The following is a 144,179-nucleotide window of genomic DNA, read 5'->3' as shown; positions in this document are numbered from 1 at the left end:
CATTCATGGAATTGTTGGCCCTTTCAAAAATATTATCTATGATTAAACCTTAGTTAATAACTCCAATATGGAATAATGTACGTAGTAACGTATTTACATATGTACGATCATCCACAGAATGATATATAGATTATGTAGATAGAATGAAAAGCGAAGATAATGAACAGTGATCAATCTCATACATGTAACTCTTATAAGGAATACAAAATATAGAGAGTTGGACAAACACGGGATCCTGGATTTACCAGAGGGGGATCAAGTGTCTAGGGAGAGTGAGAACCCCCTGTCTATCAGTCATACCCACCGTTGGCCCGATATCTTGATCAGGTAAACGGGGTAATACGTAGTCAAAATCAATGTACCAAGAACGGCCTAATAATTGGTATGGAACACGTCAGAGAACAATTGACCCAATCACACATGTAGGTTGTATTGACAAAAATGATCATTACAACGACATTAGAATTTGCGAAATGCTGAATTTGTAAGAGAATGTTGGAACCCCTGTAACTTCAGCTTGTGTGTCAGTAGCCTGCTTCGATTTAAAAACTGATCATACACAGAACAAGCTCTTCCGTATCAAATCAGTTGTGAGATATAAGCACCATATATGAGGCCTTGTAAAAAAATTTTTTTTCTAACATATGATGGCATACTACATAAGTACATGTGCCAATATCAGTTAACCCCCCTTATTGTCTCTCGTTAAAAAAAAAACTTGTACAGTTAGTGCACGTTGAAAATATGTTAGAATGTTTTATTTATCACGCTAATCATTCACAGAGGAAATTGTTCTGCCGAAAGTTATTTTCAGATGTGGGTCTCGGGTAGGTTTCAATCCAAATCATCTTGACCCAGAGAGCCTGTACCTAATGTGATATTCAACTTCAGACTCACGTACACATGGGAACTACAGATTTAGTTTATTATTTGTCGATCTGTATTTCAGATTTCTGTACTGTGATGACGTCAGCTTGACTCCGGATACAGTAACTTCTGTCTTGTATGCCGCAGACAAATACGGGGTTGATGATTTGGTGACAAAAATAAAATCATACCTGGATCAAAATATTACGAACGAAACTGTTCTAACAGTTTTAGAAAGTGCAAAATTATTTAACCTTGAAGATCTTCTACAGAAGTGTGAGGATTTCATTGCATCGGATCCTTTTCCTGTTTTGCAATCCCCCTGTACTTTAAAGATAACGAAAGAAACCCTTACATACATTATCTCCCTCGATTCTCTGGTAATGGATGAGCTGGAAATTTATCACTTTCTCATAAAATGGGCGGAAAATCAGTGTGATAAAGCGTGGATGGAGAAATCTGATCCGAATATCCGAGCTATGATGGGGGACTTGATTTATTTAATCCGTTTTCCTTCCATGAATTTAGAGTCTTTTGCTAAAGATGTATGCAACCGGGACATACTTAATGATCAAGAGAAATTGAACTTGCAGCAAGTGATTGTTGGTAATCTGGATAAAACGAATACAAAATTCAAATTTGAAAAGCGAATATGTAAAACATTTTGTGTTTTACCTGGAGAGAGTCCACATTATATGGGAGTTTGGTCCTATCGTCGCAACCTAGAAGATTGTATAGAATTCACATGAATTCATGATTTCGTTATGTGGGATGAAGTTTCGACTCCCTACATATACAAAATACCAGGAACGATATTTGAAAAAGCAATACAAGCATCAACTGCACCGACTCAAACAATAAAGAAAAGAGAACCTTCAGATGTAAAATTCACTATACCATCGCCAGAACTGGTGATTTCAGCATCTGGTTTGAGATAAAGGACCTGGGTGCGGTTAGAACGACCTGACAGCAAGAATGAAGAACATTACAAATCGTATGTCACAGATTATTTATTTCAATTCGCGTTTCATGCCAGAGACGAATGCTATTATGTGGAGGCTGTTTAGTATGTGGAGGTTTCCAGGACTTGCCTATTCTTTTCAATTAATTTCGGTGGTATTGAATTAAAGGCTTTTTCTACGTATCATGTTTGGGACTTAATTATTAATTTTTCCAATTCACACAATCACGGATGACTTTTCAACACTTTACACGAACATTCATCACGAGGAATTGAAGATTAAACGTTTTACATCATAGACAGCTGCTTTTTTAAAAACTTATTTACACATTCACTTTAAAATAACGATTTCTGAAACTTTTCCTTAACACTATAACCTGGGTGCATCCTTTTGCTACGTAGATGTTTTAATTGTTACTATTTCAACTAATGACTTATCCGGGTCCTTCTCGAGCGGGAAATTAAACAATATGCAACCAACTAACTTCTCTGCTCAAAGACTATAAGCGCCAATGATAAGCCTATATTTTGCAGCCATTCACCGGTAATGGCGACGTCTCCATATGAGTGAAAAATTCTCGACCGGGAAGTTAAAACAATAATCAACCAACCTGAGTTAAAATAGTTTTCACTCACATTACGTGAAAGATAAATAGTGAAAGTTCCTTCTTCAAGTGCTCGGAATAGCATTGAAAGTTGTGAGTCATTTGATTTTGATATGGAGTCCCTGTGTCATGGTTGTCGTTGGCAGATTTACAGACCCTGAAGCGTACTTCCACACTAGTGGAACGGTGAACGAATGCTGAACGGTTTGGGAATGAAAAATTTTGTCTGGGAAACGAACGGTGATCGTTTTGAAGGGAATAATTCTCAGTGAGAACGGAAAGCTTCGAGATAGGGAACGATTTAGGCTCAGATGGAAACGAACGATTAAAATGGAAGGAAAGGGAACAAAAGTATATCAATGCATACAGTTACACGTGTGTATAATGTAACCAATAGAAAACTACTGGTTTTTTTTTTATTTGAAAATGAAAATCGCATTAAGTCATTTTAGATCATATTTCATGAATACTGTCACCCTTACCTAAAAAATGCTATAGCATTTTTCTACTGCTTAATGCAGATGTTTAAAGAAGAATTCAGTTAGTACATGCATTGAATGAATTACTTGTAACTTGTCAAATATACATTATATAGTGAATAAAACGCATTGAACCAATTGAAATTTTTATCATATGCATAGTTAGGTTATTTTATATACTATTAAATCAATAGATGTACATATAAATTAGCAAAAATAGAAATGAAGAATTGTAATTTGAAAATCTTTGATAATTATTATTTTCAATAAAATTATCTATTTTGCGTTGAAATTTGAAAAGGGGGTAAATTACCGCCGCGGTGGCCTAAAGGTTGGAATGTTCGCCCCGCATGCGGAAGGCCGGGGTTCGAATCCCGGCCGCGACAGGCATAAGTCGTCAAAGCAGGTAGTGGCAGTTCCATCGTCAAACATTCGGTATCAGGTGTGAATGTCACGGGTCCTCCTTAAAAACGGATGTCCCGTGAAACAGTAGGTGTAGCACGCTATAGAACCCTCACTGCTTAATGGTCGTAAGCGCCGAGCAAAGGCCTAAATTTGAAGCCCTTCGCCGGTTTTTGGTGACGTCTCGATATAAGTGAAAAATTCTCAAAAGAGACGTTATACAAGATACAATCAATGAAAAGGGAATGTCCGCATTGTTTCAATGATTAGTATGACTTCTTATGTTCATTGATAAATGGTGGAGTTAACGAACAGTGATCAATGAAAGGCGAAGATAACGAGCAGTGATCAATCTCATAACTCCTATAAGGAATGCAAAATAACGAGTGGGGAGACACGGACCTCTGGATACACCAGAGGATGGACCAGGTGCCTCGGAGGAGTAGCATCCCCTCTCGACCCGTCACACCCGATGGTACACATAATGGTACCCATTCACTACACATACATTAAAATACTTTGAAGACACCTGCCTCTAGAGGGGGATAGCAAGGTAAAATGGGCAATCAAAGGAACTGGGCCTCCCCGCTTGTTTCTGTCGTAACTAGAGGACGTTGATGTTTGTTGAGTCGTGGTATGACAAAGCGGTACATTTGATGAAACAAAAGTGATTTCCTCTATGAATTCAGTGATATCAAACACTTTTCTTTCATAACATTTTTTTGGATTAGGCCAATGAGAAAGTTTATCACTTGATTGTTTTACAAATATTAGCACCGGTAGGGATGTCCTTCCTTTGCAACGTTTGTTCTAGAGCGTCTAACAAAATGTTTATCGGTTTTGGGACCGGCCCGGTAATCCTTTAAGGAGTTCTGAAGAAACATTTTGAACATTGTGCATGCATGTAGAGAATAACTTAATACCCAAATTTTGTTCTACAGTGCTTTACAAATGACTTCCGTTTAAAAGTTAGACAGCATCAAAGATTCTTATATTCTTCTTCTATAAATCCATTATTACGTAACCAAAATAGCTATAATGATATCGGTACTTAGAGAACGTCATATAACAGCCAACTTTGCGTTAGTTAACGTTGGTAACGCTCAACAAATTACTTCTATACAGCTGTAGATGGCAAGATATTTTGGAAATACCATTGATCCATCTTGGCTCCTTATTTGAGGGACTGGGGTCCGTTTTACAAAACAACTTACGACAAAGTCGGAAGTCTTAAATTGTATTACACCGTTATCAGTTTAAAAGAAGGAATTAAAACGTTTTTAAAACTTAATTTTTCAACAGAATCTGTTTCACCATTTTAAACTGTAGTGAATTATCTTACAGACCCTGAAGCGTGCTACTACACCTCCAAAGTGTTTCGATTCGTTCCTCACAAACCGTTCACCGTTCCGTGCAGACCACTCACTGTTCCCTGCAAATCGTTCATCGTTCCGTGTAGATCGTTCAGCGTTTCGTGCAGACCGTTCAGTCTTCCGTGCAAATCGTTTCGAGCAAGAATCAAGCCACGCCCATAGAAACGTGCAGATCGTTCAAACCACGCCCTTAGAAACATACAGACTGTGCAAGTCATTTCTGCATGGAATGTAGGACAGGTAAACATTGTTGAAAATTTGGCCAATTATTTCAAAATGTCTATTAGAAAATCTGATAACACTTTCTCACCCTTGGTAGTTTTTAGCAAGTGCAGAAGCATGTAATATCTCTGCCCTTATTATTTTTTTTCTTCTATTTTTATTTTTGTATATAGGAATGATTTATTTTGTAGTATACATGTATTAGTAAAAGAAAGATAACTCTATGATTTATTGAAATCTAATGTCATTACTAGTTATCTCCCTTATGTTGTGAATACACATACTTCCGGTAGTAAAATACAGTGATGAACCTTGAATGGTGTTTGTAGTGAATACGTCATTGAATCAGTTTAATCCGCGTAGTGTATAGTTAGATACACGACACATTTTTATGATCAATTTTCTCTTTTTAAATCAAAAATACTTTTATCAAAATCGTTTATCGGAACTGTCTGCATTATGCAAAGACCGACCTGTGTGGAACATATATTCTACGCAAATTCCACGGTCCCTCCTTTTTTTTTTTTTTTTTTTTTTTTTACCGCAATAGAGGTCAGCTAATCCGGGTATTTAGAATTAACATTCGTACAGAAGGTGTGAAAATCGGCGGGGCAATTGAAATATGACAAACTAGGTGTTTATATCTTTTGTCTCTCAAAAATGAATGCTGTTTTCTATAGGTTTAAAATTGAGGAAAATGCAACAATCTAATTAGAATTGGATGTTAGATCTGCTCGCATATCGCATTATTTGTTTTATCTATTCATTTATATGATTTATTTCTCAATCTATTTCAATCATATTTTGATTGTTTCTTTTTGTTTTGTATTTTCCCTTCTTATCCAAGGTGACAGGTTCTTATCGACTGACTGATACGATGTCTAGATGCACTCCCGCCCGAGAATATGTTCCAGTCTTACGAGAATTTTTAAATCATTTTATATGCTGTCATACACGTATGTAAAAATGTATATATTCAAGATCTCTCTTTGAGAAGAGGCCTGAAATATACAAATTGCACACGTGTTTTGACGGCACTCGGATTGAATGTACAAAAATAGCAATACAGACGCGACTTTTTCAATAAATTTAATAGAGTAATGATGTGAATAAATAAAGTGGAATAATAAATATTCCATGACAATACAATTTATGCATCTTTTCCCTTTAAATCCGAAGTTAAAAAATATCCATTTCCTTTTATTCCAACGTGTTCGTAAGTCATTAAATTATTCCTTGTTTAAACTAACCCCAGGATGAAACAAATAATGCCGAAAAAATCAAAGTGTGCAGGTCATGTCTAGCGTTTCGTGCGGACCGTTCACAACCGTCTCCCCGCCCAAAAATGTTTCAATCTTTCCTGAAGGGAAGTTTATTTAAATCATTTTGATCTGTTTTCATACACGTACACATGTATATAATATGTACAGGTTCATTCAACATCTGTCTGGGAAGAAGCCTGAAATACACAAATTGTAAATGTATTATAACGACACTCAGAATGAATGTACAAAAATAGTGAAACAGACGCGATCATTTCATATTCAGTTTCAATGAATTTAATAAAGCAATGAATCAATAAAATTTGATTAATCAATATTCCGTGATGATACGTTTTTTGCATATTTTTCTTTTATTTTCGAAATAAGAAAAAAATCATTTGTTTCATTCCAACGTGATCATGGGTATAATAACAAAATATAGTAATTAGTATGAGTGATTAGATGTTAATGGTATCATTTTAAATAATACATATTGCATAGGCGGATCCAGGAATTTGTGAAAGGGGGGTCTAGCATTTGATTTTTTAAGTACTTTTCACAACCTCCAACCTTGCCCTTATTTACTCCTTTGTTGATATACTATCTTAGGGGGTATCGTGAGACAGTCTTTTGCCCATGAAAATGCTTATTTTAATTACCACGCGTTTACAAAGTTCTAATCATTCTAATATCCATTCTAATATCCATATAAAAAAACCAACAAAAAAAAAAAAAAACACAAAAAAACAACAACAAAACAAACAAACAAACAAACAAACCGAATTTGATTTAAAGGCTACTTCCAATATGCATTCTGAGCATTTCTTGACACTCATTTTTTCACTTTCAAATTGTCTACTTCTTAAACAAAACGTTTATTTTAACTTTCATGCTATTTAAAAATTATCAAGCGATACTTGTATCTGACAAAAATATCGTAAATATCGTATATATACGCGTATATTGTTTTAGTGTATCAAAAAGTATTCAATTTACCAACAGAGGACAATACAGGTAGTTTTCACTACTTTATTGTGCGACGCGCGTAGATCGCTTTCAGCTGCGACGTTTTGTCGCTAATTTTAAAGAAAACCGCACAGCATGTCCCAAATTTATTTTATCGTAATATAAAAACTACCGAGAATCATAACACGTATAAGGGCCCATCAAAAAGAAAATTGCCTCTACTTTTACAGGCTGTATTAACTTTTCCGTATTTCCATATCTGAATATAGGAGAAAAGCCGATCTGTTTAAACTTTGAGAAATAAAATCGTTAGAATACGTACATGTGCAAATATTTGCTACTTTCTTCTAACTTTACCAGGCTTTAAAAATAACTTTTATATGTACTTAAAGCAGGGAATATATGCTTTTCAAAAATGTAAAAAAAAAATATTACATTCATAGGGAAAATTAAGAAAAAATCATATCGAGGGGGCAAATGGCCTTGCGACAAAGCGTTGCGTCATATTTAGACGAGGACGCCATTCACTTCAAATCCTTTTTGAATTTCATGTTTCTATTTACTTAATCTATTTTTACATACTAAAAAATAAATAGAGAAACTTTTGGAAAAATATGATATATAAAACACCTTATGTCCGTAGTTTCAAAGATTAAGAGACATTCCTTTTCCGTAGTCCTGTTTTTACGCGCTATCGGTCAGATTGACCAATACAGTAGAGAAAGTGTTAAACAAATGGGATCTGGAGGCTCAAAGCATATCTCTCAGTTTGCTTCTTCACCGCCCGCGATGAATCCAAGGGCCTTTTGGATATGACTTACATTGTAGATCTCGCGGGGTGAAGTTTTGTTGAATTTGGTCTAGATGTGCCAAATATGTCGATAATTAAACAGTATCACTCAAAATAATTATATCAAAAACGATATCGGTAAATGTATCATTTTATATGTTTATCTATTTATTTCCAACACTAGCACTCCGCCATACACCACGCTATTTATATGTTTATCTATTTATTTCTAACACTAGCACTCCGCCATACACCACGCTATTTGTGGGTATTACCGCGTCCGCTGTACAAGGTAATGGTAAACATAGAATTTTGTCATATAATAGCACGCTGCACACATTTTGTCTGAATCTTAATTTTGTTGTAGGTTTACATGATATTAAGTTAAATTACATGTCACAGCGGAGATCCTTTAGATAGTCTATATTGTACATGTACATTAATGTATTAACATTACTGTTGTCTAAAACTTTGGTTATATGACCACGATGTGACCTAGTTTTCTAAACCATGTATGTTATCCTGTATAAATAAATACTATTATACCATGTATTATGAATATTTATCACCAATACGATGAAATTTGCAAAACAAAATTACGTTCGTTTTAATATCCGAGAACGCATGTATGGTAACACATTCGATTTAATATTTACAAATAAAGACATCTATGGGTGTTAAAAACACTGAATGGCGTCACAGTATTTAATTCAACAAAGAAAAGGGAATCGTAATTTTGATATGAACGATTTTAGCACTCTTGTTATTTTAATTATTTTCTCTCTACACAACTCAACTTAAAAAAAATATCAAATAATAAGTCAACACCAATGTAATGATTTGCCCTCGTACGTTTTTTCTACTGTATTGCAAAATACTTCAGCTTTATTTGGATGATGAAAAGGTATTCCACTTTATTGTTTTAAATATTAACACCAGTCGCGATGGTCTCTTTCCTACAGCGTCCAGGGGCGGATTCAGGAATTGTGGTTACCGGGGGCGCCACTTTATGAGGCAGTGGGTGCAAGGCGAAGCCCTGGTGGGGGTCCAGGGGCGAAGCCCCCGGAAGCTCCTGGATTTTACAGATTTTATGGGGCGTGAAATATTTCTCCTATTAAGTCATTTGTACTACTTTCTATCATTTTAATAAGGTGAAATTAATAAAATGACCCAAATTTTAAGGTTTTTTTGGAAAAAATTAAGTTCTCCCAATAAAGTAATTAAAGAAATCAAAGGATTTTGTCATTTATATCTCCGGGAATGGAAGAAATTATTGCTTCTTTTATCGTTTAGTACATTTTCCGAAACAAGATACCGCGATTTACCTTAAATTTGAAAATTTTAGGGGGGGGGGGGGCGCCGGCTGTGCGCCCCCTCTAAATCCGCCACTGCCGTACTCATCATTACCGGACAGTCATTGTTGTATTTATGTGTATGAAGGGATTCTAAAAATCATTGTTATTTTATAATTGTAATTTTTCCTTTTAATTTAGTATAAGTATTTCCAAATTATAATTCATAAATCAATTGTTTTTTGGATGTTTCATCTTTAGGGAAGACACTTTTACACCTGATCGCAATCCTCAACTTTGACTTCACCGTGACCCTGGACATTGTTTTCTACAAGTTATCAAAGAAGTAGGTACAATTTTGGCCAAATTCTGCCCGGCTTTAAAGTTTTATGGTGGAAATTATTTTGTCTTGCGTATATTTTCTTGTCTAATTTTCTAAAAGAGTAATTCATAGTTACTCTCAAAAGCATATGGAAAATAACCCATCTATGCGCATGCATAGTACATATCAAATAAAGTGAGGGCTATGAGGCTATATGAGATGTTTTCATGGTTTTTGTATATATAAAACAGTGAAATTGAATACCTCTTCCCCCGTCGCCCGGGACAATTTTGATATGGATTAAAAATTTACGAAAATATTGACAATGTTCTTCCTATTTTCATCCCGGTGTTGTAGCATAGAATTTCCGCCTGCATAGACCCCCCCCCCCCCCCTCCCTCGAAAAACGGACCCGAGATAGACATCCCCGGAAGAGATGGGCCTGGTATAGAATTTTCCCCTAGTAGGAAGAGTTAACCCTGGCCCAATCCCCCTCCCCCTAGGATAAACCGTCCCAGTATAGAATTTCCTCCTAAATCACTGTACGCCCCCTTCTTATATACATTGTATTAGCTATGTATCCGTTTCCGGTTCTATTACTAGAATTCTCTTGCTTATCTAGACCCAAGAATTCTTCTTATATTTTTTTTTTATTTTGAGCAGGGCCTTGTGTATCACAATCATTATCTTAAAAATGGAAATTACTCGAATCGTGTCATGATGTATCAGAATTCATTCAGGCATCTCAATTCTTTTCCGTTCTTTAGGCCTTACTAGTATCTAACTTTTGAAATAGTGAAGTTAGGAAGAAGTTAATGTTTTTTAAATTAGAATTTCGAATTAAAATAAACGGGAAAATTGAATTACTTTTATTTATACAGTGCATCTATTTTACTTTTCAAATATTTCAATTGTATATCTTGCTCCACTTTTTACGAGAAATTCTAATACGATATTGACCATCGTTAAAGTCTTTTGGGAAGCACATTGTATTTACTATATGCAATTCAAAGTTTTCAGCGTGTAAACCCTAACTTTAGCTTTTCAACAACAAAAAACCCAACCTTTTATTTCATGAATATCGTAATATACATGAGATCATATCTATTTCATTAAGCTATAACAATTTAACAGCACATATTTGTTTCTTTTTTGTGACTTTTTTTGATAACATGTACCTCTTCAAGCAATGGTAACACATTTCATTGATTATTATCTATAATTGCATGGGTTTGCTTCATTCTATGTTTATTTAAAGAAGAAAAAAATTCTCTTGATGTGGCCTTCAATTCGACATTCAGATATATCGAAGACGTTTTATCTCTTAACAATGATCATTTTCATTCATATGCATACATGTATATCCCAGTGAACTCGAAATAAAAGACACCACAGAGTCTTCCAGATCTGCTTCGTACTTAAATATTCTATTGAAAATAGATGCTAATGGCAAACTAACAATAAAATCCGGATACAGGAGAGGGACATTCTATACCAGGGTGGTTTTTCCGCCATGGGGGGAAATTCTATACTGACTTTGTACATTGGGGGAAATTATATGCTGGGACACTTTTCCCCCTATGGGAGACAATCTATCCCGGGTCCGTTTTTTGGGGGGAAAGTGTATGTGGGGGAAAACTCTATGCAACACCGGACGACGATGGAAGAAGGATTAACATATATATTGAAAGATGCTTACAAAATCGCTATCGTGACGTAATTTGCAGAAATCAAATGCACACTTCTTGGCAGTTGAGGAGAAAACGATAATCATTTGGGTATTAAATAACATATGATTATATGATTATTATTTATTAATCCTCTACCGACGAAGTCTAAGGGGACTTTAAGTTTGCGCTCCGTCCATCTGTCTGTCAGTCCTGCAAATCACTTTTCTGGACATTTGTTTGATATGCTTTCAAATATTCATTTGATATTTGGTACATTGCATTGCCATAAGAAGTTACAGATCACGTTCGAGTTACGTTTGGGCCTGTTGATTTTTCACTAAGTTATGACCCTTAGACTTAGAAAAATAGCATGGATTACCAGTTTACCGGACTTTTTATGTGCTTGCAGATATTCATCTGATATTTGGTACATTGCTTTGCCATAACAAGTTACATATCGATTTTGAAGTTTTCCTGGTCTAGTCTTTGTACCTGAATAGTAGTTGATTTCCTATCATTCCTATCTTGGTTTCCCAATCTTCCCTTTGACCATAACCTTGGTCTCATAAAGAACTTTGAATATTGATGCAGTCCACTAATTTTTGCCTCCAGTAGGGGACTATGTATTGCTATGCAATACTCTCAGAATGCTTGTCCTTGTTGATGTAGCCATGTTAGGTAGCCAGTCAATTTGTTGGACATTTATCAAAATGATAATAATGATAAAAAATCTGGATAATTTCAGCCAATCTTACAGACCAGGTGTCATCTTTGCTATTATGGCTATAGTGTAAAGAGAACTGTGTATGGATTAGGACCAGGCCACATTTAAAGCAATGCCCCCCCACCCCCCACCCCCCCCCCACCCCAATCTAGTTTATGTAACAGACCAGGCAGGCGGGGACTTTTATTTACAACTGGTCGTTTAATATGGATGTATGATTTTATTTCGTAAAGAAATACTGATAAGTAGAAATTGCTGGCACCGCGCAAGGATTTGCTTAGCAACATATACCAAATATGTCGAACGTGCAGAAGGCCGTCTTAGTTCCGACTTTTTAAAACACTCCCGCAACAGTTTCGATCATTCTAAACATGTGCCGGTTTTTTGTTATGTAAATGATATGATACTCATTGTTTCCAAGTCAATATACAGTACAGTAAAAATATGAATTTACAATACTATATTGTCGACATGTTTCTAATCTTGATTCATCCAATGAATTGATCATTAAACCCGGAAACTTCCGAAAACACTACCGGTAATTTCGAAACCGCAGAACATAAACGTTTTCTTTTCTAGGGATAAAAAAACTCATTTGGGGGGGGGGGTGTTAATATTTTGACCCGGGGGCCTAGTTTTGACCCGGTCGGGGTGAAGGGAAACAAGCATATATTTTATTATGGCCTCAACCAACGCTTCGTGAGAATCCATGTTACAGATCAGGTAATCTTCATTTAAATAGTTTATATAATGATGAACAATATATTCGTTTAAAATTTAAGCATTATTTTTTTTACTATAGCATACATTTGATTAAACGTAGAACAACCTGTGGTATATTACATGTAACAACGGACGCCAATGTTTTTATCTAGGCCAATATCCACCTAGGCGCGTACATACATTAGTGATTTATAGTGGGAGTGTATAATTTCATATTTTGAAAAGGCAACAGTTTATTTGTAAGAGAGCAAACGATGGTAATTTATGAATAGTTATAATTGTAAGTAATACAAAGGGTTCGGTGTCATTGTAGAACACTTAAATAACATCTTCTTTAGTGCTATTGATACTAAATTGAAACTAAATGAATATCTAGAAAGACCAGGTAGTCGTTTACCAATATTGTAAATTTGATGATTCAAGAGGTAAGGGTTTTGGTATCAGGGTGGGGCCAAAATGGTCAGTTATTAAATGTGTGAACAATAAACTTTTTTTTACTTCTTCTTGATATCTATGATTTCAATTCTTTTCAAATTTAGAATGAAACATATTTGGAAAAAAGGGGAACATAAATTGTAAATATAACTTACAGAAAGTACATAAAATTTACTATATAGAATATACAACATTTCATTTTATCCCGCGTCCATTTAGGAAAACGAAAAGATACTTAATGTCCAAATAAATGTCCCATGTGATTTTGTCGCGCAATGACACGACGTCAAGGTACCGTATACATATATGAGCACTTATGGCTTATTTACTAAATCAAAACTTATTACCAGCCTGGAGGCGATCGGTTAGGGGCGGGATCAAAAGATCGATGTGGGATAAAAATGTAAATTCAAATAGTTATGCAGAAGGGGGGGGGGTAAAAATCCCGTACGTTTCTGTCATCCGACATTGATCACGCTCTATATAGTGGGAAAAAAACCCAACCAGCGCATAGAAAGTATATGTAATTTTGCACTTTATAAATTAATACAATAGCAATAATAATAACCACGGTGAGTTGAAGTGAGAATTAAAAACCTCCAAATAATATTACATTTTAACGTTTTAATGTTCACTTTCATTTGTGAATAAACAGTAGAAAAGGTATACAGAGTGTAATTTATACTCGTATGTTTTACATGTGAATCGATTAGTTTCAATATATATCATATTTAGTTTTGAGGGGGGGGGGGGGTCTCGTGAAAACTATGTGAATTTAGCATATAAATATTAAGATTATCGAATATAATTAAAATTTTCGCATATGAATAACAAGATTATCGAATATGATTAAAGAGTTTCGTATATAAATCAAGATTTGTATAATATCGCAACGTTTTACACACCGTAAGTGTATCTGTTCAATGCTGAATTTTTATATGCATACATACAGTAGTACATGCAACAAAATGTTGTCTGTATAATTGTCATTTGATAAAGCCAATTAAAGTACATGTACCAGAGTAAAACATATCTATGAGATACACATGCTATAGCTTAAATACCTTGTATACTGGTTTTAAAAATCATTTTAATTTAGATCATTTAAAAAAAATAATAGCAACATTTTACGTTTAGCTAGACTTAGGTTGTGATACTTTTTCACTAGTAGTCAGGTGACCGATAAGGCCTGTGGACCGCTTGTTGTATAAATTCGACAAATGTAACCTTCAGACCATGTACTAGATATTATACCACTTTCAAATTAAACATTAAAAATCTTTTATAAAAATGGGCATTAGATGTATTTGATTAAGTTCAATATTATGTTCACTAATATTATAAATATTATCCTGAACTATATTGAGATTTTTTAAGTGATTATAAAATACATTAAGAGCAACCTTACGAACGGTACCCGAGCTAGTTTGTTTATCACAACCTCTATTTAGAATATTCCAATATGCCTTCTTTATTTCATTTTTACTGTTACCACAATAATATCGTATGGTTGACGGAACGTGAATCACTGTATATGTCAAGCAGCTTAGAATAGGGATCCGACCCTGGCTTACCGGCTGCGAAGCGAATGTCTTAGCCACTGTATTTCATGGATTTGTCTCCACTGATGAATACATTATAATGAGGTTTCATTAAATGATAAACACTTGATATTTTCAGATGTCCTTGGTAGAAAATTCAAAGAATTGGCGTTCTGGTCTCAGTCTCGCTGAGTGCAACAGATATATGCTTACTCACCAGATCCATTGTGACGTCACATTTAAAGTTGGAAAAGAGGGCAAACTTGTACGCGCCCATAAGTATGTTCTGTCCAGCAGAAGCCCAGTCTTTGACGCCATGCTGTATGGCGACCTGTCGGAATCAGACGACATCATAGTTCCAGACATCGAGCAGTCTTCATTTGATGCGCTGTTACGGTATCGAATACTTTTTTTGTAGACATTAACGACAACTTTGCCATTTTGAAAATATGATAAACAATTAAACTTTAGTCATTAACCCCAAATATTAATAATATAAGCATGTACGCATGTATAATGTTGTGGATTATCAATCTATAGAATATGTGAGTGTGATGAAAATGCTCTTGTTTTCCTCTATCATTTGTGATATACTACATATATCAATATCAGTTATTGTTTATTTATCACAATTTGAGACAATGATACAAAAATACAGCTACAGAAAACCCTGTTCTCCTGAAGATTACATTTAGGGGTGGATCTGTAATTCTCAATCCAATCCAGAGTTTTGCAGATATATTAATAAAATGTTATATTAAACTTCAGACTGAAAGGTATAAGTGAAGAGAGATGTATTGATATACTTTTCTATTAAGTTATTTTCAATAGTTGTCGATCTGTATTTCAGATTTCTGTATTGTGATGACGTCAGCTTTACCCCGGATACCGTTACTGCTGTGTTGTATGCAGCATACAAATACGGAGTCGATGATTTGGTGACAAAAATAAAATCATACTTAGATCAAAATATTAGGAACAAAACTGTTCTTACAATTTTAGAAAGTGCAAAATTATTTAACCTTGAAGATCTTCTGACGAAGTGTAAGGATTTCATTGAATCAAATCCTGTTCCTCTCTTGCAATCCCCCTCTGCTTTAGATATAACGAAAGAAACCCTTACATACATTATCTCCCTTGATTCTCTGGTAATGGATGAGCTGAAAATTTATCAGTTTCTCATAAAATGGGCGGAAAATCAGTGCGATAGAGTGGAAATGGATAAAACTGATCGGAATATTCGAACTATGATGGGGGACCTGATTTATCTAATCCGTTTTCCTTCCATGGGTCTAGAGTCGTTTGCTAAAGACGTCTGCAAACGGGAAATACTCAACGCTCAGGAGAAATTGAACTTACAGCAAGTGATTGTTGGTAATCTGGATAAAACGAATACAAAATTCCAATTTGGAGAACGAAAACGTGAAACATTTTGTGTTTTACGTGGAAAATGCCACGATAAGATTGAAAGGTGGGTATATAATGGATCAGCAGATTGTATAGAATTCACTGTGAGCAAGAATGTCGAGATTCATGGTTTCGTTATGTGGGGCGGGTTATCCATTCCCTATACATACGTCATACAAGGTAAACTATGTAAAAACTCCGAGGAAGTATCAACTATACCGACTCAAACAATAGAGAAAAGAGAACCTTCAGACGTAACATTCACTATACCATTACCGAAACCAGTGCTTTTAGTCCCTGGTGTGAGATACAGAGCCTGTGTACGTCTAGAGGGACCAGAGAGCTGGAGAGGTCAAAATTACAGATCGTCCGTCATAGAGAATGGTGTTGAATTCGTCTTTTATACACACGAAGGAGAAAATAATGGAACTTCATCTGATGCAGGACAGTTTCCCGGATTTGTCTGTTCTTTGTAAACAATCCAAAGGTACAGCACCCATTCATATTAAGTTAACGACTTTTTGCAATTCACAACAGTAACAATGAGGGCTAATTATCAATTTTACCAATTCCCCATTCACTATAAATTCATCAAAGTTTTCTGACACTGTTTCTCCTCATGATCCCTGGCATATTCATAAGTAAACCATTTTGAAATGTAGAGGGTTTTATTTTTGTTGTTATTTGAACTAATGAAGTTGAAATAACAGAGGAACCATAATATAGAGAGAATTGTTATTGAGCGAAAATATGTTTTGCATTGGTTTTGTGCCATTATTAGAGTTCTACCGATATCAAATTGAAATGGTTAATTTAATCCATTTAATTATTTGATTGAGGTATTCAAGTGATTGAGCTTTCGCTTCTCAACCGCATTGCCTTTGGTCACATTCTCTATAATATGATTTTTTCCCATTGATTTGGTATCATAAAGATGAGGATCTCGTTTGAGATCCTACAAATGTGAGGAGGGGCATAACATACTGTTGTCCACTATTTTTGAAAGTGATAATGGGACACAAGCAGGCGAGTAACATCATTTCTAAAAGGGGGATGGGGTCAGCCTAAAAGGACGGGGTGCAACCGAATCAAAACTATTTTCACAATGTAAAAAGAAGGAAAAGGAAAGATTTCTAAAAAGTGGTACCAGTGTCTTCCTTCCCATCCCTGTTGCGACGTCAGCCCTTCCCATAGTCCTATAGCTGTATACCTACATGCATCTAACGAGCTCTCTATAAAGATACGACGAAAATGTCCCTTAGATGTTGCCAATTCGTCCGTACAAATTACTAATTTGTCCGACCAAATTTACTTATTCGTTTGAACGATTTTCTATTGCGTCCAAACAAGTTGATAATTCGTCGGAACAAATAAATAAATTCACTTATTCGATTTAGTCCGAAGAAATGTATAATTCTTCCGAATAAATTGTTAATTCGTCCGAACGAATTTCTATTCCGTCCAAGCAATTTGCTAATTCGTCATAACAAATAGCTAATTCGTCCGAACGAATTTCTATTTCATCTGAACATATTGGTAATTCGTCCAAACAAACTACTAATTTTTCCAAACAATTTGCTAATTCGTCCAAATAAATTACTATTTCATCCGTAGGAATTTCTATTTCGTCGAAAAGAATTTTCATTTCTTCCAAACGAATTTCTATTTCGTCCGAATGAATTTCTATTTCAATCAAAACAAATTCCAATTTCATCTTAACAAATTGTTAATTCGTCCGAACGAATAATATTTCGTTTTATTTGGCCTTTCTGCGCCGCCGTACTATGCCGCCTTACCAGAGTGATTAATTTGTGGTCGTGTCTTGAGATGTCACGCCTAACCATTGGGTATTGGATTTTCTTTTCTCGTAATTCATTTATATTTAAATTATGTATCGAACTTCATAACCGCCGCCAAAGAAATTTTCACAATTATTATTATGACATGACACCAACATTCCACCATATATTGTATAATATGTCATATCATCGTATCAAAGGACGCTATATCTAATACATCGTTCACAAGGTAAGATTGGAGACTTTTATTGAGGGAAATGTAAAACTGGATGGATTAAACGTCCCTCCTATCACAATATAATTTCAATGAAGGAGGACAAAACCCGAGCTGTCTTAATTTTAGTGTGACAATAGCACGATGTTTACGATGGAACAAAAGTCCTATGGAGATCCATTAAGACACAAATAGGGGAATTCTGTTTTCGCCCTTTTATGTGCGGTACTTACAATACGTGGACCTAAATTCTCTAGCGAAAGCTGAATTATCATTATTATTTATGTTTTTATAGGAGCCTAGTCCATTCATGCGGTTCAATGTTTAGCTCACCTGAGCCAAACTAACAGGAACTTGCACATGACTGTAAAGAGGGGAAGGGGTGTGTTTAAAGTATTGGGAATTTGGAAACGTTTTGGCTTATTCTTTTCAAATTTAGTCCATAGTGTTATTAGGTTAAATACTTTAACACAAGCGAAAATGACGGGAACAATTCCAATGTAAAGAATATAATCAATATTTATAAAAACTATTTATTAATATCCAAATATTTATGAAAAAGGATATTGACAGACTTTTTAAATTACAGAAAAGGGCAGCCGGAATTATATTGAATGTGAAAGTAGCTCAGACGTCTACGGTTGATATTTCTAATGTTCTTAAATGGATGCCTGTTCATGATTATTTTATTTATAGAAAACTAGTGCTTGCTTTTAGGGTTGTTAAAAATATGACACCAGAATATATGAACGCTTATAGTTTTGTCAGCCAAGTTAGCTCCAGAACAACAAGAGTTAGTGATAGTGGCATTTTATATTTACCAAAAGTTCGAACTGAATGCAAGGTGAAGATAACGAACAGTGATCAATCTCATAACTCCTATAAGCAATACAAAATAGATAGTTGGGCAAACACATGTACTGGCATTGTGCTCGCTTATTACCTGACCTGTTTTAAAATTTAATACAGCAAGAATTTATTCAAACTTTTTGATGCACGTCCTTCAACTCAACATTAAAAGATATCAATAACGTTTTATCTATTAAAATACTCATTATACTCAAATATCGATTCAGTATATTCCAGTCAGCTTACAATAACAGACACACCAGGGTTCTCCACATCTGCTTCATATTTGGATATTTTATGAAACCTAGACATTAACGGCAATCTGGTGACTCGACTTTATATTGTTGTATTTGCAAATAAGATTATTTAACGACCACAGAATTTTGGGAAATTGATTTTGCCTTGAATTAATTACTCATTGTTTGACATAAGACTTATTACACAGGCTAACCTTGACTAGCAGATGATCATAGGCTTTAGCAGGCATGTATTAATGTTTGTGCGACTGATAACTAGACAAATATGGAGTCATTTGATCATCAGATGCTTTAAGCTCGCTGGTCATTATTGTTGAATTGCTATCTTCATACTCCTAGGCACCTGGTCCCATCCGTGTTTGCCCAATGCTCTATTTTGTACTGCTATATTAACCTTTCATTGAAGTGCCAATGATTTTGTCGTTTTCAGAAGTAACTCCACCTATAACTCGATAATGTTTTAAATGAAATAGCCATCGACCTAAACAGGCAGTTTCATTATCGTTGTAGGACGGCACCTGCTAGGATTATTTATGAAAGGGCCAGCATGATTTCTAAACATGGATTTCAGATAGCGAAAGAAGGCATTATAAAATGTCTTGGTCGTATCATGATTTACATTGAAATAGTCAATTATATGAATATTTGTTTAACAGCATGTGATTATTTTCCATAGATATTGACACGCACATTTACATCCATTTAAAAAAAATAAACTGCAGCATGTGCATTACCCTTGATGTACTAAAACTATACTATTGTGATTTTTTTCATTAGACAATCAATGATACCAGACTTCTTGTCCCAGCTGCACAAATCTAACTTCTGAAAACTTCCACTAGTTATAGAATTTAAACCTCTACAACCGGACTCTAGAAATAAGCAAGCTTCAGTTAATGATATATATACACTTCTTGTTTAGAGATGTCCCTGGCAGAAAATTCAAAGAATTAGCGTTCTGGTCTCAGTCTCTCTGAGTGCAACAGATATATGCTTACCCACCAGATTCATTGTGACGTCACATTAAGAGTTGGGAAAGAGGACAAACTTGTACGCGCCCATAAGTACGTTCTCTCCAGCAGAAGCCCAGTCTTTGATGCCATGCTGTATGGCGACCTGGCGGAATCAGACGACATCATAGTTCCAGACATCGAGCCGTCTTCTTTTGATGCGCTGTTACGGTATCGAATACTTTTTTTTTGTTAACTTGCTTAAATGTTTTTACCCTTTGACAATATGATAAATGAAATAAGCTTGACCACATTCCGATAAAAACCGTGGTTATTCTGACGTCAAAATATGTTTGAAAATGCATATTTTCAATTTCACTTACCTCTAAAGTATCCTGAAGTAAATGAAACTATATATAGTATATCATAATTGTTTTGTCGGGAACAAAAGCCACCATGGTCATCTGAATATCCTAGGTAGATATAATGCATATTTCCTAGTGTCCCGCTCGAGAATTTTCCCTTATATGGAGATATCAGTGGGAAGCTGAAAAATGTAGGCTCCCCATCTTTGACACGGGGCCACGGTTTTCACGGTCTCATTCAAAGGACCGCCCAATTTAATCACCTCTTACGACAAGCAAGGGGTTCTGGGGACTTCTTCTAACTAATTAGATAACAATAGTCAAATATTGATAAGAACACAGCTTTACATGTACATGTATGCATGAGGATGACAACAATAAGTTACTAGCGTCTGATTAGTGGTTTTGATACGCTTAAATTGCACTACTGAACTTCAATTTCTCATCATTGTTTTGCCGTATTTCAGATTTTTATACTGTGGTGACGTCGATTTCAGCCCGGACACGGTAACCTCTGTTCTGTATGCCGCACACATATACGGAGTTGATGATTTGGTGACAAAAATAAAATTATACCTGGATCAAAATATTACGAACGAGACTGTTTTGATTATCTTAGAAAGTGCAAAATTATTTAACCTTGAAGATCTTCTGGAGAAGTATGAGCATTTCATTGAATCAGATCCGTTTCCTGTCTTACAACCCCCCTCTGCTTTAGAGGTAACGAAAGAAACCCTTACATACATTATCTCCCTTGAATCGTTGGTAATGGATGAATTGGAAATTTATCACTTTCTCATGAACTGGTCGGAAAATCAATGTGATAAAGTGGGAATGGAGAAAACTGATCCGAATATCCGAGCTATGATGGGGGACCTGATTTATTCAATTCGTTTTCATACAATGAATTTAGACACATTTGTTAAAGATGTATGTAACCGGGAAATAGTTCATGCGCAAGAGAAATTGAGTCTACAGCAAGTGATTGTGTGTAGTGTGGAAAAAGAGAATACAAAATTCAAATTCGAGGAACGAACATGTGAAACATTTTGTGTTGTACGCGGAGAACGTAAAGATATCGAGAGATTTTGGGCATATAGTCGAAGCTTACCGGATTGTATAGAGTTCACAGTGAACAAGACTGTTAGAATCCATGGCTTCGTTATGTGGGGTGTGAGGTCAATTCCATATACATACAGAATACAAGGAAAGCTATTCGCGAACTCCAAGGAAGTATCAACTGTACCTGTACAAATAATAGAGAAGAGAGAATCCTCCGATATAAAATTCACTATACCATTACCGGAACCGGTGTATTTAGCCCCTGGTGTGAGATACAGAGCCTGTGTACGCCTAGAGGGACCAGAGAGCTGGGGAGGTCAAAATTACAGATCGTCCGTCACAGAACATGGTGTTGAATTAGTCTTTTACGCACACAGTGGAAAAACTAATGGGACTTCGCATACCAGAGGGCAATTTCCAGGATTTGTCTGTTCTTTGTAAACACTTCAACTATAGAACACATGGTGACATTAAGTTAAAGGTTTTTCATGCATACACAATATCATATTTGAGACTTAATTCTCAATTTTACTAATTTACACATACATTTATGCCTTTTCAACACTTCACACAATTTCTCCCGCTGAATTAAAACATATCGGTAATTGTTTTATTTTACATCACAGGCAGTTGCTTCATTACCAATCCACACATTCACTATAAATGTATCGATGTTTTCTGAAACTAGATATCCTCAACGCCACAACCCAGAGTAAATCATCTACACTGTAGAGTGTTATAATTTAAACTGATGACTTGTTCGGACATCCATCCTTCTGCACTTGTACATGATCCGACAAGAGTTACTCGAGATCGAGTTCTTATGTATGAGCATTTTCCTGGGTAAATGCTGATTTTTCGGTGATAAGCATTAAAATTCTTGACACTACTTTGAAGATGTTTCAATTGTTTGTATCGACAGGAGACCTGTCATTGAACGTCCAAGAAACAGTTTGCTTTGAAATACTGAATTGTGGTGATGTAAGTATCATGGGATTATGAATGTTCTACTTATGTCAAATTAAACACCGAGGCTCCTTGTCAGAGCAGGAGTGGCACGATAAAGAGCCATGCCTGCTCAGAAATTTTCACAGTCCTTCCTCGGGAATGGTAACGTCTTGATATGAGTAAAAAAAATCTCGAACAGAACATTAAAAATTTACAACCGATTTAAATCTGTTTTGAACAACATGACGTTAAATGTAAATAATGACTGTTCCTTCATCAAGCCCTCGAAATTAAAATTGGAAGTCATGGGTCTTTTGATTGTGACCTTAAATATGGAGTCCCTTTGTCACGGTAGTCGTTAGCAAGATGAATAACCTTCACTACTACCTCCCAGAGGATCATGTGTTTTTATACCCCCCGCAACAAGTTGTGGGGGGTATACTGGAATCAGGTTGTCCGTCTGTTTGTCCGTCCGTCCGTCCGTTCGTCCGTCTGTAGACACTATGGTTTCCGGGCTCTAAAGCATTATCCTTTCTACCTACAGTCACCATATCATACATATGGACTACCTATGGGATGAAGATGTTCCCTATTGATTTTGGGGTCAAAGGGTCAAAGGTCACGCGCACTGGACATCGAAGTAGCAATATGGTTTCCATTTAAATTCTTTAATGGCTTTTTTCATCGTATGGAGATGCTGTGTTCCTAGATACCTTTTGGATCATAATACTGAAGTTTTACCTATTACCAACACTCTTTGGGGTAAGCGGGGGGTATTCTTAGTGAGCATTGCTCACAGTACCTCTTGTTAATCATGGAATAATTGATATTTGACACCTCTGGTGTGTCCAGGGGTCAGTGTTTGCCCAACTATCTTTTTTGTATTGCCTATAGGAGTTATGAGATTGATCACTGTTCGTTATCTTGAAATTGGCAAGAAAAATTCTGTGATTTCAAGTTTACTAAAAGTTCTTTAGAATTTTTTAGAACCCACATTTGATTGACACCACCTCTGGCATATGTAGTCGCACAGTAAGTTTGAAGTTTCTCCTTCACAGCTGTTAACATTTTCGTGAGGAGCAAAGATAGCAGCTTGGTAGAGCACTTGCTAGATCCAGCAATGTATCTTTGTTTGTAAGGGTTTTTATGTAGTTTAGGAATCCAGTATAGGTACGGTACCTCATATTCATTCGACCCATTGACTGGAATATTAAATGTGTCTAAAACTGAAGCATGGTTTTGAAGAATTTCGTCTTTTGAAAGGGCAGTTGGAGTATATGTATAAATATAAGTAATAAAAACCACTCTTAACAACTATTGATCGGATTTTTAATGAAGTAATATACAAACAATATGTGTGTACTATAATTTTACATTATATTCTTATTTGTTGAAGGCAGAGGAAAGGGTGTGCCTTAAAAGGTAATTTTGATTTAGTAAAAATTACAGTTTAAGCTGAAATTACTTTCCTTGGTTACGACTATCCAATTCTACAAACCATTACGTTGTAATTGATGTATAAAAGATGTTGGAATTCTGTAATGATAATATCTAATACGCAAGTTCCGAGTTACCCAAAAGTTATTTCCCTTTGTCGAACTCTTTCGCATTTTATGCCGTATGGTGGGTACACATTGTATACATTATATCGTACACTGGCATTGTACATAACGATTACGAACGATTAATGTAATAAAAGCGTAACTTTTGTTTATATCAATCACTGGTATGCATATTCTGGCCATATCAAGCATAATTTGTTTGAATAAGATCATCTAATTGGCTATTGAATCATTATTAGTTTCCTTTATATTTGTTTGAGCCATTTTGTTATCCAATACTCATAAACTCACTAAAGTTGCCTTTTCCCTGAGATAGGATGGTTTCAGAAACTCTGGATATCATTTTTAAAGAAATAATACAACGATAGTAATTAGCAAATGTACCCACTGTCATCATATTTTACGTCATAATTTACGGAAGAGTTCGACAAAGGGAAATAACTCTTGGGGAACTCAGAACTTCCGTATTAGTCCTTGCTTTTCTAGGCTGTTAGAATTCCAATGGACAAGAATTGTGTTCTTTTATTACCTGGCCTGATTTTGTATTTTCATGAGACTGAATTGATTTAAATCTCTTGCTGTGACCTCTGTGGCCTTTAACTCGACATTTAGATGTAGCAACGACGTTTTATCTACTAAAACACTCATTCTATTGATATGTTTATTTGATATATTCTGCTACCCCAGTCAGCGTAAAACCAATGACGCACCAGGGTACTCCACATCTGATTTATAATTAAATATTTGTCCATTGCCAAATGTCTATATCTGTGTAACAATCTTACATTATCGTAGACATACGGAGGTTTTGTCTTTCGACTGTTTGGATACGTAAGAGCCCCAGAGCATGTTATGCACATCACCAGTTCTATAGAATCAAGACGGATTACTGATATTAGTTGATGATTGAACAATTCAACAAATACTATGATCACTATAGTGATTTAATTTGGAAATACAACCTCTCATTGGTCAATTACTGTCTGATGTGTTTCATACCAAATGTTAGGCCGTTCGTGGCACACCAAGTTTGACTACGGATCTAATCGACAGCAAAAATAACCAGATTTACGGTGTGCCTTAGGTTCAGAAATACGCACACTTCTTAATTTATCTTAATTTCTTAATTTATTAATAAATTATTTCTGAAACTCTTTCAACTGCTTTTGCAAAGTTTTCATGTACCCTTTACTAATAATGACTCTGAATAAGCAACAGTTGTACGAGCGCGATAATAATAATTTTAGACCTGTGGTACTTCCTACGCTTCATATAACAATCACTATTAAACTATCTCTTTCTACTAGTTGTTTTTTTACATTACTATTCCTATGATTTTCAACAGTTTTAACATCAACAAACATGCCAAATTCTACAGCAGCAGAATTAATAATTAACAACATTAATAAGCTTATTTAAAAGTTCATGAATTTTCTCATTATTTATCTTTGATTCAAAATCTGCTAGCCGGTCATTTCACCATCTAGATTTAACATTATTATCATTATTTACAGAGTGAGGTCCTTCCTCATTGATACTATTGTCAAAAATTTACCTGATCAAGATATAGGGCTCACGTCTAGTGTGACTGGTCGACAAGGGAAACTTATCCTCCTAGGTACCTGATCCCACCTCTGGTATATCCAGGAGTTCGTATTTGCCCAACTCTCTATTTTGTATTGGGTTATAGGAGTTTTGAGATTTATCACTGTTCGTTATCTTTACCTTTCATGTACTAATACAACTAATTGATAAGCTTTTCTCATCATCTATGTTGGATTATGACTATCACTCAAAATCCGGTCAAAAGGTTATACATGTATATTGAAGTCGAACAAATTGAGGAATAATTCCAGTGACACGGTAGCATAGTCAATAACAGAATTGTTCACCATAGTTTAGATCCTTAACCTATTGTGTATGTGTCAAAAATCGAGTTGTATGAATAATATAAGCATCAACTGCCCATTTACCAAACATTCGGCATTTAGGTCTAGTAAAACAAATATCAATTCTACTATCATCGGTGTCTTATTTGTTTAATTCTACTGTTACTGGTATCTTGTTTATTTCAATTCTATTGTCACCAGTATCTTGTTTGTTTCAATTCTATTGTTACTGCCATTGTATCATATGGTTGGCGGAGCTTGAATCACTGTATATGTCAAGCAGCATAGAATAGGGATCCGACCCTAGCTTACCGGCTGCGAGGCGAATGTCTTAAACCCTATGATTCATGGATTTGTCTCCAGCGATGGATACATTGTAATGAAGTTTTATTAAACAGGGGATGCTCACTCCTCCTAGGCACCTGATCCCACCTCTGGTGTGTCCAGGGGTCCGTGTTTGCCCAACTATCTAATTTGTATTGCTTGTAGGAGTTACGAGATTGATCACTGTTCGTTATCTTCACCTTGCATATATACACTTGACATTTACAGATGTCCCTGGCAGAAAATTCGAAGAATTGGCGTTCTGGTCTCAGTCTCGCTGAGTGCAACAGATATATGCTTACTCACCAGATCCATTGTGACGTCACATTTAGAGTTGGGAAAGAGGGCAAACTTGTACGCGCCCATAAGTATGCTCTGTCCAGCAGAAGCCCAGTCTTTGATACCATACTGTATGGTAAACTTGCTGAATCATATGACATCATAGTTCCAGACATCGAGCCGTCTTCTTTTGATGCGCTGTTACGGTATTAATACTTTTAGTTATTAACCCCAATCAGGGTTTGACATTTACTTTTTTGAGCACTAGACCAGTCGGGCTACTTTAAATGATTTTTACTAGACCTGACTCTATATCCACTAGTCCTGACCAACTTTCCAGAAAAAAACCCTGATAGTTTCTCCATATTTAAATATTTCATTTAAATGACAAACGTTAAGTTTGAACCAAAACGTATTTAATTGTCTCAAAAATATGTTAAGTCTCGTCCTTCCATTTGATTTTCAAACACGTTTTCTGTTTCTTTAAATTCTACCCGGCACGGATATTCTTTAGTCTAGTTAGTGAAAAATGACCTCAACCGGCTTTTTATTCAATTTATATTTCATAATCCCTGCTTTGTTTCTTCCTAACCTTTTCTTTTTTCTCCTGGGACGCCTTTCTTTGAGGACGAGAAGTCGTATTTAAGTATAGAGACATTCCCGCACATATGTCAACACCGATAAATAGCTGTTTACGACGTAATTTATTGACTTCATAAACATTTTATTATATAGTCAATTCAAATAAACCGTTTAAAATGAACATCGAGTAGATGTAGTAAAACATCACTACCGACCGCGACTTATTTATTAGAACTAAAAATAGAGATTATTCCATCACGCGGTTCAAGATTGCTTGCAAACTCTTTACAGTTATTTTCTTTTAGTTAAGAATAAAATATCTTACGGTTTAAAGTAAAGTTTCTTGTTTATTTTTTAACACAACCAGTCGGACTAGTAAATCGACATTTTATCCGACCGGACCGATGATTTAGTAGACTCAGTCGGTCGGATGTGCCTTAGTGTTAAACCCTGCCAATGTGGAATAGTGTATGTAGTAACGTATTCTACGGTATCGAAAACTTGTATTGTAGACATTAACGATAACTTCGCCATTTCGAAAATATGATAAACAATTAAACTCTAGTTATTAACCCCAACCATTAACAATGTAAGTATGTGCGCATCCACAAAATGTTGTGGAATATCAATCTATAGAAAATGGGAGTGTGATTAATCTTGTTTTTCTCTAACGATTCGTGATATACTGCATATGTAAATATCAGATTGCCAACTTGCAGAGTAAATGCACGGTGGGAATGTTTTAATGTTTATTTATCACATTTTGAGACAGCAATACAGACAGCTACAGAAGAACCCAATCATGCACACACAAACCTATTCTGTTGAAGATTATATTTATGAATGGATATGTAATCCTCAATTCAATCCGGAGTTTTGCAGATATATTAATAAAATGCTATATTAAACTTCAGTCTGAAAGGTAGAAGTGAAGAGAGATGTATTGATATACTTTTCTTATTCAGTTATTATAATGGACTTCAACTTTCAATATTTGTCGATCTGTATTTCAGATTTCTGTACTGTGATGACGTCAGGTTTACTATGGATACAGTAACTTCTGTCCTGTATGACGCAGACAAATACGGAGTTGATGATTTGGTGACAAAAATAAAATCCTACCTGGATCAAAATATTACGAACGAAACTGTTCTTACAGTTTTAGATTGTGCAAAGTTATTTAACCTTGAAGATCTTCTTAAAAAATGCAAGAATTTCATTGAATCAGATCCTTTTCCTGTCTTACAATCCCCCTCTGCTTTAGAGATAACGAAAGAAACCCTTACATACATTATCTCCCTCGATTCTCTGGTAATGGAAGAGCTGGAAATTTATCAGTTTCTCATAAAATGGGCTGAAATTCAGTGTGATAGAGTGGGAATGGAAAATACTGATCAGAATATTCGAACTATGATGGGGGACCTGATTTATCTAATCCGCTTTCCTCTCATGAATTTAGACATCTTTGTTAAAGATGTGTGCAATCGGGAAATACTGGATGTTCAAGAGCAAATCCCTTTACAGCAAGTGATTGTCGGTAATATGGATAAAAAGAATACAAAATTACAATTCGTAGAACGAAAAAGTAAAACATTTTGCGTTTTACGTGGAGATTATCGTATGATCGATAGTTGGTCATGTAATGGATTAGCAGATTGTATAGAGTTCACAGTGAACAAGACTGTTAGAATCCATAGCTTCGTTATGTGGGGTGGATTGTCTATTCCCTACGCATACACGATACAAGGAAAGCTATTTGCAAACTCCGAGGAAGTATCAACTGTACCTGTTCAAACGATAGAGAAAAGAAAATCCTCCGATATAAAATTCACTATCCCATTACCGGAACCAGTGCGTTTAGCCCCTGGTGTGAGATACAGAGCCTGTGTACGTCTAGAGGGACCCGCCAGCTGGATAGGTCACAATTACAGATCGTCCGTCACAGATCATGGTGTTGAATTCTACTTTTATACACATACTGGATTTTACCATTACCCGTTTTAATGAATTAGGTCTATCACGGCCGGGATTCGAACCCCGACCTTCCACATGCTGGACGAACGCTATACTTCTAGAGCACTGATGTAAAACTTATACTATACCACTTGTGTTGCAGCAGATGCGCATTTTGACAAATAATGTCTCTTCAGTGATGCTAAACCGAAATGTTTGAAATTCGAAATAACAATAAAGTTGGTAGAGCTATTTAGGGGAAAACAGAGTGCCAAAAAGTGGAGTCAAATCATCTAAGGATAAGAGCTATGCATGAGGGAGATAATCCTTAATTTAGAAATGAATTTCTAAATTTCATCACAGCAATTAAATATACATCCGCATTTTCAAGCTAGTAACGAAGTACTTAGCTACTGGGCTGTAGAGACCCTCAGGGACAAACTGTCCACCAGCAGAGACCTCGACCCAGGAGTCATAATGTAAAACTTTTACGGTACCAATTTGATGCACCATGTCGTTCCTTTATATGACATTTAACATGGTTAGTACAGGTCCTTCTCCAAAAGTATTTTAGGGTGTAGTGAGCCACTTCAACTTCAAATCGTGATCTCTTGTCTAGAAAATTGTAAACGACAAAAGAATCAATGATTTCTTCCACCCTCGGAGAAATAAATGACAAAATATTTTATTTATTGAATGATTTTGGTTGGGAGAACTTTCATTCTTCCCCAAAACCCATAACATTTGCGTCAGGTTATTAACTTTACCTTATGAAATATTACAGACAATAGAAAATATTACTACATAGAATACATACTTCAGGGCATATAAATTCGGTATTATCCAGAAGCTTCCGGGAACTTCGCCCCCTGGGTCCCCACCAGTGTTTCTCCCTGGACCAATGAAGACCTCAAGGGTGCCCCCAGACTCCCTGCCTCATAAAGTTGCACCCCCTTAACTGTAATTCCTTGACCCGACCCTCATATGAGCTGTATATTTAAGAAATCTATTCTTTGCTGCAAAATTTTGTTATTTTGATTATTTTCTAATAAGATTAAGATCAAGCGTTAAAGTTTATCAGATGAACATTTTCTGTACAACGGAGTATAACAAATTAAATAGAAAATCGATTTTGTACAGGACGACAATAATGCAGTTATGTGTCAATCAGAACCTATTAAAGTTTAGTCAACGCAAATCTGGATATCCAACCTTTATAACAAATAACAATTTTAGAACTTTTTAACACCAAAATCAAGGGGACGATCTTATCAAACAACACTTATTATGAAGATGAGGATTTCGTTTGGGATTCCAAAAGTGTAAGAAAGGGGCACACATACCCTTGTCATCTATTTTCAAAAGTGATACGGGGACACGAGCTGGCGCGTAACATCGTTTTTGAATAGGAGAGGTGGGCTCAGTCAAAAGGACGGGGGTGGGGGTGGGGGGGTGGGGGGTGGCAACCGGACCAAAAAGAGTTTTAACATGTAAAAGAAGAAAAAAATGAAATTTTCAAAAAAGTGGGGAGTGGACCAGGGTTTCCCTTCCCTCTCTTTGTTGCGAAGTTCTCCGCTGGGCCAAACCTCCATTTAGTCCTATATTTATGTACCTACATGCATCCAGAGAGCTCTCTATAAAGATATGACGAAAATGTCCCTTAACTTGTCGGTATAAATTACTAATTTGTCCGATCAAATTTACTTATTCGTTTGAACGATTTTCTATTTCGTCCGAACAAATTGATAATTCACTTATTCGTTCGAACAAATTTTTATGTAGTCCGAAGAAATTTATAATTTTTCCGAAGAAATTGTTAATTCGTCCGAACGAATTTTTATTTCGTTCAAACCATTTGTTAATTCCTCCAAAGAAATTGCTAATTGGTCCAAACGAATTTCTATTTCATCTGAACAAATTGTTAATTCGTCCTAAAGAACTACTAATTCTCCGAATAAATTGCTATTTCATCCGAATAAATTTCGATTTCGTCCTAACTAATTCACATTTCGTACTAAAAAAATGCTAATTCATCCGAACAAATTGCTGAATCGTCGGAAGAAATAATATATTTTTTTGCCCTTTCTACGACACCGTACTATGCCGCCTTACCAATGTGATTAATGTGTGACCATGTCTTGCGCTATCTCGCCTAGCTATTGGGTATTGGATTTTCTTATCTCGTAATTCATTTATATTTAAATTGGGTATCGAATGTCATAATCGCGGTCCGAAGAAATTTCTAAAATAATCATTATGATATATGACAGCAAAATTCCACCATAGATGATACTGTCATACCGTCGTATCTAAGGACGCTACATCTAATACCTCGTTCACAAAGTAAGATTAGAAACTTCTATTGAGAGAAATATAAAACTGGATCAATTAAACCCCCCTCCTATAACAATATAATTTCAATGAAGAAGAACAAAATCCGAGCTGTCTTATTTGCAGTGTGACAATAACACGATGTTTACGGTGGAACAAAACTCCTATGGAGATCCATTAAGACACAAATAGAGGAATTTTGTTTTCGCCCTTCTATGTGCAGTACTTATAATACGAGACCTAGATTCTCTTCTGAGGGATGAATTATCCTCATGTTTTTGTTTTATAGGAGCCTAATCTATTCATGCGGTTCAGTGTTTAGCTCACCTGAGCCAAAATAACGGGAACTTACACATGAATGTAAAGAGGGGAAAGGGATGTGTTTAAACTATTGGGAATTTTGGAAACGTATTGGCTTATTCTTTTCAATTTTTTTTTCATAGTATTATTAGGTGAATTACTTTAACATAGGAGAAAATGAAGGCAACAATTTCAATGAAAAGGATATATCAAGAAACTTAGAAAAACTGGTCAAAAATGAAAAACGCTCTTAATGCTTAAGAACCACTGACCTGGTTTTGACGAAAGTAATATAGAAACATTATACATGCACCATGATGTCACAGTATATTTCAATTTGTTGATGGTATTATTCCAGGGGAAAAGGTGTAGCTTTGAGCGCAATTTTATCCTCGTAAATATTTAGTTTCATGCTCAAATCATTTTTCGTAGATATACCTATCCGATTTTACGAACCATTGCGTTGTAATGTTTGATATTTAAAAAATGCTGGAATTCTACATTGAAAATATCTATACGTAGTCTTTTACGATTAAGTTTGTTGGTATTCACATGTACTGGAATTGTGCTCGCTTATTACCTAACCTGTTTTAAAATTTGATAAAGCAAGACTTTTTGATGCACGGCCTTCAACTCGACATTAAAATATATCAATAACGTTTTATCTATTAAAATACACATTCTACTCAAATATCGATTCGGTATATTCCAGTCAGCTTAAAATAAAGACATACCAAGGTTCTCCATATCAGCTTCATATTTAGATATTTTATGAAACCTAGACATTAAGGGTAAACTGGCGACTCGACATTATATTGTTGTGTTTGCAAATAAAATTATTTTAACGACCACAGAATTTGCAGAATTGATTTTGCCTTGAATTAATTACTCTTTGTTTGACACAATACTTATTGCACAGGCTAACCATGACTAGCAGATGGGTATAGGCTTTACTAGGCATGTAGTAATGTTTTTGTGACTGACAACTAGAAAAATACGCAGTGAAATGACCATCGCATGCCTTAGGCTCGCTGGTCATAATTGTTGAATTGCTGATAGTCAGATTAAAGTGTCAATGATTTTGTCGTTTTCAGAAGTAATTCCACCTAAAACTAGAAAACGTTTTTACGAAATAGTCATCGACCTAAACAGTCATACTCATTATCACTGTTAGAAGGCACCTGTTAGATGTTTTTTTTTTTTTTTTTTTTATAAAAGCACCTGCTAGGATTTTTTATGAAAGGGTCAGCATGATTTCTAAACATGGATTTTAGATAGCGAAAGAAGGCATTACAAAATATCTTCGTCGTATCCTGATTTACATCGAAATAGTCAATTAAATGAAAATTGATTCAGCACCAGGTGACTATTGTCGATAGATATTGACGCGCACATCTGCATGTAATGTTACTTCTTTTAATAAATGTATCATGTGTATTACCCTTTATGTACTAAAACCTTGCTATTGTGATTTTATTCATTAGACAATGACTTTTAACAGACTTCTTGTCCCAGGTCTAGAAATCTAACTTCTTAAAACTTCAACCTTTATTAGAATTTAAACTTGTATGACCGGTCTAGGCTTCAGTTAATGATATATATACTTCTTGTTTACAGATGTCGCTGGCAAAAAATTCGAAGAATTGGCGTTCTGGTCTCAGTCTCGCTGAGTGCAACAGATATATGCTTACCCACCAGATTCATTGTGACGTCACATTTAGAGTTGGGAAATGAGGGCAAACTTGTACGCGTCCATAAGTACGTTCTGTCCAGCAGAAGCCCAGTCTTTTATGCCATGCTGTATGGCGACCTGGGGGAATCAGACATCATAGTCCCAGAGATCGAGCTGTCTTCATCTGATGCGCTGTTACAGTATAGAATACTTTTTTTTCTAAACTTTATTATATGTTTTTTTACCCTTTGCGAATATGATAAATGAAATAAACCTCACCACATTCCGATAAAAACCGTGGTAATTCTGATGTCAAGATATCTTTGAAAATGCATATTTTCAATTTCATTTGCATCTAGAGTATCCTGAAGTAAATACATAAAAGTATAGGCCGTTCTTGGCACACTGATTTTGACTGCGGATGACCCCGTTTGCCTGATCAGGATATAGGGCTCGCGGCGGGTGTGACCGGTCGACAGGGGATGCTTACTCCTCCTGGGCACCTGATCCCACCTCTGGTGTGTCCAGGGGTCCGTGTTTGCCCACCTGTCTGTTTTGCATTGCTTGTGGGAGTTATGAGATTGATCACTGTTCGTTATCTTCACCTTGCATAAATGGTGTATCACAATTGTTTCGTCGGGAACAAAAGCCACAATGCTCATCCGAATCTCCTAGGTAGGTGGAATGGATATTTCCTAGTGTCCCGCTCGAGAATTTTCCCTTATATGGAGATATCAGTGGGAAGCTGCAAAATGTAGGCCTATGATCGTTGCTTATCGAAGCCCGGCTTTGACACGGGACCTCGGTTTTTACTGTCTCAGTTAAAGGACCGCCCAATTTAATCACCTCTTACGACAAGCAAGGGATTCTGGGGACTTCTTCTAACTAATTAGATAACAATAGTAAAATATTGATAAGAACACAGCTTTATATGTACATGTATGCCTCAGGATGACCAGAATAAGTTACTACCATCTAAGTAGTGATTTTGATATGCTTATACAACTGAACTTCAATTTCTCATTATTGCTTTTCTGTATTTCAGATTCTTATACTGTGGTGACGTCGATTTCAGCCCAGACACAGTAACCTCTCTCCTGTATGCCGCAAACAAGTACGGAGTTGATGATTTGGTGACAAAAATAAAATCATACCTGGATCAAAATATTACGAACGAAACTGTTTTGATTATCTTAGAAAGTGCAAAATCATTTAATCTTGTAGATCGTCTAGATAAGTGTGATTATTTCATTTCATCAGATCCTTTTCCTGTCTTACAATCCCCCTCTGCTTTAGAGATAACGAAAGAAACCCTTACATACATTATCTCCCTTGATTCTTTGGCAATGGATGAGTTGGAAATTTATCACTTTCTCATAAAATGGGCTGAAAATCAGTGCGATAGAGTGGGAATGGATAAAACTGATCCGAATATCCGAGCTATGATGGGGGACCTGATTTATTCAATTCGTTTTCATACAATGAATTTAGACACCTTTGTTAAAGATGTCTGTGACCGGGAAATACTTGATGCGCAAGAGAAATTGAATCTACAGCAAGTGATTGTGGGTAGTGTGGATAAAAAGAGCACGAAGTTCAAATTCGAGGAACGGAAACGTGAAACATTTTGTGTTTTACGCGGAGAACGGAAAGATACCGAGAGATTTTGGGCATATAGTTGAATCTTACCGGATTGTATAGAATTCTTCAAAACCATGCTTCAGTTTTAGACACATTTAATATTCCAGTCAATGAGTCGAATGAATATGAGTTACCGTACCTATACTGGATTCCTAAACTACATAAAAACCCTTACAAACAAAGATACATTGCTGGATCCAGTAAGTGCTCTACCAAGCCCCTATCTTTGCTCCTCACGAAAATGTTAACAGCTGTGAAGGAGAAACTTCAAACTTACTGTGCGACTACATATGCCAGAAGTGGTGTTAATCAAATATGGATTCTTAGAAATTCTAAAGAACTTTTAGTAAACTTGAAATCACAGAATTTTCCCTAAATCAATAGCATTAAAACCTATGACTTTTCAACACAGTACACGACCATTCGTCACGATAAATTAAAGACTAGACTTTTTGACATCATAGAGAGTTGCTTCTTCAATAAAAATTTTGATTGGAGGGACAATTGAGTGTATATTTCATATAGTAAAACCCTACAAGATACTTTGGATATCTTCAAACTGTCAAATATTATGTTGACAGTCGGTAGAGATCCCCCGCGTAGAATTATCATGATATGACACGAACATCCCACCATAGATTGTAGTCTCAAACCATCGTATATAAGGACGTTATCTGTTTTAATTCATTCACAAGGTATGCTGAGTAAAGTTTATTTAATCAAATATAATAAAATATATAATTCAACAACTTGAATCTCACTGGTATTACTTTATATATTCATTGAAGAAAAAACATTATAACTGCCTTAAGTGTAATGTTACAATAACTGAATGTTTTCAGTTAAATGAAAAATTCTATGGAAATCGATTGAAACATAAATAGGGCAGTTTTGTTTTCGTCAGTTCATGTGCAATGCCTAATAAAACGTGGACCTCGATTCCATTCCGAGAAGCGATTTGTCCTCACATTATTCCCCATAGAAGCCTAAGCCATTCAAGCGTCTCAATATTTATTTCACCTGAGACAATATCACTGTAGGTGGGCAAGAATTTCGGAACTTTGGAAAATATTTAATATATTCTTTTCAAGTTTAGCCCATGGCATCATAAAGCTATTTTAAAGACTTTAACATTAAAAAGAATGATAGGAACACTCCTTAATCAAAGGTATATAATTTGAAGTAATATAAAGTAATAAAAACCACTCTTAACAACTATTGATCGGATTTTTAATAAAGTAATATACACGCGGGTATGTTAAGGCAGGTCATGCTTCATTTATGCACGTAAAGTGTATAATTTTTTAAAAATCTGTCTTACACAGAGAGAGGGAGCTACTACCTCTTAAAAACTATTTTGGTTGTTTACATGAAAACATTTTGCATCATAACAACATGACAAACATGCGCTTCCGTATGACGTCATTGCATGCCTGTTATAAATAGATCATGAGGTACCTTAATAGAAAATGTAAAAGCAACACATTATCCCAAGATTTAAATATTGGTCTAACTGGCGATAATGACGGTAAAATACTCCTAGTATATCAGAATTACTGATAGAATCCTACCACTTTCAACAAGAAATAATTATTGAACATTTAAACACGAAACCATCTAGCCCATGTTTTGCATTTTGCACTGATGCTATGCAGTTTTCTTTAAAAGTTTTCTTAACAGACGATTCTATCAGTAATTGCCGTGTACATTAGTTTATGACCTTTCAAACGGTGTATAAAAAGTATCTAAAAGTATGCGGCATAATATGCTACTTTTGCAGTTTTATTTCAGTCTGTGACAGAGGAAAATCGGACCGACATGCTAAATGGAATGTTTTCTCCGTTAAACAAAATTGTCAGTAAATGATACCAAAATACCTTCTTAATATCAATAAATTCTCAGCGTTTCACATATATATTCCATATATCCCATGTTATATATTTCAAATACTCCACATTTTGTCAATATTTGCATGACACACATAAACAAATTCCTTGCATGTGTCAACGTCACTCGATGCATAGTCATGACGTCATCAGTTTACTTTCATATTGATGAGACAGAAATTACACAACAGCAGTATAGCATTTCGAATTCCGTTGGAACTTAGTTGCTGCATGGTTTATTTTATGCATAAATAATACTTAAAAAATAAAATCGGAATTCAATATACTTAGTGATAATATACTTATTTCAATTATGACGTCACATTGTTTCGCGGATTTTATCCCAGTAAATATTTTCATAACCTGCCTTAACGTACCCGCGCAAACAATATCTGTGTACTATAATGTTACATTATATTCTAATTTGTTGAAGGCAGAGGAAAGGGTGTGCCTTAAAAGGCAATTTTGTTTTAGTAAAAATTACAGTTTAAGCTGAAATTACCTTCCTTGGTTACGACTATCCAATTCTACAAATCATTACGTTGTAATTGATGTATAAAAGATGTTGGAATTCTGTAATGATAATATCTAATACGCAAGTTCCGAGTTACCCAAAAGTTATTTCCCTTTGTCGAACTCTTTCGCATTCTATGACGTATGGTGGGTACACAATGTATACATTATATCGTAGACTGGCATTGTACATAACGATTACGAACGATTAATGTAATAAAAGCGTAACTTTTGTTGATATCAGTCACTGTTATGCATATTCTGGCCATATCAAGCATAATTTGTTTGAATAAGATCATCAAATTGGCTATTGAATCATTATTAGTTTCCTCTTCTACATGAGTGACGCTTTTATCAAAGAAAGATGACAATTAACAATATTTGTTTGAGCCATTTTGTTATCCAATACTCATAAACTCACTAAAGTTGCCTTTTCCCTGAGATAGGATGGTTTCAGAAACTCTGGATATCATTTTTAAAGAAATAATACAACGATAGTAATTAGCAAATGTGCCCACTGTCATCATATTTTACGTCATAATTTACGGAAGAGTTCGACAAATGGAAATAACTCTTGGGGAACTCAGAACTTCCGTATTAGTCCTTGCTTTTCTAGGCTGTTAGAATTCCAATGAACAAGAATTGTGTTCTTTTATTCCCTGGCCTGATTTTGTATTTTCATGAGACTGAATTGATTTAAATCTCTTGTTGTGACCTCTGTGGCCTTTAACTCGACATCTAGATGTAGCAAAGACGTTTTATCTACTAAAACACTCATTCTATTGATATGTTTATTTGATATATTCTGCTACCCCAGTCAGAGTAAAACCAATGACGCACCAGGGTACTCCACATCTGATTTATAATTCAATATTTGTCCATTGCCAAATGTCTATATATGCGTAACAATCTTACATTATGGTCGACATACGGGGTTTTTGTCTTTCGACTGTTTGGATACGTGAGAGCCCCAGAGCATGTTATGCACATCACCAGTTCTATAGAATCAAGACGGACTACTGGTATTAGTTGATGATTGAACAATTCAACAAATACTATGATCACTATAGTGATTTAATTTGGAAATACAACCTTTCATTGGTCAAATACTGTCTGATGTGCTTCATACCAAATGTTAGGGCGTTCGTGGCACACCAAGTTTGACTACGGATCTAATCGACAGCAAAAATAACCAGATTTACGGTATGCCTTAGGTTCAGAAATACGCACACTTCTTAATTTATCTTAATTTCTTCATTTATTAATAAATTATTTCTGAAACTCTTTCAACTGCTTTTGCAAAGTTTTCTTGTACCCTTTACTAATACTGACCCTGAGTAAGCAACAGTTGCACGAGCACGATAATAATAATTTTTAGAACTGTGGTACTTCTTACGCTTCATATAACAATCACTATTAAAATATCTCTTTCTACTAGATTTTTTTCACATTACTATTCCTATGATTTTCAACAGTTTTAGCATCAACAAACATGCCAAATTCTACAGCAGCAGAATTAATAATTAACAACATTAATAAGCTTATTTAAAAGTTCATGAATTTTCTCATTATTTATCTTTAATTCAAAATCTGCTAGCCGGTCATTTCACCATCTAGATTTAACATTATTATCATTATCTACAGAGTGAGGTCCTTCCTCATTGATACTATTGTCAAAAATTTACCTGATCAAGATATAGGGCTCACGTCTAGTGTGACTGGTGGAGAAGGGAAACGTATCCTCCTGGGTACCTGATCCCACCTCTGGTATATCCAGGAGTTCGTATTTGCCCAACTCTCTATTTTGTATTGGTCATAGGAGTCATGAGATTTATCACTGTTCGTTATCTTTTCCTTTCATGTACTAATACAACTAATTGATAAGCTTTTCTCATCATCTATGTTGGATTATGAATATCACTCAAAATCCGGTCAAAATGTTATACATGTATATTGAAGTCGAACAAATTGAGGAATAATTCCGGTGACACGGTAGCATAGTCAATAACAGAATTGTTCACCATAGTTTAGATCCTTAACCTACTGTGTATGTGTCAAAGATCGAGTTGTATCAATAATATAAGCATCAACTGCCCATTTACCAAACATTCGGCATTTAGGTCTAGTAAAACAAATATCAATTCTACTATCATCGGTGTCTTGTTTGTTTAATTCCACTGTTACTGGTATCTTGTTTATTTCAATTCTATTGTTACCGGTATCTTGTTTGTTTCAATTCTAATTTACCGGTATGTTGTTTATTTCATTTCTATTGTTACCGCCATTATATCATATGGTTGGCGGAGCGTGAATCACTGTATATGTCAAGCAGCATAGAATAGGGATCCGACCCTAGCTTACCGGCTGCGAGGCGAATGCCTTAACCCCTATGATTCATGGATTTGTCTCCAGTGATGTATACATTGTAATGAAGTTTTATTAAATGATATATATACACTTGACATTTACAGATGTCCCTGGCAGAAAATTCGAACAATTGGCGTTCAGGTCTCAGTCTCGCTGAGTGCAACAGATATATGCTTACTCACCAGATCCATTGTGACGTCACATTTAGAGTTGGGAAAGAGGGCAAACTTGTACGCGCCCATAAGTATGTTCTGTCCAGCAGAAGTCCAGTCTTTGATGCCATGCTGTATGGCGACCTTGCTGAATCAGACGACATCATAGTTCCAGACATCGAGCCGTCTTCTTTTGATGCGCTGTTACGGTATTAATACTTTTAGTTATTAACCCCAATCAGGGTTTGACATTTACTTTTTTGAGCACTAGACCAGTCGGGCTACTTTAAATGATTTTTACTAGACCCGACTCTATATCCACTAGTCCTGACCAACTTTCCAAAAAAAACCTGATAGTTTCTCCATATTTAAATACTTCATTTAAATGACAAACGTTAAGTTTGAACCAAAACGTATTTAATTGTCTCAAAAATATCTTAAGTCTCGTCCTTCCATTTGATTTTCAAACACGTTTTCTGTTTCTTTAAATTCTACCAGGCACGGATATTCTTTAGTCTAGTTAGTAAAAAATGACCTCAACCGGCTTTTTATTTAATTTATATTTCATAATCCCTGCTTTGTTTCTTCCTAACCTTTTCTTTTTTCTCCTGGGACGTCTTTCCTTGAGGACAAGAAGTCGTATTTAAATATAGAGACATTCCCGCACATATGCCAACACCGATAAATAGCTGTTTACGACGTAATTTATTGACTTCATAAACACTTTATTATAGTAAATTCAAATAAACCGTTTAAAATGAACATCGAGTAGATGTCGTAAAACATCACTACCGACCGCAACTTATTTATTAGAACTAAAAATAGAGATTATTCCATCACACGGTTCAAGATTGCTTGCAAACTCTTTACAGTTATTTTCTTTTAGTTAAGAATAAAATATCTTACGGTTTAAAGTAAAGTTTCTTGTTAATTTTTTTAACACGACCAGTCGGACTAGTAAATCGACATTTTATTTGACCGGATCTATCATTTCGTAGACTCGGTCGGTCGGACGTGCCTTAGTGTCAAACCCTGCCAATGTGGAATAGTGTATGTAGTAACGTATTCTACGGTATCGAAAACTTGTATTTTAGACATTAACGATAACTTTGCCATTTCGAAAATATGATAAACAATTAAACTCTAGTTATTAACCCCAACCATTAACAATGTAAGTATGTGCGCATCCACAAAATGTTGTGGAATATCAATCTATAGAAAATGGGAGTGTGATTAATCTTGTTTTTCTCTAACGATTCGTGATATACTGCATATGTAAATATCAGATTGCCAACTTGCAGAGTAAATGCACGGTGGGAATGTGATAATGTTTATTTATCACATTTTGAGACAGCAATACAAACAGCTACAGGAGAACCCAATCATGCACACACAAACAAACCTGTTCTGTTGAAGGTTATATTTAGGAATGGATCTGTAATCCTCAATTCAATCCAGAGTTTTGCAGATATATTAATAAAATGCTATATTAAACTTCAGTCTGAAAGGTAGAAGTGACGAGAGATGTATTGATATACTTTTCCTATTCAGTTATTATAATGGACTTCAACTTTCAATATTTGTCGATCTGTATTTCAGATTTCTGTACTGTGATGACGACAGCTTTACTCCAGATAGAGTAACCTCTGTCTTGTATGCCGCAGACAAATACGGAGTTGATGATTTGGTGACAAAAATAAAATCACACTTAGATCAAAATATTACGAACGAAACTGTTCTTACAGTTTTAGAAAGTGCAAAGTCATTTAACCTTGAAGATCTTCTTAAAAAGTGCAAGAATTTCATTGAATCAGATCCGTTTGCTGTCTTACAATCCTCCTCTGCTTTAGAGATGACGAAAGAAACCCTTACATACATTATCTCCCTTGATTCTCTGGTAATGGATGAGCTGGAAATTTATCGATTTCTCATAAAATGGGCTGAAAATCAGTGTGATAGAGTGGGAATAGAAACAATTGATCAGAATATTCGAGCTATGATGGGGGACTTGATTTATCTAATCCGCTTTCCTCTCATGAATTTAGACATCTTTGTTAAAGATGTGTGCAATCGGGAAATACTGAATGTTCAAGAGCAAATTCCTTTACAGCAAGTGATTGTCGGTAATCTGGATAAAAAGAATACAAAATTACAATTCGTCGAACGAAAAAGTAAAACATTTTGCGTTTTACGTGGAGATTGTCGTATGATCGATAGTTGGTCATGTGATGGATTAGCAGATTGTATAGAGTTCACAGTGAACAAGACTGTTAGAATCCATGGCTTCGTTATGTGGGGTGGATTGTCTATTCCCTACGCATACACGATACAAGGAAAGCTATTTGCGAACTCCGAGGAAGTATCAACTGTACCTGTTCAAACGATAGAGAAAAGAAAATCCTCCGATATAAAATTCACTATCCCATTACCGGAACCAGTGCGTTTAGCCCCTAGTGTGAGATACAGAGCCTGGGTACGTCTAGAGGGACCCACCAGCTGGAGAGGTCACAGTTACAGATCGTCCGTCACAGATCATGGTGTTAAATTCAACTTTTATACACATATTGGAGAAAATAATGCAACTTCATCTGATGGAGGACAGTTCCCCGGATTTGTCTGTTCTTTGTAAACAATCGAAATGTACAACGTCCATTAATATCAAGTTAACGACTTTTTGAAATTCACAACAGTAACAATTAGGGCTAACAATCAATTTTACCAATTCCCCATTCACTATAATTTCACCAACGGTTTCTGAAACTGTGTGTCCTTATGATCAATGACAAATTCATATGTAAACCATTTTGAAATATAGAGATTTTTATTGTTATTATTTGAACTAATGAAGTTGAAATAATAGAGAAATCAAAGTACAGAAATAATTATTATTGAACGGAAGTATGTTTACATTGGTTTTGTGTTATGCGATTATTAGAGTTCTACCGATATCAAAGTAAAATGATTATTTTAATCCATTTAGTTATTTAATTGAGGTATTCCAGCGATTGAGGCTTTCGCTTCTCAACCGCGATGTCTTTGGTCACATTCTCCATATGATATTTTTATTGTTTTGTATTATTACCTCTGAAGCGCTTCAAATTTAGGCCTATACTCGACGCTTACGTCCATCGAGCATTGAAGGTTTTTTAGCGTGCCACATCGACTGTGACACGGGACATCCGTTTTTAAGGTCATCTCTTAGGACCCGAGATATTCACACCTAATGCCGAGCGTTTGGCGATGGAACTGTCACTACCCGTTTTAATGAATTAGGTCTATCACGGCCGGGATTCGAACCCCGACCTTCCACATGCTGGACGAACGCTATACTTCTAGAGCACTGATGTAAAACTTATACTATACCACTTTTGTTGCAGCAGATGAGCATTTTGACAAATAATGTCTCTTCAGTGATGCTAAACCGAAATGTTTGAAATTCGAAATAACAATAAAGTTGCTAGAGCTATTTAGGGGAAAACAGAGTGCCAAAAAGTGGAGTCAAATTCATCTAAGGATAAGAGCTATGCATGAGGGAGATAATCCTTAATTTAGAAATGAATTTCTAAATTTTATCACAGCAATTAAATATACATCCGCATTTTCAAGCTAGTAACGAAGTACTTAGCTACTGGGCTGTAGAGACCCTCGGGGACAAACTGTCCACCAGCAGAGACCTCGACCCAGGGGTCATAATGTAAAACTTTTACGGTACCAATTTGATGCACCATGTGGTTTCTTTATATGACATTTAACATGGTTAGTACAGGTCCTTCTCCAAATACTTGTAATTAAAGTTAAACATCATGGGTATTTTTAATATAATCTCAAATACGAAGTTTCCTTGTTACGGTAGTCTTTAGCAAGATTAATAACCTTCAGTGGTTAAAGCATTGGGTTGTTGAACTGCAGATCTCGAGTTCAAGTCTGCCAGATTCTTTTATTCACATATGTTGAAATTTTTTTTTCTGAAAATCATGTTTTTATCCAAATTTGCATATTGTTTGCCTTTTTGGCATCTATACTTATTATATATCATCACATCTTTTATGATTAAATCAATTTGTACTGATTTGAGAAAGTATTTTAGGGTGTAGTGAGCCACTTCAACTTCAAATTGTGATCTCTTGTTTAGAAAATTGTAAACGACAAAAGAATCAATGATTTCTTCCACCCTCGGAGAAATAAATGACAAAATATTTTATTTTTTGAATGATTTTGATTGGGAGAACTTTCATTCTTCCCCAAAACCCATAAAATTTGCGTCAGGTTATTAACTTCACCTTATGAAATATTACAGACAATAGAAAAAATGACTACATAGAAGACATACTTCAGGGCATATAAATTCAGTATTATCCAGAAGCTTCCGGGAACTTCGCCCCCTGGGTCCCCACCAGGGTTTCTCCCTGGACCAACGAAGACCTCAAGGCGGCCCCCAGACTCCCTGCCTCATAAAGTTGCACCCCCTTAACTGTAATTCCTTGATCCGGCCCTCATATGAGCTGTATATTTAAGAAATCTATTCTTTGCTGCAAAATCTTGTTATTTTGATTATTTTCTAATAACATTAAGATCAAGCGTTAAAGCTTATCAGATGAAAATTTTCTGTACAACGGAGTATAACACATTCAATAGGAAATTGTACAGGACGACAATAATGCAGTTATGTGTCAATCAGAACCTATTAAAGTTTAGTCAACGCAAATCTGGATATCCAACCTTTATAACAAATAACAATTTTAGAACTTTCTAACACCAAAATCAAGGGGACGATCTTATCAAACAACACTTATTATAAAGATGAGGATTTCGTTTGGGATTCCAAAAGTGTAAGAAAGGGGTACACATACTCTTGTTCTCTATTTTCAAAAGTGAAACGGGGACACGAGCTGGCGCGTAACATCGTTTTTGAAAAGGAGAGGGGGGGGGGGGCAACCGGACCAAAACAGTTCTAACATGTAAAAGAAGAAAAAAGTGATTTTTTTTTTAAAAGTTGGAAGTGGACCAGGGTTTCCCTTCCCTCTCCTTGTTGCGACGTTCTCCACTGGACCAAACCTCCCTATAGTCCTATATTTATATACCTACATGCATCCAGAGAGCTCTCTATAAAGATATGTCGAAAATGTCCCTTAAATGTTGGTAACTTGTCGGTATAAATTACTAATTTGTCCGATCAAATTTACTTATTCGTTTGAACGATTTTCTATTTCGTCCAAACAAATTGCTAATTGGTCCGAACGAATTTCTATTTCATCTGAAGAAATTGTTAATTCGTCCTAAAGAACTACTAATTTTCCGAATAAATTGCTATTTCACCCGAATAAATTTCCATTTCGTCCTAACTAATTCAAATTTCGTCCTAAAAAATTGCTAATTCATCCGAACAAATTGCTAAATCGTCGGAAGGAATAACATATTTTTATTTGGCCTTTCTACGACGCCGTACTATGCCGCCTTACCAAAGTGATTAATTTGTGACCGTGTCTTGCGCTGTCACACCTAGCTATTGGGTATTGGATTTTCTTATCTCGTAATTCACTTATATTTAAATTGTGTATCAATTCTCATAATCGCGGTCCGAAGAAATTTCCAAAATAATTATTATGATATATGACACCAACATTCCACCATAGATTATACTGTCATACCATCGTATCTAAGGACGCTACATCTAATACATCGTTCACAAGGTAAGATTAGAAACTTCTATTGAGAGAAATATAAAACTGGATCAATTAAACCTCCCTCCTAGTACAATATAATTTCAATGAAGAAGAACAAAACCCGACCTGTCTTATTTGCAGTGCGACAATAACACGCATTCTCTCACCAGAGGGCGCGTTACGGAAGCTTCACATACATCTCTATCAACGCTTGGAATCACGTGACAATATAATCACATGATATAAACAATCATTCTCGGTTTCCTATCCCTTTAAAAGTTCAGGCAACAGGTGATACATCAGGCTCTTTTCATAGCCAACTGACACTTTAATAAGTGCATATTTACCATTTAGCTGTTTGTCTCTTATTTTACAAGTTTTATCATATTTTTACAGCCTTTCTTACTTTTGATTCCATGTTTACATTTAAATCTCCACCACGTAAAATATCCTACATTCATACGCATATTACGAAGAAGTTCCAAATTTATGATCAGAAAACGGCGATTTTAAACAATTTACAGTAAGTATCAATTTGATTGCACCAAAAACATATCATAATATGACTAAATATTTAGTCCAAAACATAAATGTTGGATCAAAGAAACTTTTACAAGATTTCTGTAAAAAGCCGTTGACAGAGGTATAGTGAGAGGAGCGCACGGAACTATGGGTAGAGAATGAATAACACGATGTTTACGGTGGAACAAAACTCCTATGGAGATCCATTAAGACACAAATAGAGGAATTTTGTTTTCTCCCTTCTATGTGCAGTACTTATAATACGAGACCTAGATTCTCTTCTGAGGGATGAATTATCCTCATGTTTTTGTTTTATAGGAGCCTAGTCCATTCATGCGGTTCAGTGTTTAGCTCACCTGAGCGAAAATAACGGGAACTTACACATGAATGTAAAGAGGGAAGGGATGTGTTTAAACTATTGGGAATTTTGGAAACGTATTGGCTTATTCTTTTCAAATTTAGTTCATAGTATTATTAGGTGAATTACTTTAACATAGGCGAAAATGAAGGCAACAATTTCAATGAAAAGGATATATCAAGAAACTTAGAAAAACTGGTCAAAAATGAAAAACGCTCTTAATGCTTAAGAACCATTGACCCGATTTTGACGAGAGTAATATAGAAACATTATACATGCACCATGATGTCACAGTATATTTCAATTTGTTGATGGCATTATTCCAGGGGAAAAGGTGTAGCTTTGAGCGCAATTTTATCCTCGTAAATATTTAGTTTCATGCTCAAATCATTTTTCGTAGATATACCTATCCGATTTTACGAACCATTGCGTTGTAACGTTTGATATTTAAAAGATGATGGAATTCTACATTGAAAATATCTATACGTAGTGTTTTACTATTAAGTTTGTTGGTATTAACAGGTACTGGAATTGTGCTCGCTTATTTCCTGACCTGTTTTAAAATTTAGTAAAGCAAGAATGTATTCAAAATTTTTGATGCACGGCCTTCAACTCGACATTAGAAGATATCAATAACGTTTTATCTATTAAAATACACATTCTACTCAAATATCGATTCAGTATATTCCAGTCAGCTTAAAATAAAGACAAACCAGCGTTCTCCATATCAGCTACATATTTAGATATTTTATGAAACCTAGACATTAACGGCAATCTGGCGACTCAACTTTATATTGTTGTATTTGCAAATAAGATTATTTAATGACCACAGAACTTTGTGAAATTGATTTTGCCTTGAATTAATTACTCATTGTTTGACATAAGACTTATTACACAGGCTAACCTTGACTAGCAGACGATCATAGGCTTTAGCAGGCATGTATTAATGTTTGTGCCACTGATAACTAGAAAAATACGTAGTCAAATGATCATCAGATGCTATAAGCTGGTCATTATTGTTGAATTGCTGATTTTCATACTCCTAGGCACCTGATCCCGCCTCTGGTATATCCTGGGGTCAGTGTTTGCCCAATGCTCTATTTTGTACTACTTATAAGAGTTATGAGACTGATCATTTTTTGCTATATTTACCTTTCATTAAAGTGTCAAGGATTTTGTCGTTTTCAGAAGTAACTCCACCTATAACTAGATAATGGTCTTTTTTATGAAATAGCCATCGACCTAAACAGGCAATTTCATTATCACTATGAGACGGCACCTGTTAGGTTTTTTATGAAAGGGCCAGCATAATTTCTAAACATGGATTTCAGATAGCGAAAGAAGGCATTATAAAATGTCTTGGTCTTATCATGATTTACATTGAAATAGTCAATTATATGAATATTTGTTTAACAGCATGTGATTATTTTCCATAGATATTGACACGCACATATACATCCATTTAAAAAAAATAAACTGCAGCATGTGCATTACCCTTTATGTACTAAAACTATACTATTGTGATTTTTTTCATTAGACAATGAATGATACCAGACTTCTTGTCCCAGCTGGACAAATCTAACTTCTTAAAACTTCCACTATTAATAGAATCTAAACTTCTACGACCGGACTCTAGAAATAAGCAAGCTTCAGTTAATGATATATATACACTTCTTGTTTATAGATGTCCCTGGCAGAAAATTCGAAGAATTGGCGTTCTGGTCTCAGTCTCGATGAGTGCAACAGATATATGCTTACTCACCAGATCCATTGTGACGTCACATTTAGAGTTGGGAAAGAGGGCAAACTTGTACGCGCCCATAAATATGTTCTGTCCAGCAGAAGCCCAGTCTTTGATGTCATGCTGTATGGTGACCTGGCGGAATCAGACGACATCATAGTTCCAGACATCGAGCCATCTTCATTTGATGCACTGTTACGATATCGAATACTTTTTTTGCTAACTTGCTTAGATGTTTTTACCCTTTGAGAATATGATAAATGAAATAAGCTTGACCACATTCCGATAAAAACCGTGGTAATTCTGACGTCAAAATATCTTTGAAAATGCACATTTTCAATTGCACTTGCCTCTAGAGTATCCTGAAGTAAATAAAACTATAAATAGTGTATCACAATTGTTTCATCGGGAACAAAGGCCACCATGATCATCTGAATCTCCTAGGTAGGTAGAATGCATATTTCCTAGTGTCCCGCTCGAGAATTTTCCCTTATATGGAGATATCAGTGGGAAGGTGAAAAATATAGGCCTACGATCGTTGCTTATGGTTCCCCATCTTTGACACGGGGCCTCGGTTTTCACGGTCTCATTCAAAGGACCGCCCAATTTAGTCACCTCTTACGACAAGCAAGGGATTCTGAGGACTTCCTCTAACTGATTAGATAGCAATAGTCAAATATTGATAAGAACACAGCTTTACATGTACATGTATGCCTGAGGATGACAAGAATAAGTTACTAGCGTCTAAGTAGTGGTTTTGATACGCTTAAATTGCACTACTGAACTTCAATTTCTCATTATTTTTCTGTATTTCAGATTTTTATACTGTGGTGACGTCGATTTCAGCGCGGACACAATAACCTCTGTCTTGTATGCCGCAGACAAATACGGAGTTGATGATTTGGTGACAAAAATAAAATCATACCTGGATCAAAATATTACGAAGGAGACTGTTTTGATTATCTTAGAAAGTGCAAAATTATTTAACCTGGAAGATCTTCTGGAGAAGTGTGAGGATTTCATTGAATCAGGTCCGTTTCCTGTCTTACAATCCCCCTCTGCTTTAGAGGTAACGAAAGAAACCCTTACATACATTATCTCCCTTGATTCTTTGGTAATGGATGAGTTGGAAATTTATCACTTTCTCATGAAATGGTCGGAAAATCAGTGTGATAAAGTGGAAATGGAGAAAACTGATCCGAATATCCGAGCTATGATGGGGGACCTGATTTATTCAATTCGTTTTCATACAATGAATTTAGACACATTTGTCAAAGATGTATGTAACCGGGAAATACTTGATGCGCAAGAGAAATTGAGTCTACAGCAAGTGATTGTAGGTAGTGTGGATAAAGAGAATACAAAATTCAAATTCAAGGTCCGAACATGTAAAACATTTTGTGTGGTACGCGGAGAACGTAAAGATACCGAGAGATTTTGGGCATATAGTCGAAGCTTACCGGATTGTATAGAGTTCACAGTGAACAAGACTGTTAGAATCCATGACTTCGTTATATGGGGTGGGAGGTCATTCCATATACATACACAATACAAGGAAAGCTATTCGCGAACTCCAAGGAAGTATCTACTGTACCTGTACAAAGAATAGAGAATCCTCCGATATAAAATTCACTATACCATTACCGGAACCGGTGCGTTTAGCCCCTGGTGTGAGATACAGAGCCTGTGTACGCCTAGAGGGACCAGAGAGCTGGAGAGGTCACAATTACAGATCGTCCGTCACAGAACATGGTGTTGAATTCATCTTTTACGCACACAGTGGAAAAACTAATGGGACTTCGGATACCAGAGGGCAATTTCCAGGATTTTTCTGTTCTTTGTAAACACTTCAACTATAGAACACATGGTGACATTAAGTTAAAGGTTTTTCATGCATACACAATATCATATTTGAGACTTAATTCTCAATTTTACTAATTTACACATACATTTATGCCTTTTCAACACTTCGCACAATTTCTCCCAGTGAATTAAAACATATTGGTAATTGTTTTATTTTACATCACAGGCAGTTACTTCATTACCAATCCACACTTTCACTATAAATGTATCGATGTTTTCTGAAACTAGATATCCTCAACGCCACAACCCAGAGTAAATCATCTACACTGTAGATTGTTATAATTTAAGCTGATGACTTGTTTGGACATCCATCCTTCTGCACTTGCACATGATCCGACAAGAGTTACTCGAGATCGAGTTCTTATGTTTGAGCATTTTCCTGGGTAAATGCTGATTTTTAGGTGATAAGCATTAAAATTCTTGACACTACTTTGAAGATGTTTCAATTGTTTGTATCGACAGGAGACCTGTCATTGAACGTCCAAGAAACAGTTTGCTTTGAAATACTGAATTGTGGTGATGTAAGTATCATGGGACTATAAATGTAAAACTTATACGGTACCAATTTTGATGCACCAGACGTCTCTTCAGTGATGCTCAACCGAAATGTTTGAAATCCGAAATAACTATGAAGTTTTAGAGCTAAATATAGCCAAAAACAGCGTGCCAAAAAAGTGGAGCCAAATTCGTCCAAGGCTAAGAGCTATGCACGAGGGAGATAATCCTTAATTTTGAAATGAATTTCTAAATTTTATAACAGCAATTAAATATGTATCCGTATTTTCAAGCTAGTAACGAAGTACTAAGCTACTGGGCTGTAGAGACCCTCGGGGACTAACAGTCCACCAGCAGAGGCCTCGACCCAGGGGTCATAATGTAAAACGTATACGGTACCAATTTTGATGCACCAGATGCGCATTTCGACAAATAATGTCTCTTCAGTGATGCTCAACCGAAATGTTTGAAATCCGAAATAACTATGAAGTTTTAGAGCTAAATGTTCTACTTATGTCAAACTAAACACCGAGGCTCCTTGTCAGAGCAGGAGTGGCACGATAAAGATCCATGCCTGCTCAGAAATTTTCACAGTCCTTCCCCGGTAATGGTAACGTCTTGATATGAGTAAAAAATCTCGAACAGAACATTAAAAATTTACAACCGATTTATATCTGTTTTGAACAAAATGACGTTAAATGTAAATAATAACTGTCTCCTCATCAAGCCCTCGAAATTAAAATTGAAAGCCATGGGTCTTTTGATTGTGACCTTAAATATGGAGTCCCTGTGTCACGGTAGTCGTTAGCAAGATGAATAACCTTCACTACTACCTCCCAGAGGATCATGTGTTTTTAATCATGGAATCATTGATATTTGATACCTCTGGTGTGTCCAGGGGTCAGTGTTTGCCCAACTATCTATTTTGTATTGCTTATAGGAGTTATGAGATTGATCACTGTTCGTTATCTTGAAATTGCATTTAACAGAGTGAAATTATTTCGTTAAAATTTTGTCCAAAGTGATTAATTTGTGCTATGTCTTGCGATACCATGCCTTATGCAAGGTGAAGATAACAAACAGTGATCAATCTCATAACTCCTATAAGCAATACAAAATAGATAGTTGGGCAAACACGGACCCCTGGACACACCAGAGGTCATTGAGATGATAATTTTTTTTTATTCAATTCTATTATCAATTTTGTATATTAAATTTTATGTCCACGGTCGGTAGATATATTCCGTAGAATTATTATGATATGACACAAACATTTCACCTTATATTTTATTCTCATCGTATCGTATCCAATGACGCCATCTATCATAAATAATTCAAAATATAAGTAGAGCGAAGTTTATTAAATGATTATAAAATTTGACAGATTGAATTTCACTCGTGTTATATTATATGGTCAACACAGAAGAAAAAAATTACAGCTGTCTTCGTTGTAATGTAACAATAACGTGCTGTTTACAAAATTTTAAAATAGGCCTAAATCAAATTCCTCAGGAGATCCGGTATAGCACCTGAAGAAAAATTTCATTTTCACCGTTTCGTATGCAATATCTATGTAAAACTTATACGGTACCAATTTTGATGCACCAGATGTGCATTTCGACAAATAATGTCTCTTCAGTGATGCTCAACCGAAATGTTTGAAATCCGAAATAACTATGAAGTTTTAGAGCTAAATATAGCCAAAAACAGCGTGCCAAACAAGTGGAGCCAAATTCGTCCAAGGATAAGAGCTATGCATGAGGGAGATAATCCTTAATTTTGAAATGAATTTCTAAATTTTATAACAGCAATTAAATATACATCCGTATTTACAAGCTAGTAACGAAGTACTTAGCTACTGGGCTGTAGAGACCCTCGGGGACTAACAGAGGACCTCCATTCTTTTTTTTTATTGGTAGATTGCGCTTGATTTTATCCAATAAAAAGTCGTAACATATTTAGGCGTGTCATTTTAGTTCACCTGAGCCAAAGACTGGTAGCTATTTTTGTAAGCATTTCGGAGTATGGATGGGTTTTTTCCCGAAAAATCCCAGGTCTATTATATGAAATTGTTAAATAGTTATACTTTGTAGAGATGTTTTTATAGGAATGAAAATGAAGAGACCAGTGCCTACTCATATCAACCGTGCTTCTCCACCTGCACAGGAACTAATGTACATATGCGGGGTATTCTGAAAGGAATGATTTGTTTTGCATTATACGTATAACAAAGTTCTACCTACACCAAAATGAGATAGTTATTTTAGTCCAAGTTTTATCATATAGTATTTGATTATACAATGGGGGGGGGGGGTATCCCAGCGATTAGAGTTCTTGTTTCTCAACCTGCAGATCAGGTGTTCAATTCTTGATCATACCCATGACGTTTAATGTAGGTGATACTGTAGTTTAGCCTAGTATTCAGAATTCCAATTGCATATCATTATGAAAAGAGAGTCGCCCTGTCGGTGTAAACCACCGCGGTGATCTAGAGGTTAGAGCGTTCGCCCCGTACCCGGAAGACCGGGGTTTGAATCCCGGCCGCGACAAACCAAAGTCGTTAAAACAGGTAGTGGCAGTTCCATTGCCAAAGGCTCGGCATTAGGTTTGAGTGTCACGGGTACTCGGAGATGACTTTAAAACAGATGTCCCGTGTCACAATAGGTGTGCCACGCTAAAGAATCCCCACTGCTCTAAGTGCCGAGCAAAGACCTAAATCTGAAGCCTTCACCGGTATTGGTAACGTCTTCATAAGAGTGAAATTACTCGAGAGGGACATTAAGCAAGATACAATCAATCAATCAATCAATCAATCGTTGTGAGTCCCAGGAGGAATAAGCGTTTTGTGAAGGGACGTAAACCAACAAATAAAATAGTGACGTCACAATAATGAATTGCACATCCATCAGGACTTTAGAGATATTTAGAGAAAACGTAATCAGAAAATCAAGAAACCAATATCATCGGTCCAGGCAAGAAATTTGAATCAATTATAGTGTGCAGGTAATTCGGTGTACTTATGGGAAATTGGTGAAACCTCCGATATTTGACAACTGATCATTATGCATGTATATATATTGATCGTTGGTGTTATATTTTATGTATTATGTTGACATGTTACCGAATTAAAATGAAAATACTTCACCTATATATAAATAAATTGCCTTGATTGGAGGATCAATTGAGTGTATATTTCATATAGTAAAACCATACAAGTTACTTTGGAATTCTTCAAACTGTCAATTATTATGTTGACAGTCGGTAGAGATCCCCCGCGTAGAATTATCGTGATATGACACGAACATACCACCATAGATTGTAGTCTCAAACCATCGTATCTAAGGACGTTATCTGTTTTAATTCATTCACAAGGTATGTTGAGTAAAGTTTATTTAATCAAATATAATAAAATATATAATTCAACAACTTGAATATCATTGGTATTACTTTATATATTCATTGAAGAAAAAACATTATAACTGCCTTAAGTGTAATGTTACAATAACTGGATGTTTTCAATTAAATGAAAAATTCTATGGAAATTCATTGAAACATAAATAGGGAAATTTTGTTTTCGTCAGTTCATGTGCAATGCCTAATAAAACGTGGACCTCGATTCCTTTCCGAGAAGCAATTTGTCCTCACATTATTCCCTATAGAAGCCTAAGCCATTCACGCGTCTCAATATTTATTTCACCTGAGACAATATCACTGTAGGTGGGCAAGAATTTGGAACTTTGGAAAATATTTGATATATTTTTTTCAAGTTGATCCCATGGCATCATAAAGCTATTTTAAAGACTTTAACATTAAAAAGAATGATAGGAACACTCCTTCATCAAAGGTATAAAATTTGAAGTAATATAAAGTAATAAAAACCACTCTTAACAACTATTGATCGGATTTTTAATAAAGTAATATACAAACAATATGTGTGTACTATAATTTTACATTACATTCTAATTTGTTGAAGGCAGAGGAAAGGGTGTGCCTTAAAAAGTAATTTTGTTTTAGTAAAAATTACAGTTTAAACTGAAATTACTTTCCTTGGTTACGACTATCCAATTCTACAAACCATCACGTTGTAATTGATGTATAAAAGATGCTAATTTATGAAAGATGCTAAATAATGCTGGAATTCTGTAATGATAATATCTAATTAGTCTTTGCTTTTCTAGGCTGTTAGAATTCCAATGGACAAGAATTGTGTTCTTTTATTACCTGACCTGATTTTGTATTTTCATGAGACTGAATTAATTTAAATTTCTTACTGTGACCTTTGTGGCCTTTAACTCGACATTTAGATGTAGCAACGACGTTTTATCTATTAAAACAATCATTCTATTGATATGTTTATTTGATATATCCTGCTACCCCAGTCAGCGTAAAACAAATGACGCACCAGAGTACTCCATATCTGATTTATAATTGAATAGTTGTCCATTGCCAATTGTCTATATCTGTGTAACAATCTTACATTATCGTTGGCATACGGAGGTTTTGTGTTTTTCAACTGTTTCAATACGTGAGAACTTCAGAGCATTTTATGCATATCTTCAGTTCTATAGAATTTAGACGAACTACTGGTATTAGTTGATAATACCAGGGATTGAACAATTCAACAAATAGTATGATCACTATAGTGATCTAATGTGGGAAAGCAACCTGCCATTGGGTCAAATGCTGTCGGATGTGTTTCATACTAAATGTTAAGCCGTTCGTGGCACACCAAGTTTGACTACGGATCTATTCGTTTAACTGATCAAGATATAGGGTTCACGGTGATCGTAACCAGACAAAAGGGGATTCTTACTTCTTTAAGACACCTTATCTCATCTGCTGTTTCATGTGTCTATTTCCGTCTTATTCTTTAAAGGACTTATGAGAATGATCACTCTTCGATATCTTTGCTCTCCATCTTTTAAATGGAGAAGTATTAAGTGCTTATACTTGGTATAAAAAGGATTATGAGCAGATGATTAATTTTGGCTGTCCATCAATGTCACCGCATCAAGGTCAGTAGTGAACAAAATTCACCATCATTATTTTAAAAAAACAGCCTGAAAGTAAAGGAATTATCATAAACTAATAAATAGCATAAAGATTGTCTATGCAAGGTTGTATGGATAGATATTTTTAAAAAAAAAAGCAAATCATTCAATGTAAAAAAACAAAACACCAACACATTCGAAACGTCTTACGGAAAGTCAATGGGAATGTAAAAGATAACATAGCATTGCTTTAAAAGCTTATAAACAGTATTTCACACAATGTCTTTTTTCGGGGGGGGGGGGTGTTTGTGTGTGTGTGTTTGTTTTTGTTTTTGGTTTTTTTAATGTTTTTTTTTTTTTTTGCAAATAAAATCTTTTAAACGATGATAGACTTTGGGAAATTGATTTGGACTATAATTCACCATCTGGTTTACAGACAGAATTTGCTACGCAGGCTTGCCATGATTAACAGATGACCACAGGCTTTGACATGCATATAGTAATTGTTGTGTGGCTGATAACAAGATAATCCTTAGTCAGTTGACCATTTTATTTCATAGGGCGGGTGGTTACGATTGTTAGATTGTTGATATTAAAATATCAGAAATCGGGAAATGTTTTGGCAGTTGTTCAGAATTAATCCCAACGATTGATTGATTAAACATTGTTTAACGTCCCTCTCGAGAATATTTCACTCATATGGAGACGTCACCACTGAAAAAAAAAATTAGACATATGCTCGTCGCTTATGGCGTTTCAGCAGTGATGGATCTTTATCGTGCCACACCTGCTGTGACACGGGATCTCGGTTTTTACGGTCTCATCCGAAGGACCGGGCCATATAATCGCCATCCACGACAAGCAAGGGTTACTGAGAACCTATTCTAACCCGGATCCACATGGGATTAGAAAACATAATTACGACATAGTCAGCAAACATTAATAAAAAAAAAACCCAGTATCATTTTTAAACATGGATTTTAGATATTTACAAAACGTCGTATAATGAATTAGGCCTACATCAAAATAGTCAATGATATGAATATTTATCCAACATTAGTTTATCATTTTCCACACACATAGTCACATGTACATCCACATTCTGATAAACTGCAGCACTGCTAGTTACTGTTTATGTACATGTACTAAATCGTACTATTGTAATTGTTTTCAGTAAGCAATAACTAATACCAGATATCTATATACCCAGTCCCACAAATCAAAATTCCATTGATTGTTAAATTTTAGTTAGTGAATCAGAAACTAAAACTTTAATTATGGATATTTGTTAACTTTGTACGACCGGGCTCTAGAAATAGTTAAGCTTTAGTTAATAATATATAAACACTTGACATTTACAGATGTCCCTGGCAGAAAATTCAAACAATTGGCGTTCTGGTCTCAATCTCGCTGAGTGCAACAGATATATGCTTACTCACCAGATCCATTGTGACGTCACATTTAGAGTTGGAAAAGAGGGCAAACTTGTACGCGCGCATAAGTACGTTCTCTCCAGCAGAAGTCCAGTCTTTGATGCCATGCTGTATGGCGACCTGGCGGAATCATACGACATCATAGTTCCAGACATCGAGCCGTCTTCATTTGATGCGCTGTTACGGTATTGAATACTTGCTTTGTTAAATATTTATAGAAATTGTTAGCTTTTGAAAATGTGATCAACGATATAAGTTGGACCGCATCCCGACAAAGCCTTTACATAAATGTCAACATCGAAAACCCGTCATTGCCTTGAAGAAACGTAGATGTTTGATTTCTTTTACCTCCCTCATGTTTAAGTAAACAGAAGTAAAATATGTGTGACGTAATTGTTTCTTCAGAAACAAAAGAACCCATGACCATCTTAAGTTCGTAACACACATTACAGGTGTAACGTTACGCCTGTGGAAATACATAATGGTCTCTCCGATTGAAGACGTATGCAATGGTAAAATTAACTTAGCCAACATTCTGCGTCATAAAAGAGTTCAATCATGTGTTTTAACATTTTCCAAGTTCAGGTCTGCACCCAGTATTTCCTACAAATAGACTTCTACTATTGCATTCAAACTTTTTAAGAGGCCGTCCACGGAGATATCAGGCAGTAGCTATGATACGGCTGGCACATGCAATTCCCCAAAATTTTATTCATACCCAATAAAAGTTAAGGTCATACGCCAATTTTATCGTATGTAAAGTGAATTTCACAAAAAACATTGTTAGATGCCAAAACTTGGCCTATTTCATATATTCGAGGACACTATATAATCTAAAAAATGATAATTTTGTAAAGTTAAATAATACCCAATACAATAAAATTTGTCCAGAAAGTATAAACAATATTTGAAGGAAATTCCTTAATAATTAAGATGAAATAATAAAATTGCTGGGAAACAATGCTGTTGTTGAGCATTTACTGACAGAAGTAGCCAAAAAGCCAGTAATTTGAGTTACCTCCTTTGGCGTAAAAAATGTAAAATGATCCGAAACTTGCATAAATTGTAATTTTCGAAGAAAACAGTATTTTTTTTTTTTTTTTTTTTTTTTTTTTTTTTTTTTTTTCCACATATATCAGTCTTTAATTTCAAAATACATTACTATTTCGGGGTAAAGTCTCCGCAGAGACCCCCTTATAATCTTTACCTAGGGTGCCAGGGGCCCCTTGGATTAGATGTATATAGGCATACATATACATATATATAAATTTATCATATAAATTTCTACATATAGAAAACACAAACATATATGCATACATACAAACACACACACATATAATATACTGTTATATAACAAAATTTATTAACATGTTATGGCAAAAAAGGTTCTTATTTTTACGGAAAAACCAACAACACAACAATATAATTATGTACATAAAGAACCTGAAACTGCCATATGCGGGGTTAACAATTCAAAAGTTCATATCACAACCCCCATGGCAGCACTATAGGAGGACAGGACCCCTCCTCATAGTGGGAACTTTTTGCAAAATACCAGTATATAAAAGGTTTATTACAAAATTTTATTTGATATAGAAATATAGTTGTTTGTAATCAATTCAAATTGTTCAAAATAAACTCACATTGTAACATAGTTAAAAATGTGCATAGACAGATATTTGTCAGGTTTCATATTATAAAAAGTCATACCTGCAAAGGTGTATAAATTACAATTTGTCTTTAATTGCTTTCATAACTTTAGCATATTTTTTATCCTGAATTTTTGTGTACACTTCTGTATAAAAATTCAATTTACTTTTTATGTGGTTACATATTTCTTGAGGTTTTTCGTCTTTGTTATCTAATCTACAATACATTTTATACTTGTATATTTTACAGGCAATAAGAGATATTATGCTATTCAAAAAGAGTGTCTTTTCATTGTTTTCATAGTAAAATCCTATCACAATTGTTTTCCACGATATATCAAATTTTAAAATTTGTTTAACAATGTCCCATATATGAGAAACATTTTTACATTTTAAGATAAGATGTTCATTGTTTTCTTTAGCATCTCTGCAAAAGACACAAAAATCATTTTCTACTATCTTCCATTTCTTCAGCAATTCTCTGTTACACAATAGATTATTTAATAATTTATAATTAAATTCTGATATACTTCTGTCTCTTATGGATAAGATTTTTTGTTCATAAATAGATTTCCAAGCCGTTTTTGTTATTTCAAAAACCTTTCCGTAATATGTTTGGTGTAATGGAGGTATAAATTTTTCATGACAAAGAATTTCGTAAATCAACTTTGAATTGATATCACACACTTTAACATGTCCTTTACATAATAAATCATATGATGTACTCCCATGAAAAATGTTTTCGTATCGTATATTTGAATATTCATAACTTTTGAAGGTTTTTGTTATAACTGTTTTTATAATCATATATTCACACATCCAGTTTTTTTTACATATAAGTTTGTCATCAAACCATTCCAAAGGTTTTATGCCATTTTCATTTACAATATCATTCAAAAATTTAAAACCGCTCCTCAGCCAATTATGAAAAAATATTGGCTTGTTTTTGTACATAAAATTTTTATTACACCACAACGGTTCTTTCAATAATGCATTCAGATAAAATTGTTTTTTATTTTTTTTACATTCGTTGAAAAATACAAGCATTTCCTTGTAGAATAGAGGAAAATGTTCCATTATTTGATAATCATTTGATTTCGTAATATTTGTTTTACATAGATATTCAAAATCAAAGTCTCTTTCTTTGCACAAACTATCTACAAAAAAGAATAGAGAGTTTCTCTCGCTTGAAATCCTGTTTATCCAAGATACTTTTATGGATTTTAATTTCAAAGATACATCGACAATTCCAATGCCTCCCTTTAGGACATTTCCAATCTGTGTATTTCTTTTAATTCTATCTCTTTTGTTCCATATATAGTTATATAACAAACTTTGAAATTTCTTAATTACTTCTTCATTTGGAAAGCTCAGAACTGATCCAACATATATAATCTTTGATATTGCTAGGCTATTGATGACACAAACTTTACCAAAAATGGTTAGTTTTCTTTTTTTCCATGATTCAAACAGTTTTTCTAAGTCATCTACAATTTTTGTCCAATTGTTTTTATAACATATTTCTTTGTTGTGTCCTATATAAATTCCAAGAGTTTTTATGCTATCATTGTTTACGTTAACATTTCTAATTTGTTTATAATGATATTTGTGAGGACCCGTTAATATACATTCTGTTTTTGACATATTTAAATACATACCCGAAACATTGCTGAATTTTGCTATGACTTTTAAAGAATGTTCTAGAGAGGTTTCATCTTTAAGAGGAAGAGTACAATCATCTGCATGTTGTATAATCTTAATACTGTTAGTCATTCCTGGTTTTTGAAATCCATTAATATTTGAATTCGATCTAATATTTACCGCTAATATTTCTATAACAAAAAGAAATAATATTGCAGAGATGGGACATCCTTGTCTTATACCTCTCTGCATATTGCATGTTTTGGACATCCATCCATTATTTTTTATTTTAAATATAGGTTTATTGTATAGTATGTTGACCCATTTGAGAAAGTTTTCGCCAAAGTTAAATTTTTTAAGAACTTTCGTCATGAAGTTCCATTCCACAGAGTCGAACGCTTTTTGGAAATCAAGAAATAACATTATTGATTCTATATCATTTTCTTCACAATATTCAAAAATATCAATAATTAACCTTGCATTCAGAGCTATATTTCTCCCTTTTATATAAGCTGATTGATTAACATGTATTGCTTTATCCAACACTTTTTGTAGTCTATTAGCTAAAAGAAAAGCTATTATTTTATAATCAGTATTTGTAAGACTAATAGGCCTATAATTGTTAAGACTCTGCGGGTCTCCTTTTTTAAATAAGAGAGTAATTAAAGATAGTCTTTGTGAATATGTCATTGTATACTTTTGGAAGATCTCTTGAAGAGTGCAATAATAATGTTGTTTTATGTTTTCCCAGAAAGTTTGATAGAATTCACACGGTAATCCATCAGATCCGGGTGATTTATTTTTTTTCATAATGAATACTGTTTCTGTACATTCTGATAGTGAGGGAAGGGTGTCTAATTCATTTTTTTCTTCATCATTTAGACTATATTCTAATTGTATATTACTTAAATATTCATTCACTTTATTATCATTTTCATTATTTGATGTATACAATTTTTCATAAAAATTGCATGTAGAATCTAATATTTCATCTTCATCAAAAACTGTACCTTTTTCATTTTTTAATGATTTTATCACATTTGATATTTGTCGTCTCTTTTCTAAATTTAAAAAATAAGAGGTATTTCTTTCTCCCTCTTCAATCCATTTTGCCCTTGATCTTACCTGTGCACCTTTTGCCTTTTTGTTTATTAATTCTGTCAATTCATTTTCTAATTTTCTTTTTCTATTCATATCTATTTTTTCATATGGCAAGTCTTCTATCTTACTTATTTCTCCTTGAATAGAATTTATTTTGTTTTTGTAAGATTTAGATATATTTTTCGATAAATTTATACATTTTGTTTTTATATTCCTTTTCAAATTTTCCCATGAATCTAGTGCATTTTCTTTATCGAAATTATAGTTTTTCAGGAATGTATTCATTTCGTTCATGAAGGTTTCATTTTCAATTAAAGATGTGTTAAATTTCCAGTATCCTGGACCTCTAAGGTTTTCATTTACAATCAAAGAAAAAATTAAACACTTATGATCAGACATCCTAGTACCGTTTGAGTGTGAACCAGGAATGTTTTGAAGCCTTATATTTTCACATTGAAAACAAAAGGTATCGGATAGTAAAATATAATCTATTCTACTAGTTGGGATATTTACTCCGTTACACCATGAATATCCTTTTTTTCCGCTTTTCATAGTTTTCCACATGTCGTGTAAATCGAGCTTGTTCAGTAGTTGTTTTAAAATTATAACACTTTTATCTGATTCATTTTCTGTTGAGCAATTAAGGTCACCACATATCAATAGATTATCAAAATTTGCTGTATATTTACTAATCCATTCTTTAGCCCGTTTAAAAAAATCACATCTATAATTGATATCGTTTGGAGCATATAAATTAACTAATGTAATAATTTTTTCATCATATGCTATGTTAACCATGAGTTTCCTGCCTTCATTAGATTTATGTATATTTAGTATTTTGAAATTCAAATCTTTATTAAATAATATTGAAACTCCTCTACTGAAAATTGAATCGGAAAAGCAATGTATTGATATACCTTTCCACCTTGCATCATAATTTAGTACATTTTTTTCAATATAGTGGGTTTCTTGCATAAATATTACATCAAAACAGCTATCATTAATCCAGGTATAAAATTTTATACGTTTTTCTGCAGTATTTAAACCCCTGCAGTTCACTGAAATAATATTTAACTTGTTCATGCGTATGACTGACTAGCGGTTTTTTTTTTTTTTTTTTTGTTTTTTTTTTTGTTTGTTTGGTAGACTTAACTCTGTTTTTTGCCCTGCTTGTTTCTTGTTGATCTAGAGGAATTGTTGGTAGCTGAATTTTCGTCCGTACGCTGCAATTTGGCTGCCATGCCGTCGAGGATACGTCCAAGCTTATTTTCACCTGGCCAATGTTGCATTAGAGTATGAGATGTTCCGGTCACGTTCAGCCCGCTACCCCAATAAGTATCCCACGTCGATTCCACCAGAATATCGGATTTTCTGATTTTTTTTAAAGCACTTCTGAATTGTGAACAATGCTGTAGTTTAGATTCCAGTATTTCCCGCATAACGGAGTCTTTAGATGTAATCCAAGCATCAGATTCCAGGACCTGACCTCCTACACGTTTGGCATCTAAGGCGGTTTCAGCTTTACTTACGGCTTCTGCACGGTTAAGATCACCAGAACGTAAGGATTTGATGTGTTGGAAAGCATGTTCGGCTGAAGGATATGTTTGCCCAAAAACCTTTAACTCAGTAGGGAAGAAATTTGAAAGAGGGTTATCTTTTCCAGAGAAGCATACTATGTCCTCCTGGTGAGTGACATATGATCTGCATTTATCCGATCCCGGAAAGTGACTTGGTAGCTTGCATATTCTACAACTCTGCTCGAATTCGCAAGCATTTTTGTAATGGTCATCTGCCCAGCAGTTTGTGCACTGCTTCTTTCGTTCCCGTAGGGGTTGGCCTTTGTGAGATATGGTACAGCGTAAACCTGCACATGACGCAGAGCGTGGAAGGAATTTTCCATTCTCTAGAGGCGACATATACACAAAACGATTTCCATTTAATATTTCAGTCATTCTGTGGGTTTTAGGATGTCTGATTTTTTCATATTTGATATCACTTGTTAATTCTACTCCTAGACCTAAGCCTTTGAGCATCTTTTTAATACATGAATCTTCAACCGATAGAGGTATACCTTTAATTAGGACTCGAACAACTTTCTCATCAGGAGAGTCTGTACCCGCAGAGAATGGGTTCGTGTCATAAACCTGGATTGATCTGCTTCCAAGTGAGAATCCTTCAGTAACTAATTTCGATCTACTCTCCGCAGACTTTATGTAGATCCTCCACAGATCTCTATCTCTTTGTACACATATCACATCCGAGACTGTTGCGCTCGCGGCTTCTGCAATGTCAAAGTCGGTGAAATATTTACTTTTTGTTGTTTGAATGTCTCTGTTCCGCATATAAGCTGGCTTAAGAGTTTGTGTCCACTCCATAATTTCGTTATCTTAGACACTATGAGACTCTGAAACGCCGTTCGAAAAACACAGGCACCGTGAGTAGATTGTGAACACCTATTCACGCTCAGCACAGGTGTAAATTCACAAAAACAGTCCAAAAACAAGATCACCTTGAGAAATTGTGTCAAGAGTCAAGAAATATATACACTATCTATCCAAACTCCAAACTCTGAGAAAATCGCATTAATTTCTCGAATTAAAGAGTGAAAATGACGGTCAAATTGACGGAGCAAAAAAAGTACGTCCGTACCTTAGCTCATCACGTGACTTCCCCGAAGAAAACAGTATTTATTTAGAACATTTTTCACTTATCTCGATTTTTTTTATCAAGTGTAAACGTGGAATTAATTTTTTTTAAAATTTGATGGTGAAAAATAAATATTCAGCCCGGACCTTATCAAAGTTACGTGGGTAAACAGATATGGCTGACAAGTGATAGAAACGTGAAGTTTTTCTAGGAGTGGTCCTTCTTTTAGGGACTTGTCAATCCTTAATAATTGTTCAAAAGACATAAGTGGATATTCAAGATATTTTAAAGTTGGAACTGCGTGTAATATTCAACCGAGATAGACCCCCTGCTGTACAGATCGGAGTACTTCGAATTCGACGTAAAAGTTTAACTGTTTAAACTATCGTGCACGGTGCAGATGCTTACTAGTATGCCGAGGTCATTGCGATTCTTTTGGGATTTACTGGAGGCAACCACCACCAAATGTTGTTATCTACTACACAAAGGAAAGTGTAAAGCAGACAGAGCAGTAAACTTCAATGTTTCAAGGGAAATATTTGTTCCCGTTGGAAGTGGTAAGTATAAATGTCGAATTTTCTCTGTTATTTTTCTTTGAAAACTGTCTTTGATTGCTAGACAATTTTGATGCAAGTTCTCATGATGTGTCAATGCAAACAATTCATTTGATGAAATGATTCTTTTTAAAATTTTAATGATTAAAATGATAAATCCCCACAGTAAAAAAACCATTAAATCAATCGGGGGGGGGGTTAATGTAGGGATTTTTAAAATCTGTACTACAACACAATGTTTATCCACAAATCATTGAATTAAGGAACAATAGAATCACACAAAAACAAGATGAAAGTGGTGAAAAGTGTTTATTGTCCTGCAAGCTATGTACATATCAGCATGCATGCATAAAAAATAATATATATTAAAATTATATCAGATTATTTTTGACTGATTTTTTTTTACTAGCTACTTTTCACATGTGTTTGTTTTTTGGATTCCTAGATTTAATAACTATTAAAGGATGAATGAATCAGTGTGAGAGGGTAGTAAATGTACATGTATGTATGTGACAAAAACCGAATAATAAATATAAATATAAAAAAAATAATGATATATATTTATTCATGTAATTATGCAACTATAAGAACCATTATGTGTGGGTGGGGGTGGGGTGTGTGTTACATGTTGATGTATATCATTAATTTCTCTACATTTAAGCTGAATGGATTATAAAATTCAGATGGTTTAACATGACACAAAATCTGATGATTTATTTGCATGCACACAGGTACTAAAGTGTATTAGTGTGTCTGTGACATACATGTATATACCAATTACCAAAGCTCGATAATGAATACAACGCCCACTTCATTAATAATTATAGTCAAATCACCCCTACTGCAAGCCAATTATCAGACTGTATCAGTGAGTATATTTATTTATTTCAATCAAAAGATTTTAAATTCAGAACATGGTACATCTGACCTTGTCATATTGTCATAATTCATAAATTATGTAAGTTTAGAACTATTACAGATATGAGCTTAATTCCACATTTGACATGTATATTTCTTGAGACAAATCCTGACCAAAGGCATCCAATGTTATGATGTCACAATCCTTTTGTTTTAACTCACTTGACAGACATACATGTAGAATATAAAAACTTTAACTTTGACAATAACATAAGAATGGTTAGAGATGGGGGTTGGATATTTCAGAAATGTGTGTTCCTTCATGTCATATGATAGTAACATTTTTAACTTACGACCTTGACCCTTCATATTGAAGTTTTATGTGATGTCACCATGCCACACACAACACATACATGCATTTTTAATTCATGACTGTTATAAAAGATTTTAACCCAATCGACAAGTTTTAAACTCTCTTCAGACAATTCTTGTTTAGATAATTTCAAATACTAGCTCGTATATATATACATATATATATAAGTCAGAGGTGATGTTTTGAAATCAGAATGTGGTTTCATTTTTGAATCAATGAATATATAGTTTTTTTGTTTTTTTTTAGCTCACCTGAGCTGAAGGCTAAAGAATTAGGGTATGGAGGAGATCAAAGTATGATGTGGGAATATACAGGAAATTAAAACAAATTCTTTTCAAGGTTAGCAGGGCCACACTAAATCCTTTCAAACTGCAAATGTTCCTAATTTGTGTTGATTCATTTTTCATTTCTATGCACCCATGACTAATGTCGGGAGGGGGGGGGGGGCAATATCTATCTGGAACTTGCTCATGTTAGTAATAAGGCTCTCATATTTTTATTCCTTATTATTTTGGCACACTGATTTTGACTGCGGATAACTTCGTTTACCTGATCAGGATGTGGGGCTCACGGCGGGTGTGACCGGTCAACAGGGGATGCTTACTCCTCCTAGGCACCTGATCCCACCTCTGGTGTGTCCAGGGGTCCGTGTTTGCCCAACTATCTATTTTGTATTGCTTGTAGGAGTTATGAGATTGATCACTGTTCGTTATCTTCACCTTGCATAATAAGACATTTCTTTTGATATCAATTTTTTTTTTACTTTTGTGCTTGGCCTACTTTTAACAAAATATAACCTACAGTAGGCAATTCTCCTGAACTATATATAAGGTAGTCTAGTCTTTTATGTTTAGTATTTAGATATCTTATGGCAAGAACTTTCATTTGATACCATGCTGTTTGATATTGTGACCTTGGTTTTGAAGTTTAACCCAGATTTTATTATATTGATATTTTACATAAAGATATACAAAATATGTATATTCTTTATTACCAGACTTTTAATTTAGTACCTGACCTTAGTCTTTAAAATAGCATGATTTTCAAAAACTTTAAATTGGTATATAGTTTCTCAGCCACTTTAGATTGGGCTTTGATATAGATTTCACATATTATAGATTACTAATGAAAAGAGCTTTACTTTTGAACTTCTGACTTTGACCATGTTGACCTACTTTTGAAAAACATTCATTATTACCAGATCTGTTATATCTTGAGGGATAAGGTATTGGGTTAGTTTGTTTCACATGAAATGCCTAATGACCAGAATTTATTTTATATCATGACCTTTGACCTTGTGACTATATCAAACATATGATCTTGACTTTCTTAGTGCATTGCTTACAGTGCTATTTAAACATGTTCATCATTTTATTTCCATTAATTTACACAACTGTTGTTATTTAGATATCAGCTGAGTCCAAGATAGGAAGAGGCTTTGGAGAGAACACAGAATTACTACAGACAAAAGACTTGTGAAGTTATAAGGGGAATTGCAGAACTCATAGCTCCACTTCAATCTAGATATGTTGACAGTTATTTCACAGAAACACTTTGCAGCTGACAAAGATAATCAAATGATGACCTACTTTAACTCTATGGTTGCAGCATATTTCAATTTTTGAAGTGACAAATTTTATTCCTGTTTGTGAACCAATATTCAAAAGAAACACTGCTATGGCATTAGACATAAATTAGAAGAGAGTGGTGGGGTGGCAAAATAAGATTCCATACTGTGAAATGTATCAATTGTTAATATACATGTATCAATATAAATTCAGTGCCAATTTTCGTAATTTCTAGGGGGAAAGTTTGTTTGTAACAAATGTCAGAAATATGCACTAGCTCTTACTTTGCAAACCATGCTACTAAGTACCAGGCATTAAGACATGATTTGTTTATTGTCATTTGTTAAACAGAGACAGAGACATTGATTTGAAGGGGGGGGGGTCCAGAAAAATTATCTAAAATCTGCATTAGGTCATATCCGATGAATTGATAAAGTAAATATGTTTATTATTGATTGCTAGTTACATGTAACCTTTTATGCATCAGTTGAAGATACTTTATGAACATTTTCTGTCACTGGGTAAAATTCAACAAACATTTTGTGTATCTGGAAGTGGTCAATATATATTTCAGGATCAGAGTAAACATGCATTAAAGCAAGTCTGCCAATCTGATGTAGGCAGAAAATGGAATATGGCATGTTATTTCATGAATGCAAAGGGAAATGCTTTACAAGAGAGTCAAAAAATTTCTGGTTAATGCTAAATAACTATCTAGATGTCCCAGAGAAAAGGAGAGGGTGTTTTCTACCCCTCCCTCCCCCCCCCCAACCCCCTCGGGATCTGCCAATGTCAAGTTTGTAATGTGAGTGAATGAATTTAGATTCTTCATGATAGGCAATTTATTAAAATTTGATTTACTGATAATTTTAACTTCCTATATGTGTGTTAATTAATTGACTATTATCTCAAATCCTGTGTCAGAAATGACCTCTAAAAATCAACATTGTAAAATTTTATACAATGAATTACATAGGCATTTTTTTTTTTTTTTGCCTTTTTTACATATAATGTATACAAAGACATGAAATTTATTTCTGAATGTTCATATGTTCTAGTAATTTTTCATGAATTTTAATCATTTAATCATTGATTTGTTATATCTACTTCATATTTATTTCTATTTATGTAGTTCAACAATCATCATTTAAGTAGTTGACCTTTTTGCACTTATTGAAAATTTTGAGATTTCAGTTCAACTTTTCACCATCAAACCTTGCTTTTCCCACTGAATTTATTTTTGTAACTTGAAATACACCTCTTCAAGTTTCTGGTTATACATAATCTATTTCTTTTGAGACATTGTATTGGGTTTTGTGAGATCTTATATTTTGATCATTATTTTGTAATATATATTGGTGTGAAATATGTGCAATTTTAACAATTAATAAATTCATTCATTGGATGAATATACACACAAAAACCCTCTTAGTTATTGCATATAGTGTATATCTAACATATAAAATATTGCTTTTCTCTAATTTTTAGTTATATGACATTTTAGAGCTGTTCAAACATAGCACTTTTTTCAAATATTTCGTGACCTTTTTGCACCGAAAATTATCTCAAAGTTATTTTTCCATGTTGAACCCAAACTAAACATGATAGAAACTTTTTATTTGGCAAATTTCATATTGGGGTCAGTAGGAACCTGTGCACAAAGTTTCATGAAAATCTGAGAGATAGCATGTGCCGACCTCTGCCTGATATCATAATGGAAACCCTCTTAATTGTAAACAAACTTTGCAGTGCTTAGATATAGACCATTTTATACGTAATCCACCAACGTGCTCTTGTTCTTCATCTTCTTTAAACTATTGTCCAGCTGGACATGTCATTACCGGGGATGTTGATATAGTTGAAAATGAGGACCTCAAATCACTTATTTTAAAAGGTCTTAAGACAGAGAACCTCGGTGTATTGATTGGCGACAAAATATCATCTCCATTTTGAATCATGTCGAAAACTGTGCCAAAATGATGGATTAAATATGAAAAAGGACTTGATACATTGTCAAAATGGATTAAAAGTATGAGAGGAATATTAAGATACCACATAAAACAAATCAAAACAAAAGTGCGTACCATCTATCCTTTTGTGTTTAGCAAACCAGACGTGATAAAAAGAATTAGATAGATTACATGAGGAATATGTTTAGTTCCGGCTGACAAAGCTAGTAACAACATCGTCTTTGTAAGACTAGTTATGTCAACTGTATCTTAAACGAAGTTGACATTAATTCCACTTTTGGTAATCGTACTTATACTCCAACTGCCCGTTCAAAAGACAAAATTCTTGAAAACCATACTTCAGTTTTAGACACATTCAATATTCCACTCGATGGGTCTGATGAATATGAGTTATAATATACTATACTGGATCCCTAAACGATCCCTACACTTCATAAGAACCCTTACAAAGATGCATTAAATGTTCTACCAAGCCCCTATCTTTGCTCCTTATGAAAATATTAACAGCTATGAAGGAGAAACTTCAAACGTAATATTTCACTACGTTTGTGGTGTAAATCAAATGTGGGAACTTGAAATCGCAACACTTTTTTCAAATCAACAATATCAAAACGTATTACTTTTCAACACTTTACACGACCATTCCTCACGATAAATTAAAGACAGTTGTTTCTTCAACCACAATGGAAAACGGAAATATTCATATTTAGTGATCCATCATCCAAAATATTACTCTGTTAACACCACTCGGATTCCACGAACAAGTACTCTGAAGTTGAAATTCAAATTATGCATGAGTTCCTCAGTGTCAATATTTTCGTAGTCCTTGGTGATCAGGTCTTCCAACAGTTTTTTGAACTACCATGAGCATAAATTGTACCACTTTGTTAACTGATGTGTATCTATATTCTCATGAAGCAGAATTTATTCAAAACTTTCTACGTATGAAGAGAAAATCTCTTGCCGTGGCCTTCAATACATGTAGATATATTGATGATGTTTTATCAACAATACTAATTTTGTCGATACGATATATTCCCATGAATTCGAAATAAAAGACACCACAAAGTCGTCCACTTCTGATTAATATCTAGATATATTATTGAAGATATTTGCATCTAGGGTACTCTGAGTACTTATTTTGAGTTCATTAGGATATATCGAATCAACATATGGATGAAATTGAGGATTGTTCGAGTTGGAGGCCACCGTAATGGATTTGTATCTACTCATGTAGAGACTTGAATAGATTATTTCTCATAAGAATATAAAAACATGTCAGCTAAGAAAGAAGCATAATCCGTGTCCATGAGAATTACACCAGACTGTTAGAAAACCCAATCATCAAAGACTACGAAAATATATTCAATGAATAATTCATGCATATTTTCAATTTCAACTACAGAGTACATGTGTATGGAATCAGAGTGGTGTTTACCAAAATAATCTTTGGATAACTGGTCACTACTGAATTTTATGAATATTTTCTTTTTCCATTTTTAGCTGAAGAAGCAACTGTATATGGTGCATACAACCTAGTCTTTAAAATATCGTAATGAATAGTCGTATAATGTGTTGAAAAGTCATACGTTTTGATATATTGTTGATTTTGAAAAGTTTTGCGATTTCAAATCTATTAAACGTTCATTTTTTTTATAATCCACATTTGATTTAAACATATGTTGTTAAATGCTGTGATTGTGGTTGTCACTTGAATAATGTACTGCCCGTAATGGTGAGAAGAGACATGGATAACTGTCCGTTCCATACTGTTACGTCATAAGACATGGAATATAAACCTTAAAACAGAACATACCTGTTGATAATATTTAAAGAATTTACATTGTGTGGTTGTCAGACTTAACTGAAATGTCAATAACAATATTCACGTTTGCATAAGGATGAGCAGATTAAGATTGATTGATTGTAACTGTATAACGTCCCGCTTGAGATTTTTTCAGTCATATAGAAACGTCACCATTACCGGTGAAGGGCTGCAACATTTAGGCCTATGCTTGGCGCTTACGGCCTTTGAGCAGGGAAGGATCTTTATCGTGCCATACCTGCTCTGACACGAGTTTTTACGGTCTCATCCGATGGACCGCCCCATTTAATCGTCTCTTACGACACACAAAGGCTACTGAGGACCTATTCTAACCCGGACCCCCACGGAACTACTGTTTAAGAAATGGCATTAAACTTTTCCTTTCACTTACTGAATGCAAGGTGAAGATAACGAACAGTGATCAATCTCATAACTCCTATAAGCAATACAAAATAGATAGTTGGGCAAACACTGATCCCTGGACACACCAGAGGTGGGATCAGGTGCCTAGGAGGAGTAAGCATCCCCTGTTGACCGGTCACACCAGCTGTGAGCCCTATATTTTGATCAGGTACACGGGGTTATCCGCAGTCAAAATCAGTGTGCCAAGAACGGCCTAACAATCGGTATGAAACACCTCAGTCAACAATTGACCCAATGATAGGTTGTAATGACGAAAAACATTGTCAGTATATCGTAATGAATAAGCTAATAGTACCTAAGTAGTGGTTTAGATATGCATGCCCTATTTAAACTGTAATATATCATCATTGTTGTTCTGTATTTCAGATTTGTATACTGTGGGGACGTCGATTTATGCCCGGACACAGTAACCTCTGTCTTGTATGCCGCAGACAAATACGGAGTTGATGATTTAGTGACAAAAATAAAATCATACCTGGATCAAAATATTACGAACGAAACTGTTTTGATTATCTTAGAAAGTGCAAAATTATTCAACTTTGAAGATCTCCTGCAGAAGTGTAAGAGTTTCATTCAGTCACATCCTTTTCCTCTCTTGAATTCGAAGTCATCTTCTTTAGACTTAACAACAGAAACCCTTGAATACATTCTTTCCCTCGAGTTTATCGCCATGGAGGAGCCGGACATTTATCAGTTTCTTATAAAATGGTCGGAAAATCAGTGTGATAAAGCGGGGATGGAGAAAACTGATCAGAATATTCGATCTATAATGGGGAACCTGATTTATCTCATTCGTTTTCCTTTCATGAATATAGAACCTTTTGTTAAAAATATCTGCAACCGGGAAATACTTGATGCGCAAGAGAAATTGAATCTGCAGCAAGTAATTGTTGGCAATTTGGATAAAAACAATACAAAATTCAATCTAGGAGAACGAAAATGTAGAATTTTTTATGTTTTACGTGGACAACTTCCTTGTACAGAAATTCGGTCAAATGGGAGCAACCAACCAGATATTATAGATATCAGAGTGAATAAGAATGTTAGAATTCATGGTTTCGTTATGTGGGGTGGAGTGTCTATCCCCTACACATACAAGATAGAGGCAAAACTATTTGAAAACTCAAAAGAAATATCAACTGTACCTGTTCAAACAATATATAAAAGAGAATCCTCAGATACAAAATTTACTATCCCATTACCGGAACCGGTGTGTCTAGTCCCTGATGTGACATACAGTGCCTGGGTATGTCTAAAGGGACCCGACAGCTGGAGTGGTGAACATTACGGATGGTATGTCACAGAACATGGCGTTGAATTCGAATTCAATGAAAGCTGCGACGACAATATGTTCCCGTCGGGTAGTCTGGAACAGTTTCCAGGATTGGTCTGCTCTTTGTAATTAATCCAGGCCCCAGGATCATGTAACAAACTCAGACTTAAGTCAAAATGTCAATCACCTGTAAAATATTCATTACTTTTGAACTGAAACTCTTAATTTGCAGACACTAGAAATTCAATGAAACAATATTGAATAGCAATTTTATTTTGGAATGATTGACTTCTCAATCATTTCATCACAATATTCAGTTTTTGACTTAAGCTTAAGATGTTTCATGATCCTGGGGCCAGGTGTCATTAATCTAAAGGCTTTTTTCTACATATCATATTCCAGACTTAATTGTCAATTTTACTGCTTTACACATTCAGGTATAACTTTTGGAACACTTAACACAATCATTTCTCACAATGAATTAAAAATTATCGGTATACCTTTTTACATCATGGACATATGTTTCTTTAACAATTTACACATTTACTGTAAACATATCACAGTGTTCTGAAACTGCATGTCCTCAATGCCATCACCCTGAGTAAATACTTTTGTAAAGTAGACGTATTTATTGTTATTATTTTAACTAATGACATGTCCAGTCATTTTTACGTCTGTATTTCTACAGGAACCAAAATACAGACAAGGGTTAGTCATGGTTTTATGTCTCTGTACTACATCGGTGTCCAGTACTGAGATTATGAATGCTTAGTCGAACTAAAATGGCCATTTTAATTCAAGTTTCAATAAATTGTATTTAGTTACAAGTAGTCTATCAACACGCCAATATCGAGATACGAACTCTTCTGTGTAGGAGGTGCATTTAGTGGAACTTTGAATGACTAAGTGGGACAGAGTGGACCTACAATCAGCGAGGAAGACGATGAAATGTATTAAAAGCGGCTTCTCTTTTAATATGTAAATGTGGGAAATACTAAATACTATCGAAAGAAATGTTTTACTAAAGTGGAATCATAAAACCAATGTCATATTTGCAAGTAATATTTTAGATATGGACTTATGACCAACGAAATTATGTGATATACATGTAATAAGAATTCTATGTATTTAATTACTCCCTAAATATTTATAACTTACTTAGTTTGTGTATCAGTCGAATTTGGGTGATCTAACAGTGTATGAGAAACTTACGAGTACATTCACGTACGCAGGGATGAATATTAGTCCCTGTCCCGCGTGTAAGCAAACTGTTTCGCACCTCACTATATATGAGAGTTCTCCAAAGGGAAATAACTTGGATGTATCTCGAAACCAGCGTATTGGGGCACTCGATTCTCAACCGTGAGGCCCGGGTTAAATAATCCCGTGGGGATCCGGGTTAGAATAGGTCCTCAGTTCACCTTGCTTATTGTAAGAGGTGACTAAATGGGGCGGTCCGTCGGATGACTCCGCCGTAAAATGACTGAAATTTTGCCAAAGCGGCGTAAGACCGCAATCAATCAATAACGCCGCAAAATTAGAAGCCCTGTGGCAGAACAGGTTGGCATCATAAATACCCCTCAATTCTCCAAGGTCGTAAGCGCCGAGCATAGCCTTAAATTTTGCAGCCCTTCACCGTCATTGTTGACGTCTCTATATGAGTGAAATATTCTCGAGCGTCCCGCATACAACCAAACAACTTGGGATGATTTATTTTTCAAATACAAGACGTTAAACATAGATAGGCGGTGACTATTCCTTCCTCAGTCGCTGGGAAATTAAAAGTCTTTTGATTGTGACATTCATTGCAACACAATTTTCAAATCATTATTTTGATTTTTTAATGAAACACTTCACAACCGTTTCTTGTGCACTGAGGCGCCTATTTTGCAACCTTAAAATATATTTTGTAAAACACATTACATGTACAATTTCACGTAAAAGTTAAAGCTACATTAACTATCATTATCACTATTATTATGCAATTGGTTTCACCTTGTCACCGATTCAAAAGAAAATTAGATATTTCGTTCAGCTGTTACACAGAAATCTATGTTTTCCCTATTCATTACATAAACAATCAATATATGACTAACAGCAAGAGCACGCGATATGCAGACTGTATAATAATGCGATACTCAGACTGTATAATAATGCGATAATGCGATACTCAGACTGTATAATAATGCGATACTCAGACTGTATACTAATGCGATACTCAGACTGTATGATAATGCGATACTCAGACTGTATAATAATACGATACTCAGACTGTATAATAATGCGGTTATCAATGTCTATAGAGATATTCATCAATTTGTATTGAAATTGCATGTTTTTACATTTTTAAAAAGTAAACAAATCTAATATCGTTGAATGCATAAAATGACCATTCCGAAATTGCACAAAGATATATAAAAGATGCTTAGTGCATTTATAAGTAAAAAACATGATTTTATCAGAGATTGAGTTCATTTTTAAATAAACATGGCATGCGATTGAAAGAGTTCGTTTACCCATTTTATTGGTGAATTCTATTTTTGAAATACATGCAATTGAAAGAAGGATTTGAATACCGTATAGCAGGTTAAAACAAATCTTTAAAATATCCTGAACTCGATTTCTTATCAGCGTGCAAGATTAATTCAGTGAATGTTAGAATAGCGGAAATTTTGTTTCAGCGAATATAGCGAAAGTGAATTCCGCGAGTTAATTTCCTGCTATACAGCAGAAGTGCAATGGTGTATTCCTTTCTTACAATTGATGCTAAAAAGAACAAATCATCAATCTAGGTTGAATGGAAAAACCAAATAAGGGCGTGCACAAATCTAGATGTTCTTATGCTTTTTTATCACGCAAGACTGCATTTACGCCAACCATTAAATGTTATGTCAACAGAAGTTATGTTGACAACTTACTATTGCTAATTTCTTAAATATGAGATTTTTTTTTTTGTTTTTTTTTTTGCCTTTTCTATCTATACAAATTTTAATGATAGTCATTTCTTCATGTCACGCTGTAACTGTAAACAAGGAGCGTATGAATATTCGTAAATATAGTAGTCTATCGTAAATATATAGTAGTCTATCGTAAATATAGTAGTCTATCGTAAATATATAGTAGTCTATCGTAAATATAGTAGTCTATCGTGAATATAGTAGTCTATCGTAAATCTAGTAGTCTATCGTAAATATATAGTAGTTTATCGTAAATATAGTAGTCTATCGTAAATATAGTAGTCTATCGTAAATATATAGTAGTCTATCGTAAATCTAGTAGTCTATCGTGAATATACTAGTCTATCGTAAGAGTTGAAAGTGGAATGTTGATATGTAACGGACTTCATGAAAAGACAGCCAACGCAAACCGTTACCATCCATACCCTCGTGTATCGTTAAGAATTCAATTTATTATTAAATATTTTATATTTCATATTTTCACTTGTAATCTGGACTGTAATCTGTAGTTGCATGCAAGATTAGGGGAGAATACTTTTGAGCAGAAGACTTTAGGAGATGAGACTTTAGGGGAGAAGATTTTAGGAGAAGACTTTATTTAGGAGATAAGACTTTTGAGAAGAGGACTTTTGAGCAGAAGACTTTAGGGGAGAAGATTTTAGGAGAAGACTTTATTTAGGAGATAAGACTTTTGAGAAGAGGACTTTTGAGCAGAAGACTTTAGGGGAGAAGATTTTAGGAGAAGACTTTATTTAGGGGAGAAGACGTTCGAAGCTTACACGCTATCACACAATACACGGTCTTGAGATCCAGTTATTTGACGTATTATTCAAGATCACCATACACCAAACACACATAATATTTGGAATATTTCTATAAAAGTAAAATTAGGCCTAATTGTCGCATTGAAGAAAAACTGGATGTGCAGCAATGGTGAATTAAATAAATATGGATGCCTACTTTAGTTCCGAGCAGGAAGGGGTTCAATTCAACTTCTACGAAAGAAAACTTTTAAACAGCTCGCGACCATGAGAGAGAGAGAGAGAGAGAGAGAGAGAGAGAGAGAGAGAGAGAGAGGATTTTACTATGAGTTTCATATTTTAAAAAATTTCAACGGTAACTAAACATAATTTTTCAAATCATTACACAGACCAATACCGGTTATCAATCTAACTGTGAACATGTAATTGTTACCCAATTTTGCTTTGTGTGTGTGTTGTTGTTGTTGTTGTTTTTAATAAATTGATAAAATCAAATATCTTCTATAAACGTCACGTAGTTGTACATCCCCCGAGCTAAAACGATAAATTTCTCGCTCATTTTTCATACATTGATGCGCCCTGCCGCATTACTGCATCGCCTTGAAACTCAGTCAACCACGTAATTTAAGCAATTTAATTAAGATGGATTGTTAAATAGGGAATATTTCGACTTTGTTTACGTTTCTGTTCACTTTGCTTCCTTCGTCAGAAGATATGTTGATTTGTGTCACGCCCCCTTTCGGAAAAGAACTAACGAATTCTCTGTCGGTAAGAAGCTTTGTTATTTAATGGAAATGCTATTGATTAATGCTTATTGTAAAACAAAGATGCGTTCCTATGAATATAAATCACGTTATCTTTTTATAGAGGTCCATTTGTAAGAGAGTTCGTAGTCGATTTAATAGCATTCGTAGACCCAGGAGTTACTTCCCTTTATTCATGAAGTCGAGGTTTAGAAGCTAAATTGTCTTAAATCTTGTAAAATTCCCAGTTATTACGTCAAGCTACATTCATATTGAAAATCATGCACTGCATTGGGCAATCAGGAAATGCAGGACCTCTTAACTTTCATCGCTATATTGGAAATAATAGAACATGCTATGTATATCATTGTTACTACAGAGATTTAAACAGTGTTGATAGAGTAGCGAGTTTAAGAAGATAAATATGGGAACGACGTACATTTCTGAAAATAGTAACACTCGTGATATATTTACATGTTTAGAAAGTGCTCGCGGTAACCTAAAAATAGGGCGCTCACTTCGCGAATGCGAGGTCCGGATTTGATATATCCCTTTATCGGGGCCGCGTTTAACCATAGATGGGACTGTTTCTTTGCAACGTGCGCGGCATGAGATGAAAAGGTGAAGATAACGAACAGTGATTAATCTCACAACTCCTATAAGGAATACAAAATAGAGAATTGAGCAAACACGGACCCCTGGATATACCAGAGGTGGGATCAGGTGCCTAGGAATAATAAGCATCACACCCGGTGTTATCCCTATATCTTGATAAAAAAAAAAAACCCGGAGTAATCCGTAGTCGAAATCCGCGTGTAAAGAACGGTCTAACAATTGGTATAAAACACGACATATAACATTCAATGATGGGTTGTAAAACGCAATAGTCTTTAGGATATCACCTTAAAAACGGAGGTCCCCTGTCACGACAGAATCCCTCACTGTTACGACCCTGAACGTCATGCATAAGACAAAAGTTTGTGGTACTTCACTTGAAGTTGCCGACGTCTCAAAATGAGTGAGCAATTCTGAAAATGAAATAAGAAGTACTATATTATGTATTTGTTTACGGCATGAATGATGGAGATTAAAACTAGTATAGTATATAACGGCTTAGATGTGTTCTACGCATCTTGCCTCCCTTGCAATCTGTGTGTCATGTGATAAGCTAATTTGCATAAAATCACCCTCAGTTAAGGAAAATGTAAATGATCATATTACAATATATATTTGATTTCAAAATGGGGTCAAAATCATTCACCAGCACAGTGTTAGACAGATCATTTCTTGTCTCCGGGAGGTGTGTCAACTTAAGGTTACCAGCAAAAATCTTACACATATATTCTAAAACTAAAACGGATACGGACAACATCATCCGGTACAGTGTTAATAAATCAACTGCTTCAGACTATGTGTTATATAAAATCCAGAATAATTAGGTCATGGGATATGGCTTAAACATCTGATGTGTATCTGACTTTTGATATTCCTCTTTTACTTTTAATCTATTTTCACAATGCATCAAGTTCTTTTTCATATTTAAGCATGGTATATATTTTGTGTTTAGATAAATCCTCGCAAAGTTATACATAACACTAATATTTAGATTAGGAAACAGACACAAAAAATATTTCGGCAACATATTGTAGACATTGTTGGATTTCTATGTTTGTTTTTAAGTTTACGAGACTTAGTTCATATAATCAATTAATCAGCGCCTTTATTCCATATACCCTTCACATGAACCAGTGAAGTTGTTTCAGCACGTACATCGATATTCCCCATACCCGTGCATGCATTTGTATAATAATCAGTTATTGTCCTGTATAATAATTAGTTATTGTCCTGTATAATAATTAGTTATTGTCCTGTATAATAATTAGTTATTGTCCTGTATAATAATTAGTTATTGTCCTGTATGATAATTAGTTATTGTCCTGTATGATAATTAGTTATTGTCCTGTATAATAATTAGTTATTGTCCTGTATAATAATTAGTTATTGTCCTGTATAATAATTAGTTATTGTCCTGTATAATAATTAGTTATTGTCCTGTATCTGTATGATAATTAGTTATTGTCCTGTATGATAATTAGTTATTGTCCTGTATAATAATTAGTTATTGTCCTGTATAATAATTAGTTATTGTCCTGTATAATAATTAGTTATTGTCCTGTATAATAATTAGTTATTGTCCTGTATAAAAATTAGTTATTGTCCTGTATAATAATTAGTTATTGTCCTGTATAATAATTAGTTATTGTCCTGTATGATAATTAGTTATTGTCCTGTATGATAATTAGTTATTGTCCTGTATGATAATTAGTTATTGTCCTGTATAATAATTAGTTATTGTCCTGTATGATAATTAGTTATTGTTCTGTATGATAATTAGTTATTGTCCTGTTTTATAATTAGTTATTGTCCTGTATGATAATTAGTTATTGTCCTGTATGATAATTAGTTATTGTCCTGTATGATAATTAGTTATTGTCCCGTAGTTTTTCTTCCTGTTTATTGAAGGATCACAAGAGGCGTCTTGGCACATGATCTCACTCTACATAGTTGGATGGAATGGCTCGCCTGTCGTGTAAGTATTCAATACTGTGTTAAATGTACAGCGACGAAACTAAATTAAAGTGTGAGTATACACTTAAAATTCCACTGTTAATTACGTTTCCACTGTTAATTAGGTTCCCACTGTTAATTAGGTTTCCACTGTTAATTACGATTCCACTGTGAATTAGGTTTCCATTGTTAATTAGGTTTCCACTGTTAATTACGTTTCCACTGTTGATTACGTTTCCGGTACATAGACTTTGCATTACGTTTATTATCATTTTCGTTTTGTGCACATTTAAGAAACAAATCTCAATTTTGAAAATACACGAGAGTATGAACTGCGATGCATCATGCCCGGCGTGGAGAGTTGCTGTCCCTGCCCTGCCCGGCGTGGAGAGTTGCTGTCCCTGCATCATGCCCGGCGTGGAGAGTTGCTGTCCCTGCATCATGCCCGGCGTGGAGAGTTGCTGTCCCTGCATCATGCCCGGCGTGGAGAGCTGCTGTCCCTGCCCTTATGAATTTTAAAAATAAAATGTATTTTCTGTAGTTACATTATACTTCTATTTCTGTCGGACTGTTCCCAGTCGTTGAAGTAGACGTATGGTATATACAGTCCACTCCACTTATATTGAAGTCGGTTATATTGAAATATATGTTATATTGAAGTTAAATCAAATCCCCCAGTAGCAATAGTTGTGTAGTTCAGCATTGGTTATATTGAACTTTGGATATAATGAACAATTCAGGTCGGTCCCCTGAATTTCATTATATCCGGAGTAGACTGTACCAAGATTCATTCGCGCATTGTTTACATTCACGAGGAAATGGCTATCATTTCAATCGGTAAAGAAGATTGGGAAAGTAGATCTATACCGACATAATACTCAGTGCTGGTCGCTGACTTTTAAAGCCCTTCGTAACGCTATTATTTCTGAGATATTTATGGGTTTTTTTTAATCTTATTGAATTGAAGTGAAAATACACACGTGCACATCTAAACACCATACTGTTATCCTAATTTTTCTTTTTGCAGAATGGTCGAGCGCTTCCCCCATTTCTATAATGAGCAATGGTCAATAATAAATGTTTAAGCGCTTTCTATTTTACATATTGTACAATATACACCAGTGATACATTTTTTAATCGACGTCGTCTATTTGCACCTCAAATATCTCAATTTCCAATACCCCCCCCCCTCCCCCACCCACCCACCCCCAAAAAGTTTTTTTTTAAAATAGATTGTCCTTTTATGTATGGGATAAAACATAAGGCGGTATTCATACTCTATTGTTGTATTAGAAATCTTCACCCCGCTCAAAAGTAAAATAATTGATTGCATTAAGTACATAAATGATTGTATAAATATCCACAATGTTTAACATCTCTCTGTATAATAGCCTGTTAGATCGCGATACAATATATAGCTATCTCTACCCAGGATTATCGTTCCTTACACACACACCTCTGCCAACGACTTAAGATTAGCTGTTTATTTCACACGTAAACCCCCTTTTTTCATGGTTAATGAAAGAAAGTTAAGAACTAGTTGAGGATATATGAGGAAGATGAAGTGCAAGGAACTTATTGTAGTTTTTATTTCCCATTACAATTCATTTATTTCCCATTACAATTCATTTATTTCCCATTACAATTCATTTATTTCCCATTACAATTCATTTATTTCCCATTACAATTCATTTCTACCTATATAGGGCAGTCGAACAATAGCCGCGTGTAGACACAATCCAATGCTTCTAGTGACCCTTGACATTTGTTTACTGTTCATTTTTGCAATTGAAATGAAAACCAATTTTACAGTTTCTCAAGAATCTTGAAAAAGAAAACTCGAGCCGTTAACAGAGGTATGTAAGTGAAAGTCGCGTGTCTTTCCGTGTAGAAATTTCTGTAAAATAACATGTTTAAAAACAAATCGAACGATTTCATGATGCATGTAATTATCGCAAAGCGGATGGAAGAAGAAAATAAGGGGGGTTTTTTTCCCCTGATAATCGTGATATTCTACTTCCTATTGCCTATTTGTAAGGTTTTGATACAGGATGGCGAAAAACAAAATTGTAAAAACTTTATTTATTTTTTCTTCTTGAATCGCACACGTGATATGCACATACAGATTGTGAAACCAGAAGGAAAAAAAGAAACTTTGAAGATTAAAAGTCGACATGATTTAGGGAAATGCTGTCACACATCAATTCTATGAAGGACATTGCTATGTATAATTAGTTTCGAAAATACGGGGGGGGGGGGGGGGGGGTTGCTTTACTTCATCAAGCGCATAAGTGCTCCATAATAAATACATGTATACTGGCATGAATATTTGCTGTTTTAAAAATGAAATTCATTCTTCATATCTACATTACGCTTTCATTACTGTTGAAATATTCCCAACCGTTAAAGTAATTGCACACATATGTATTAAACCAAGATTCCTATGCATATTGTTTGCATTCATGAGGAAATGACTATCATTTTAATCATTTAGACAGCCAAGTTCAAACCATTGACTATTTGCGGACCTTGGGTTATATTCAGCTACTGTTAAATCTTGTGATGCGGAGGAGGGGGGGGGGGGTCTTCGTGGATTATCGATATTTCATAGTGTTGTTAGATATTGTTTTTGTACATTGATTTATTATATATATTTTATGCATTTTGTCATGGTTTGAAATTCCTTGGAGAGACGCAGTTACGAAGTCCACAAAAATTGACACCCCCCCCCCCCCCGAAAATCTTACGACACTTCAGTAATTTTCAATTCTCTATAAGCTTTCCTCAAGTGATTCTTTCTTTTTGATGTAGGTTGGATGATCGCCCTCTTTGTGATATTTGTAATTAGGTCACTCCAGGACACCGACGCACAGGTCACAGGTACAGGAAAAATCATTCACATTTTAGATTGATTTTAGATATACCTTTGAAAGTTTCAGCCGTGGGTAAATGATATTGCTGGGGTAGTACTAATGAGCATTGTGCCACAGTAGAACTCTTTTACATTGGTTTACGTGGTTCAGCTAATTATGTTGCTGTAAAATGCATAGGAAGACCTTTAGAAACATTCGTCTCAATAACCACTTGTAAGTGTGTCTGCAGGTAGTGAACAAAACATTCCTCTCAAGAACCACGAATGTGCGCACAGGTGAAAAACAAAATATTCCTAATAAGAATCACGTACAGGTACCTGCCTGCCCACAGGTAACGACCAAAGTGTTCCTCTAGGGAACCACGTAAGTACTCACAGATTATAAACAGAATATTCCTTTAAGGAACCACGTGAGTGTTCACAGGTAATGTACATTCACTCAGAAGGGAGAACAAGATCACGAGTCTGTGAATCGAATGAGCACTATGGTTGCATGTCCCCCTGTTCACGTACCAACATAGCGTGACGCAATATTTTCTTACCTGCATAGGGTGACTTGTATTTACACACGAAATATAATCCAAACAACCCCTTGTATTCATACAGGAAATAGCATCCAAACAAAATCTTCTATTTATACGGTAGATACAATCCAAACAAACAACTTCAATAGATCTATAAACGAAACACAAAGTACAATTCAAACAAACCCATTAGTTTTAAATAGTTTGTTTTCTTGGTTATTGCTGACTAACATAAACAGACAGTTTAAAATACAAGAATAATCAAATTGATAATGATAATAATCAAATGATAATAAAACTGTTTAATGTGATTACATTGCAAACATCAAAATTGAATTGATGTATACACAGTTATTTTGGTTTCATGGGTGTTCGTCTCGCCCATCTACACTTACAAACGATTTCGCCCCTTGTAAATTCGCCAAACACAGTTGTGCTAAACGAAAGACGAGAGAGAAAACGTTTTCCCCACAGTCTTAGATATGTTCACTGACAACGAGGGAAAGAGGCGAAGATTAAACAGGGGCGAATATTTCCCTGTTTAGGGTCTTCATTTCCGAAGTATTAAGCTGCCCCAACATAAAAAGACAAATTCTCATTGTTGTAAGATGTAATTACAGGGGCGGATCCAGGAATTGCGGTTACGGGGGGCGCCACTTTATGAGGCAGTTGGTCCAGGGGTCGAAGCCCCCGGAAGCTCCTGGGTTTTACAGATTTTATGGGGCTTAAAATATTTCTCCTATTTAGTCATTTTTACTATTTTCTATCGTTTTAATAAGGTGAAATTAATAAAATGACACACATTTTAAGGGGTTTTTTTTTGGGGGGGGGGGGAATTAAGTTCCCCCAATAAAGTAATCAAGAAATCAAAAGATTTTGTCATTCATTTCTCCTGGAGTGGAAGAAATTATTGTTTCTTTTATCGTTTAGTACATTTTCCGAAATAAGATACCGCGATTTACCTTAAATTTGAAAATTTTAGGGGCAGGGCGCCAATTAATTCGGTCAAGTGAACTTTAAAAGCCCGATGTTGCATGCAATGACTGACTTATATCATATCTCATATCGCAATCCAAAAATGTAATAATGTCTGCTGCTATTTTAGAATGTGTGAAAGGCACTTTCAATTTTGAGGGAAGCTGTGTTGACTGCAGTCAAAATTGTTACCAGGGACTCTGTGACGTCAACAATGGATCATGTTTAGATGACTGTAACCAAGGCTTTTATGGAGAAAAATGTGAGAAAAACTGCACAAACTGTAAATACAATATCTGTGACAGATATCAGGGATCCTGTAATTTTGGATGTGAGCCCGGTTACTATGGTGATTTGTGCAGAGATCGTTGCCCTGAGAACTGCATAAACGGCTGTCTTAATGAAAACCGATGTCAAGGTCTTTGCAAATCCGGTTACTATGGAGATGCTTGTAAGACGCCATGTCGAAATTGTGTAAGCGATTCTTGCGACTCAACGTCAGGCCATTGCACCGAAGGATGTAAGCAGGGATACCACGGAAATAAATGTAACGATCGTTGTAGCGTCAACTGTAGAGATCAGGCTTGTGGGAGAAGAACAGGTGCTTGTTTGGAAGGCTGCAATGACGGGTTTTATGGCCAAACGTGCACAGAGCTATGTAACCCAAATTGTAAATCATCCAGTTGTGAGCAAGATGGCGGGTTGTGTCTGGAAGGATGCAAGACAGGGTGGAAAAAACCAAACTGCAGCGGTACCTTTTAATATTAATCCTAAATTATGACTTTTGAATTATGAAATACGATATGTCTATATCATACTCTATAACACTCGAGGTGCTGTTAAACGTTTCTCAAGGGCACGTAAAACATTCAGCACTCCCTTCCACTGTCAAAGACGAATCTTGAAGAAAATGTCAAACCTCCTGTATAATGTATAATTAGTACAAATCTACACACAAAGAATATCGTTGATGTTTTGATATCTCAAAAATTCAAAATCAATTGATTAAATTAATTATAAAAAAAGCAATTTTAAAAAATGCAAAAAATAAATTCTCAAAGTGATTATATATTTGCAATCAAAACATTGTATTCACACAGCGAGATTTTAATTGTTTTCATAATTTGAACCTAATATTGTTGATTGAAGATATCTATGATTATTGATGACTAGTACTTTATTGACAACAGTTTGTTTGCACGGGTGGTATGGTGAAGATTGCGGAAAGAAATGCAATGTGAATTGCAGGAATGGATGTATGTCTAAAACGGGAGAGTGTGTGAACGGATGCAGTATACCAGGCGTGCAGCCTCCTCTCTGTGATAAAGGTAAAGTCATTTGTTGTATATAACCTTTTGTCCATGATAAAGGTAAAGTCGCATGTTGTATACAACGTTCTGTCAATTATGAAGGTAAAATATAATATATAACCTCCTTCCTGATTGTGATGAAGGTAAAACCATAAGTTATACACTACCTCCAGTCTGTGATACAGGTAATGTTAAATTGAATACAAACTCTGTTTGTGATAAAGATATTGCTAAAGAGTATACAACCGACTTAAATTGATGAGGATTAAACCAAAATTACCGAGCCTCCTTCAGTGTTAAATTAAAGGTAAATTCAGGGAATCTAAATTTGAAACAAGATCTATCAACCGTGTTAGGTAGGTTTTATTTCTTAAAATCAGTTAACGTACAGATGTAGGCGTGTCTACCGATGTCCTCTAATAAAAAGATGAATAACTATACTATACGGAAAACAAGATTAAGAGTTAAGCAAACACGGACGCCTGGACATACCAGAAGTGGGATCAGATGCCTAGGTCTCACCCGCCGTGAGCCCTATATCATGATCAGGTAAAAGAAGTAATCCGTAATCAGAATTAATGTGTACAGAATGGCCTAACAATTGATATGAAACACATCAAACATCATTTGACCCAAATGACAGGTTGTACTGGTTAACTACAAATGTTAATTTCAAACCCATAGTCTGTCTCGCTTTTCTGTCCCCATGAGTAATAGAATGCTGGAGAGTAGGATGTACATTCTTTTCAAGGACGCCACTATTACCATTTTTCTCTTTACTTTCGACCATTCTAATAAACCACGGGAAGTAAGAGCAAAGAGATCGACGGTTTTAGCGATGTCGTCCATTAACAAAGTATAATGTATTATTGCGTGTTTTTGTTAGGATGGTAGACCTACTTCATCTAACTGGATAAAGAACAGTTTGATTTAGACAAACAAATTCGACTATTAACAATGATAACCAATCTTCACCTTATTCCATGAAGAAACAGCTTTCATTGTACTTTTACATACCGTCGATGATTGTGACTCACATTGAAAGGTTATTGGTTTAAATCTATGCATTGACCTCAGGATCATACCTAAGCCTGTCGCCATATAGGATTAAGGACCACTGTTCTGACTTTTAAATGAAGAGCGTTTAGTGAAAGTAACAATTACCCATGTTTGACGCGGGGAAGGCATGAATTTGGTTTGAACCAACGATCTCTCACGAAGCAAACATTTTATCCTGGAAATGCCGCGAAAGCCCCCCAACCCTCCACCCCCCCCCCCCCCCCCCCCCCCCCCACACACACACACAAATAGCTGATGTAGCATGTATTATATTTAAGTTTGATTCATTACAATTATTACTTCAGTTCACCAAATAGCAGTCAAGTAAATTCCATTTTAGACATTAAGGATTTACATTGTCTATGATTAGGGGGTTTACTCCTTGTTGGTCGTGCTTTCTTCAGTGTGTACACGGGTGTGTCTTTAGGGGGTTTACTTCTTGGTATCGTTTTCTTCAGTGTGTACACGAGGTTCGTACGGCATCAACTGCACCAGCCCCTGTAGTCCAAATTGTTTTGACGGAATCCAATGCCACCCGGTGAATGGGACGTGCTTAAAGGGCTGCAAGCAGGGATTCAAGGGACATAATTGTGAAAGTGGTAAGACGAAAAATTTGATAAATCATCTAATTACAGATAGGTAACCGTGGACTTAAGGTCATAGGATACTTAAGGTTTTGGACACAGCAAAGGAAGTACATGAAAGGGTTCTGTCATCTTTACGTGGAGATTTCTATTATCTGATCAAACAAATAGTTACATGAACTGTCTGGCTAAATGTGAGTTTTTATCATTGTTGATACAAATAGGTTCACAAAATTCTACAACAATATTTTTGATAGTTTATGTATTGAATGACTCATCTCCTTTAAAGGAGTTATCATATGGATGATGTTTAAAGCGGTAAATTAAAGCAATATATCCATGAATTGAATTTACTTGTAGTGAATGATGAATGAAGAAAATGTCAGATGAAAGAGTTGTCTTTAATATACTAGTGATGGATGTTAAATAAAAAAACCCACATGATTTGAAAGATTTGTCCTCCTTAATTGAATTGAATTTGTTTTTTAATGATAGATGAATAAACGTCAACTGAAAGGGTTATCTTCCTTAATTGAATTTTCATATAGTGAATGGTAAATAAATAAACATGATTTAAAATAGTTATCTCCCTACAATGACTTTATTTGTAGTGAATGTTGCATAAAGAAGCTTTAACTGAAAGAGTTATCTCCCTTAAATGAATTTACTTGCAGTGGATGTTGCGGATGATGAGGATGAAGACACCACAATTATTGTAGCTGTTGTGGTGGGAATTTTACTGGTCATTCTCATAATCGTCACGGTTATCGTCCTCGTACAAAGGTACTGTTACACTATGTATGTAACTATATACACACACAAAGGTACTGTTACACTATGTATGTAACTATATACACACACAAAGGTACTGTTACACTATGCATGCAACTGTATACACACATAAAGGTACTGTTACACTATGCATGTAACTGTATATACACACAAAGGTACTGTTACACTATGCATGTAACTGTATACACACACAAAGGTACTGTTACACTATGCATGTAACTGTATATACACACAAAGGTACTGTTACACTATGCATGTAACTGTATACACACACAAAGGTACTGTTACACTATGCATGTAACTGTATACACACACAAAGGTACTGTTACACTATGTATGTAACTGTATACACACACAAAGGTACTGTTACACTATGCATGTAACTGTTTACACTATGCATGTAACTGTATACACACACAAAGGTACTGTTACACTATGCATGTAACTGTATATACACACAAAGGTACTGTTACACTATGTATGTAACTGTATATACACACAAAGGTACTGTTACAATATGCATGTAACTGTATACACACACAAAGGTACTGTTACACTATGTATGTAACTGTATATACACACAAAGGTACTGTTACACTATGTATGTAACTATATATACACACAAAGGTACTGTTACAATATGCATGTAACTGTATACACACACAAAGGTACTGTTACACTATGTATGTAACTGTATATACACACACAAAGGTACTGTTACACTATGTATGTAACTGTATATACACACAAAGGTACTGTTACAATATGCATGTAACTGTATACACACACAAAGGTACTGTTACACTATGTATGTAACTGTATACACACACAAAGGTACTGTTACACTATGCATGTAACTGTATATACACACAAAGGTACTGTTACACTATGTATGTAACTATATACACACACAAAGGTACTACTACAGTGTACATATAGCTATACACATTGTGAATGATGATTTGGAGGACATCTTAGAGAATCACGATATTCCATAGTGTTTTTTATTTTACCAAAGGAAAAGAAAGCAGCAAGATGAACAAATAAAGAATACGGATTCTGAAAAAGAAAACCATAAAGGTATGTGTAACTGTAAAGGCCATAAAGGTATGTGTAACAAACATAAAGGTATGTGTACCTGTGAAAAAGAAACATAAAGGTGTGTGTACCTGTGAAAAAGAAACATAAAGGTATGTGTACCTGTGAAAAAGAACCATAACGGTATGTGTACCTGTGAAGAAGAAAACATATGGTTAACGTAAGTATTCTCGTGCTGGAGATATTCAAAACTATATGAAGTCGAACAAAGAAGAGAAGTACCGTAAAGAAAGGATAATCTATATATCAAAACAGTCTTCTCAAAATTATAACTAGTGAGCAATTGATGAAAATGAAAAACACGAAATGAATTGTATAGTTAATCGTATGTCGACTTCATTTTCATATGTGGAATACGTCTTAATGTAATTGTTCATTTTAAAGAACGAAGTTCAATGGACACAAATGAGGTATTTCTCAAAGACATTGGTAACGACACTGCTAAAAACACGGATGGACAGGTCATCGCGGGTAATGGCGGTGAGACTTTGTCGGAACATGGTACATAAGGGGCCGGCCTAGAAAACCACGTGACAGCCAAGGAACCGATCGGGAACGTCAAATAAAATCAAGAAATGCGCTAATCGTAGCTATCTTCACAACTTCATGGAAATTATAAGGATTAATTGCTTTAACTTTGAATTAAATGCATGGTGTATCCTTCATGTATACTTAAATGTTAATAATGTATCACAATTATACAGATTTTTATTAAACTTAAGTGTTCATAGTATTTATCATTGTTTATTCTTTTTTTTTTTTTTTGTACGTCACATGTATCCTTCGGACGAGACCACAAAACCGAGGCCCATGTCACAGCATTTGTGGCACGATAAAGATCCCTCCCTGCTCAAAGGCCGTAAGCGCCGAGCACAGGCTTAAATTCTACAGCCCTTCACCGACAATGGTGACGTCTCTATATGAGTGAAAAATTCTCGAGAGGGACGTTAAACAATATACAATCAATCAGCTAATCAATTTCAAACTCATATCAACCTGCTGCAGCTGAAGTGCTCCACATTTTCATCAATAAGATTGATTGATTGAATATTGTTTAACGTCCCCCTCGAGAATATTTCACTCATATGGAGACGTCACCATTGCCGGCGAAGGGCTGCAAAATTTAGGCCTATGCTCGGCGCTTATGGTCATTGAGCAGGGTAGGATCTTTATCGTGCCACACCTGCTTGTGACACGGGACCTCGGTTTTTACGGTCTCATCCGAAGGACCACCCCATTTAGTCGCTTCTTACGACAAGCAAGGGGTACTGAGGACCTATTCTAACCCGGGTCCCCACGGGATCAATAAGATAATACTTACTTATACATGTAGCCGGGTGTACAAATAGAAACATTAGCTCTTTTAAAGGCTTGTTTTCAGACTAAATACATGAAAATCAGATAAGGCAACATATACAAGACAATACTATTACACTATCACAAACGCATATACGTGTACGTACTTAAATAAAGACATAGTAAGTACGCTATATATACATGTAGCACTAGAGTCTTTAAGTTAGTTCGCGGTAAACGACCTGCATGTAAACAGTAATTAAAAAAGGTAACGCCAGTTGTGTCAGATATTTGTGGTTACATGTATATGATTTTTTAGTAAAATACTTCTGCCATAAAAATAGCTACAAGTACAGGTAGTGTAGTACAGCAATCCACGTGTCATGTAGCTGCTAATGTTTTATTTAAATTGGGTGAAAGTTGTACTATTTCTTAAGATTCTGGGAATGAAATCCACAGTTTTAATAGACTTGCATGTCTATAAAAAAAAAACTTCAATCCATATGTTGTTGAATTAAAGTGTGGTAAACCCGCAATGTTCGATTGATTGATTTATGTGTTCCGCCACACTCAACAATTTTTCAGTTACCTGGTGGCGCCCAGTTGTTGTTGTTTTTTTTCTTCGTTTTTTGTTTTTTGTGGAAGAGAGAACCCAGATACGATGTACCTGGGAAGAGACCACCAATCTTCCGAAAGTAAACTGAAACTCACTTAACGGCGCGAGCGGGATTCAAACCCGCGCCGACAGAGCGCGATGCTCTAACTACTCGGCCACGGAGGCCCTCGCAGTGTCTGCGTATCTAGCGGAATATGCTAATTCTTTTCAATAGAATCGTGTAGTTAGGTTGGACATTGTTTGTTAAGAATTTTAAAACATTATACGGCCACTGTTCTGATGCGTTTGATTTTGATATTTTTTAAGAAGATAACTGTACAAGTTTAGCTATTACTGTTCAAGGTTGTTTTTTTTATAATCGTCGTATATGAAAACAGAAAACCCTCTTCCGATCCCCTCCCCCTTTCTAGTTTCTCATTCACCACAAAATGTCAGGCTAGTGGACAGTAGCTAATATTTGACATGATTTTGTCAGTTCTACACTAATTCTTTTAAGAACGTTTAATTGTGAGAAGCTTTTTGATTGTTTGCTGTTTGTTGTCTTCACATTTTCCTTTTTACAGATATTTGAAACATGGCCGCTAATCTAGAGTAACATCGGGAAGGTTAAATTTACTTTCTGGATAAACATTGTATAATATACAAAATACAAATAAGTATTGTCATCTATTTCAAAGCACATGCAATCCTCTTTTGTTTTCCCCTAGACTTCTTGATTGAAATTTATCAGGACGTTCTTGCATTGGATTGTCTGTAAGCCACTTTACAAGAATGAACGAATTTGAATCTAGAGTCGTTTAGTGCATTAATGTCGTTGCTTTTGATTGAAAGAATAATTATCATTATTGTAAACGTCATGATCGGCGACAAATTTAAAAAGATAATTTATAATAAAAATAAATATAGCATGAACAGGAATAGAACCTTGTGGAACACCTTTGTACAGTTGTAAAAATTGCCAACATTTCCCACCCTTACACATTATTTCCGGTTACTTAGATAGCTTTCAATGAGAGTAGTAGGTTTTCCCGTACAACCGTAAAACTCCGTTTACCGGATCACATATGCCCCTGTAACGCTCACGGCGGGTGTGACCGGTCTACAGGGGATGCTTACTCCTCCTAGGCACCTGACCCCACCTCTGGTGTGTCCAGGGGTCCGTGTTTGCTCAACTATCTATTTTGTATTGCTTATAGGACTTATGAGATTGATCACTGTTCGTTATCTTCACCTTTCATGCATTTTGATTTTGCTGCATAATTTCATGCGAGATACAATCCAATTCTGTTGATTAATACATCAAAATTACTCCAGTGTAATTTTTTATATGATTGAGAGCTGAATTCCAATCTTAAGCAAATTTTAGTAATACGCTGATAACTTGTCATTAAAATGGTAATTAAAAGACTCCGATAACTAACCCTTTTAAAAATCTTTGACAATGCAGGTAATATATCAACAGGTTTGTGGTTTTTGTTTTTTCTGATGTATTGTTCTTTTTGTGTAGAGGAACAAATTGTGCTATTTTCAAATGACCAAGGAAGTACATGTACATCTTAAAAAAACCAAAACTTTACAACATTAGTTACCGGGTTCAAAAGTCTAATCATGACAAAGGTTTAACAATTTTAGCTGCAATGTCACCAATACCAATAGCCTTTTCAACTCCAGTCTGTTAAAAATTGACGAACAAAACTGCTGTGAACAGAATGATAAGAAAAACCTTTGACGGCAGGTTACATTTTACTCTTATCATTGACTCTATCACAATTTTATACAGTGCTAGGATGATCACTGTTGATTTTAAACACAGTCTATTTGCAACAGTGACGAAAAATGTTTTTGAAAGAATTGACTGGGAGTGGTGGTGCGCTCCTGTAATCTATCTACTTTGGAGGTCAGAGTTGGTGGTCAGCTTTGTGCCGCGATATACCAGTATGCATATGAAGAGCTCCCGGTTAGACAATGCGGGGAAAACTAATTATTGGTTGGTTAAATCCGACTTCCTTCCTTGACTGGGAGCGGTGGCCTGCTCCTGTAATCTTGCTAACTGGAGGTCAGAGTTGCATACTTGACTTTCATCACACACAAGGCATTGATATTCACTCAGTGAGATATTTTCCTGCATATCAAACAGAGCCTCGGGTGTGAGACCTCTTTATCGTAACATCGTCCGTCCACCGCGACACGAGACTTCTCCATATGAAAGTTCCACGACTCTCATCTCTCCATGCCAGACGTTTAACAAAGGAGCAATCACTGCCTATATCTACGTCTTTGCTTTCACGCAGCTAAGATACGGTAGGGACTCAAACCCATGACCCCCAGGCCACGAAGCGAACGATCTAATCACCAAACGCAATTAACTTAGTAGTCTTCTACCGTAGAAGCCGAAGGGAACTTCAGGTTTACACTCCGTCTGTCCGTCTGTCTGTCAGCCCGGCAATTACATTTTCCGCACTCTTTTCGTCAATATGCTGATATGCCTTTGGTATTTGGTTCATTGTCATGGCAACCTACAGATCAAATTCGAATTGTGTTCTCGTGTACTGTTTTTGTACTGAATTATGAACCTTGGACATTCAAAATAAACTCAAATACGTTTTCCGGACATTTTTTACGCCGTGCTTGGAGATATTCGTTTCATACATGGATGCATTTAACACAGGCTACATATCTAGATCGATTTTGGTTCCGGTCCAATGATTTGTTGCTGAGGCATAGCTTTTGAACATCACAATCCATGAAATTGGAATCTGTCATGTGTGTAGTTTATCTTAAGAGACCTGTTTATTGTTGTGCTTAAACTGTTGACGTACAATTATTCATGCAGAATATTTAATCTATTTCACTGGACTTTGAACCCTGGTATAGCAGATAATAGCGATCTGATTCAGACACATAATAGACAAGGAATGATGAAGGGATTTAGTAATTAAAATATTTAAAGAATGATATCGGAATTATTGTTTGGAAAATAGATACTAGTGACGACCCAATACGACTTGTTGTTTGGTCATGGCTTTAATGTGATCAGGATATAGAATATCAAAAATAAAGAAAACCGGAAGTGAATAATTGTACGTTTTACCACACTACGTATCCATTGTCCACAACAGATACAAACAATTCACGCGTCAACCACACACACACACACACACACACACAGAGAGAGAGAGAGAGAGAGAGAGAGAGAGAGAGAGAGAGAGAGAGAGTGATAGAGAGAGAGAGAGAATGTTTGAAAATTTTGTGATTGGATAGTGTAAGCCAGTGTAGAATTTATACATTTTTTTATTTCCTATTTATCAATTCCATTAATCTTTCATTTATTTACATATTCAATTTTAAGATCTTATTTATTTCATATTTATAATTTTATTTCATTAATTCTTATTTATTTTTATCATATTTTCATTATAGTTATCTTACTTCATTTATTATCATATTTTCATGATAGTTATCTTACTTCATTTATTATCATATTTTCATTATAGTTATCTTACTTCATTTATTATCATATTTTCATGATAGTTATCTTACTTCATTTATTATCATATTTTCATTATAGTTATCTTACTTCATTTATTATCATATTTTCATGATAGTTATCTTACTTCATTTATTATCATATTTTCATGATAGTTATCTTACTTCATTTATTATCATATTTTCATTATAGTTATCTTACTTCATTTATTATCATATTTTCATTATAGTTATCTTACTTCATTTATTATCATATTTTCATGATAGTTATCTTACTTCATTTATTATCATATTTTCATGATAGTTATCTTACTTCATTTATTATCATATTTTCATGATAGTTATCTTACTTCATTTATTATCATATTTTCATGATAGTTATCTTACTTCATTTATTATCATATTTTCATTATAGTTATCTTACTTCATTTATTATCATATTTTCATTATAGTTATCTTACTTCATTTATTATCTTTTTTAATGTATTTCTATTATACGTTCATTACTTTTGTCTGATTTTATTTTATTTCTTTGCTCATTTCATATATCTTTTTTATGTGTTTTTATTATATTTTCATTATATTTATCAATTTTTATCTTATCTACCTAATGTTATTTTATTTCTTTGCTTATTCCTAGCACCTAATTCTGAATCTGGTATGCCTAGGGGTCCATGTTGGCTCTATTATTAATATCGTAATATTGAAAGGAGTTATGAGATTGATCACTGTTTTTGATCTTCGCCTTTTCATTTGTTTTTTATTTCATTTATTGAGATAGAATAACTCAGATAAGCTCTGTAAAACATATCAAGATACAACTTACTTATATAAAGATAAACGGTGAAAAACTGACACCGAGATCAAAAGTGGGCGTGTCTAAGTTTGAAAAACTGAAAAAACTAACACTGACATGAAAAATGGGCGTGTCTAAGTTTTCTGGGGATGGATATAACCCAAAAGCTGATTCATACTGATGTACTTGTATCTGAGGGTTATACTAAGATGGAGCTCCATAAACCTGATAATTTCTAAAATCACAAAATTGACATATGCTATTCATATTTCTAACATTTCAAACATTAATGCATGTAAACCCCATTTCCCAGAAAACCTAAATAAACCAGGCTTCGGGGCCACCAACACTGAGATCTTCTCAAATCTGAAATTTTTCTCACCCAACTCTGCCACCAAATAAATATTTTCTCAAACCCAGATATGTTTTTGAGTTTTTTCTCACATTTGAGAATTTTCTCAAAATGCGTGCCACCAAAATATATTTGAACTCAGCTGAGAAAAATGGTTGAGATTTCTCAGAAAATCTCAAAATTGGTAAATAGCAATCTCTAATAGAATCTCAAGTGTATTTACTTACACCAAAGTGAGACTTTGTCAACGCAGACGTCGTAGGAATGTAATGATTGTGAGGACAAGGAGAATCCTAAACAGGTCCAATCCTTAGAAAGGGTTGAGTGAGGGTGATATTTTTGGCAGATATCGTTTTTTCTCCGTCACCATTTCCTTCATAGTAGATTTACTTAAAGAAAATCAGCTGCACAACAATCGTGTCAAGAACAATCCCCCCCCCCCCCCCCCATCAAGTCTTGGTTGCGCTGCGATTTTGGTCTCTAAACTTATTTTAATATATTGCTACTGTTGTTGTATTCAATTTCAGCTTCTGATTTCATTTGAGCAGGCTAAAAAATATAACTGTAATGATACTCTGAATAAGCGAACAATAAAAAGTAGAATTCAACCAGGACCCCCCCCCCCCCCCCCCCTGAAAGGTTAAAGACCTTGTGGGGTTGATTTATCAATTCTGTCCTTAGTTGAAAACTCCAGTGATTTTATTCTATTTCTATGACTTTGAAGTTGGACATACAGGAATACATCATTCTCGAATATCATCATCATTTTTTTCCACTTTGATTCCTTGTTGTTGTTTTTTTATCAGCATTACAAACATCCATGCTATAAGCAGTAACGAAACACAAAATACAACAAGGAAGCAAGTAGGCTTGAGAAAGGCCTGTAATTATTAAAGTGTCTCATTCTCACAGAGAGTAGCATAGCCATGGAGATATATATATATATATATATATATATATAGAGAGAGAGAGAGAGAGAGAGAGAGAGAGAGAGAGAGAGAGAGAGAGAGAGAGCGTATCACAGATATATATATAATGTCAAAAAAATGAATGAAGAACTCGACACGTATAGTTATGAAATGATTAAAAAGAATAAAATCCAAAATGACAACATAATAATCGAGATCAGTTTATCATTGAGTATTATGTGATTATTTTGGATTTTATTCCTTTAAATTATACACACATACAGAAAGAGAGAGAGAGAGAGAGAGAGAGAGAGAGAGAGAGAGAGAGAGAGAGAGAGACCGATCGATTGATGGACGATTAAATATAGTATGAGCATAAAGAATTTATTAGTTTATCTTACACACATGCAATTTCCTGGATAATACAATAGGAAATGCTCTTTTATTTTGAAGATTACATTAAGAGGACACGCCTATCTATTTCTGAATATAGGGAACTTCCTTATAAATGTACGACACTCTCTTATATAGAAACCATGATAAGAATTGAGACGCCTTAATCCGATCTCTAATTACAGTGTACTTTGATAATCCACGTTATGATGAAATATTTATCGGTTGTAAGAAATGATTCAGTTTGTCATTGTTTTAACTGTTTTCTTGTTGAGTGATCCGACCTGTGCTTATTTACATACTTACCACACGAGTGAACACAGACAATTAATTATAAAACGAATTGCAAATTAGGGAGATTCTTTCTATCAAAACTTCCATCAATTTTACTTCCTGTTTGCTCGAGAAGGATTTAAGATTACTGATCTATTTTGTACAAGAAAACATATGTTGGTAAGTACTTAGATTTCTTAGAGAATCATTAAGAAAGATTTTCGTTTTTAGGTTAATTAATGTAAACAAAGTTGACCGCGTTTCTGCTGTTTCATTTACCACACCATTGTTTACAAAATTCTAAGAATTCGGGCACGAAGTTAAGACAAGGCGAAGCATAACAATGGTAATGGTCGACCATGATTCATAAAGGAATATCGCTTTATGATAGACGTGATCCCCCGGTTACTTGCACATAATTTGCTTATAGAATCGGCATTGTTTTGATATATAATTCTTTGAAACCTATCTATTTTTTCTCATTTATTTGTTACTGACTATATTATCAGGGGCGGATCCAGGAATTGCAGTTACGGGGAGCGCCACTTTATGAGGTCTGGGTGGCGCCTAGAGGCCCCCATTGGGTCCAGGGCGAAACTCTGGTGGGGACAAAGGGGGACAATCCCCCAGAAGGTCCTGGATTTCACAAATTTTATAGGGCTTGAAATATGTCTCCTATTTAGTCATTTGTACTATTTTCTATCATTTTTAATAAGGTGAAATTAATAAAAATGATGCAAATTTTAAGGCTTTTTGGAAAAAAAAATAAGTTCTCCCAATAAAGTATTTCAAGAATTCAAAAGATTTCGTCAAGATGCTCACGGCGGGTGTGGCCGGTCCACAGGAGGTGTTTACTTCCTGTAGACGCCTGACAATGATGCAAATTTTAAGGCTTTTTGGAAAAAAAAATAAGTTCTCCCAATAAAGTATTTCAAGAATTCAAAAGATTTCGTCAAGATGCTCACGGCGGGTGTGGCCGGTCCACAGGAGGTGTTTACTTCCTGTAGACGCCTGACACCCCCCCCCCCCCCCGGTCTGGCGTTCATTGTTCCGTGTTTGTAGTAGTCTTACTTTTGTATTTTTATGAAAATTGATGAGATTGATCACTGCTAGTTACCTTCATTTTATTTATGAACAATTGCTCAGTTGAAAATAAAAAATCCGCGGGTTTCATCGAGTTTCATGCGTTTACTTGCATAGTAATTATGTGAACTTGTATATATACTAAAACGATTTTAAAGGGACTGGTTCACGATTTTTGATAAAACTACATTTCATTTTTGATGGTAAACATTAAAAATATAACTCATTTCATATTGACATCCAAATTTTGACCTTCTGAATGCAGGAATTAAAGCAATATTTTAGCCTTAAATCTGTGTTATGTAAACAAAGACTCGAGTCTTTTTATGTATACAAACAAACAAGTGAAATATTGATTTTGTAATATAAAGCATCTTTATTTTGCATAGTCACAAGTTTTAACTTTTAGATGACACATTTACCCCAAAACTGCTATGAAATGTGAACGATATAATAAAGTTAGATCGATATCCATTTCTTTTGACAATTTCATAAACAATAACATACCGCAATCTTTGTTTACAAAACAAATAATAAACTCTCTAAAATGAGCTTCTGTGATAATGTATAACCGTAATTTTTATGTGAACTCTTTTAAACACATTACACGGTAGACTTTGATCATTAAAAGTGAAAAAGAAAATTTTGGGGGAAATCGTGAATCAGTACCTTTAACCATTGTTAAAAACATAATGCAATTTTTATTTTATTTGAAAAACGAAAAGAAATATATTACTATCTGTATCCCCGTGGATCTTAAAGAAAAAAGTTTTGCAAATTGTTCCACTGAAAGGTGAAGATAGCGAATAGTGATCAATCTCATACCACCTAGAAGCAATACAAAATAGATAGTTGGTAACCTCTAAATATACCAGAGGTGAAATCAGGTGACTAGGAGGAGTAAGCATCCCATAGTGACCGGTCATACCCGCCGTGAACCTTGATCAAGTAAACGGAGTTAGTCAAAATCAGTCAATCAATATATTACCGATGCTAATTTCAGTGCTCCTTGTGTGGCCTGGCCCCGGAGAGTTGAGAGTTGAGATTTAATTTTGAGTATAGAAGCAATATTTCTGCATCTGTCTGGTTTCTTTGTTCTTATAGCTATTTCTTAAACGTTTAACCCCTGTTTGAGTATTTCTTAATTATCTCCCCTTGGGAAGGGAGATTACACTATATTAGAAGACTTGTATCCCTTCACTCAAAGGTACCTTATGGTAATTTTATCTAAATCACTTGAGTTCGATTTACTATCAAAGAATAAATATATAGAACTCTTAATATAGGGGACCCAAGTTTGCCGATGAGAAAACAAAAAACCAAACGATATAAAATTCAACATTCTATTAATATATATCAATATACCCGTACATTGCAGTTATTCATAATGACTCTACATTACTGCTATAGTTCATTCCGAAATTCTGCATACTTTCCAAGATATCCAGAAATGAATTCAGATAAATGCCTCATCATTTTTGAGCGAATTTTAGCCGGGCCCTGCCACTGTACTACGAAACAGGATGAGTGTGCACTACAACAGGATATTACATAGAATGTGCAACATTAGATATTATTTCTAAGTTGATATTTCTTACCGCAATTCATAAACTAAAATTGATTAAAATTTGTAAAATCCGTCTGCACTTTCACTTATCACAGCCATTTTCACTGCCATTAGAATTAATTTCATTAATCATCGTGGGTATCCGGGTTAGAATAGGTCCCCAGTATCCTCTGCTGGGCGGTCTTTCGGATGGGACCGCAAAAACCGAGGTCCCGTGTCACAGTAAGTGTGGCACGATAAAGACCCTTCCCTACTCTATGGCCATAAGCACCGAGCATAGGCCTAAATTTTACAGCCCTTCACCGGCAGTGGTGACGTCTCCATATGAGTGAAAGATTCTCGAGAGGGACGTTAAACAACGTCGAATCAATCAATCAATATACAACAAACTAACCATGTAGATTTCCAGTGTACAGAATTCCTGTCCGCCCACACGCCAGTCCGTAAGGTAATAATTCGACATACAGGTGTCTGCTTATGACGCGAATTTTCAGCCCGCACTATTGGTCCATTTGATTTACATTATGTATTCATCTTTTTCTTTTAGTTTCGAACAATGCATATAATTTTATTTCATATCATTCAAATACATTTCTATTCAAATAAAAAAAAAATAATATGATGTAGTGTATAGCATTTTCTTAGTTTTTACTGTATAGTGCACGAGCTGTATTTTGATTAACATCAAGGTGTCTTGTCCCTTTCTTGTATAATCGGGATGGTGAGCAATTTGAGCAAAATACAAGAAATAAAACAAGTGAAATGTTTTATGCACAAATCATTTAGGATTGACTTAAGAATTTAGAGAAAGGCGGTAACAAAGCATGCATGCATGGGAATTAAGGGGGGGGGGGATAAAATATGGAAAGTATTGGAAAGTTTACAAACAAAACTGTTAGTAACAATGATGACAGAATAACACTGAAATGTCAGATGAGAATACTCTTTGGACTTTGCGATGTCAACTGGCTATTGAGTCACCCTCCTTCCGGTTCCGGGGAAAATTACTCTCCCGTTATCTAATTCTAAAATGGATAAAAATGATCGTTGTAGACAATTAAAATAGGAAGTTCTCAAGTCATGTGCTCAAGTTGTGAGTATCATTTAACCTCAAATTCACTTGAATATCAAACTAAATAGATTCTTAGGACGTCTTGGTTAGCACATCTTGTATTAGACAATGTGTAGTTTTAACTGTACACACTATCAATAACTCTTGAAATAGCATGGACTACGTTCTAGCAAAAAGAATTTGTATTATGTTTGAAACATATACATGTATGTACGTTTGTTAGATGAAAAACTGTTTTATTCTCTTTACAGATGGAAGAACTATTAAGATGTTCGCCATTTTTCCCAGTAGGTTTTATTTGGTTGTACCTTCAAGGTTTAATAGATGCCCAAATTTCAGGTTTGTAAATACGATTACAATATATTATTGTTTTATCTATCCTTATTTGTAACAAGTATACTGGTACTCGCATTGAAATATATGTACATTAAAGTTGAAACAAAAATAATTGTATTCGATTTTAGGATGACAAGGGTAACTTGTATTTAGTAAGACGAATAAAAAGAAATTACCGAAAATGGCAGAAAATGACGCTATTTGATCAAAATTTTCAAACAAAAAGGGGAAAGTATTTGCAAACCCCGTATACCATTCTCTACCCAGAGTTCCGTACGCTACTCGCACTGTATGAGAAACTTGGGTAACGCGCCCCCTGGTGGGTGAATGTGTACATAGTTGTGCCGTGTTGTGTGATATTTACGTTTAATTCTAGGTACCTGTATTAGAGATGAAGATTTTTGCCCACGTTATAAAAAAACGGAATGTGCTAAACTGAATTTCCGAAACAGATGTCAGAAATATTGTGGAATTTGTCCAGGTTTGCATATAATCATTATTTATCATTGTTGTTGTTGTCGTTGAAAATGCCCATTAATGTGAGTTGCACAATATGAAGTAGATAATTTTTTTTATGTAGAGCGATGTGAAGATTGGTATGTAGATTGTCCTTCTATTGATTGCAAAGAGTATGATGTGTACTGTAGAAAACACTGCGGAGTTTGTACAGGTACGTGTGCTTGTTTACAAATCTATGGATGAGTACTGACAAATAGTTTTGCTGAAAACATATAAGTACCAATCAAAACATATGATAAAACATTGACAAATTGTGGCTTCGTTAATAGTTTCCCAAAAGACAACACCGTCTTCAACAGGACAATTTAATCCAACGACTCCAAGAAACACAGGTATAGTGTTACAGCTGAACTGCCTTATCTTTATGGCAAGCCCTTTTACTATTTATTCGTAAAATAAGATATCTCTTTAAATAAGAGAGATATCTTTATTAGTTAAAGAGATGTCTCTGTAAGTTAGAGAGATATCTTTTTACGCTAGGGAGATATCTCTTTAACCAAAAGAGATATCTCTTTCTCTTTGAGATATATCTCTCAAAGCTAAAGGGATATCTCTCAGAGAGAAAGAGATAGCTCTCTAGCATAAAGAAATATCTCTCTATTGATGTAAAAAGAGATATCTCTTTAAGTTAGAGATATATCTCTTTAGATTTTTCCCCCCGGTGACCATAATAACTTCTCCCTGTTGCATTGTCATTGAAATGATGTAACCCTATTTTTTAACCAAGCAAAATACTTCTAGTGTACAAATGGCGGGAAAGGTTGAAGAGGTGATTGGGGTAACATTGTCAAGTTACCGAGAGGCGAAATCTAGTCTAGCTCGCATATTTCATCAATTTATTGTCTTTGTTTTTTGTCACCTGTACATGTATACCTTTCACATACGGTAAAAGTAAAATCTTCCCACGGGATTGCAGCCATCAGGATGTTGCTAAAACGCGGAACGGAACGGAATTTAAGAATTAGAATGATTAATGTAGATAAGACAACGGTAAAAATCGGGAGGGGGGATTCATTTTGGTTAAAATCAACAATTTGGGAATTGTTTACGAGCGATAAAACTACTTTATCTTAAAATTTTGCATCATAAATTGATTAAGCGAATTTAGTTAAACTTTGCTTAGTATAAGAATTTACAAGGCATTTTACAAGAATTTCGAAATTTCGGCAATGACAGAGGTGTTAGCGAGCAGTGACACCTATGGGTAGAGAATGAAAAGAACATATGTGGTTTATAATACATATCTCCCCCCCCCCCCGTGACAAAACGTCATTAACGCACATGTACACGTATTTACATATAATACCGTGTATGTGTGTACTTACAACAAGGAGTGTGATATGTATAAAACAATAATAATTCATGATCTTATTTAGTCAACAAGTTAAACATCTTTTGTTTGATTTATCATTTTTTAACTAACAGGAGACTTAGTAACCGCAGCACTCCAATCCTGAATAGGAAGGACTTCTGGCAGTTAATTTTTAAACTAAACACTTGTATAGCTTAACAGTCTTAATGAGATGACTTTTAATTCCATTCAAGCATAAATTCTGTGTAAGCTTTATAGCTATTTCATATATTATGAAATAAATCTGTTAATTCCTAATACTACTGGTCGTAAACTTCACCCTAGTTAACATTGGTTTTGTTTCAATCTTTCTTTCCTGCTTTATCTCTTCAGTTTCAACACTAATCCGCAGGATATCTGTAAATGTACGAACTTTCACATAGATTCATCCCAAATGAGGCAAAACGTTTTTCTTCACCGGACTCGTTCGCTTTAAAATTTGATGTGATACATAAATGTATATTGTACCAGGTGTAGAACTAAATTCAAATTCAAATTCAGTTATCTTAAACATATGTAGTTCGATTAAAAGCATGTTCGATTTAAAAAGGCTATGTTTGGGGGAAATTGTTCAAAAAATTATTTGATCTTTTACAATACTGTTTTTTTTTGGGGGGGGGGGGGGTACCTTTTATTCATTGGATGGGCTCATAAAATCTTTTTTCACCATACCAGCCAGAGCGGAAGAAAGTAATAGAATTTGAAAGGGGTTGAATTATAATTCAAGTCTTTTTCAGTATATGTTACCTTATTTATTTTTTCTTCATTTGTATAACAACATACTGTCAAAATCTGGGGGGAGGGATGACAAAGCCGGAAAAAAAGATGGTGCCAACAGCTAGGCGCTTGTTTGATATTTTTTATTAAAACTTACTATGCAAATTACATGTATTAAGCAGGCGCCTGTTAGTACATTCATCCCCCAAAAAAACAAAAAAACACCGTGTAAAAATAAATAATACCGCATTAGTATGAGGTATCAATATGAAATCCAAATGGTGGATTCTGAGGATGACTTCCTGTTCTCTCTGTAATTTCTGCATTCCTTGTTTATAATAAGCCTTTTGATTTTGCAAAATGTTGACCTTCTCATAACATTATTGCATAATATATTTTCCGTTTTCTGTTCCGTTCCGCGTTTTAGCAACACCCCAGCCATCATGGTAAAATTTGCTTTGGCGGGCTTCCGTTTTAGGGAGAATTACTTAATTATTCAAACTAATAAAAATATTGGAAAGATATATCTCTTTCTCTTTGAGAGATATCTCTTTTTCAACGATTAAAGAGATATCTCATACTTTGACAGATATCTCTCTAGGAATTCTTAGAGATATATCTCTTTTAAGTGAAGGATATATCTCTCAAAGTAAAAGATATATCTCTCAGAGTAAAAGAGATATCTCTTTAAGGTAAAGATATATCTCTCTAAATGAAAGAGATATCTCTTAAAATATAAGAGATATCTCTCTAAGTGAAAGAGATATCTCTTAAGTGCAAGAGATATCTCTTTAAGTATAAGAGATATCTCTCTAAGTGAAAGAGATATCTCTTAAGTGAAAGAAATATCTCTTAAAGTATAAGAGATATCTCTTAAAGTATAAGAGATATCTCTATAAGTGAAAGAGATATCTCTTAAGTGCAAGAGATATCTCTTAAGTGCAAGAGATATCTCTTTAAGTATAAGAGATATCTCTCTAAGTGAAAGAGATATCTCTTAAGTGAAAGAAGTATCTCTTAAAGTATAAGAGATATCTCTCTAAGTGAATGAGATATCTCTTAAGTGAAAGAGATATCTCTTAAGTGAAAGAAATATCTATTAAATTATAAGAGATATCTCTCTAAGTGAAAGAGATATCTCTAAGTGAAAGAGATATCTCTCTCAGTGAAAGAGATATCTCTTATTTAGAGAGATATATCTTAAGATTAAGAGATATCTCTCATTTAAAAGAGATATCTCTTTAAAATAAGAGATATCTCATTAATTTAAAGAGATATCTTATTTTTCGAATAAATAGTAAAGGGGCTTGCCATATGTCTTTGCTTATTGAAAAAAAAAATCATCTAAATCAGACGATTTAAAACGTTTCTGCTTTCTCTTCTCCCATACAAGCGTGTCATCGCCTAAACGATTTATGATCTTCAAACTGAAAGTAGCATCACTACAGCTATAGACATTTTAACATTGCAGTATGTAAAGTCGGGCGGTACAGATACACCGATGTTGGAGGCACACGTTGTAAGAAGTGTCCCAGTACCTGCTCCCGAAAAGGATGCGAGTCAAATGGTCAGTGCGTTAGCTGTGAAAAGGGTTATTTTGGCGCCGAATGTCGCCACACTTGTGGAAATTGTATAAGTGATACATGTGACCGTGATGACGGTGCGTGTCCCGGGGGATGTCGTGTTGGATACCACGGTAGAGATTGCAGGAAGAGATGTGCTACAGGTTGCCGTGACAGTTCGTGTAAACAAGAGGACGGGGCGTGTATAAACAGTTGCAATGCGGGATATTTCGGGGAGGAGTGTGTTGACAAGTGTGGACATTGTTTGGGCGGAGGATGTAATAGATCTACCGGAACATGCCCGAGATGTGACGTAGGCTGGGACGGACCGATGTGTTTGAGTAAGTTAAAACTTTTCGTTGAATTTGATGAATATTTCCCTCCATTAACAACATTCAGTACAATGACAATGAACTCCTCCAGGAGTAGATCTACATGTAAAGGAATGGGTTAGAAGGCCGCAACTCTCACTGGTTGAACATTTTGGCATTTTGGCTGAGATGATACAGAATTTCCTGACCTGGATAAGATAGCCATCACACATACATGTAGCATTGCACAATAACTTGGAATTAGATATAGGCCCCTGGAAAAAAGTGCAAGTGCATATGATATAACAATAATTGAATTCATTCTAAAGAAAGGTGATATTTATGAGATTGATCACTGTTCGTTAACTTCACCTTCCGCTATAAATGTAGTTTTTGTACTTTCGAACTTTTGTTTTATTAACAGGATATTCTGTGAAGTCTTTATTTGCAATTCGTTTGCTTTTTCCTTTATTGCTTTGGTTTTCTTCTTCTTGAAGATTGTCAACAGGGCTGGTACAAAAATCAGTCCATCTCTAACTGTGTAGAATGCCCGCAGCGGTGTCTAGGGAACGTATGCAATGAAAATGGAGTTTGTGATGGGTGTCAACGTGGATTTTATGGAAGAAAATGTGACAGCCAGTGCAATACATGTCGGGTATTTTGCAATCAACAGGATGGTGCCTGCACTGAAGGATGTATAGAAGGAATGTTTGGCAAATATTGTAGGAATTATTGCAGTGAAAGATGTTTTGGAAGAGTATGCGATCAAGAAAATGGACTTTGTAACCAAGGTTGTTTAAAGGGCTACTATGGGGAGGCATGTAATCACACGTGTGGCAGGTGCGCGGACGGTGAATGTGACAGAAACAATGGAAAATGTAGAGGCTGTATGCTTGGTTGGAAGGGAGAGAAATGTGATGGTAAGAATAATATCCATTACCAATTGGACTAAACATACACATTATTCTAAAATATATATTCTACATGCTTTATCTTTAAGAAGCAACTGAAAATTTGAGATATATTTTGAGATACCCTGTGCATTTATACAAACGATTACTTTAATGCAAAACGGCTTAGTATTTTTGTGAAAGTAATCAGTAAAACTGTCAAATAGCATATATACTGGGTAATGATTACTAACACACTATGCATAATAATTAATCTATAATCAACCTCTAGCGTGCGACCATGGCTATTGGGGGGAAACTTGTGAAAATAACTGTAGTACCACCTGTGCCAATCACTCTTGTACACGAAGTGGGATTTGTACGGATGGATGCAAGGCCGGATGGGAGGGCCCTAAATGTGAAAAAGGTATGTGTTATATCATAATGTCATATCTTAACGGCCATGACGAGCTTTCTCCTTCTGGTTTCTCCCCTATCTCTCCGTCTGTCAGTCCCTGTCTCTATTTTCTATCACAGTCTGCAGGGAGGGAAGACACGGACTCCACTGTAACCAGACATGTAGTCGATACTGTAGCGGCGGTTGTAAACCAGACAATGGACACTGTCGTGATGGATGCAATATTCCCGGCATTCAACCACCAACATGTGATCAAGGTAAGCTAACCAATCTCAAATAACTTCAAAGCAAGATATATTTAAAATACCCCACCTTTGTGGGACCAGGGATCTGTGTTTGCCCTACTTTCTTTTTTGTATTACTAATGGGATTTATGAGATTGATCACTGCTCGTTATTTTCACCTTTCATAATATTGCAAAACAATGGTAGACATCAATTCAATGGGCTTCTTTAAATCCAATTTGTTGTTATGGTCACACAGAATGCCATCTTGGAACGTTTGGCGAGAACTGCAACGATACCTGTAGTGATAACTGCCTAGAGGGCGCCGCCGATTGCAATCTCGTCAACGGAACCTGCGCAGGAGGATGTAAAACTGGATACGGAGGGCATAACTGTAAAACTTGTGAGTCTAATATTAGTAGTATTTTCAGATCTATGTTGTACGTGAATATGCGAAAAACGTGTCAAACTGTGCAAAGGTTAAATTTACCCGTGAATCCTGTATCAATGTGAAAGCATATTGTGGAATTAATTGTTTTAATGTGAAAAATATCATATCACGATCAACAATGGAGTAATTCCAAATTTCTATCAAGGAAGAATGTTTGATGCCATGATATCAACAAAAGAGGATTCCTTAGAGAGAGAGAGAGAGAGAGAGAGAGAGAGAGAGAGAGAGAGAGAGAGTCTAACAGTAGTAGAATTACACGATCTGTATTGTCTAACTGTAGTAGTATTACACGGTCTGTGTTATCTAATAGTAGTACAAGTACACGATCTGTGTTGTCTAATAGTAGTACTAGTACACGATCTGTGTAGTCTAATAGTAGTACTAGTACACGATCTGTGTAGTCTAATAGTAGTATTACACGATCTGTGTTGTCTAATAGTAGTACAAGTACACGATATGTGTTGTCTAATAGTAGTACTAGTACACGATCTGTATTGCCTATTAGTGGTACTATTCCACGATCTGTATTGCCTAATAGTAATACTATTACACGATCTGTATTGTCTAATAGTAATACTAATACACGACCTGTGTTGTACGTGAATATGCAAAATACGTGTCAAACTCTGCATAGGTTAAATTTACCCGTGAATCCAGTATCAGTGTGAAAGCATATTGTGGAATAAATCCTTTTGATGCTGAATATATTGTTTCAAGATCAACAATGAAATTACTCTAAATTTATATCAATATAAAAAGTAAAGAAATATGTAAGGAAAGTGACATCATAAATGTTCTATGATCTAAAATTCTGTCAGATATAGCAGTGACGAAGATTTAGATAATTGTTAATGGTTCAGAAAATTGATTTACTATTTGGTGGTTATTTGAAAAAATGTGTGTTTTAAAAAAATCACGTGTTCCTTATAGGGGATTCTAACATTACGTTTATTAAACAAAACGTGCAATGTATAGTAAATTATTCATGTACATATTCAGAGAAATCATTCCTTTGATGTTTTCTACCAGCTTTTGTAGGAGCGTTTAAGGAAGATGAAAGCGAGACTGGTGTTATTGCCGGAAGTGTAGGAGCAGTTATCGCTCTTGTACTGTTGGCGACCTTTCTTCTGATATATCTCTTCCGGTGAGTAAAATAGTTTAACATATGCATCTCTGTATGCATGTGTAGATTTGTATGTACGGTGTGTCAAAAGTCTTGATAGAAGTTCAAGGTAATGTAAATGTCAGTTAACAGATGACTATCAGGTTATATAGACGTGTTGTTTCTCTTTTTTGTATTTTAATGAACATTCTTTTACGCTGTGATATTTCTTTATGCCTTTATTCTTTTCTCACTGGTATTTAGTATATCTAAAAGAAGACGAAATACACGAGATAGAGACAGTTCAAAATCCCGGGAACCGGATGTGGAAAGTATAAAAGGTGACAAAACGATCGAATCAATTATAACAGATGTACATACATCGTATTGTGTACTACGTAATCCATTAATATACAAGTTCTTTTTCCATCTGCAGCACGAAATATGACGTATTCAAATATAGAAAGTGTTAACAACATTCCACTTGGTCACGTGAACAATGTTTATGACGTAGCATTGGAGGAGAATGTATACTACAACGCATGCTCAGTCTGTAAGGACATCCGGATAGTAGACATGCCAGAGATTATCAGAGTGATGGGGATTAATGACAACAAGGAGTTTGTCGAGGAATTCAATGTAAGACGATCTGCTTTATATAGATAAGTCAATCTCCTAAACAAATGTCGATATTATAGACATAAGCCAATCTCTGAAACAAATGCCGATCTTACAGATTTCCATTTCAACTTGATTTTACAGAATAATTCGATTATACAAATATACATTTAAGTAGATTTTATAAGCATTAGTACCCTGTTTCACTCCCGTGATGCAGTTAGTCACTCATAGGCTACGGACAAAGTATAGTGATGGCAATTTACAGTATTGGATTAACTGAATTTCAATATTGAAATGTGAAATGAATTTAAATAAAACTGAATGTTTTCTAATATGGAGTCACATACAACTATGTATTTTGTATTGCTTAAAGGAGTTATGAGATTGATCACTGTTCGTTATCTTCACCTTTTTTCTTCTCAATAGAAAATACCAAATGGAGAGGAACATCTATGTGTCGTTGGAAAGTATCCTGAAAATATTCCAAAAAACAGATTTAAGACCACTTTTCCTTGTAAGTTAATTTATGTTAATTGTCAGAGAAATATATGTGTTAAGTACGTGTTCAGAGATGTATACACGTGTATTGTTTTCTTGCTCTGTCAGAGGTCCATGTTTATCCCACTTTCAATTTTGTATTCTTTATAGCAGCTATTTTATTGATCGTTGATCATTATCTTCACTTTTCATATAACAAACATAAAGGAACTATTCAATTTTTTGTCCATAGAATTAACGAAATCATACTAATATAGACGTCAAGAAAAATTGCACTGTTAACGTGATATTGTTTGAGCGTTCTTTATGCACTGATTTTGACAACGGCTAATCTGTCTACCCGATCAAGATATTGGGCAAGCGGCGAGTGTGACCGGTCGACAGGGTATTATTACTCCTCCTAGGCACCTGATCCCACCTCTGGTGTGTCCAGGGGTCTGTGTTTGCCCAACTTTCTATTTGGTTTCTCCTATAGGAGTCAGGAGATTGATTATTTTTCGTTGTCTTCACCGTTCATTTTATGATGTTTGTCAGATGACCATTCCCGAGTTGTACTGAATGTAGATGAACATCACAAGTCTGACTACATCAACGCCAATTTTATCAAGGTATGTGTAATGTGTTTGTGTGAAATGGATTCGTTTCCGTTTCTCAAACATATTCAAAGTAAATCAGAACAATTCCCCAAAATAATAAATAATAAGAAATACATCAATGAAAAAAATGAAAACGAATTATGAATAAAAAGAAGGAAATATGCATAAAAGAGAGAGAGAAAAGAAAACAAAAGCCTCCCAAAAATTAATAACACAAAATTAAATTAAATTATATAAAGCAAGAAAAAGACCCCTCCTTACAAAAAGATGAACAATATCAAAGATGGTAAGTTTCAAATGCTATTGAAAAAAGAGAGGAAAGTGTTAAAAGGTGTGTGTGTCGACCGTGGGTAACGTAAAGCCATCCTGTTTCTTTGCGATGGTGTTCTAATTTTGTAACTTTATACTAATTTTGCATTTATATACTAATTTTGTATTTGTAGACTAATTTTGTAACTTATTCTAATTCTGTATTTGTCTATAAATTTTGCATCTCTATACTAATTTTGTATTTGTATTCTGATTTTGTAGTTGTATACTAATTTTGTATTATATACTATTTTTGTATGTGTACACTAATTATGTAAATTATTATAATTTCTGTATTTGTATATAAATTTTGTATCTCTATACTAATTTTGTATTTGTATACTAATTTTGTAGTTGTATACTAATTTTGTATTTGTATACTAATTTTGTATTTGTGTACTAATTTTGTAGTTGTATACTAATTCTGTAGTTGTATACTAATTTTATAGTTGTATACTAATTTTGTAGTTGTATACTAATTTTATATCTCTATATTAATTTTGTAGTTGTACACTAATTTTGTAGTTGTATACTAATTTTGTAGTTGTATACTAATTTTGTAATTGTATACTAATTTTATATCTCTATATTAATTTTGTAGTCGTATACTAATTTTGCAAAGTTTCATTATTACATGGACTGCAGTATTGATTGTGATATTAAAACACGTTTGATTTCTTTCAGCTGTCATTGGAGAAGATTTTTAAATCTTATTCTGTCTTGTTCTCTTTCATAGCGACAGTTTCATTATGTTGATTTATTGTTTATCATTACCTGTAGGACACGAAAGGCCGCCGATCATATATCGCAAGTCAAGGTGAGATTCTCATCAGTCTGATACACGTTGACCGTAATATGATTATAGGGACTGGAGCACCTTTTTATCAATTAAATTGTTTTGTCATTTCAAAGTATAACTCATTTAAACTTGAAAACCAAGATTTTTTAACCTTCTTAATTTAAGAATAAAAGTACTATTTTAGCCTTAGCTCTGTGTTACGTAAAAAGACTCGAGCATTTTTTAAATATTAGTTTACTAACTAGTGAAAGGATAATTGTTTAGCTTTAAGCACCTTAACCATAGAATGACACATTTTACCTAAAGAATACTTGAAATGTGATACATACATGTAAGTTAAACTTAGATAGGTAACCACAGATATTCTACAATTTGTAATGAATAACTAAATTTTTGTTTACAAAACAAGTACGATGAGCTTCTATCAAATGGATTTTTGAAAATCGTTAAGCATCCTCTTAAGAAATACGTTTCATTATTGAAAATACATGAGAACGTGAACTGCGATGCGTCAGGCCAACATACCGAAGCATGAAAAGTAAGCCGGCGTAAAGCGTTGTGAGTCCATACCCTTATGTATTTTCAGAAGAAAAAACTGATTTCGTATTGTATTTTCTAATTTATTTTCATGTCTGTCGGACTTCCCACACGTTAGAATAGGTGTCATACTTACATCTATATGTACATTGTTCAAAACTACATTGCATTCATGAGGAAATAGAAATATTTCCACTACAATTTGTAATAAAAGATACTAGAGCCAATACTTTGTAATTGCACTTGTAGATATTCGTGATATAACTTTTGATATGAAAATTCGTGGAATCAGTCATTTTTTATTCCTGATCATATCGATATCAGTGAGTAATACTTCATTCATAAAAACAACAATGTGGTTAGGGTTGCCTTTCCCTTTAAGGCACCATTTTTTACTTCAATGAAACTGTGGCGCGTAGTGCAAGCCTTTCCCAATCACTGGACGTATTACACGTCAATTCAAGAGGTTAGCTCGTGGCACCAAATTTAACACGATGGGAAAAATGCATAGGACTAGAGTAGGATTTTAACCTATGCATCCTGAATCTCTAGTCCGGTGCTAAATTCAGCCATCTGGATACTGGCAATCGAACCCGGTCGGCACCTTCATAGAAAAATGAGCCAACAAGGTCAACAACTCCACATATTTCAAATTTGTCAGTGTGGTCAAGATGTTTCAACAAATATAAAACAAACTACTTTAACAATTAGTTAATGCATCTAAAACTAAAACGCATGACACGACTATTATAGCAGTTATTCCTATGAACACATAAACGCTCTCATTAACATGTCCTTATTATTTGTAATGGTTCCCATGTCATTTGCGTGCTGTAAAACCAAACACTAACATTCAAGAAATATATGTACATCTGTACCCAGATATATATGTATGTATCCAACATATATGTATATCAAACTGTTTAGAATAGGTCCTCAGTACCCCTTCCTTGTTGTAAGGGGCGGTTCCTCAGATGATACCGCAAAAAACCGAGGACCCGTCTCAAAGCAGGTGTGACACGATAAAGATCACTTCCTGCTTAAAGGCTGTAAGCGCCGAACATAGGCCTAGATTTTGCAGCCCTTGACCAGCAATGGTGACGTCTCTATATGAGTGAAATATTCTTGAGAAGGACGTTATACAATATTATAATGAATGAATCTCAAATAGATGTACATCAAACCTCATAACATGTACATCAAACCTCATAACATGTACATCAAACCTCATTACATGTACATCAAACCTAATCACATGTACATCAAACCTCATTACATGTACATCAAACCTAATCACATGTACATCAAACCTCATTACATGTACACCAAACCTCATAACATGTACATCAAACCTCATTACATGTACATCAAACCTCATTACATGTACACCAAACCTCATTACATGTACATCAAACCCCATTACATGTACAACAAACCTCATAACATGTACATCAAACCTCATTACATGTACATCAAACCTAATCACATGTACATCAAACCTCATTACATGTACATCAAACCTCATTACATGTACACCAAACCTCATAACATGTACATCAAACCTAATTACATGTACATTAAACCTCATTACATGTACATCAAACCTCATTACATGTACATCGAACATGATTTCATTGTGTGTTTCTCATTATGCAAACAATACACTTTACATGAAGGTTTGTTATAACGGTGTTTTTATTGAGAATCAAAATACATGATAACAACAAAGATTTATTTCTGAAAACGACTAGTAACGTGAATATTGAACAGTTTCAAAGAATTCCAAGTCTCTTTATTAAACAGATACCGTACACACCATGCCAACTTTTCCCGACATTGTGTATTATATATTCGTTCACCAAATCCAATGAAGAAATCATTACTTTAATTGGACCAAGTTGAATTGTAACATTATATTTCAATGATAAAACAATGACTATTCCAGGTCCCAAAAGTAACACGGTGGCCGACTTTTGGCGAATGATTGTGCAGGAAAACGTTTCGCAAATCGTTATGTTGACCAATCTGAAAGAAGGTTTAAAGGTATGAATTTCAGAACAGCGATATGATTCCACGCACAAGTACTCTGAAGTTGAAATAAAAAATATGCTAGAGTTCCTCATTGACAATATCTTCGTGGTCTTTGGTGATCAGGTCTTCCAACAGTCTGTTGGAATTCCCATGGGCACGAATTGTGCTCCTTTGTTAGCTGACCTGTTTTTATATTCATATCAAGCAGAATTTATTCAAAAACTTCTACGTGAGAAGAACAAATCTCTCGCTGTAACCTTCAATTCGACTTTTAGATATATCGATGACGTTTTGTCTATTAACAATGATAGTTTTCATTCATATGTCGATTTGATATATCCCTGTGAGCTCGAAATAAAGGACACCACAGAGTCGTCCACTTCTACTTCATACTTAGATATTTTATTGAAAGTAGACATTAACGGCAAACTGACAACTCAACTGTATGACAAACGGGATGATTTCAGCTTCTCCATCGTCAACTTCCCACATTTATGTAGCAATATTCCATTATCACCTGCATATGGTGTTTATATATCTCAACTGATTCGATAGGCAAGAGCTTGTTCTGGGTATAGTCAGTTTTTAAATCGAGGTAAACTACTGACAAACAAGTTGATGGTACAGGGATTTCAACAGTCTCGATTGAAGTCAGCATTTCGCAAATTCTATGGTCGTTATAACGATCTAGTTCGTTAATACAACCTCGTATTGGGTCAAATGCTGTCTGACGTGTTTCATACCGATTGTTAAGCCGTTCTTGGCACACTGATTTTGACTGCGGATAACTCCGTTTACCTGATCAGGATATGGGGCTCACGGCGGGTGTGACCGGTCAACAGGGGATGCTTACTCCTCCTAGACACTTGATCCCACCTCTGGTGTGTCCAGGGGTCCGTGTTTGCCCAACTATCTATTTTGTATTGCTTGTAGGAGTTATGAGATTGATCACTGTTCGTTATCTTCACCTTGCATGTGTCACTGTTGTGTTATATGCTATCGAATTTCAATACGTCATCACCGGTCGACAGGAGATGCTTACTCTTCCTAGGCACCTGATCCCACCTCTGGCGTGTCCAGGGTCCGTGTTTGCCCAACTATCTATTTTGTATTGCATGCTTGGAGGAGTTATGAGATTGATCACTGTTCGTTACCTTCAAAGGAAGTATCTGCTTGTGTCTGGTCTGGGTTTTTTTTATCTTTGTATTGTTAACTAAGTAGTCTTGACCACTACTTCTAATTACGAATAGCGAGTGAAAGGCGAAGATAACGAACAGTGATCAATTTCATAACTCCTATAAGCAATACAAAATAGAAATTTGGACAAACATGGACCCCTGGACACACCAGAGGTAGGATCAGGTGCTTAGGAGGTGTTAGAAAGTGGAGCACACTCTGCTATATACGACACACAATATTTCCTTATTCATTCCGCCTAGACGTAAGGTTAACCTCAGTTATGACCATTTGCCTCAAGTGATGTGCATTTCATTATGATTTTAATTAAAGTATCACTTGAGTTAAATGCAACACATCCTGCAGACTTTGTATATTCCAAGACTCATTATTATTGTACATTCATATGGCGCTTTTTTAAGTAAGCTAATTACCCTAAAGCACTTTACATGTAAAGCTATAAAAACTAAAAAAACAAAAAGAAATATGAATACATAGAAAAGGGCATAAAATTAAACCAAACCTGGCTATATTTTTCTGCAATCGATATTGTCCAATATTGCAACATCGGATGATGTAAATAGAATAAGGGTAAAATGTTGATAAGACAATACAAATGTTTTATACAGATTGACGCCCGTGTATTGGTTGTAAATGGTGAATAATTCATTTATAAACAAATGGGGCCCAACTGTAAATTCGTATTTTGCTAATTATCGCTTAGTTTCCACGAAATAACTATTACGATCAATTACTGTACGCAGAAGGAAGGGAAGTCACATTTAGTTTTGTGTACTCTGGAAACATGCCATAACTCTGTTCACGATTGAGGTTTTCGAACTCTTCCGCATTTAAAGTGCGAAAAAATTTATGTATTCAATCTACTAGCGTTATTTTTATATCAAAATTATTAGAGGGCGTGGTCATTAATGCAATAATTGATTTGTGGTTGCTTATGTCAGTTTGGCACCAAGGTAGAAAAATAATTTAAACAAAATGATATGAATGTGTGGCGTCATACAGATTCCATTATAGGTTCCTGGCACGCTGATTTTGACTACATATAGCTCCATTTACCTTATCAGGATAGAGGGCTCACAGCGGGTGTGACCGGTCGACAGGGAATGCTTACTCCTTCTGGGCACCTGGTCCTACCTCTGGTGTGCCCAGGGATCCGTGTTTGCTAAACTAAATATTTTGTATTGCTTATAGGAGTTATGAGATTGATCAATTCAGATCACTGTTCGTTATCTTCACCTTGATAGGAGTTATAAGATTGATCACTATTTGTTGTCTATATTTTATAAAATGATGAGAGGACACATTCATCCATTAAAGACATTATTTTCAAAGCATTAGATGTAATCTAACAAATGATTATAACGACTACGATTAAGTGAAGATAACGTACAGTGATGAATCTCATGTTTTCTATAAATTATGGGCAAAGTAAAGACAGACCAATGTCACCTGTGTGGGGAGTCTATGTCTCTCAACGAGAGCATGCCCTGTATATAATTAATCTATGAATTAGGACAATCTACTAACAAACAGGATATTTAACAGACTCGTTGAATCATTTTGCAAAAAAAATGCCATGGTTGTTATAACGATATCATTTAAAAAACACCCAGCTTTCATTGGCTTAGATGCTGTAAAATGTGTGTCATAGCAATTGTCAGGCCGTTCTTTACATCCTGATTTTGACTACGTACGTATCACTCGTTTTACCTAATCAAGATATGGGGCTCATGGCGGGTGTGACCGGTCGACAGGGAATATTACTTCTCGTAGGACGTGATGTGACCTCTTGTGTGTCCTGTTGTGCCTGTTGTCGAACTCTCTATTTTGTATTGCTGATAGGAGTTTTAAGATTGATCACATTTCGTTATCTTCACTCGTTCATTAAAATTATTAAACTTCATTATGATTATCATTGCATTTTGTTGCAAACATGATGTTTTTACATTTCATCTACTATAATTACGTTGTGTTTTTTTTTAAATTGAAAACTTGATGCTCCTTCTATATAGTTAATAAATCACCATTGAATGTTGAGAATTTCTTCTTTTTTTATTAGACAAAATGTGAGCAGTATTGGCCTGAAAATGAAGAATGTAGGAAATTCAGCAACCTTGTCATCACCTCGAAAAGTGTCAATACATATGCTTATTACATTGTACGTCGACTAACCTTAACGACAAAGGAGGTATGTTGTATTTCAGGTGAAATATCACACATTTTGGACCTATGCTTAGCACTCAGGGTCATATCAATGAGGGTTCTTTAGCATGCGGATATCTGCCCCGACATAGGATCTCCCTTTTAAAGGTCATATCCGAAAGACCCGTGATTTTCCGAGCGTTTGGCGAAGTAACAATCGCTATCTGTGTTAACGCCTTAGGTTTGACACGGCTATGACACGAGCGGGTCTCCGACTTACGACCTCCTGGTTACGACGCAAACGCTCTACCGCTCTGAGCTACCACGATTGTCCAGAGATAGCGGTAACAGAGGGTTGTCATTAGTACGTTTGTGTGTTTGTTTTTGTTCCGCATGGGCATTTGTTAATGTTTTGCGTGTATCTGTGTCATAAATAGTGAAAACTGTGTATTCTTCCTAGCTGATCACAATGACATACGGAACTTACTAAAAGAACTAAACACGTTCACGTGATATTCTGAAATACATATAGAACTTTATGATACCTATTGGATGCATGAAGTTATGGCAAGCATACAGTAGACTGAATAATTCATTGTAGACGTCCAGAACAGTAGTTCAGTTTCACTACACACACTGGCCGGATCATGGCACTCCGGATCCGCTCCATCTAAATGTATTCCAGAGTCACGTGATGCGGACTAATTCCTCTACAGATAAACCTATTCTTGTCCATTGCAGGTAATATATTAATTCTAATGCAACTGTTTGTAGTCTGCATTTTCATTCGTTAATGTACTAATATATGATAAAGTTAAACGATCATTAACTAGACGTAAAGCTTTCCATCGTGACGTCATTGAAGAATGATATAAAAACATGACGTTAACAGTAAGCATTCCATGACGTTTTTCACAAAAAAGATAACTCAACGAAATAAGACATGGACACCACAGGAATACATATTTTGTATTACAATGTAAAACTTATACGGTACCAATTTTGATGCACCAGATGCGCATTTCGACAAATAATGTCTCTTCAGTGATGCTCAACCGAAATGTTTGAAATCCGAAATAACTATGAAGTTTTAGAGCTAAATATAGCCAAAAACAGCGTGTCAAAAAAGTGGAGCCAAATTCGTCCAAGGATAAGAGCTATGCATGAGGGAGATGATCCTTAATTTTGAAATCAATTTCTAAATTTTATAACAGCAATTAAATATACATCCGTATTTTCAAGCTAGTAACGAAGTACTTAGCTACTGGGCTGTAGAGACCCTCGAGGACTAACAGTCCACCAGCAGAGGCCTCGACCCAGGGGTCATAATGTAAAACTTATACGGTACCAATTTTGATGCACCAGATGCGCATTTCGACAAATAATGTCTCTTCAGTGATGATCAACCGAAATGTGAATAACTATATTCTTATCTTTAACTTTTGTTTGTTTCTGACGTTAAAATGCAGATTTAGCTGTGGTAAACACCTGCTAGTTAACGCGTCGCCTGTAAAACTCAGTCTCCGCACTAACAATCGCAAACACATATGTATCAAGATGACAGAATCCACGCGCATGCTCAATTTTTGTGTGAAATAAGATGCATTTTATTGCAGCGCTGGGATCGGGAGAACCGGCACATTCATAGCGCTCGATGCCCTGATCAGATCGGGAAAACAAAGTGGGTCTGTCAACGTCGTTGAGTATGTAAAGGCCATGCGAGGGGATAGGATGTCTATGATTCAGAACGTGGTGAGTAAATACTTGTTAGCAATCACTTGATATAAATGACGAGGAATTATCGCAAAAAAGTAAACCAGTTTGATTAGATAAACGCTGGCATAAAAGTAATAAACAAACTTTCCATTAATATCTTTGGTTGTTTTGTTTTTTTGTTGTTGGTTTTTTTACCATGTCTTCAATATCAAGATCGTATCTTGAATATTTAAAAAAAAAAATTATTCGTTTTTGCCATTTAGTTACGTAAGAATACGTAGGTCAGTATGATGTATTATTTGATAACAATAAATGAATCTGATCATTTCCAGGGGCAATATGTTTTTCTCTACAAAGCGTTGAATCATGGACTACAAGAAAATATATCCCCTGTCAAGAGAACAGATTTTATATCTTCTTATGCTGAAGTTTCAAAGGAATCTGGAGATATTAATAATAACATCATGTATGAGGAATTTCAGGTAATTTTTATCAGAATTCATTCAATTATACGTTACTAGCGTTCACTAAATTGAATTATTTCATCTGTAACCAAGGATAGGTCTTTAAACATAGAACATGTGCTTGGAATTAGTATATTTCGCGGGACACTTGATTTCCCTAGATTAACAGAATCCTTCATTAGTACGAGTGTGGGATAGGAAAACTCGGGGCTTTGCCGAGTCCTAGACAGCGCATCTTGTCCCAGAGGTGGAATTTCCCTATCCCACACGAGTAAATAATGAAGGATTATTTTTCTCGCATTTTACCTACAGTTTAGTGCATAAATTTAGGAGCTTTCAGAAAATTCTGAATAATCAAAATCCTCATTTGAACTTCGATGTAAAAACTAATTAGATAAGCAAAAAAAGCGTGCCCGAAAATGGTTTACACTACAATGTAAACTAAAAAACCTAAGGTTGTCCACCAGAAATCTATACTACATTAAAATTTAAAGAAAACAATGCAAAATATTTTTACTTCACTGTGTAACATAAATCATAGAAAATATATGACGTCACAATCAAACGACGTCGCAGCAGTATGAGACAGGAAAATCTCACATGGCTGTCTCACATGGGTAAAGTCGACGCAAATACATTCCTACGAATAGGAAACTGCCATCAGTCAACGAAAATACATAATAACGAAACTGTACATGCTTGACAATGGTCACAAATACTAGTAGGAGAGAAATTGTGAGATGTTGGGAATACACTAGAATACTAGCGAACTCAACGAAACTATAAACTATCAGAAAAGCCCAAAATACTAATTCCAGTCAACGAAACTATAAACTGTTTGCAATTTACGAAATGCCTCTAAACGAAAATATAAATTGTTGGCAATCAACGAAAATACCAGTACGTCCCAACGAAATTGTGAATCGTGCAATGCACAAAAATACTTGTAAGTGTCGACGAAACATTTGATATTCCACGAAATGCATCTAAACGAAATCGTAAATTGTTGGAAATCGACGAAAATACCAGTACGTCCCAACGAAATTATGAATTGTGTAATGCACAAAAATACTTGTAGCTGCCAACGAAACGTTTGGCATTCCACGAAATGCATCTAAACGAAATCGTAAATTGTTAACAATCGACGAAAAATACATTCCAAAAAGAAAACTGTAGACTGTAGAGAAATCGTGTAATATCACTGGCTCTTACGAATTGAAATGAACCCAAGTACTGAATTGTGTCATACATGCAGACATTTAAACATCGATACCTGGAATATGAATTTTGTTTTGACGATTACAGCGACTCGGTAACATAAAACCTTCATATGAAGCAGATGACTACACAACAGGGCAAGATCACATGGAGATGAATTATGTGAAGACTGTGTTACCAGGTACCTATGATTCTTTGTATGACAGTAGATAATAATGATTCATGCTTGGGTAATACGACACAGATGAAAGCAGTTGAGTAATACAACACCGATGGAAGTTATTGGGCAATATCATATGGATGTGAGTCGTTGAGCAATATAACATGTATAAAAGTAGTTTAAACAGTAAAATGCTTTCTTTTGGTGATGAAGGTAGCTAGCATTGTAGAAAAACAATCGCGTAAGTGAGTAATTCATTTGTTTCTGTAGTGATTGCTGCCTTCACCACCCACATGAAACAATTAACACATTTTATTGCTTATATTTATGTCTTAATGTATTGCTTTAAAATATAAACTAGATTTAAGTACTAAAATATCACACGGTTGACCCATTCGCTACGATAAACGGCACAGCCAATGCACTTTTTGATCTTGATAACGCTACATATTTGGTAATGATTACACAGGCAGATGGTACTAAAAACCACATCGAACTAGTTTACAACAAACATTCATTCATTGTTACAGATGACAGAAATGTTAATTTCAAACGAAATACAAGAGAAATGATTTAGTGAATGTAAATATTGAGTAACAGGACACAGATAAAGTTATTGTTTAATGCAACACGAATGAATGCTATTTAACAATATACATGGATGGAAGTTATTGAACAATGCAAGGCGAAGATAACGAACATTGATCAATCTCATAACTCCCATAAGCAATACAAAATAGATAGTTGGGCAAAGACGGACCCCTGGACACACCAGAGGTGGGATCAAGTGTCTAGGAGAAGTAAAGATCCCGTTATAACAATATAACACGGAAAAATGTATTGAGAAATATAATACGGATGCAAGTTACCACGCATGCAGAATGTTTCTGAGAGGTTTCGGTGACAGTGCATGATAACACGTAGGTTTATATTCGTGTATTTTGCAGTGAACAAGTATGCGGTGTGTCCATCATCATTTGTACCAGGAAGAGCAAATTACTACAATGCCGTTAGTATTTCGGTAAGGCTGCACCATTAGAACTACAATAGATAGGACTTCCGCTTGATGATAGGATGGAGGGGGGGGGGCGATAGATTAATTCAGACGTGGAATTTCAAATGATTCAGAACCAAGTAAAACTCGCAGCTGATCAATTAAATGTAATCCAATATCGCCAAGGCTACGTATGGTGAAATTTGTCCTGTGAAATTTTCCCTATATTGGATTGGGGTCTATCTTCACCCAATCAAAACTGAACATTAAAGTTTTACATTACATGTACGTGTTAAAGTGTTTGGAAAAGGGCGGGACGGTTTTTAAAATAGCGTAAACTCTCCCATTTTACCGTATATCGCATAGAATGAGTAAACATTACATTCATTTCTAGTATTTTAATTAAGTAAAACGGGTTTGATGAATAATTCTATACATAATATGAATTTTATATGACTGTGGACCAATATTGTCATAGCACAAAATGTAACAGAATAGCTCAACGTATCGTGACCTCATTCCTAGGACGTCATATAGTGGGTTTAAACGGCAACCTTGTTTATACGATATGAATAATGTTGATGATATAAAATGAATCTTATCAAATTAAAATCGATTTTGCTTGGGGAGACAATAATGTAATTTTGCTTCTTTCAGAATATCTTATTAGATTTTCTAAAAGAAATATAAAAAAACACATACCTTGTTGTTGTTTTTCTTTCATTGAAATAGTGAATCACAAGTTTACAACAAAACATTTCGACACTAAAATGACGTCATGCTTTATACAGAGCTAACGTCAACAAAATAGAAATACTAGCTTAGACCGTTCAACTACGCATAATCACATAACCAATTTTCGGAAAGACCGAGATTTGTTGCAAAAGAAATAGTAGAGGACTGTCGAACCTTACGGACTTTATTTGCTGTTTTGGACCTCAATAGAGAATCGCACTCGGATCACCTCGGTCGATTCCATCTAACCTCGGGTGTATGATGTTTTCCGCCATATTTCCGCCATAGTGTGTATTCAGTGACGTATAACATCACTGATCAACTGGAACTAATGACAGATCCCACAGGTCCATTTTATCATATTTTAATAACGCTCGCAATGTTTGTAACTTTTTTTTCTCGAAATAGAGGGCAGTTTTCTAAGGAAAACTCGTTATATTCATTTAAAAAACATATTTGATGACTACTTTCTGAAAGTGGAAGTTTTCCCGGGAGAGTAAACAGACGACTGCATAGGTGTAGCTACGTATCACTTAACGTCATACATCCGAGGCTAGATTTAGGGTACCGGAATCTGTCGAAGTATGCCGAACGTGGAGAATCGTACACTGAAATTAGGGCCGTTTAATTCTATACCAGCAACTGCAGAAAGAAACATTCTTACTTGTGCACGATGTTTAGTTTATAGATTCATGTTTTTTACTTCTTGTGTCAAACACGTGACGACTGAACAGTATGAGCAGTAATTAGTAACAATTTTAAACAACTGCCGGGGATCGAATTTACAATCTCCCAGATTCGAAGCGAGGATCTAATCACTAGGTTTATGCGATCGATGATTATGAGAGGCGTCCATGTAATTTGATGTGGAAAGTGATGACCAAGAAGGAATTGTGATAGAGCGATCGATGTTTATTCAAAGATATTCATTTGAAAGCATGTCTATTTTTTACCCATCAGTCATACACGAAAGCAGATGAATTTATATGCGCATAGTTCCCAGTAGAGGGAGCTGCAGTAGACTTAATACGTCTCCTAGTGGACCAAGATACGACGTTACTAGTCAGCATTCATCCAATCAGAAGTATCGAAGAGGTAAATAGTGTCTACATTTTATTTTTTATTTTCTATTTAATTATATGTATTCTCGTTTTTATGTTTCACGATCTGGCCGTTCAGACAAGCGAAAACCCTTAATATCTTGCAATACAACTTTTGAAATTTGATCCGCCTATTCATTTAACGCAGAAAATATAATGCAATTGCTGTACACAGTGTATCATGACGTCATATTTAACTCATTCCAGATATCTTCCTGGGTGGATATGACAAATGAAAGAATTCAGGAACCCCCTTTCGAAATTGAAAAGGAAACTCAATGCAGTATATCTAAAACCGTCAGGAAAACGACATTAAAGATTTGGAAGACCGATGTAAGTTTAAGTGAAATTCAATTTCAATTAATTTTATGAGTTCGTGTACATACCACCGAACCGCCATCTTACCGTATCTGTATTGTGTTCTAAATTTCTATTCAGATTAGCAGTGATGGGTCTAGAGAAAGGGATTAGGAAGGTTGCACTATCCCCATCCCTCAGATAGAAGAATGTTAGGAAATAAAATCATTTTTACCATTTTTCCTTCTTGACCCCATGACGATTGTTAGGCATTTCTTGGCACACTGATTTTGACTATGGATAACTGTTTGCTTGATCAAGATATAGGACTCACGGCGGGTATGAGCGGTCGACAGGGGATGCTAACTCCTCCTTGGCACCTGATCCCACCTTTGGTATATCCAGGGGTCCGTGTCTGCCCAACTCTCTAATTTGTATTCGGTATAGGAGTTACGAGATTGATCACTGTTCGTTATCTTTTACAAGCTTAAGTCGTAATCCACCCCCATTTCCTACCTTTGACAACATCTTGATCCGCTCTTGATTTTAACGTAGTTTCATCCTCCTATGACGTCATAAGATTTTACAAAGTCAATGATTTCATAAGATTTATGCATGTCAGGAACATGAAATTTATTGGGATCTTTTTTCAATAGTTATTGTAAAAAATCTTCTTAATCATAAAACATTTCTAAAGTTATATATGACTACTCAATTATGTCTCAAAATATCAAATCCAATGGCAATAACTCTGTTTTCACGAAATCATTTATTAAGTCCATTATGCGATAGATTTTCTCAACTTTTCACAAACATTTTGCAGATATCATAACATTGTTTTGAATAATATTATATCGCCTCAACCAGATTTTGTGAAATTTTGATAATGCTGTTTAAGGAAAATTGGAATTTTCTGACGCTGATACAGGTATATGTGCCCTAATTGATAAAAAAAAATATCAATACCACAACATACTTATTTTATAATTTTTGTTTGTCACTAAGAAATATCATTTAATGAATCAACAATCAAACGTAACATTGAACCTATGATTCTAGAAGAATGGAGTTACCTTCAACAACACAGATACATGCATCCAGTCAACACACTCATTCGCCTGATAATGACTATCAACAATATTTCGATTTATATACTTAGGTTGTGTTGTTTTTTTATTCCTGAAGTTAGTGCATGCTAAGCAATATACACATATACTTTGGAAAATATCGTATTGCTTTTAATTTTCTGTAGACAAATTCCGAGCCTCACCGTGTTGAAGTGTACGAGTTCCTGACATGGGATCTTAACGAGCTTCTGCCTAGTGACCACATTGTCCTTGTTGACATGGTTACACAAATCCAGCTGGACCGCGAGAAGACGAGCGATGGCAAAGTATTAATCCTGTCCAGGTATGAATTTCATGAATCTAGATGTAGCTACGCCGACATACTTGACTGATTCTGATAGATTCTTTTACATGTTCTTCTTTGAACTGAGATTAAACTTACAATAGGTTTATTCATCGCTCATGGCGATTTTTCTTGTTGTTCATGTTTACATAGAAGGATGTTTACGGATGTACACTTGGTAGGATAAATAAGTTAACACTCTAATTTGTTTGGTATGTGTAGGTGGTTAACATCATGGCTAGCAAATTAGACAATAAATTCGTATATTTATATCTGAAATCAAAACGAAAAAATATAATTGAAATATCAGAAATACTGTCTAACGGAAATCCAAACACACCGACGTCATTTATTTACATGCTAGTGAGAAATTTGCTTCCATATGGGGGAAATGCAAAGGGTGCTCATTGAAAACAAATGGGAATATTAATGTGGATTGTAATTATATCACATTTAAATGCATACACTTTGGTAGGATATTTGAACACATACCAATTATTAGGCCGTTCTTGGCACACTGATTTTGACTACGGGTAGCTTCCTTTACCTGATCAAGGTGTGGGGCTCACGGCGGGTGTGACTGGTCGACAGGTGATGCTTACTTCTCCTAGGCTCGTGATCCCACCTGATATATCCAGGGGTCCGTATTTGCTCAACTCTCTAATTTGTATTGCTAATAGGATTTATGAGATTGATCACTGTACGTAGTGTTCACCGTTCATACACTTCAATAAGATATTTGAATGTATACACTTCCATAGGATATTTGAATAAACACACTTCAGTTGGACATTTGAATGTATACATCTTAATAGGATAGTGACATGTGTACTTCGATGTATCTATGTTTACGCTTTCGTGCAATACTGATATGCACTGTAGATTACTTAATATCGCGAAATGACTCGCATACGTGAAATCACGCGAACATAAATTCGCGTGTAGTCTGTTAATCTGGGATTCTTACATGAATTTTAACCACAGAAAAAATAAAAGTGAGTATTTCTATTTCGCGAGATGCCTCTCGCTAAAGTATGCGATGATAAACTCCTCGCGTACATTTAGTAATCTACAGTATACAATTCGGTAGAACAGGTATGATTTTTAGATGTTAATTTTCACAAATTGAATATCATGTACGTGTCGAAATATTTAACAAATATATCTACATTCAATCCATCAAAATCTTACTTAAATGAGCAAAATTTTTAGATTGTTTTGTTTGGAATCCATTTAATGTGATATATTCAAGATAAGCAGCATTTTTTCATTGTTTCGTTGTATAAGGGACGGAGTAACCGGATGTGGGATGTTCTGTGCTGTGTATAATGCCATACAACAACTACAACAGGACGACGAGGTCGACATGTTTACCGTCGTCCGGCAGCTACAAATACGCAGACCGGAAATGATATCCAGCTTGGTAAATGTTAAAATATTCTCGTGCAAAGTTTGTTTTCTCAAACCAAAATCCCTACACATAAACAGTGAACGATTTTTTTTTTGGAATTATTTTTCTTTTCGGATTTATATAACTACTTGTTAATATTACACCCTCCAATATTGTTAATAATATTTGTTATGTATCAATTGTATAATAATGTATATAGTGACACAATAGTATCATTCGAATTGTACATGCAACCCCAGATACCTTATAACTTAACAAGGTTTTAGAAGTTTCACAATCGACGTTTTTGATAAAAAAAATTGGCAATATGTCCAAATGAAAAATATTTCGCAGGAGCTTGTAGTCACTGTGTTGTTTGTCCGCCCTTCCATCTTTCCTTCAGTCCGTGCTTTCGTTCGTCCGAGCTTACATCTCCTAAACCGTCAGTCAGAAACTGATATATTTGATATCATATGTTCCTTGAGACAGGGACTTGTGAACTAAGGTCTGTCAAGGTCAGTTGTGAAAGACCAATGTTACTTAGAAGATATAAAACTCTCTTATCTCAACAGTTTTTAATGTAAAACTCTCCATCTCTTAAACCTTTCAACAGCAATTGATCTTAATCGATCACAAATATTCCATGGGGTAGGGTTTCTTTGAACAAAGGTTATTTTTGAAAGACCAAGGTAATTCAGAATGCATATCTTATATAGGGAAAAACGTCCTCATTTCAACAGTTTCAGAGCAGCTGTTGCTCATACATCAAACAAATAAGTAATCATACGCAAATGATTTTCAGACAAAGGTTACTCAAGATCATTTTGTAAAGGTCAAGATGACTGACCATGTGCCTTATATATCACGAAACCCTTCATTCCCACATTGTTTTAACAGTATTTCAACGGTTATCGATCCTTGCCCTTCGTCATACGAAGTAGGTCAAAACTTAATTGGAATAGCACCCAGTAGTTTAACTGATATTTTTGTTCTCAATAAGGAAATACAAAGATTTCATAACCTGTCTATGAAAAATTAGCAGCGGTGACTTCTACGTAAAACGATTTAAGTGTCCTAGTACTAACAATAATGAACATAATGTAAAAGAACATTATTTTTTTCAGCAGGAATTCAAATTTTGCATTGGTGCTGTGGAAGAATACTTGAACAGGGACAATGTGTACGCAAATACCTGAGCCGAGTCTGGTGTGTCCATTGGTGATCTTTTGAGACAATGGGTCACTTTGCTATTTTTAGGATTCCGTTTGATCAGTGTGCATTGACAACATCACCAACTGAGATTTAAAACCAAAATGTTATTTACAAAACATTGAATGTATATATCACTGACATGCACTGACATGCAAGTCTAAATTATTATCTGATGCCGTCAACTGCAAAATAATCCATTCACATAATAGTACATTTTTATTCATGATTATATTGTCTTACCATTTTATCTCGTTACGTGAAGCATTGCGTTGTGAATCAGTAATGCTAGTTTGAATGTATAACCCCGCTCATCATTCGCTAAACAACTTGTTTATTTTTCAAGTTTGTAATAAAAAGAAGCTTTAGAGAATCAATGAGTGTGTTGTCTTGGATATTGTGTAGGAATCTGTCACAAAAGGAAAGTCAAATTTCAGCAAGATTTCTTTTATCTGAGGCGATACACATGCAAAGTTAATGTTATATGATGACAACATTTAAATTTATGTAGACTACGTATTTTACGCAAGTACTATCACGAAATATGTCGTGGATGTCAAATCGCGTGATCATGAATGCGCAAATGGTTCATTGATCAAACGTTTTAACATGTATTTCAACATTAAAGCGGGTTTTTTTCGCGTGTGGTGTTTCTCGTGAAAATATGCGATAATAAATTCCCGGCGTGTATTTAGGAATCTAAAAAAACATCTTATCTTATATATGATTTATAGAGGAATATTTTAAAGTACATTTACGAAAACATATCTTATCTCCTAACTTATTCAAGCAATTGAGTAATGCATCTAATGGGTTGCAATTATCAAATCCAACCGGAGATAATCACGTGTTTGATTGACAAACAACTATTCAATCAGTAACAATGCAATTGCCGCGTGGTATTTATTCTTGGACTCATTAGACGTTTTAGAATAAATTTCGCACAATTAAAAGAAAATTTAATTCTAAATGATATATAAATATCTTCATGAGGATTTGAATCAGTATATCGATTGCGTTCTTTTGTTAAATACCTTTTCAACAGCTAGAGAAATTAGATGTATGTCAAATATAAACCCACATTATTCAGCAACGCTTTTATTAGATGATCAGTTAAAAATTCTTGGTTGTAAAACAACTGACACATATCTTGCACAGACGATTTTGTCTTTTTGACAAATTTGAGAAATATAACATAAATGTACAAACGTGGAGTTTAAAGAGGTTTCAGTACTCAAATTAGAAAATTTATTTTTCATACAATTTAAATCCTTGTTGAAATTATATAGCATGGATTACTCAGCATTCGAATTGGAGAGGCTGTATTGTGTATTGCTGCTTTTGAATGTTGTATTGTTTGGTGAGGGGTGTTCCGATTACAACCCAATTCATGGGGAGAGATATATCGGTCCAGTGGTTTCTATGGTTACCATGGTGGGACTACAGCAGTGTGTTAATGAATGTCTCGGCAGACCTGCTGACTGTTGGGGCGTGAACTACAGAAAAACGCACTTTCCCTGTGAAATTGTGGCAGCCATCAATGAAACGGAACCATATATTGAGTATATTAGAATTGGACTTGATGATGTAAGTATTTGAAATGCTATATTTTCGTGTATTAATGTAGAAAATCTAGCTTCCTTCTGCCTTGCGCAACATGCGAATTTTGGATTTAGTATGTATGAAAGGTGGAGGTAAAGAACAGCGATCAGTCTCGAAACTCCCATAAGCAAAATAGAGAGTTGGGCAAACACGGACCCCAAGAAATACCAGAGGCGGGGTCAGATACCTAGGAGGAGTAAGCATCCCCTGTAGACCGGTCACACCCACCGTGAGCCCTATATCTTGATCAGGTAAACAGAGTTATCCCTAGTCAAAATCAGTGTGCCAAGAGCTGCTTAACAAATGGTATGGACCGGGGATGTTTGCTATTCCTGGGTACCCGATCCCGCCTCTGGTATATCCTGGGGTCCGTGTTTGCCTGGTATATTCAGAGGTTACCAACTATCTATTTTGTATTGCTTAAAGGAGTTATGAGATTGATCAGTGTTCGTTATCTTCACCTTTCATGGAACACATCAGACAGCATTTGGCCCAGTGATAGGTTGTATTGGCATACTAGATTGTTATATCGACCATAGGAAATGTGAACTATAAAGAAGACTGTTATTCATATATAGAAAAAGTAGATTCCCAGAAGAAAAATTTTGGTGCATCCATCTATTTCATTTTTCATTAAATGTTTTTATTGATGTTATGCATAATGTTGAGATTGATCACTGTTGGTTATTTTCGCTCGTTAATTCATAGAACATTATCAGTTCCTAAAACTCGTATTTCGTGACAAAGGAATATATGTAAAACTTATACGGTACCAATTTTGATGCACCAGATGCGCATTTCGACAAATAATGTCTCTTCAGTGATGCTCAACCGAAATGTTTGAAATCCGAAATAACTATGCAGTTTTAGAGCTAAATATAGCCAAAACAGTGTGCCAAAAAAGTGGAGCCAAATTCGTCCAAGGATAAGAGTTAGGGAGATAATCCTTAATTTTGAAATGAATTTCTAAATTTTGTAACAGCAATTGAATATACATCCGTATTTTCAAGCTAGTAACGAAGTACTTAGCTACTGGGCTGTAGAGACCCTCGGGGACTAACAGTCCACCAGCAGAGGCCTCGACCCAGCCGTGAAAATAATGTAATATTGTTGCAAATGATAAAACGGTTTTAAAAAGTTCAGAATTTATTATAAGTCCAAAAATATTAATTCATAAATACATTTTAGAAACAAACTGAATTTAACAAAGAAATTTCGAAGATTGACTCACATACAAACTCACACACATCTAATCTTTGACAACTCCGCCCACATTCGTACTGACCAGCCAATTAACTTAAGGATAATAAAGTTGCAAGAACAGGGAAAAGCCGTATGACATTAATTTACAATACTGAAATTAGGTAGAGCTAAGCATAACAAATTCAAAGAACACAATCCTAAGATCTAACCATAAAGTTGATAACAAGTATGAGTAAATGACATTGATATCTTGAGACAGGAAAGAGATGTCAAGGATTAAAAATTGCTAACATGTGCAAAAATGCCCTTTCTAAACATCAAATGAAATAATTAAACTTCAATTACAGATGTCAAACAAGACCAAAAATTAAGAGAACAAATATATGGAAATAGATTGATAATTAATAATTTGTCATTTATAAACCCTCAATATACATAATCATAACATCCGCCCACAGAAAATAAAATTGTAAAACAATTTTACATTGGGTTAATAAATGCAAATTAAAAATTTAAAAAAATGAATACAATGGGGAAATAAAATGAAAATAAAATAAACTGCCATGTACATATTACAACATGAGTAAACACTCAAAACAATGTTCTCGTACTAAGCTGTACATTAGAAACATATTAAAATGTAATTGTACAATCGGTATAACCTAAATGACACGTATGATTACTTATAACCATCTATCATATAAGTACCATGGTTTCACAACGACAAGCAGACACGGAGTCAATAATATACAGCAGCTAAAACAAGTACTTAGATAAACAACGACTTTGAAACAGTCACAATCAAATAGTAATTAATAGCAGAGCTTGTAAACATTGCTCCCTCACATAGTCGGTCACTCAACTTAATTAAATTATCTCCTCAGCACCACGAGACGAGCTCCTGCAGTTAGATAACTAGAGCAAATTTACATTCTCGGACAAAAGTGCTGTGCCTTTCTATCATGATAAACAATAAATCACTGCAATAGTAATGATCTCAAAATCCAATAATCATAAAATCAAAAAAAAAATCTATACAAGGCGCCACAATGAAAATAAAAAAAATCACATAACAAGCATAAGAAAATTATTTACACATATATACAATAAGGGGATCATGGCTCAATCAATAAAGGGAGGGGGTCTTTGCTGAACAGCTACTCTGGCTTTAGCGTTCAAATATGAAGTCGCAACCCAAAACGCATTATCCGCAGGTTCGCCTGAAATCTGGATTAAATACTGTAATCCGTTTGGAGAGTATCGCTGGCCTAAGATTTTCTTGACTCTGTGAAACCCATCACTGTCGGAAGATGCGGTGAAGGTGACAATGGTCCGTGGGTCCACATGATTGTCATCCCGGTAACGAATTGGTGGTCGAATAGTCCGTTGAGGGCGCTTTGGACATGCAGGAACTGAATGTTGTTCCGTAACCTCGTCAGTCTGACAACTTTGTTCTTTCTGTGTTACTTGTCGCGCCGATACCACACTGAAAAAGTCAGAAGGAGTAGGTTACCGAACAAAAGCTTTCTTAACGCGATTGATGTGGACAATGTTATCTTGCTCTTTGTTGGTGACTGGGTCCTTGAGTAACACAGTATGTGCACTTGGTATGTTGTGTACAACATAAGGTCCGGAAAATTGGTTTTGAAGCTTGTGCGCATTTTCCTTTTGTACAAATACATAGTCATTCTTTTGTAGTGTTAATGGCCGGAGATTGGTATTGGCATTGTTTAACATTGTGTCTTTGGCTTTCTTTACGTTTTCCATTATTTCCGTCCGAATAATGTTTATTTTTCTAAGTTTGTCACCAAGAAAAGTAGCAATGTCCTTGTTAATTTCCACTGGTTCCGTGTGGTAATTCACCAGAGGAAATTTAGGTCTACATCCAAATACAATCTCATATGGAGAATATCCAAGACTCGTATTCACAGAACAATTAATTGAGAACACCACAGATGACAAACAATTTTCCCAATTGCTTTTGTCTGTAGATACGTAAGGTGTTAGTCTCTCAGCAATTGTCGCATGCATACATTCACAGGCTCCAAGACAATGGTGTGCAAAGGCCGGAGTAAATTGTTGGGCGACGTGCAGCATCTTGCAGAGTTCGGACGTAACCTTGGCTATAAACTCACTTCCCTGGTCACTGATAATTGTACTACATACCCCAAATGTCGTAATGAGCTTGAAAAATGCATGGGCGACTGTCATAGCGTCTTTTGTCTTGATTGGAAATGCAACAAAATATTTGCTGAACATGTCGACAGCCGTAAAGATGTAGGAACTGCCCTGGGTAGAAATGGGTAATGGCCCATACAAATCAATCTCCCATACGTCGAAAGGCGCTGTTGGTGTGGGATATGAAGTTACACCAGATTTAGTAGGCATACGGGAAATTTTACGTTTCTGACATTGTTGGCAAGATTTTACATAGTCGCTGACAATTGGAGACATTTTCTGGAAAAAATAATGTTCTTTAATTTTATCTAGCGTGTCCTGTATTCCACCATGTGCAGCCAGCGGGGAGTCATGATGCATGTATAAAATGTCTTGAACCATACTGTGGGACTACTAGTTGGTATTTGTTAAAAGTTTTCGCTCTCTTTGATTTTGCATGACGGGAGTGAAACAGCATGCCATTGATTAACGCGTAATCTGAATGTTTCACTAGAACGTCTCTGGCTAGTGTCTGTGAATCTGGGAGGATGCCATTTTCAATGTAATTCATCAAATCTTTGAGTTCAGGGTCACTATGCTGTTTTTGTATGACGTCTGATATCAAAAAGCTGGTGTCGCGAAAATAATCAGATGGTTCATTATCAGAGGACACAAGAGGTTGATCCTGAACACTTTGGGGGTTACATGGGTTATCTATCTCAGTAGCATGTTCATAAGGAGCATTTCGTTCTACACCACTAGAACTGTCAATTTCTGTAGTCTTATTGAATGGAGCGGAACAGATGGTATCCTCAGTTGAACTTGGTAAATTACCGTCGGCCTTGTCATGATGAACGAACTTAGATCGTAGCCGTTTCTTGCGCAATGGCAACTGAAAATCGTCCTCAGTATCAGCGTCATAATCACATCTGGAAGCTTTGATGAAATTTGATTCCAGATTGCGGGGAAATAGTGTGTGCAAGTCCTGTCCGTTAGGTAATTTTACAGATGTTGGTGTCTCTGGTACATACGGGAAATGGAGATCATCTTCTTCTGGACTAGATTCTAGTATTGTTGGAAATTTTGGATTCCTAGACAACGCATCCGCTACGCACATTTCTGATGCTGGTTTATATTTTATATCAATGTCGAATTGTTGTAAGATCGCTAACCATCTCTTGTAAATTGCACCTTTCAATTGCTTTTGGAATAAGGGTTTCAGTGCTTGATGATCGCACTCAATGACACAGTGTCGTCCACGTATATAAGGCGCACAGTCTAATACTGCTGTAACCATTCCTAAAAGTTCAAGTTTTGTAGGGCCATAGGAGCGTTGCCATTGGGCTAGTCCTTTTGAACCAAATCTGATAACTTTAGAAGTACCATCCTCATGGATTTGATATAGCATGTATCCCAATCCACGGCTTGATGTGTCCACTGCAAGCCGAAATTCCAGGTCATAACGAGGAAAACTGAGAACAGGGGATTTTTTCAGTAGCTGTTTAAGTTCATTAAATGCTGATGTTTGTTCTGAAGTCCAATTAAATTTGGCATTTTTCTTCATTAACTTCAGGATAGGTTGCGCAATAGCACTATAATTTGGAATGAATTTTCTAAACCAATTAAATAATCCCATGATTCGACGTAATTCTTTAATACTCGTTGGAGGAGGATAGTTCACAATCAATTCAACTTTGTTGGTTGGCGGTTGAATTCCGTCCCTAGATATGGCATGTCCGAGAAAAACACACTTGCGCTGCGCAAAGTGACATTTCGAAGGTTGTAGTTTAAGTCCTGCAGAATGAAAACGACTAAATACTTCCTGAAGGTCCGTAAGGTGTTGTTCAAAAGTTTCGGAACAAATAAGAACATCGTCCAAGTAACACAATACAGACTTGAATGTAAGACCCCTAAGGACCTTGTCCATCAGTAGCTGAAAACTATTTGGCGAAGTTTTAAGTCCCATGGGGAGGCGGAGGAATTTAAATGTGCCATAGCAAGTATTGAAGGCTGTGTATTTAGTTGATTCTTCGGAGATAGGCATCTGGAAAAATCCTTTGCTCATGTCTATGGAGGAGATGAAGTTCGGTGTTTTGTCTGTAAATGATTCTGTTAGTTCTTGTAAGTCCGGAATATTGTACCGAAACTCCTGTGTGACAGAATTGAGGTATCGGAAATCACAGCAAAACCTATAGTAGGACAAACACTGATCTTTTGTTAAGTTATTTATTTTCCCCTTAGGTTTGTTTTGTTTGGACACTAATACAATTGGACTTGTTATGGGAACATTTTCACATTCTTGGACTGGTGCAATGATGTTCTGTCTTAACAGATCATCAAGCTGATGACGCAATACCTGTTTCTTATCTGGTGGTAATCGGTATGGTCGATGATGTTTGGGCTGTGCACCGGGCATGAGGTGAATCTTATGTTCTACAACACGGGTAAGACCTATGTCAGGATTTTCCTTTGTAACAAACAGAGATTGGTGTTTGATTAAACACTCTGTCAATGACTTTTTGTCGCTAGCGCACAAGTCGTCGTTAAAGTTGAAATTTGAAAGAAACTGTTCGTTTGAATGAGGATTCACTGCCGGAGCCGATGAGCTGTCTGATAAAGTTACGTTCGCACACTCGACGGGGGATTTGTCCAAGTCTATCGTTTGAATATGGAATGAATTGTCAAGTGGTTTGAAATGAGCCAGAATTGATCCCTTATTTACAAAAACAGGTTCATCACCAGGGTTTAATATCTTGAGGTGGACTGTGCCGTTTGTTGAAATAGTAACAACTGATTTCACTAACAATAACCCTCTACGCAAAAACAAATTATGTACAGAGCAAACACCTGGTAAACCTATCATTTTGTTTTTACTGACTTTGCCACGTACGAACAATTCTGAGTTGGGTGGAACTGAAAAACTAGATCTACATCTAACTTTGGTACATTTGCTCTGACCTCTGAAAGTTACAAATTTGTCAAAGTCTAAAACAATTTGTTTTGAAATAAAATAACAAGTACCAAGTATTAAAGGATGGGATGCACAATCCAAAATATATACAAAAATTGAATGTACTCTAGATGAACATGGTGTCTGCACTGAGATACTGGCTGTTCCAAAGATGCAAACAGACTGATTATTGGCCAATATAAACCCTCAATATACATAATCATAACAATAATCAACGCCTCTCGATATAAAAAGTCCAGTCCTGCATTCCACCAGATGACTTCTACTTTAGCATCCAAAGTCTTAAACATAGTCCATGTACATGTTTTTTTCTTCTTTCTACTATATCCCGAAAGGATCCGGGTGAGAATAGTTCTTCAGTACCCATTGCTTGTCATAATGGGCGACTATATGGGGCGGTCCTTCGGATGATACCATAAAAACCGATGTCCCGATAAAGATCCCTCCCTGCTCAAAGGTCGTAAGCACTGAGCATGGGCGTAAATTTTGCAGCCCTTTACCGACATTGGTGACGTTTCCATATGAGTGAAATATTCTCGAGCGGGACATTCAACAACATAAGCAATATACTATTAATCAATCATAACAAGGAACCCTGTACACATTAGAGGGGCATAGAAGGATTAAGCATATCTGGTAGACCAGGCACACCCGCAGTGAATCCTATATATCTCTCAAGTATACAGAGTAATCTGTAGCCAAAATCAGTATGTAAAGAATAGGCTTGATATTGGTATGAAGCGCGTCAGACAACATTGGTAAGTTGTAATGGCAAACTAGATCGTTCTAACAATCATAAAATCTGTGAAATGCTTACTTTCAACGAGACAGTTGAACTCCCTATAACATCACCTTGTTTGTCATTAACCTGTCTCCATTTAAAAAAAACCTGATTATACCCAGAGCAAGCTCTTGGGTATGAAATCATTTGATAGGTGTAAATAGCATACACAGGTGATTATGAAATATTGCTACATAAATATGGGAAGTTGACGACGGAGAAGCTTATCCCATTTGTCACAAGCGTGAGTTGTTAGTTGGCCATTGGCATACATGTTCAATAAAATATGTAAGTACAAAGCAGACGTGAAAGACTGGTGTCTTATATTCCGAGTTTACAAGGATATATTGAATCGACCTACAGATTTTTAATAGTTTTACTGTTTTGAAAATACTGTTTGAACATATAGTATTCATCGATACTTATTGACAACATAATAAACCTAGAGAAATTTTGAATTGATGTGTGAAAAAAGTTCCAGCGGTTACATTGGGTTCAAGGTGGTTGTGACCTAACATGTGGGGTGTTTCCTCCTATTGCCCTACTGTTTTTTGTATTATCTATGTGATTCATGCGATTGACCACTGTTAGCTATTGTCACATTTCACCTTTCGTATTTGTCCACGGTTCTTATGACTTTCAAGATTCTTTCATCTAATTCCAGGTGACTTGTGTTCAATCGAGATGTACATCGTGTCTCCCAGGCGAGAAATGTGTCCGATTATCCAGTAATCAGACGCATTGTGCCAGAGGTACGTCATATTGCTATTTACTTATTGGTCAAGGACACTGCATGCCAATAGCTAACATTATAAAATCTGACAGTACCAAGAATTAAAGACGCTCAGTGTCGTGTTGCATATCTTAGACAAGTACCAGTTAATTTCACTTCTGTGATACTTTTTGCTGATTTCACCTATTAAGAACGTCATCTTCGGTCCAATAACTTCACAGCGAAGATTGCGAATGACCAATATCAAATTCGATTATACCCAGGCCATCATTTGCTGATATCACTTGGTTCCGGCTGATGAGACATATTCTTGCCATGAATGATAGGCAGCAAACAATACATTTAAGATGCGATGATGACGTCACGTCTTGCGAGTTAGTCAGGGAATCACGCACTTATCTTCTTATCTCTTCCTATCTGCATCACATCTGCTACATAGGTAGGGAACGACAACTCGGATACGCCAGGCTGTTAGTGTTTGCGCAGTGGTTCACTGATGGCGATGTCAATGTTGGGGAGAACTTCAGAGTGTCCTTTTGAGCGTTTACCGTTGACTAGCTCACCATAGAGCAGCTTCTATGGAACACGAATATCTGACATGCATACATGTCCAGTTCACCTAATTTGGGCTTTTCTGCGGAGGGTATGAATGCTTGATTCTGTGTAGCGTCCAAAGGTTGACCTTGCTTAGTTATACGTGTGACAACCTATTTATCAGTGTCGCTGTGCTGCCTAGGGACGTGAATATGTTTGTGGTTTTGAGACTGTCTTCTTCATCAATAACGTATGGGTCTATGTCTCCATGTTGGCGTGGATATCATATAATTATTGACATGTTATGTGTGTACATAGAATTATGGATCCTTATGACATTGTTGTTTTAGAATATTGACAACACCGATTCGACATCAATTAAAGTTCTGCTCTTGAAATGTTTGGTTTACAAAACCATGTGACCTGTTAAAGGAATTTAATGGTCACTTCGTGATGGAGGTGACTCAGAGGTAAGAAACCGTTATCTTCCTGAGCGGAAGGTCTTGGATTTGAGATTCTCTCTTGCAGAAGACGACGCTATTCTTGCTCCAATCTACTGTATTAACAACATTTGTGGACTCTCACCTACAGTTAGTCATGTCGCTGAGTGTTACAATTTTCAGCACCATGTATAAGTCAACATTTCTGGTATTTCTTATTCAGTTAGTGACGTTTCTGTGTAAGAGAAGAATTTTCAAAATTGCATACAACCATCATGATATTTATATGCTTGCTTTGTAGATGACTATGAACCGAGTGATTGTACTGCGATTGACAGAATTTCATTGTCTTTACCCAGCGGGCTGTATGAGATCAAAATTCCGGTCGTTGGTTATGTGCGTGTTTACTGTGAAATGGAGACCGATGGAGGGGGCTGGACAGTAATTATCTCATTAATTAACTAATAAATTTTGATTGATTTCACTTATTGTTTAAATAATTGATTGTGTAGAAATGAAGAAAAGGCTATTGAATCAGGAATAGGTCGTAATTTGTTTTCAAATGTATAAGTAACTCAATGCTATCAATGACTTGTTCTTCATAGTGGGATTCTGCAAAGGGCACTGTGTGATAAATGGGGTATAATTGCATTTGAGACGGTCAAGAACTATTTGGAGAAATTCCGTCATTATCCATATGTGATTATGCAGTGAAAATACATAATTATCACTTGACATCAGATTTCAAAAGAGGTCAACACTACCCTAAGATTTAACCATCCCTATTAATCAAACATACAAGAGGAAAAATATCGCAACTTGTTTATTACGGCTGCTAGAAGTGCATCATATTTTATCGGAATACACTACGCCTTTCTATAAGCTGCAAATCCCTCGATATTCTATATATAGTTTTGTTAAAGCGCGCTTAACACAACATTCTAGCAGTATCATCCCTTTACATTATTGTTTTTTAAAGTGCAATAAATGATTTTCAGTGCAATCAGTACAATCGACATAGTGTTAAACTTTGACCTTTTAACACTAGCTTTGACGAGAATGATATTGCCCTAAAGTAGGAGGCAATCACGATTTAATCACATCATTTTGCTATACTGGTTATAATGGTTAATTTATTTTACATATGTACATGTGGGTTATATCGGACATTGGATGAATTAAAGCTTTATCCAACATCAATAAGCAATATGAAATAAAGAGTTTGGGAAAACACGTACCCCTGGATATACCAGAATTGGGATCAGGTGCCTAGGAGAAGTAAGCACACCCTGTCGACCGGTCACATCCACCGTGAGACCTATATCTTGATCATGTAAACGAAATTATCCTTAGTCAAAATCCAAAATCCAAAATCAATGTGCCAAGAACCGTCTAACGATCGACATGGAACACGTCAGACAGCATTTCTACCCCCCCCCCAACCATGATAGGTTGTATAGGCAAACTAGATCATAGTATCTGCGAAAGCCTGATTTTAAACGAGACTATTGCAACCCCTGCATCATCAACTTGTTTGTGAGTAGCCTGCTTTGATTTAAAAAATGATCATACGCAGAACAAGCTATTGCGTATCGAATCAGTTGAGAGATGTAAACACCATATGCATGTGATTATGAAATATTGCTACAAAAATATGGAAAGTTAACGATGGAGAAGCTGAAATCATCCATTTTGTCATAAAATTGAGTTGTTAGTTTGCCGTTAATATCTAATTTCAATACATCTATGCATTTTATTGGTATTGTTCCATTCCTCATGATGACGTCAAATTATTTTCCAGAGGTTTGTCGATATGTTGGAACCATCTTTGATTATCATAACCATCTTTATCCTATTTTGGGATTTGTTGCATTTATTTATTGCTGAAACTGGCACTACATTGTGATCGATATAATTGACAATTAAAACAGCATCTTGGTTTTTTTTCAATTCATTTCTATACCTTCTGTGCGCAACTACTGGCATTTAAGAAATTATTAAAGCCGTGCCAATTGTTTAAGTACTGAATTTTAATGATACCTGATTGATCTAAGCCATTTTACAGCAATCAAGTCTTTTCCTACTGCACATTAAAATTAAAAGTTAGAAGTATATGCTTCCAGGTTTTTCAGCGTCGAATAGACGGCTCCGAGGATTTTTATCGAACATGGACGGAATACAAGGACGGATTTGGAAATCTTACAACTGAATTTTGGCTGGGTACATATGAAATGACTGTTTATTTATGGCAACTTTTTATTTTCTCTCTCACCTTTCATCTTTAACAACCATTATTTATACGAGATCGCATCAAATATATAGATGGGTGCATGCACTTGTACTAAACCATATAAGCTGATATTTTTCAAAGTATATTTGCAATCTATCGCACTACCATATATTAATGTAAGAACAAAGTACTTCCGTGACCGAAATACACAGCGTTGTTAATCTCTACAAAACATACCTGTGTTAAAAGCCTAGGATCTGCACAATTTAATGTTATATACTTTACTTTTGTTTATTTAGATCTAAAAAATAAAACTTCTACTGTGAAAATGGCGGTCATATATAGAATCACTTTTTACCCCAACGTCATAATATGTATTGGAATTCCAACGTATTCGCATTGTCATCAATTGTACAATATATTCACTATGCTCATCATGTATTTAACATTGAATTTAATTCTTTCAAAAAGAACATGAGACAGATGGAAAATTGAAAAGATAACTTCACTAAAACTAAAATAAAAGGCAAAGATAATGAACAGTGATCAATCTCATAACTCCTATAAGCAATACAAAATAGAGAGTTGGGCAAACACGGACCCCTGGACACACCAGAGGTGGGATCAGGTGCCTAGGAAGAGTAAACATCCCCTGTCGAACGGTCACACCCGTCGTGAGCCCTATATCCTGATCAGGTAAACGGAGATATCCGTAGTCAAAATCAGTGTGCCAGAACGGCCTAACAATCGGTATGAAACATGTCAGACAACATTTGACCCAATGGTAGGTTTATGGATTGTTTGATTGATTGAATATTGTTTTACGTCACTATCGAGAATATTTCACTCATATGGAGACGTCACCACTGCTGGTGAAGGGCTGCAAAATGTAGGCCTATGCTCAGCGCTTATGGCCATTGAGCAGGGAGGGACCTTTATCATGCCATACCTGCTGCGACACAGGACCTCGGTTTTTGCTGTCTCATCCGAAGGACCGTCCCATTTAATCGCCTCTTACGGCAAGCAAGGGGGAACTGAGGACCTATTCTAACCCGGATTAGATCGTTATAACGACCATAGGATTTGCGAAATGTTTACTTTAATCGAGATTGTTGAAACTCCCGTACCATCAACCAAGGGTCCGTGTTTGCCTAACTTTCTATTTTGTATTGATTTTTGGAGTTATGAGTTTGATCATTTCTCGTTATCTTCACCTTTCATTAATTCACGTTAGGATTTTATTCGTCGTAAATATTGTTGATGAAGCATATCATTCTTGCTGTTATTAAAGGTGATGACAAACTACATTATTTACTGAGTCAAGGACCGTACGAGTTCCGGATGGACATGGGCGACTTCAACAACCAGACACGTTATGTAAAATACACCAGTATTTCTCTCGGAAACGAGACTTCTAAGTACGTCATATCCTTGAACGGATTTTCTGGAGACCTCGGTAAGACAAAATTGAATTATCAATCGAAAATTATAATTCCATGTATTATGTATTTAGATGCAATGTGGATAAGAGGCGTAAGGTTTACTGTAGAAGTTTCCAACCTCACGAATGAAAAACTAGTGTATGTTGATTATTTCAGGAAGATGGCTCACAAAGTTAATTATAAAAGTCAATTATCAGTCATCATTTCTAGGTAATCATGAAGCCACTCCTTTATCTAAGTTGTCATGAAGTTGTCGCATTTTGTATCATGTTCCAATATTTATTAATGGTTAGGTACTAGAATAGCATGTCATTTCTCATTGAGGTAAAGGCGTTTTCACATCTTTTCCCTTTTAATTCATCACGTGAAAAATGAAAACGCTAAATCTTTCACCTAATTAATAATACATACCGTATATAAGTTTTACATTATGACCCCTGGGTTGAGGCCTCTGCTGGTGGACTGTTAGTACCCGAGGGTCTCTACAGCCTAGTAGCTAAGTACTTCGTTACTAGCTTGATACCGCAATGTAAAACTTATATGGTACCAATTTTCATGCACCAGATGCGCATTTCGACAAATAATGCCTCTTCAGTGATGCTCAACCGAAATGTTTGAAATCCGAAATAACTATGAAGTTTTAGAGCTAAATATAGCCAAAAACAGCGTGTCAAAAAAAGTGGAGCCAAATTCGTCTAAGGATAAGAGCTATGCATGAGGGAGATAATCCTTAATTTTGAAATGATTTTCTAAATTTTATAACAGCAATTAAATATACATCCGTATTTTCAAACTAGCAACGAAGTACTTAGCTACTGAGCTGTAGAAACCCTCAGGAACTAACAGTACCGTTTTTGATGCACCAGATGTCCTTTTTAAAGTCATATTCATTACCTTTCACTAGCATGTGAGTTTACACCAAATGATTGGGCAAATATATTTTATTGCTCTCTACAAACTACATATATCAAATCCTTATACATCATCAAAAATAATTATTTCCATTGTTTTCAAGGATTGAATAAATACAAACAAATTTCAATAAGCTAAAACCCAGTCAAACATAATTGTTCCCATTGTGTTTTTTTATAAACAATAGCAGTTTATTTTTAATTATTCAAAATATACCATGCATGTACAGATCCTGTCCAGTCGTTGTTAGAGGATTGGTTTAAATGACAACCGTTGCTAAGTCAAGCTTTTGCATGTCCTTTTTGTTTTAATAATAATACCATATTTATGTGGCACCCTTTTCATACACTGTGTATGCTCAAAGGTGCTTTTATACCTATCATAATATTCTTACACACAAAGCTTCATCACAATCTGTGACATACCGTGACCACATAGAATCAGTCTTAACTGTTAGTGAACACTTCATTTATCATCTAACGACGTCATCCCTACCCAATTTAAAAATAAGACTGAAGAATGTCAGAGGGTCCACTTGTTGCAAAAAATAACAATTCTATATATATATTTGATGTGATACTTGGGTGACACCGAAGATTTCAGACATGCTTTATTGTTGTTATCATTGTTGTTATATCATCCTTATATATGTAGATAACACTTGATATCCATATCCAATACATACTTTCATATACGCTGAATTCTTTTTACTTCTCCCTGAAGGTGATTGCTTTACATCTGGACCATCAGTAAATAACATGTCTTTCACGACAAAGGACCAAGACAATGATCCTTCACCCGGAAACTGTGCAATTAACTTCCAATCTGGATGGTGGCATAATAGATGCCATTGTGCTAACCCGAATGGCCTCTACTTGGCGGGCGAAACGGACATCTTTGCA

The 144,179-nt window shown here is 35.2% G+C and overlaps 5 protein-coding genes across 9 annotated transcripts in view; all 5 read left to right on the top strand.

Annotated features, from left to right (window-relative positions):
- Positions 1 to 8,123: 8,123 nt before the first annotated feature.
- Positions 8,124 to 22,414, top strand: LOC125661826 (BTB/POZ domain-containing protein 1-like). Of its 4 annotated transcripts, XR_008797881.1 has the most exons (5): positions 8,124 to 8,219; positions 14,774 to 15,030; positions 15,485 to 16,528; positions 20,083 to 20,341; positions 20,943 to 22,413. XR_008797881.1 is itself a non-coding variant. In XM_056146882.1 (4 exons), the coding sequence occupies exons 3-4, from the start codon at positions 20,151 to 20,153 to the stop codon at positions 21,976 to 21,978; spliced, it is 1,227 nt and encodes a 408-aa protein (XP_056002857.1). In that variant the 5' UTR covers positions 8,134 to 8,219; positions 9,481 to 9,565; positions 20,085 to 20,150; the 3' UTR covers positions 21,979 to 22,414. The 4 variants fall into 4 exon arrangements, 3 of the variants coding, with proteins under 3 accessions (XP_048749899.2, XP_056002857.1, XP_056002856.1); XM_056146882.1 differs by lacking the exons at positions 14,774 to 15,030; positions 15,485 to 16,528 and adding an exon at positions 9,481 to 9,565 and having other exon boundaries at positions 8,134 to 8,219; positions 20,085 to 20,341; positions 20,943 to 22,414; XM_056146881.1 differs by lacking the exons at positions 20,083 to 20,341; positions 20,943 to 22,413 and adding an exon at positions 9,481 to 9,565 and having other exon boundaries at positions 8,134 to 8,219; positions 15,485 to 16,702.
- LOC130049403 (BTB/POZ domain-containing protein 3-like) lies at positions 18,020 to 50,512 on the top strand. 2 transcript variants are annotated; one of them, XM_056146884.1, is made up of 3 exons: positions 18,020 to 18,069; positions 39,889 to 40,145; positions 49,037 to 50,512. In XM_056146884.1, the coding sequence occupies exons 2-3, from the start codon at positions 39,889 to 39,891 to the stop codon at positions 49,827 to 49,829; spliced, it is 1,050 nt and encodes a 349-aa protein (XP_056002859.1). In that variant the 5' UTR covers positions 18,020 to 18,069; the 3' UTR covers positions 49,830 to 50,512. The 2 variants fall into 2 exon arrangements, with proteins under 2 accessions (XP_056002859.1, XP_056002858.1); XM_056146883.1 differs by lacking the exons at positions 18,020 to 18,069; positions 49,037 to 50,512 and adding exons at positions 38,363 to 38,620; positions 41,536 to 42,875.
- Positions 50,513 to 55,169: 4,657 nt separating this feature from the next.
- On the top strand, positions 55,170 to 73,504 carry LOC125661825 (BTB/POZ domain-containing protein 2-like). Its single transcript, XM_048893939.2, has 3 exons — positions 55,170 to 55,593; positions 56,931 to 57,187; positions 71,977 to 73,504. Exons 2-3 carry the CDS (start codon positions 56,931 to 56,933, stop codon positions 73,010 to 73,012), a joined length of 1,293 nt encoding a protein of 430 aa, XP_048749896.2. The 5' UTR covers positions 55,170 to 55,593; the 3' UTR covers positions 73,013 to 73,504.
- A 3,457-nt stretch (positions 73,505 to 76,961) lies between these two features.
- On the top strand, positions 76,962 to 128,649 carry LOC125662623 (multiple epidermal growth factor-like domains protein 6). The gene is made up of 37 exons (XM_056147733.1): positions 76,962 to 77,369; positions 79,868 to 79,934; positions 82,724 to 82,792; positions 84,414 to 85,034; positions 85,474 to 85,611; positions 87,111 to 87,251; positions 87,911 to 88,019; positions 89,047 to 89,108; positions 89,511 to 89,632; positions 97,328 to 97,426; positions 101,220 to 101,307; positions 101,681 to 101,785; positions 101,885 to 101,974; positions 102,093 to 102,155; positions 105,363 to 105,794; positions 106,262 to 106,684; positions 106,947 to 107,081; positions 107,192 to 107,329; positions 107,556 to 107,699; positions 108,777 to 108,891; positions 109,114 to 109,190; positions 109,286 to 109,488; positions 109,897 to 109,984; positions 110,503 to 110,576; positions 111,654 to 111,690; positions 114,155 to 114,252; positions 117,497 to 117,625; positions 118,181 to 118,320; positions 119,196 to 119,331; positions 119,628 to 119,777; positions 121,065 to 121,158; positions 122,085 to 122,158; positions 123,863 to 123,961; positions 124,174 to 124,299; positions 125,516 to 125,673; positions 126,961 to 127,096; positions 128,188 to 128,649. Exons 2-37 carry the CDS (start codon positions 79,919 to 79,921, stop codon positions 128,257 to 128,259), a joined length of 5,001 nt encoding a protein of 1,666 aa, XP_056003708.1. The 5' UTR covers positions 76,962 to 77,369; positions 79,868 to 79,918; the 3' UTR covers positions 128,260 to 128,649.
- Positions 128,650 to 138,988: 10,339 nt separating this feature from the next.
- Positions 138,989 to 144,179, top strand: part of LOC125663406 (ficolin-1-like) — a 6,521-nt gene continuing 1,330 nt past the window's right edge. Inside the window, exons 1-4 of the mRNA XM_056146880.1 lie at positions 138,989 to 139,134; positions 140,817 to 140,913; positions 142,215 to 142,379; positions 144,001 to 144,179. The exon at positions 144,001 to 144,179 is cut by the window's right edge and continues 1,330 nt beyond it. Of these exons, the coding sequence (XP_056002855.1) occupies positions 139,108 to 139,134; positions 140,817 to 140,913; positions 142,215 to 142,379; positions 144,001 to 144,179 (468 nt within the window). The 5' untranslated portion in view covers positions 138,989 to 139,107. The remainder of the gene's footprint in view (positions 139,135 to 140,816; positions 140,914 to 142,214; positions 142,380 to 144,000) is intronic.

This window comes from Ostrea edulis, chromosome 8, assembly GCF_947568905.1.
Source record: "Ostrea edulis chromosome 8, xbOstEdul1.1, whole genome shotgun sequence".
Classification (NCBI taxonomy): domain Eukaryota; kingdom Metazoa; phylum Mollusca; class Bivalvia; order Ostreida; family Ostreidae; genus Ostrea; species Ostrea edulis.
The sequence above is the reverse complement of the archived record's forward strand: the minus strand, read 5'-3'. Positions and strand labels throughout refer to the sequence as shown.

Excerpts from the sequence above, each read along its gene's own strand:
- LOC125661826 (XM_048893942.2), top strand. The coding sequence starts at position 8,139 with ATGTTTATCTATTTATTTCTAACACTAGCACTCCGCCATACACCACGC. Across the intron at positions 8,220-14,773 it reads TACCGCGTCCGCTGTACAAG|ATGTCCTTGGTAGAAAATTC; the intron begins GTAATGGTAAAC and ends TGATATTTTCAG. Across the intron at positions 15,031-15,484 it reads TCATTTGATGCGCTGTTACG|ATTTCTGTATTGTGATGACG; the intron begins GTATCGAATACT and ends TCTGTATTTCAG.
- LOC130049403 (XM_056146883.1), top strand. The coding sequence starts at position 39,889 with ATGTCCCTGGCAGAAAATTCGAACAATTGGCGTTCAGGTCTCAGTCTC. Across the intron at positions 40,146-41,535 it reads TCTTTTGATGCGCTGTTACG|ATTTCTGTACTGTGATGACG; the intron begins GTATTAATACTT and ends TCTGTATTTCAG.
- LOC125661825 (XM_048893939.2), top strand. The coding sequence starts at position 56,931 with ATGTCCCTGGCAGAAAATTCAAACAATTGGCGTTCTGGTCTCAATCTC. Across the intron at positions 57,188-71,976 it reads TCATTTGATGCGCTGTTACG|ATTTGTATACTGTGGGGACG; the intron begins GTATTGAATACT and ends TCTGTATTTCAG.
- LOC125662623 (XM_056147733.1), top strand. Across the intron at positions 85,035-85,473 it reads GAAAAAACCAAACTGCAGCG|TTTGTTTGCACGGGTGGTAT; the intron begins GTACCTTTTAAT and ends TATTGACAACAG. Across the intron at positions 121,159-122,084 it reads TGTGAAGACTGTGTTACCAG|TGAACAAGTATGCGGTGTGT; the intron begins GTACCTATGATT and ends TGTATTTTGCAG.